This window comes from Ahaetulla prasina, chromosome 3, assembly GCF_028640845.1.
Source record: "Ahaetulla prasina isolate Xishuangbanna chromosome 3, ASM2864084v1, whole genome shotgun sequence".
Taxonomy (NCBI): Eukaryota; Metazoa; Chordata; class Lepidosauria; order Squamata; family Colubridae; genus Ahaetulla; species Ahaetulla prasina.
This window is the reverse complement of record NC_080541.1, coordinates 217,761,492-217,894,140: the sequence shown is the minus strand read 5'-3', so window position 1 is coordinate 217,894,140 and position 132,649 is coordinate 217,761,492. Positions and strand designations below refer to the sequence as shown.

General features: G+C 41.3%; 1 protein-coding gene across 2 annotated transcripts; it reads left to right on the top strand.

Annotated features, from left to right (window-relative positions):
- Nucleotides 1–19,546: 19,546 nt before the first annotated feature.
- On the top strand, nt 19,547–116,963 carry TAF4 (TATA-box binding protein associated factor 4). Of its 2 annotated transcripts, none has more exons than XM_058178827.1 (16): nt 19,547–19,999; nt 22,163–23,239; nt 71,647–71,813; nt 75,115–75,234; nt 77,755–77,874; nt 78,995–79,117; nt 80,577–80,666; nt 86,863–87,105; nt 88,700–88,847; nt 89,824–89,938; nt 93,768–93,937; nt 97,244–97,374; nt 99,978–100,103; nt 103,702–103,758; nt 104,265–104,384; nt 115,074–116,963. In XM_058178827.1, the coding sequence occupies exons 1-16, from the start codon at nt 19,615–19,617 to the stop codon at nt 115,239–115,241; spliced, it is 3,360 nt and encodes a 1,119-aa protein (XP_058034810.1). In that variant the 5' UTR covers nt 19,547–19,614; the 3' UTR covers nt 115,242–116,963. The 2 variants fall into 2 exon arrangements, with proteins under 2 accessions (XP_058034810.1, XP_058034809.1); XM_058178826.1 differs by having other exon boundaries at nt 71,647–71,831.
- Nucleotides 116,964–132,649: the final 15,686 nt, after the last annotated feature.

The window sequence follows — 132,649 nt, the reverse complement described above, 5'->3', positions numbered from 1 at the left end:
AGCTGTTCTCCAAAGCACCTGAGGGCAGGATAAGAAGCAATGGGTGGAAACTAACCAAGGAGAGAAGCAATTTAGAGCTAAGGAGAGATTTCCTAACAGTTAGAACAATTTATCAGTGGAACAACTTGCCTCCAGAAGTTGTGGATGTTCCAACACTGGAAGTTTTTAAGAAGAGATTGGATAACCATTTGTCTGAAGTGGTGTAGGGTTTCCTGCCTAAGCAAGGGGTTGGACTAGAAGACCTCCAAGGTCCCTTCCAACTCTGTTATTCTCTTTACTTTTGTTCTAAAAACCTATGGATTCCAATTTTAAATGGATAGGTGGTGGTATATTTGAATCCAAAATTTCACTACACAAAGTTAAAATGTTTGTTTAGGATCTTCTTGTGGGTGTTAAGCTGTAGGTCTTTCTGAATCACTGGATTTTGAGCTGGGATTTTGCCCATGAAAACATATGTCTGTCATTGGATCTGATTACTTCTCAGTTAGGGAGAATTTCTTTATTCTATCAGAATGGAGCCTAGGAAAATAAATATCTGATCAAATTTGAGATTTGTATAGAAAGGACAAAGCCAAGCATTGACGAATAGGAAGATGAATTGTAGTGCTAAGAAAACCTACGGTAAGGATTTTTACCAGCAATACAATTTTTTCTAATACAATGGAATTACAAAAATAGGTCAAAACATTTCAGAATATTTTATGGATTAAGTCTGTAAATTAAGTTAGGCAGATACTGATGGATGCATTAAAATCCACCAGACCTTGAACTGGCAGAAATGAATGTCAACAGAAAATGTGTTCCCCAATTGCTGAGCACAATAAATAGATGGAAACTGGTGCAGTCCTTACTGTTTTAATGTGAGAGAAATTTTAAAAAGCGATTAAACAGGTCTCCCATCCTTTGCTTCCTTTCCCATCAATCATTGCCTGTCAAACAGAAAATTATCACTGATCACTCTCCCTAGCAGGGGTGGGGCAGAATTGGGTGAGTGTTTGTGCAAGAAATGACACATTTGGCCACCTGTCAAATTACTGGATTGACAGATTTTATGGATCAAGTACGCATCAGGTGTTTTGTTTCTGAAGTTTAGTGGGTTTAGTGCTCTTTTGAAAGCGCATTGACCCATGTCCAAATATGATTGGGCTGGCAGTCACAGGTATAGAAGAAGAGTGAAAGGAAGCTATGAGTCGTTGGGTAGGGTTGCCCAAGGAATAGCACTGCTAGCAGGGAGTTTAATTGTTTTCCTCTTGGTAGCACCTGGAAATGAGCTTGTGGACATCATGGAGAAGGCATGGAACGAAGCTATCGAAGTTGTCAAGGTTCCAGAAACCCGGTTCCCGGTGCCTGGAAGCCGTATGGGTCTGGATGGGGAGGAACAGGCTCAAGCTTAATCCCTCCAAGACGGAGTGGCTGTGGATGCCGGCACCCTGGTACAGTCAGCTGCAGCCGTGGCTGACTGTTGGGGGCGAGTCATTGGCCCCGATGGAAAGGGTGCGCAACTTGGGCGTTCTCCTGGATGGGCGGTTGTCGTTTGAAGATCACCTGATGACCGTCTCTAGGAGAGCTTTTTATCAGGTTCGCCTGATTCGCCAGTTGCGCCCCTTCCTGGACCGGGATGCCCTATGCACGGTCACTCATGCTCTTGTTACTTCTCGCTTGGATTACTGCAATGTTCTCTACATGGGGCTCCCCTTGAAGAGCACTCGGAGGATCCAGTTAGTCCAGAATGCAGCTGCGCGGGTGATAGAGGGAGCGGTTCGGAGCTCCCATGTAACACCAATCCTGCGCAGACTGCACTGGCTGCCTGTTGTCTTCCGGGTGCGCTTCAAGGTATTGGTTACCACCTTTAAAGCGCTCCATGGCTTAGGACTGGGATATTTACGGGACTGCCTACTGCCATCTTGTATCTCCCAGTGACCGGTGCGTTCTCACAGAGAGGGACTCCTTAGGGTGCCGTCAGCCAAGCAATGTCGACTGGCGACCCCCAGGGGAAGAGCCTTCTCTGTGGGGGCTCCTACCCTGTGAAATGAGCTTCCCCCTGGACTCCGACAAATACCTGACCTCCGGACCTTTCGCCACAAACTTAAGACTTATTTGTTTCGTCTTGCTGGACTGGCTTGAATTTTAATTTCAATTTTTTAGCTGATTTTATGGGGTTTTAATTTTTATTAATTTTTAGGGTTGCTTGTATTTTAGTATTGGACCAAATTTAATAAGTTTTTTAATGTTTGTTTTTAATATTGTATGTATTGCTGTATTTTTATTTTGGCTGTAAACCGCCCTGAGTCCTTCGGGAGAAGGGCGGTATACAAATTAAAATATTATTATTATTATTATAACTCAGGTAGTCCCTGACCTACATATTACATTTGAAATTATAGTAGACCACTTTCATGACTATTTATGACCTGGATTTGAAGTTACAAATTCATTTTCAAACTATAGCAGACCTACTTAGCACCCAGAGTTCTTAATTCTATTACCCTGCAGGTGGGCACTTCCTAGCATATGCAGTATGTTTCCATCTATAAAGACATTTTTGATTTATATGAAGATGAAAAATTGGGGAAGAACAAACCCAAGGACAGAGATCAGGTGTATTTTTATTTTATTTATTTTATTTTATTCGTTTGTCAAACATGTACAAGGTAGCAAGTATAAGTATGAACATAAGCATGAAACAAAGGAAGTAAATACATATAAATCGAGACAGTAGGACAGGGAGGGGAGGCTTGCTAGTGCGTTTATGCACACCCCCTTTAAGGACCTCTTAGGAATGGGGTGGGGTCTACGGTAGACAGTTTAAGGTTGAAGTTGTCAGGGTTTGAGGCTGTAACAACGGAGTCGGGTAGAGCATTCCAGGCGTTGACCACTTGGTTGCTGAAATCGTATTTTCTACAATCGAGTTTGGAGCTGTTAACCTTGAGTTTGTATCGATTGTTTGCCCGTGTATTATTGTATGAATTGGACTTGAAAAAAGCACGGGGAAAGGTGAACCCATATCACAAGATACACCTTTTTGAACCACAACCTGACCAGGGGTGAAATCCAGCAGGTACTGACAGGTTCTGGAGAACCAGTAGTGGAATTTTTTAGTAGTTCGGAGAACCGGTGGCAGAAATTTTTAGTAGTTCGAAGAACCGGCAAATACCACCTCTGGCTGGCCCCAGAGTGGGGTGGGAATGAGATTTTTCAGTATCCTTCCCCTGGAGTGGGGTGGGAATGCAGATTTTGCAATATCCTTCCCCCAGGAGTGGGGTGGGAATGGAGATTTTTCAGTATAATAATAATAATAATAATTTAATTTGTATACCGCCCTTCTCCCGAAGGACTCAGGGCGGTGAACAGGCAAATAAAATAAAAACGATACATTTCAATAAAAACAATATTTAAAAAACTTATTCCAATAGCCTAAATTTAAAATACAATACAAAATATAAAATAAACCCCAATAAAATCCATATTAAAACCCTATTTAAGCCAGTCCTGCTCGAAAGAATAGATATGTTTTAAGCTCGCGGCGAAAGGTCCGGAGGTCTGGAAGTTGTTGAAGTCCTGGGGGAAGCTCATTCCAGAGGGTAGGTGCCCCCACAGAGAAGGCTCTCCCCCTGGGGGTCGCCAGCCTGCACTGTTTGGCTGACGGCACCCTGAGGAGGCCCTCTCTATGAGAGCGTACCGGCCGGTGGGAGGCATGTGGTAACAGAAGGCGGTCCCGAGGATATCCCGGTCCTATGCCATGGAGCGCTTTAAAGGTGGTGACCAACACCTTGAAGTGCACTCGGAAAACCACAGGTAGCCAGTGCAGCCTACGCAGGATCGGTGTTATATGGGAGCCATGAGTGGCTCCCTCTATCACCCGCGCGGCTGCATTCTGAACTAACTGAAGTCTCCGGGTGCACCTCAAGGGGAGCCCCATGTAGAGAGCGTTACAGTAGTCCAGGCGAGAAGTGACGAGGGCGTGAGTGACCGTGCATAAGGCATCCTGGTCTAGAAAGGGGCGTCCCGGTCTAGAAAGTATCCTTCCCCTGGAGTGGGGAGGGAATGGAGATTTTACAATATCCTCCCCTGCCACGCCTACCAAGCCACGCTCACCAAGCCACATCACACCCACCAAGCCACGCCCACAGAACCGGTAGTAAAACAATTTGAATTTCACCACTGAACCTGACTCTATTCTTAAGGGAAGTAGGCAGAAACAACTGAATAATAGAGTTGGAGTTTGGAGCTCTTCTAGTCTAACCCCCTGTTCAGGCAGGAACCCCGATACCATTTCAGGCAAATGGCTGCCCAATCTCTTTTTTTAAAAAAAGAGACGTGTTGGATCACCCACAAGTTCTGGAGTTCAGGTCATTCCACTGCTTAACTGTTCTGTCAGTAAATTTCTCCTTAGTTCTAGGTTGCTTCTCTTTTGATGAATTTCCATCCGTGACTTGCCTTCAGGTGTTTTGGAGAATAGGCTGACTCAGGGGTCTCCAACTTTGATCCCTTTAAGACAGCGGTTCTCAACCTGTGGGTCGGGACCCTGTTGGGGGTCGAATGACGATTTGCCAGGGGTCACCTAAGACCATCGGAAATATGGGCAGTATACTTGCGAGTCAAAGAATCGCGCTCCAATGGTTGACTCCACAAGCCAGCTGCAGGCTCTTCAAATCGCTGACCGAATTCGGCTTCAGGCGCGATGAATTAAAAAAGAGAGAAATCTTTGCTCTGATGTCTTCCTCTCAAGCCAGCTGCAATCACTCCCAATCGCTAGCCTAATCTGGCTTCAGGCACGATAAACTTAATAGGGGAGGAGACTCCGCTTTAATGCCTCCGTCCTCAAGGCAATCGCAAGCAGTTCAGATCGCTACCCAATACGGCTTCAGGCGCGATAAATTCAAAACGAAAATAATTTTATGGTTTGGGTCGCCACATCGTGGGGAATTGTATTAAAGGGGTCGCCACATCGTGGGGAATTGTATTAAAGGGGTCACACTATAAAGGTTGAGAACCACTGCTTCAAAACTTGTGGACTTCAACTCCCAGAGTTCCTCAGTCAGCAAAGCTGGCTGAGGGACTCTGGGAGTTGAAGTCCACAAGTCTTAAAGGGACCAAAGTTGGAGACCCCTGGGCTGACCCATTCTTCAACCCCTGGTCACATGATCACATTTTGACCATTTGGCAACTGGTCCACATATTTGCATGGCCACAGGACCTCAATTTACAATGTTGTGGGTTTTTTTTGCTGGAAACTGGTTTTTGCTTCCAGTTTTCAGCAAAAAATAAATAAATTGCTCATTGGGGACAATTAATTTGCTTCACATTTGCTTCATATTGCTTAACAGCCACCACAAAAAGAATGGTAAAATTAGAGGCAGTCACATGGTTACCTGCTTAATGACCGGAATGACATACGACTGTAATTTCAGGTTCAATTATGGTTCTAAGTCAAGGATTACCTGTAGATAAAATAGTGTGCCTTAAGCACCAAAGTAATAAACTGTAATAAACAGAAAAAAGTAAAGCTACTACTTGAAATCTTAGTGGTGAAAGCAATGGAAAACCTTTAATGGTCACAGAAGCAGCAATGCACAATTAGCAGAATCTCCCAGGCCCCAGCTGTACTTGTGGTTTAAAATAACTTTCGGCAAAGGACATGATTAGGATACCGTTAAGGAACAGCTAGACCTATTTTTAAGCATAGATCTAGCTCTCAGAAGGGTGCTAAACCCATTTGTTTTATGGGTTTCAAAAGTCCATCAACTCTTATCTTTATAGGTAAAGGTAAAGGTTCCCCTCGCATATATATGCTAGTCGTTCCCGACTCTAGGGGGTGATGCTCATCTCCGTTTCAAAGCCAACGAGCCAGCGGTGTCCGAAGACCTCTCCGTGGTCATGTGGCCGCCATGACTAAAGGCCAAAGGCGCATAGAACCCTGTTCCCTTCCCACCAAACGTGGTCTCTATTTTTTCTCCTTGCATTTTTTACATACTTTTGAACTGCAGGGTTGGCAGAAGCTGGGACAAGTAACGGGAGCTCACCACGTTATGCGTCACTAGGGATTGGAACTGCTGAACTGCCGACCTTTCGATCGACAAGCTCCGCATCTTAGCCACTGAGCCACTGTAATTTTTATAATTACAATTTTATAAAATTAAAATTTTATAATTATAAGTTCCTGTATCTTTATAAGGAGCCTATATAAGATTTGACAAATATGTGGTCAGTGCAACCAGATGCATTCTGCATAAGCTGATTGTCCAGTCTTTTCAGCAGCCTATGTCCATGGAAAGGGACACGGTGGCTCAGGGGCTAGGATGTTGAGCTTGTCGATCGAAAGGTCGGCAGCTCAGCGGTTCGAATCCCTAGTGCTGCCGTGTAACAGGGTGAGCTCCCGTTACTTGTCCCAGCTTCTGCCAACCTAGCAGTTTCAAAAGCACCTAAAAATGCAAGTAGAAAAAATAGGGACCACCTTGGTGGGAAGGTAACAGCGTTCCGTGCGCCTTTGGCATTGAGTCATGCCGGCCACATGACCACGGAGATGTCTTTGGACAGCGCTGGCTCTTCGGCTTTGAAACGGAGATGAGCACCGCCCCCTAGAGTCGGGAACAACTAGCACGTATGTGCAAGGGGAACCTTTACCTTTACCTTTATGTCCATGGAAGATAGTTCTCAGTGACTGGAAGGGAGTGGACATACCTCCAGGTAGTCCTTGACTTATGACAGTTGGGATCAGAATTTGCAAAGCTAAATAAAGCAGTTTGTTAAGTGAGCTGCGCCTGATTTTACCACTTTTTTTTTGCCAAGTTTGTTAAGCAAATCACCTGAATTTTGATCATGTGGTCGTGGGGAAGCTGCAACAGTTGTAAGCCGTGGTGGGATTCAAATAATTTAACAATCGGTTCTCTGCCCTAATGATTTCTTCCGACAACCAGTTTGCCCAACTGCTCAGAAAGTTAACAACCGGTTCCCCCGAAGTGGTGCGAACTGGCTGAATCCCACCACTGGTTGTAAGCACGAAGACTGATTGCAAGTCACTTTTTTAGTGTATTATAACTTCAAGCACTCATTCAATGAATGGTTGTAATTTGAGGATTATCTATACCGTGGTCAACAGGAACTGAGACGATGCTTGTTTGTGCTGCAGTTAGGACTGTATGCGGATGAACTTATAAATTGATTTATCAAACATTTAATGTTTCTTATTCTGCCAACCCCAAATCATTAGGTACTATATACCAACATTAAAAAATTGTACTTTACTCCTTCCTTTGTGATATATTTCAGTGCTCGCATATGATTACATCCTTTATTTCTTTTAATACCTTAAAAGATGTTATGCATCTGAGAACAACTGCCTTGTTTTTATACACAACTACCCTGTTTCCTCCAAAATAAGACATCCCCTGATAATAAGCCCAATCGGGCTTTTGAGCGCATGGCAATAGGGCCACACACTTATTTCAGGGTTCAAAAAAATATAAGGGTCTTATTTTTGGGGAAACATGGTAGTATGTACATATTTCTCGGGTGTGTATGCGTGTTGTGTGTTTATTAACTAACAGTTTGTCATTTCAGGTTTATTTCAAATATCTATGTTGCCTTCTCTTATTGCTTAGCTCAAACAGCTTGCAACACCCAAAATTCAGTTTAACAAAAGACATTTAAAACAATAACGATCAAAAGCATTGAAACCCAGCAGCATAAATAAACTCTAAATGAAAAGGCCTGGGTTTGTTTTTAGCCTCATCTTAAATTGTAGAAAAAAGATTGGGAGGGGACCAAGTTTAATTCCAATAGAAAAATCTAACAGCAGGGATTGGTTGTATGGCAGGAGGAAGTCCTGCAACCCAGCATTAAGCCACAGTGTTTGGGAGTCCTCGATTTACAGCCATTCATTTAGCAATTGTCCAAAATTACAATGGCGCTGAGCCTTTGTACTTACGACCATTAACCCTCCCTAGCATTGTGATCAAAATTTGGGCGCTTGTCAACCGGTATTTATTTTACAATGGCTGCAGTGTCCCATGGTCATGGAATCATCATTTGTGATTTTCTGACAGAAGGACCAGGGGTGACATAGTAAGGGTTCCGATATCTTAGGGGCTGCCACAAAGAAGAAGGAGTCAAGTTATTCTCCGAAGCACCTGAGGGCAGGACAGGAAGCAACGGGTGGAAACTAATCAAGGTGAGAAGCAACTTAGAACTAAGGCGAAATTTCCTGAGGGTTAGAACAATTAATCAGTGGAACAACTTGCCTCCAGAGGTTGTAAATGCTCCAACACTGGAGGTTTTTAAGAAGAAATCAGACAACCATTTGTCTTAAATGGTATAGGATTTCCCGCCTGAGCAGGGGGTTGGACTAGAAGACCTCCAAGCAGGGGTGAAATCCAGCAGGTTCTGACAGGTTCTGGAGAACCGGTAGCGGAAATTTTGAGTAGTTCGGAGAACTGGCAAATACCACCTCTGGCTGGCCCCAGAGTAGGGTGGGAATGGAGATTTTGGAATATCTTTCCCCCAGGAGTGAGGAGGGAATGGAGATTTTGCAGTATCCTTCCCCTGCCACTCCCACCAAGCCACACCATGCCCAAGCCACGCTCACAGAACCGATAGTAAAAAAATTTGGATTTCACCACTGCCTCCCTTCCGACTCTGTTATTCTATTCTAAAATCAAATGGGAAAGCTGGATTTGCTTCACAACTCTGTGATTCACTGAACCACTGCAGCAATTTGCTTAACAACCATGGCAAAAAAATGATGCAGATTCAGGCATGACTCACTGAACGACCTCCTTGCTGAGCTATGAAAATACTCCATAGTTCCAACTATAGTTGTTAAGTTGAGGACTACCTGAGTAAGGTTTTAATATGCTTCAGGGAGCACCTTGGTTTGGATCCGTTAGTAACTCACGATCTGCAGCTGTTTCAACACGGGACTGATGTGGCATTCTATAAACACTTTACTCACCAATTCAGTTATCCCATTTGGCCTTTTTGCAGTGTCCAGGCTGTTTTAAAGAACATGGATACCTTTTGCATCAAATTTATTTCTCTGTTAGGTAGGTTTATTACGTTGCAGAAGAATTTGCCATCGGAACTGCATTTTTCCCCAAACACCATCACTCTGCTAAACAAATAATATCCTCAACACTGTCAAATTAGTTACTAAGTCTGCATTACTATTAATCTTCTCATCGTTCCTATCAACCATCTCCTCCCACTTACGATTATTTGACTGTAACCTTGTTGCTGGTATCCTAAAGATTTATATTGACTGTTTCCCTATGACTATCATTAAGTGTTGTACCTTATGATTCTTGACGAATGTATCTTTTCTTTTATGTACACCAAGAGCGTATGCACCAAGACAAATTCCTTGTGTGTCCAATCACACTTGGCCAATAAAGAATTCTATTCTATTCTATTAATAATAGAACTGTTCTCTAGGAATACACTTGGGTTATCACTCAAAGATGACAAAAGACCCTTCCCTGTGGCAGCACCTGTCCTCTGGAATGAAGTTTTTTCCGAGGTCTGAATGGGTTCCCCCCCCCACCTTTTCATTCCAGAAAGCCTTAAAGGCCTGCCTGTTCTCCTAGCCCTTGTGTTAATTAGAGGGATTGATGAACCCTGGATGGATGTCAGTTGCTGGTAGGATGCTTTGGGGGGTGGGTTTGCCATTTTGCTCTTTTTTCCTTCTTTGTCCAAGCCTGTGGTTAGTCCCTGTTATATTGTTCTGATATTATTTTGGTGTATTGTGAGCCACCTAGAGTGGTTGAGAGTTGGATGGCATAAAATTGAATCAATAGATAAATTACGTTTACTCATCAAAAAAGAATAACAAAGAATGTTCTTTCTGTGCCAACTCAGGAAGCTCAAACTGTCCAAGGAGCTGCTGATCCAATTCTACAGAGGAATTATTGAGTGTGTCATCTGCACCTCTATAACTGTCTGGTTTGGTTCTGCAACCCAACAAGACAGACACAGACTTCAGAGGATAATTAGAACTGCAGAAAAAACAATGGCTAACGTCTTCCATTGAGGATCTCTATATTGCATGAGTCAAAAAGAGGGCTGGGAAAATATTTACAGACCCCTCACATCCAGGACATAAACTGTTTCAACTCCTACCCTCAAAACGACGCTATAGAGCACTGCACACCAGAACAACTAGACACAAGAACAGTTTTTTCCCGAACGCCATCACTCTGCTAAACAAATAATTCCCTCAACACTGTCAAACTATTTACTAAGTGTCCACTATTAATCTTCTCATCGTTCCTATCACCCATCTCCTTCCACTTATAACTGTATGACTGTAACTTTTTTGCTTGTATCCTTACGATTTATATTGTTTCCTAGTATGATTTGATTGCTTATTTGTACCCTATGACTATCATTAAGTGTTATATATTATTATTCTTGACACTCTTTTCTTTTTATGTACACTGAGAGCAAATGCACCAAAGACAAATTCCTTGTGTGTCCAATCACACTTGGCCAACAAAAAATTCTGTTCTATTCTAAGTTGCTTAGAAATTTCAAAAGAACTGAAGCAGTTAAGACAGAGATAATGTAAATAGGTGGTTCTCAGGCCTGGGAATTAGGAAGATGGCATAGGGTAAATAACATTTTCACTATAGGAGCAGGTGCATTATTGGTATATATAGGTAGCCTTAGTAGCAAGAAAGTGTTGACTAAGTTTTGAGCAGGTGGGGACTGGATATCTTAAACTGGCATAGCCTAGCTTCAACAATTCATACATTAATAGCTTCATAACTGGATTACTGCAATGTACTTTATGTTAAATTCTTTGAAAAATGGTCCAGAAACACAAAAACCAAAGTTCACGCCTGTTGGAATATTGATGTGTTGGAGTAGGATGTGAAATAGAATCACCCAGAACCAGTTCTAAAAGTGATGCATTACTATAGTTACTAATGAGCCCATATTAAGATGCTGACATTGACATACTGCTTTAAAGCATATGGGGTCCTGGTACTTATAAGATTACCTCTCCCAATGCCATCCAGTAAGACCAACTGAAGAGGACCTCATGAATGTAAATTTATGTGTCCCAGGATACTGGAATAAGGACATGTATTTAATTTTGCAGCTACTATGATTGTTGGCTGAGCATGGTCAAAAATGACCAGAGAAATGATTGAAGCCTGGGAACGGACCCGTTGTCAATCAATAGGAGTGCTGACACCAGTCTATCAGATACTTAGGATCCAAGGTGGCACAAGGAAACAATTAACAACTAAATAGCCAGCCATCAACAACCTTAATTTTCAACTGAAAACTACACACAACCAGCAACCATATAAATTCAACACATAGAACAACCTAGTGCATATTCTGGAAAGAGAGAAGTTCCCCGATGATGGGCTCTATCATGAGCTTGAAAGCTTGGAAGAATAAACCTTTGGTCCCAGTGACCGACTCAGATTGGATCCTGAAGAGGACTTCTTTAGGATCCCAGAGTTTGGTCTGCATCACATTGACCAGGAATAAAGCCTCCATAGCAGTGCTCTAGTTAAGAAACTTTCTCCCAGAGGAAACTCAAAGCCTTCTTTTAAAAAGCAGTTGAAGACTTATTTATACAGACATTTGCAGAAGAAATTTCCAAAACTAAACTCTTCTTTAGGTCACAATTTACACTGTTTTTTCCCTTGTTTAATTTTGTATTTTTTTGTTTCATTTTAATAATAAAATCAATAAAAAAATAATTATTCTTCCTAACGCTTTTCCACAAGTACAGGGTCTGTTGGGTTTTGTTTTTGTTTTTTGATTAACTGAGTCTTGATCTATTGGTTGCAACAGGAATTGACCGATTGGCTTGTCATCCAAGCTTGATGTCTTGGGCTGAAAGTGACCGGTCTGAAGTCACCCAGCTGACTTTCCCGCCTAGGATGGGTCTAGAACTCACAGTCGCCTGGTGATTGGCCCGAAGTCATCCAGCCAGCTTTCATGACTAAGGCAGAGTAGAATTCAGAGTCTCTTGGTGATTGGATCAAAGTCACCCATCCAACTTTCATTATTAAGGTGGGACTAGAATTCAGTCTCCTGATGATTGGTTCGGTCATCCAGTTGGCTTTCATACCTAAAGCAGAACTAGATCTCAGTCTCCTGGTTTCTAACTTGGTGTCTTAACCACTAACCCAAAATGGTTCTCTTGTTCACAACTATAATTGTATGAGCATATTATACTATTGTACTTACACAAACCGCTCCAATGAAAGAAGACATAAAAACAAACAAGTAAAAAATGACTCAGTCAAAGAGTTTATTAAACTCCACAGCAAAACTATTCAATTTAATAAGACTGAACATGTTTAACTCTGGCTAAGTTCACACAACATGCTAAAATGTATTTGCTAATTTGTGGCTCACCAAGCTATCTGAACCATTATCTTAGTATGTTGAATGAACTGATTGCTTATTTGTACCCTATGACTATCATTAAGTGTTGTACCTTATGATTCTTCATGAAAGTATCTTTTCTTTTATGTACACTGAGAGCGTATGCACCAAGACAAACTCCTTGTGTGTCCAATCACACTTGCCAATAAAAAATTCTATTCTATTCTATAAAAACCAGTCTGTTGTACTAAGTCAGGCAGTTCATTTGAACATAGCGCTCGCAAGACGTTGGCCAGTTCTGTTTCTAGAATTGCTTCCTTCATCTTCTCAATAATTTGCACTTCAGATTTGATTTACAGAATGAGGTAGCATAATCTTCTTCCTAGTGTTTAATACTGAATTTTACTATTTCAAATGGAGCGCTGATTTTTTTTTTTAAACCCCTACTGGAAGTTTCAAATATACAATCTAAAATCGCCTCATCTTGCATCCAGTGTACGTCTTCATGTATGGATCATCTGTCCAGGTTCATTATGTTAAGAACACAGGACTTACTTCTCAGTCTGGCTTCTCTCTGTAAAACTGAATGATGTTAGAAGTCTTCATGAGAAAGGAATTAGCATTATCATTTCTTCACTCTGGCAATATCGCCATGCTCAGACATGGAGTGAGATGGAGAAAATTTTCCTCGGTACTCCAAATCATATTGTCTTACCATGGGAATAAACTATGGTACATTCACATAGTTTTGTATTTTCAGCATAAGGAGTGCCACTCCATAATCAACCAAACAACTCAATAAAAATGTCTTCATGTTACTACATGATCAATGTGTAAGTACAATATATTATTAAATTGATTCGTTTTAATAGAAGACAATGTTCTTAAATATTAGAAGCATTTTAATTTTTACAGCTTCAGGAGAGTATAATGAATTAAGAGAAATAAAGAATTTAGAGACAGAATGTGAATCTAGAACAGGTGTGTCCAACCTGGGGCCCGTGGGCTGCATGTGGCGCTGGACAGATAGTAATGCGGCCCCACAAGATTGTAAAGCTTTTTAACATTGAGTGATATGTATTACATATTTTATATGCAGCCAAGACAATTCCTCTTCATTCAGTGCAACCCAAGCAATCCAAAAATTGGACACCCAAGATTTAGAACATGCTTCCTAATCATTAAGGATCCATCTATTTTTATTCTAAACAATATTCAAGATATGAAGTTACAACAAAGCTAGATTTTTTGTTTTGTCTTCTACGGATATAAATGTAAACAAAAAATAAATAAATAAAAATATAGATATATACTAAATCAAAAGTATAAATAAAACTCCTGTGGCTATTTCATTGTGGATTGTTTTTAAACTATGAGGTTAAAATAATTAAAATAATCTATGCTTAGACTTGGAGTAGCCTGAATGTGGTTATATGGAAGATGTTATTTTAAAAAATAAGACTTTTTTTTTAGTTACAAAGTAATAATCTACATTTAGGAAAAACTTTCTTGGAACAAATCAAATAATCCACTATTCACTACAACTATTCCAATGAGTATCAAGCCTGATTCTTTTAACGTGTTCTAGATTCCTTTAACTAAAATAGAAGCTGACATGATGCAAATCTCCAGCCCAGAAATGATTTTTTTTTTTGGAAAGCTTTCAAATTCAGACTCCAGAGGTATACCAAGAAAATAAAAATGGTGGACAGCTACAACAACCGAGTGTTAATTGGCAATGTGCACGCTTACCCAAGGAAAGGACAAACCACAGATGTTGTGGTCACAGAAAACAAGCAACAGGAAGCAACCTGACCTGTTTGCTTTATAGGAAATAGATACTTTATGACTAGCTGTGACTACCATACAGAGCCAGTTTGGTGTAATGGTTAAGGCTTCAGGCTAGAAACTGGGAAACTATGAGTTTGAGTTCCGCTTTGAAGGCAGCTGACTGACTTTGGGCCAGTCACTTTCCCTCAGCCCTAGGAAGCAGGCAAGGGCAAATCACTTCTGCAAAGCCTTGCCAAGAAAATTGCAGGGACTCGTTCGAAAATTCTGCCTGACAATCAGATACGAATAGAAGGGGGGGAAAAGCGACTATCGCAGTAGTGATACCGTACTGTGATAGTCAAGCTCTCCCTTAGCAGCCATATGGCAAGAATGCCATTATATGCTCTTAAAATACCAAATGTATTCCCAGGCCCCAAGCTATTTCTTTTCCTTGATATAGGAAATGGACAGTGGACACATGTAGCCCATGGTCCACCTCATGCTTGTATATGAACTAACTTTCTTCGACAATGGACTGGACTTTGAGCAGCAATCGTAAGCATGCCTGTTATCCTATCCTTGTTGCTGTATAAGCTACAGTTAAGTTTACTTCAGAAGTATTTTGTATCATGTAAATGTTCTTTTGCTTTTCCTGTTCTGAAGACCTATTACAAATGTTACTAATTATTCTACACACACAGCAGGTGACAGAGAAGGCAAAAATGCTTCAGCTTGGAAGCTTAGTAATAGCTTTGTACCAAAAGCAGAAAGGACAAAGGTAAAGGAAAGCATAAATAAGGAAGTACATTATGTAGGAAAGAATGACTGACAACTTGTAACTTGTTCCTAGCCAACCTGGACTTTGGTAATTTGCATACAGTACTGGCTATTTATCGGTACTACAGCATTTCTACCATAGTAACTGTTCGAAGTTACAACAGTACTGAAAAAAGTGACCTATGACCGTTTAGCAACCCCACAGTCACATGATCAAAATCCAGATGCTTGTCAACTGGCTCGTATTTATGACGGTTGCAGTGTCCTGAGGTCATGTGATCCTTTTGCGACCTTCTGACAAGCAAAATCAGTGGGGAAGTCAGATTCACTTAACAACCATGTTACTAATTTAACAACTGCAGTGATTCGCTTAGCAGTTGTGGCAAGATAGGTAATAAAATGGGGCAAAACTCACTTAACAACTGTCTCACTTAGCAACAGAATTTTTAGGCTCAATTGTGGTCATAAGTTGAGGTCTATCTGCATATTATTTTCAGCTTTGATATCCCAGTTAATTATATATATATATAGTGTGAAAGTCCAAGCATCTAGTCCAGTGATGGCGAACCTTTTTGGCACCGAGTGCTCAAACCGGAATGTGCCCGTAGTGTGCTGGAGCCCTGGAAACCTAGCCTTCTCGTTTCCAGCGTGCGCATGCACACCACCCAGCTGGTCTTCGCATGCGCCAGAGCCCCGGAAACCTGAAGAACAGTTGGCCGGTGCACATGTGTGCGCTGGGCACCTGGTATTTGGGTTTCCGGTGCATGCATGCGCACCAGCCAGCTGGTCTTCAGGTTTCCAGGGCTCTGGCATGAGTGAAGATCAGCTGACCGGGGCATATGTGCACTGGCGATGGCATGTGTGCCCACAGAGGGCTCCGTGCCACCTCTGGCACGTGGGCCATAGGTCGCCATCACGGATCTAGTCCATCTTAGCTGTTCTAGGAAGCTAAGTTGAACTAGCCCCGGTACTATTTGTATGAGAGATGACCTGCAAATCTTGGTGTTGACTAGAATACAAAGTCAAATCTTGAAATATGTCAGTGGTGCTCTCCTGCACTTCATGATGTTCCAAGAAATTACCTTGACACACCTTATAAACTCAGGAAGAGTCAAGTGTGATTCAGTTTGAGGGTTCTCCTGGACGTGCAGCTTCTACTCGAACGAATTGCAACGGTGCCTAGAAAAGCCTTTGTAGAGATTTCACACTTATGACTGTTGTAGCATCACGTGATCAAAATTCAGAAGCTTAGCAACTGATGTATGACAGTTTATTTTATTTATTTATTTGTCAAACACAACAGTATATATAAGTTTAAGCATGAAATAACCATACGAATTGGATACAATCAAAGGGAACATTAGGACAGGAACGATAGGCACGCTCCTTACAGACCTCTTAGGAATGGGATGAGCTCAATAGTAGACAGTCTTTGGTTAAAGCTTTGCGGATTTTGGGAAGAGACCACAGAGTCTGGTAGTGCATTCCAGGCATTAACAACTCTGTTACTGAAGTTATATTTTCTACAATCAAGATTGGAGCGGTTCACTTTAAGTTTAAATCTATTGTGCGCTCATGTATTGTTGCAGTGTCCTGGGGTTCTGCGATCACCTTTTGTGACTTTCTGACAAGTGAAGTCAATGGGGAAGTCAGATTCACTTAACAACCCTTTTACTAACTTAACAACTGCAGTGATTCACTTAACTGTGGCAAGAGGTTGTAAAATGGGACAAAACTCACTTAACAAATGTCTCACTTAACAACAATTGGGCTCAATTGTGGTCATAAATCGAGGATTATCTGTAATTAAGCCTTGGTACACCCATTAACCTCTTTGCTACTTAAGTCACACAGGTGGGCCACGTGGTACAATTCAAGTTGAAGGTAAATATTTGTAAAGCAGAGAACATTTACAGCACTGTCTTCTTCCAGGGCAGTTTCTGCTGTTCCCATTAGTTCTGCTAGGGTTGGCATACTTTGCATCTCATATAATCAACAATGTCATTTCATAATACCTGGGAGATACACTTTCTCTGTTGCTGTTTCTGCTCTCTGGCTGCAGAATTCTGGGAGTTGAAGTCCACACATTTTAAAGTCCCCAAGATTCACACTTCCTGAAATGTATACCATCGCTAGCATAATATTATTATAGCATAATAATAGGGGTGTGCATAAGTGCAGCTGTGTGCCAACCATCCCTGTCCTAATATTCCTTTTTACCTAACTCTTTTCATTTATCCAAATTATGTTTATACTTTTACCTGTTATATATGATTGACAAATAAATAAATCGCTGCCAATTATTTGCAAAATTGACATAAGACAACACAACAATGAGCAGCTCCCTTGTATATAATAATGTGCTCATTATTCTTAGCCACTTTTTAATAAAAAAATCAGTTAATGTTATCTCCTGCAAGGAGCACTAACCTCTCCAGTTGCCCAACTAGAGACCTTCACAATCCATGCTGTGCAGTGTCACAAACAGCAAATCTCAATCTTATTACTACTTTTACGAATAAAATAACAAAACTCTCTCCTTTTGTCTTAGCAATGGGACTCATTTGAATTCAAGAGCTTAATATTCCATAAATTTTTAAAACCCCCCAATTTGCACTGATTTTGAAAGTAAACCATCAATTTAAATAGATGTTTACTTCCCTTCTAATTTGCACCATTTTAAAAGCCTGACTAGAAGCATAAATTATGAAGTATTGCCACCCAATATGACTCCTCAGGATGAGGCGGGTTAAAAGACAGAAATAATTAATAAAGGGCAAAAGAAACATACGGTATCTCTGCAAGGGAGAGAGCACTTATAAAACCCAAAATGTTTTTCAATTTCACTCTTATAAAACAGAAAAGAAGGGATGGAATACAAAGGGTGTTCTGAACGATCTATTATTCAATTGATCTGACATTGTGAAGTATTGATTTTGCATTCTTGCTTGTCTGGAGAAGGGAGGAGACAGTGAGGACCAGAATAGACAATTTTAGAACGTAACCTAACCTTTTTTAAAAAATAAAAATACGTTTTTGCAGATGGTTTTGTTCATGCAAAGGGATCCCTGATTTTTTTTTTTCAGAATTGTTTGGTACAACGCTGAAAAAAATCAGGTTGGCACTATCAGAAAAGGGGTATATGCAAAGAAGCTGAGGAAATCAAATGAAAAAGTAAAACAATTTCAGAGAGAGAGAGGGAAAAAAAAAGAATTATAGGCAGAAAAAAAAAAGAGAGATGCTCCCTTCCCTTCCTTTTGGCTGATACTTCTCAGGACGGCTTCTCCCTAAAATAAAACCTACAAAGCAGCTGTATCTTATCTTTTGCACGACGGAGTCTATTTTTGACTGCCCGTGGCAGAGGAGGTAGGAAGACATGGCTGCGCTACGCATTTTCAGCTGCTCGCAACTAGTCCCCTGAAGTGTTGCAAGTATGTATAATGCCATAAATAAATAAATAAATAAATAAAAAGGCGGTTGGACGCGTAAGCGATGCTTGACTGAAAAGGAGGAAGTAGCTGAGCGCTTGAAAAGGAAAGGCGGGAGAGGACGCTGTTTTGACACTCGCAGCTCCCGTCGAAACGGCAGCAGCTTTTTCTTTTGTGTGTGTGTGGGGGGGAGAAAACAGAAAAGGGGGTTATTTTGGGGTGTGTGTGTGTTTGTGTGTGACGGGCCACAGCCGAAGTGAAAACAGTTGGGGGAGCAAAGGGGGGCTTCGGGGTGCGCGGGCCACTTGTCCGGCAGAACCGGCCACCCAAACTTTGGCACAAGTGTGGAGGCGAGGAGGAAAGCCTCGCTTAGCCAAGGCAAAAGCGGAGGCGCGCTCAGGCCGGGCTTCAAGGGCGCGGCAAGAGCCTTGACCTCCTTCCCGCCCCGCGTCCTGAGGCCGGTCAGCGAGGAAGTCGCGGGTCTTTTCCGGCGAGGAGGCCCGGCTGGACACGGACGGGCGGGCGACGGCGGGGGAACGCCCGCTCGGTCGAGACCGGCCTGTACCGTGTACCAGGCCCCGCGCTCTGCGCCAGCCTCCCCGTCCAGAGGGCGGGTTGTTTTCATAAGCTGGCACAGGTGCGGGACGTCCTTCAGACTCGAGCCGGCCAGGGAGCCCCAGGCGCGCTGGCAAGAGGGGACCCAGCCGCCGCCGAAGAGCATGCAGCCATTTTGGGCTTCGCCAGACAAAGGACGACAGCGACCGCCGAGGCCGGCCCCGAGGCGTCGGCGGCTGCGACCCGTAGCGCCGCCTCCGCTTCCCCTCATCGACCCTTCGGCCGGCACCCAGCGCGTGCGGCCGGCCCGACTTTCGGCGGCCGGCCCCTCTCGCTATTAGGCCGCAGCCGGGCCCTCGCCGGCCGTTCGCTGTCTGAGCGCTCGCAGCCATTTGCCTCAGTATTTATAGCCCGTCGCCCACCAATCAGGAATCGACGGAATCCCTCTCCGGCCGCTGAGGTGACGCCTCGACGGCCCCCCCCCCGCAGCTTTCCCAGCCCGCTCGCGCGGAGTTTTTCGTCGCGCATGCTCCGTGGCGGAGGCCGAGGCGGGAGGGGAGCGCGGCGTATGTGTAAAATGAGTGAGTGAGGTGGGGAGGAGAGGGGGGGGGAGAGAGCAGGAGGGAGGGCGGAGGAGGAGGAGGAGGAGGAGGAGGGCAGAGGGAGGAGTGAAGAGAGAAGGTGGGGGGGCCGGCGGGCGGGAGGGAGCCGCTCGCCAGGAACCCTCCGAAAAAAGATGGCGGCTGGGTCGGATCTGCTGGATGAGGTTTTCCTAAACGCTGAGGTGGATGAGAAGGTGGTGAGCGACCTGGTGGGCTCCCTGGAGTCTCAGCTGGCGGCCTCGGGCCACCACCACCCGCACCACAAGGCGCAGGAGCCCCTCAGGGTCGCCGGGGGGCTGCTGGGGAACCATGTTGTGAGCAGCGGCAGCAGCAGCAGCAACAGCCCTAGCCCTAGCCCAGGAGGAGGAGGAGGAGGAGGAGGAGGAGTAGGAGGCAATGCTAATGTCCAAACAGAGAGCCCCGGCAGCCGCACCACCGGCAGCAGCAGCACCAGCAGCACCACCACCGCCGCCGCCGCCGCCAAGATGGGACTCAGTGGCCCGGAGATCACCAAGCCAGGTAACCCGGCGAGGCAAGCCGGGGCGGGAGTGGGGTGGGTGGGTGGGGGGAGGGAGGGTTGCCTCCTCTTCCTCCTCTTCTTGTCCTTCTCCCTCAGGAATTGGGGGGGGTCTCCCCCACCTCTGGCCTCCCTTTCTTTCTCCCCTGCAACCACCACCCCCCCGTTTCCCTGGTGGGGGGCAGCAACTGGAGGGTGCCAGTGGGGTGGGTGGGTGGGTGGCATGGAGTTGGGGAGGGGGAGGCAGCGAAGAGAGAGGCCTTCCTCACATGCCAACCCCCCCTCCCTCCCTCCCTCCCTCCCCAACACCCTATTTTGGGCCGGGACGATCTCCCTCCTGCCTCTGCTGCACCTAGAGCAAGGAGCAGATGTGTGTGTGTGTGTATGGGGGGGGTGAGTGTTATGGTCAGGGAGTAGTGCCTGTGTGTGTGTAGAGGGTCTTTTAGGGAAACCAGCTTCCTTTGCTAGGGTGGTCGTTCCCGGTCTCCCCCCCCCCCCGCTTTCCCCTTCCTCACCTTGGCTTTTTTTGCTCTTCATTCTGTCATCTCTCTCTTGCCTGCCGAGAGGCTGGCGTGTTTTGGGGGGCTCCTGAGGACGAGGAAGGAAGAGACCTTACCTTTGGACTTCTGTGCCACCTTGCTCTCCCGCGTTGCTGGAGTCCGGATCAGAGGAATGGTGCTCCTGCCCTCCTTATCCATTTCGATATTCCCTGGCTGCCTTGAATTCTTTGCCCCCCCACCACCCCTGCTTAAAGTGCATTTGGGGTGGGAGAGAGAGAAAGAGAGAGAAGAAATGTTATTAATCACAGCAGCAGCAGCAGCAGCTTCCCCTGGGAAGAGGAAGTGATGGGGGAACCTGAGGATCAGGAACCCCCTTTTAAATAGATCTCTTTTGCAAATACGGCACCCGCTTAACAACGGCTCCTCCTCTGGGGTGGTACGGGTAGGGGGGGGGGTTATGCCCTGCCTGAACCTTTTGCTTTTCTTGAAATAATATGCCCAGACTGGGTCTATGCAGAGAGTCACAGCACAACCTCTACTGCCTGTGGGACTGGAAGAATGACAGTCCATCTGTAAATGTTTTCCCCCTTGTAAAAAGACGGTGCACTCTGAAGGAGTCTGCTAACTCAGGATCCTGCCTTTCCGTACATGCGAAGACGGCTTTTTTTAAGAAAGGGAAGGCAATGCTGGTCCATTTACCCCAGCACAATTCCAATTATATTCCTCTGTATATAATTCCCCCTTCCTTTGCTTTCCAGTTGCTGGAATATTACAAGGACGCTGTTGCTTGTCATGACACCAGGTTAATGAAAGGGGGTGGGGTTTCAGAGAAATAACCTTCCCTTAGTCCTGATTTTTGTGACCCTGTGTTTCTGACTACAGTCCTTCTGTTTGTGTTTACTAAATGCAAAGCCCGCAGAGACAGGACTGATTTAAGTGACACTGGCAGATTTTGGTAGGGATATTTGCTTTCTGGGGACAGCAAGGAAAAAAAAATCCCTCCCTTTTTGCTTGTATTTGTTTTCCTTTGAAAGCACAGCAATCAAACAGCAGGATTTAATGATTTTAAGAGGGAGGATGACATCCCTTAAACTACCTTGCAATCTTTTCACTTATGTCACTTCTCTACTACTTCAGCCCTACTTTTTACTGTGTTGTTTTATTAGTCAAGAAATATAATAGCGTTTGGATTTCTGTTCAAAAGATAAGGAGATGAAACGGAAGGGTGAGAGACCATGGGGTTTTCCTTTTTTTTTTTTTTTTTACTTTTTCCTGTCCTCCCCCCCTTCCCCCCCACCAACCTGATACAGTTGCATGAGCCAGACTTGCAGTAAAATGTCATTTAATGTAGAGTTATAAACATCCAAAGAGGGGAAAGGGACAAACTGAAAACTTTTATTTTTTGCAGCATGTCTATGCAATCTGCATTTGTTTGTGGGACTACTTGGCTGTTTATAGAAGATTATTATAACCATCAATGAACAGTAGCAAAGTCTTAACTGCTATCATAAGATTCCCCCCCCCCCTTTTTTTTTCAGATGTTGTTTCAATACTGGGACGTATTGACACATGGGCAATATAGTTTGTGCTGGACTTATGGAGCCTTAGAATCCTTTGTTTTGTTTCTCACCTTTTATATTGTAATTAAACTTCGTTTATTTGCAGGAACCGGTGGTGTGCAAGGGAGTGTTATCAATCATAATGCCAGGTCCCAGGGTTCTACGTTGGATGGGACCACTACAACTAGCAGCAGCACCACTACAACTGTCCAAGGTGGCTCTGAAGCTGCTATTACCCCAGGGACCCTCAACCAGGGCAAATCAGTGGTAATCAGTACCATGGCAACAGCTTTATCAACCAGGAATGGTAAAATCGGGACCACTGCAGTGCAGACTTTAAATGGAAGTAACGTGGTGATGAATTCCCATGCTTCTTTCTCCGCCACTCCTGTGACAGCGAATCCTACCGTGGTCCCTGCGGTTGCCCCTCTCGTGAACAATGGACCTGGAAATATTGGAAAAGTCAATGCCGTTAACGCTGTCTTGCCATCTGCTTCAAATACTGTTATCCAGACTTCTTTCCTTGGCCCTGGAGTGTCCTCTGCCTCTTCACCTTCACCTACGGTGATCTCGTCACAACAGCCCCCCAATATCGGGACCGGGGGGCCAACGGTAGCATTGGTAAGGCCGCCCATTCACGCCGCAGGACCCTCATTGGCTGCCGCCACCCAGAATGGGAGCAGTACTGTGATCAATTCGACCATCAACGTGGGAGGTTTTCCGACTGCGACTGTTGCTGCCGCCACGGTTGGTTCAGGGGTGTCGCTCCAGACCTCTCTTGTGAACAGCCAGCCTGGATCTGGGGTATCAGCTGCTGCACCCACCACCCAGGTCATCAAAGCGGAGTCTCCTAAAACTATTGTGCAAGCGGTCACCCAACAGCAAACTCTGGCTGCCGCTGGCCAGCCTAGTACTACAGGGGGTAATATGATCATTGGGCAAACTATGCAAGCTGGCCTACCCAACGTAGCTCCTAATCCTGGCGGAGTACCTCCTGCACCTCCAGGTACTCCCACTGGTCTGGCTAAGGGTGCTGCCAATACAGTGGCGCAGAGCCTGCCCAGGACTGCAACCGCAACCACCAGTGGAATCCGAGCAACTTTGACTCCCACTGTTTTAGCACCTCGTCTGCCTCAGCCTTCTCAGAATCCAACAAATATTCAGAACTTTCAGTTGCCACCAGGTAAGAAAGGACTGGAGAGAAATTCCTCTTTTACTCTAGACTTGTGCGTTGGAATGTGTTGCTCAAATAAAAGGGTTTGGGATTCTGCTGCTAAGCATAGCTGGATAGCTTGTGTGGTGAGGTGCCTTTAGAACTGCATTTTGTTCTGCAGTGGTTTGTGAAATAGATGGTACAGGTAGCCCTCGACTTACGGCCACAATTGAGCCCAGAATTTATGCCGCTAAGTGAGAAATTTGTTAAGTGAGTTTTGTCCCATATTATGGCTTTTCTTGCCACATTTGTTAAGTGAATCACTGCAGTTGTTAAATTAGTAACACGGTTGTTAAGTGAATCTGGCTTCCCCATTGACTTTTGCTGGTCGCAAAAGAGGATCATAAGACCCCGGGACACTGTGCGCCCTCATATTCATAAATATGAACCAGTTGTCAAGCATTTAAATGTAAATCACGTCACCATAGGGATGCTGCAACGGCCATAAGCATGAAAAATTGTCATAAGTCACTTCTTTTCAGTGCCGTTGTAACTTTGAACGGCCACTATATAAACTGTTGTAAATCGAGGTCTACCTGTAATACAAGAACTAACGAGAGATCTTGTGTTGACTTCACAGCATTTTAATTGGATGCTGTTCTTAGATTATTTTTGAAGAAAGAGACTAGATTCTGAGCTTTTCTCCAGTACTTTTAGTCTGTTGATTTTCACTTTAGACGGGTAAGCGTGCATGAGGACTAGAAACGCAACTTTGTTAAGAAGTGAAAGCTGAGATTATCCAGGTTCTAACAGTACCTATGAGCCACACAACTGTAAATCATATTGATATTTTTTTTTCAGAGTAGCATATGACATCTACAGTATTTAGTGTTTCAAGTGCACATTGGCTTAAATCTTTTAAGCTAAAGCATGGCATGATAGATTTTTCCATGGGTGATCAAAGTAACAAACCTACTATAAAATGAAATGTTAATATATTCAGGAAAAATGAGCTGTCCTAGGATATGTCTAGGTCTTCATACTTCTCTGTTTTAGCTTGCCGCTGTTGCCACAGAAGCAGCAAAGAGCAAGTACAATGTACTAGTCTTGAAAAAAATTTCTGTCAGTTGAAAATTATCAGGGACTATATGACATGTCTACAGTAACATTCCAATTACATTCTGTCCTCACCTCACCTCATTTTGTGTAATGCTGTAGCACATGCAGTCACTAAGATCATGTTTGAAGACCACGATAACATTAGGCGGGGAGTTTCTGAGCCTAAACCTAATTGGATCGCATGAATTTCATTGCTTCCATGTGATCATAAAGGAAATATATCTAAACTTCAGATTTACTAACTAGTTTGAGATTTTTTTAAATCAATGGCAAACATGAATTTCTAGGCACATGTTCTTACTGAGTGTTTACACAGGCAACTTTCTCACATTTTGAGAAATATCTTTTGAATTCGAGAAAGAGGATGGCAAGGATCTGAATGCTTTCCCAGATCCTTAAACCAGCTAGTGTTAACTGGGTTTGGTTGTCTGTGCAGTAGTTGAAAGTAAGATGTTTTATTTGCAAGGTGAAGTGATCAGTCTGTGTGGGGGACATATGTTTTAATGTGCTGCTTTGAAGGGTTTTTAAATAGCAAAAATAGTATTTGGCTTGATCTATATACCCTGCAAAATACTTATACTGATAGACATATCATATAAGAAATAAGGATTTTACATTGCTTTTGCTATAGTCTTCTAAAGCAGCAGCGTTTTTGTATGCAGTGTCTGATAATCTTTACCTTGCAGATTGTAGCAACTTACCTATCTAGCTTTTTACACATTCAGAAAGCTTTGGACACTTCCATTGTTAAAATCTTCTTGCACAGCATGTTGCCTATTGAAACACAAAAATGATGCTCCAGTGAGCTTGGTCTTCTTGAAGAAACACAGGACTACTAGTACCCTTTTTGTAAAATGAAGGATTATTTTTTTCTTTTAAAAAGTTCCTAGCTTTCAAACATGTGTCTTAAATACATCCCAATGGGTGGTTTATTATCCAGAACATGTCCCCAAGCCCTGTTAGGAGCTGGACTGCACAGCTGGAGGTGAGTGGCAAGTGATCAAAACTGCGCATGTGTGGGAACTAGGTTGCATGGTGTCCCCGTCCCCCCCCTCCCCTCGGCCGGGTCTGTGGAAAAATTGTTTCCATGAAACAGATCCCTGGTGCCAAAAAGATTGGGGACCGCTGGTATAGAATATTTGGACTTGTGATCATTGCAAAACAAAAAAGCCTTAAGAAAATTAAGGTCCATAATTTAGCTCTGTTATATCCACTTCAATAAATATGCAGAGAATTGGGGTTTGCATCTCTTGTACTGCATGCAAAAGGCATAATCGTACACCAGAAATATTTTTGTGCACGCCTTTTGCACATGTAGGCCGTCAGCTTCATTGCTTAAATATTACATTTAATTAGCACTTCGTGAAAAATACCCAATGTGACACATGCTTCTTTTAAACATGAGATTTAAGTTTGTAAAAGAATAATAAAAAAAGTGTAAAAGTAGAAGAAACCTGCAATATCAGGGATAAAAACCAGAGAATATCAATGTACCAGTGCTTTTTAATAGCTCTCTGGATCAGTATAACCCTCAACTCCGAACAAGAGCCCCTCCCACCCCCACTCCCAATTTGAAGAGTACAATATTTGAGCACCTGATTCTGTCTTAAGTGAATACAGTTGAAAGAACTAGGAATTGTAAAGATCTCAGATTGAGGGTTATTTGGGATACAATACAGAGGAATATACTTTCGTGTTTTGGCACCTGAAAAGAAATATCATTTAAGAAAAATCGAAAGAAAAAATATTAGTAGATGTTTCAGCATCAAGAAGCTGTTCTAAATTACACCTGCACAAGAACTTTCAGCACTGGAGTGTATAGCAGTTTAGCAAACCTAAATTCTTAAGGGAAATATTTCTTGTAGGCCTCCTTGCTGAGCTAATATGCATATTATAGTGAAGGCATTAATTGCTATCGAGTTTTATAATGTGATGTGCCTCCACCATGGAATTAGAAAATCCGGATGAGGAGAGGAGTGTGAGACAGATAGCAGAAGGCTCTTCAGCGCTTTTGCGTATAGGTAGCCCTCAACTGATGACCACAGGGGAGCCCAAAATTTTTGTTACTAAGCGAGACATTTATTAAGTGAGTTTTGCCCCATTTTGCGACCTTTCTTGCCACACTTGTTATGTGAATCACTGCAGTTACCGTGTTTCCCCGAAAATAAGACCCTGTCTTATATTTTTTTGAACCCTGAAATAAGCACTTAGCCTTATTGCCATGCGCTCAAAAGCCCGATTGGGCTTATTATCAGGGGATGTCTTATTTTGGGGGAAACAGGGTATTAAGTTAGTAACATGATTGTTAAACGAATCTGGCTTCCCCGTTGACTTTGCTTGTCAGAAGGTCACAAAAGGTAATCACATAACCCTGGGACGCATAAATATGAGTCAGTTGCCAAGCCTCTGAATTTTGATCACATGACCACATGGATACTGCATCAGTCGTAAGTGTGAAAAATGATCCTAAGTCACTTTTTTTCCAGTGCCGTTGTAACTTTGAACAGTCACTAAATGAACTGTTGTAAGTCGAAGACTGCCTGCAGTTTAATAGATGGGCTGTACAACTAATCTTACCAAGACAAATTGCATCCTCGCTCGTTGGAGGAAAAGCGTTCATGCCCTTGCACCCAAGTGGTGCAAGAATTTAAAAACGAAGAGATTAGGAAGGATGTTACTGAGAATTGTAAGTTTTCAAAATAAGATTCAAGATTTACTCAACCCTGGACATTTATTGGGATTTAAGAAAAATGTGTGGCTGTGATTGGAGCTTGGTACCTCCCTCCTTCCCAAATTACTGCTAGCTAACTATGTGTAATTAGTGCAGAATGCTGCAGTTAAGTTGCTCAGTAGGACTCCTTACCATATGTATGATGGGTCTATAGCCAAGCTTTTACCTCAGTGCCATTTTCCTATGTTATTATTGGTTTATAAGACCCTAAACAGTTTATGGCTTGGTTATCTAGACTGTGTTCATTCACTGCACTGGCTTGTGCAGTCTAACATTAAATATGTTGTGCGTGTGCAGTCTTGGTGGTTTAATCACCATGGTTTACATTTCTAACACGTTCTGTGCCTGCGGTAAATTAGGGCTTGTTGAACCATAGCTAAACAAACTAGTGTGTGGACTAGGTTACTATCTAGCTAGAGTTTTAACGATCTGTGGCAGATGTTTTGCATATTATGCAGTGATTTACTTGAGTTCATTTATGTGGAGGAAGACAGTCTTTTTTGCGATGCATCTGAAATTATCCTCCTTCGGAGTATAAGTAGGTTTCCAGAATAATACCCCATCGACAATAAAATACATATTTTTTTTAACCTGAGATACTTAACTGTGTCACACCAGATCCCCCAAGTAATTTATTTAATTCAATTTACAGTAGATGCCACACAATTTCAATCTGATTCTGGGTGAAATCATATGATTTAATTCTTTGATGGAATTTTATTGCATTTAGTGCAATTTAATATATTACATAACTACTTTGATTTTAATGTATTTACTTAATTGAATTTGTCGCCCATCTTGAAATTATTCTATTGTAATCTATGATAAAGGATAAATCTAAAATGCAACAAAATGCCCTTGAAAGTACTTACTAAGTACTAAAAAAGGACATAGTTTTTAATTCATTCTATTATCTATCTATCTATCTATCTATCTATCTATCTATCTATCTATCTATCTATCTATCTATCATAAAAACAATTTCATTAAAAAAATCTGGTCACCTTGTCCTACTTTGTCCAGGTTCATCCTCAAAATATTTTTGACATGAATATCCTTCACCTTAAAACAAAAATAGTGAAAGATAATGTGCTGATGAAAGTGGCTGTTAATATCTTTGGAAATGATTAATGGTAAATTTTGTTTTTGGTGGGATCCAGCTGAATAGACTGCCTGTCTCTTTGGCTTTTGATATCTTTTTTTATAGCATGGAGGTTAAGTGAGTTGTTTCAGACAGTTTGGGTTTCATTTGTCAGATTCTGGCATTGGTCTGTTTTCCTCTCCTCCTATAACATCCTTTATTTTGGAGGATGTGAATTAATGTGGTTGGGGCTGCTGCGTTGCCTTGTGTAAGGCTTATATAATTCTGCTGTTAGTAGGAAGTAAGTTGGTGATTCTTTAAGTTTTGGTAAATGCAAAGCTGCAGGATGTTTTGAGGGCAGCAAATGAAACTGTAAATCTCAGGATTTGTGGTCTTAATTCCTCAGTTGCAGAGAGCACGTTTGTACATAGCACCATTCCCGTTCCTTTTCCAGAAAAATGCCTCATCCCATTACTTTTGGATATGTGATTAAGTATCCTTGTACAATACCTTTGTTCTGTTTTGAGAGTACAATAAGGTTTGGGAGTTTAGCCATTAATTGAACTACCGAAAGTTGTGTGCTCTCCAAAGGAAAAGCATTTCTTCTTAGACATCCTTATAGTAAAAATCCTGAAGGATTGGGCTCTGAAGCATTAGAATACAGTCAGTCCTCAATTTACGACTACAGTTGAGCCCAACATTTCTGTTGCTTAGTGAGACAGTTATATGATTTTTGCCCCATTTTACGACCTTTCTTGCCACAGTTGTTAAAGTGAATCACTGCAGTTGTTCAGTTAGTAACATGGTTGTTAAGCGAATCTGGCGTCCCCTTTTGACTTTGCTGGTCAGAAGGTCGCAAAAGGTGATCTCATAACCCCGGGACACTGCAGCCGTCATAAATACATGCCAGTTGCCAAGCGGGTGAATTTTGTTCATGTGACCACAAGGACGCTGCAATGGTCGTAAATGTGAAAAATGGTCATAAGTAACTTTTTGCAATACCATTGTAACTTCAAGCAGTCACTAAGCGAACGGTTGTTAAGTCGGGGCTCCCTGTACTTAATTCAGGGACAGTGATGTTAATAGAATGCTGCATTTCCTTGGTTCACTTTTTGGTTTATTAATATTTTCATGAAAGTAGGTTTTGAAACATTTAATCATTTAGCTTTTATTCCTTACTCTTCCCTGGTATTTTCCAATGCTGCCATTCTCCAGCCTAATTTAAATGTAATGATGCCCCGGAAGTAAAAACAGGTGACTGACTTCATATTAATGTTAAGTCTTAGGGTGCTTCTGCAGTTTTTATCCATAGGTGGAATTATGAATTCTTATTCCATAGATTTCTCTTGTATTAAAACTACATGGATAAAAGAAGATCAGCTTAAATGACATGTTGGTGTGGGATGCTGGAGAATATCAGGAGAACATGGCTGTCTAATGTCATTTGTTCAAAAACAGTCTTACATACCTTCCATAATGCCTGAAAGTGGTTTGGTTGGTTGAGGTTTAGTTTGTTATATAAACCTTTATATAACACTTTATAATGCCTCGGTAAGGCCACACTTGGAATATTGCATCCAGTTTTGGTCGCCACGATGTAAAAAAGATGTGGAGACTCTAGAAAGAGTTCAGAGAACAGCAACAAAGATGATTAGGGGACTAGAGGCTAAAACATATGAAGAACGGTTGCAGGAATTGGGTATGTCTAGTTTAATGAAAAGAAGGACTAGGCGTATCATGATAGCAGTGTTCCAATATTTTTTTTATTTTTTATTTTTCATATTTTTATACCGCCCTTCTCCGAGGACTCAGGGCGGTATACAGCATAAATAAAACATAGATATCGAAAAATTTTAAAATACTATATTCAATTAAAAATCTAATTCAATAAGCTGCATGTTAAAATTGTTGAATAAAAGGTAATAAATAGATTAAAACCCCTAAAAACCCCCCTAAAAACCCTCAATATTAAAATTAATCATTAGGCCAGCCCCGCTTGATGAAAGAAAAAGGTTTTGAGCTCGTGCTTAAAGGTCCGAAGATCAGGGAGAAGACGAAGTCCCACAGGTAGATCATTCCATAGGGCCGGAACCCCCACAGAGAACGCTCTTCCTCTGGGGGCCGCCAGCCGAGTGGCTGCCACAAAGAATAGGGGGTCAACCTATCCTACAAAGCAGTGGTCACCAACTGGTGGTCCATGGACCACTGGTGGTCCACGAGAAAATTTTGGTAGTCCGCAGAAATTTTTTTTGCATTTTTTATGTTGCACTAAATACTATTTATCTTTTTTTTTTTTTTTTTTTTAAATCATATTGGTGGGAAGAAATGTCCATCTGGGTTCAGTTTCAAGTGGGGGAAAAGACACTGAATTCATAGAAAAGGTTTATTGATGAACATTATCACATGGCTTGAGATCCTGGGCAAAAAGAGAAGAGATGCTGAGAGTCCCTGGGTTTTATACCCTCTCTGGCTTTGAACTTCCTGGAGCACAGGAAGATTATCCTGATCGGTTGCTGTCAGAGGTCATAGCTAGCTTTTTAGGTTATCTGTGTGTTTCATTTGGTTGAATCTTGCTGGGTGATGCAGTGAAGGGCAATTAAATAGCTCAGCCTGAAGGAGGTAGATTTTTGTTATGTAGATAGAATAGATTGGCCCAGGCTTTAATCGCCCATTAACAAAGATGTGGGGGGGGGGGCTGAGTTTCTGCCTCCCTTTTAGGGGAAATATTCTGCCCTTTTAATATTTCTTAAAATATTTTATTTTATTATTTATTTATTTATTTATTTTATTTGCATTTATATCCCGCCCTTCTCCAAAGACTCAGGGCGGCTTACACTCCTATTTTCTAGGAGAGGGGTGGGTTTTAACTTCCTACAGTGGTCCACGGGATTTAAAATTATGAATTTAGTGGTCCCTGAGGTCCGAAAGGTTGGTGACCTCTGCTCCAAAGCACCTGAAGGCAGGACAAGAAGCAGTGGATGGAAACTATTCAGAGAGAACTAAGGAGAAATTTCCTGACAGTGAGAACAATTAACAATTAATCATTGGAACGACTTGCCTCCAAAAGTTGTGGGTGCTGCATCACTGGAGGTTTTTAAGAAGAGATTGGACATAGTCTGAAATGGTCTAGGGCAGGGGTCTGCAAACTTGGCTCTTTTAAGACTTGTGGACTTCAACTCCCAGAATTCTCTGGGAGTTGAAGTCCACAAGTCTTGAAAGAGTCAAGTTTGCAGACCCCTGGTCTAGGGTTTCCTGCTTGAACAGGAAGTTGGACTAGAAGTCCTTCAAGGTCTCTTTCTGTTCTGTTTTTCTGTTAACCCCAATCATTGTGGTTGGCATAGGTGAATTCAACTATATGTGGCTTAATAAAACATAACGAGTAATTCCTTTTCTTGGGCAAAAGGTTGGGCTAGAAGATCTTTGAGATCCTTCCTCACTCCAGATGTTTAGAATTCTAAGTAAATTGTGGCGTAGTGCAGTAAATTGTGTGCTTCCCTGTCACTGCCATTGTGTGCATTCATTTCCTGCATTCATTTTTTGACCTTCCCTTCCTTTTGTTCTTTGCTCTTTTTGTTGCTAACATTTCATTCAGGAGCTGCTTGTTCAACTGTATGTTTTTTTCTTAAATATTTTTGTAAATCATGACATTACTTAAATGATCGTAACTATGAGTGTATTTTTAACATATAGGTTAAAAAGTTTAAACACCTCCCTCCTCCCGCCTTGTTACCTTTTTATTTTTATTTTTTATTTTTTTTGCTATCAAGTCAAGCTCTCCGAAGAGATTAGATGCCTGGTCTCATGTGCTTCTAGTGGTCTAGTGCAGAGGTGGTATTCAGCAGGTTCTGACCAGTTCTGGAGAACCGGTAGCAGAGATTTTGAGTAGTTCGAAGAACTGGTAAATACCACCTCTGACTGGCCCTGCCTCCATCTATTCTTTGCCTCCTGAGTGCCAGCTGATCGGGAGGAAATGGGATTTTGCAGTAACCTTTTCCTGAAGTGGGGAGGGAAAGGGCCTCTGGTGGCTCAACAGGCTAGTGCAGCCTGTTATTAACAGCAACTGCTTGCAATATTGCAGGTTCAAGTCCTACCAGGCCCAAGGTTGACTCAGCCTTCCATCCTTTATAAGGTAGGTAAAATGAGGACCCAGATTGTTGGGGGGCAATAAGTTGACTTTGTATATAGTATACAAAATGGATGAAGACTATTGCCTGACATAGTGTAAGCCGCCCTGAGTCTTTGGAGAAGGGCGGGATATAAATGCAAATAAAATAAATAAAAATAAAAAAAAGGAGATTTTACAGTATCCTTCCCCTGCCACGCCCACTAAGCCATGCCACTCCCACCAAGCCACACCCACAGAACCAGTAGTAAAAAAATTTGAAACCCACCACTGTTCTAGTGGTTAAGTCAGAAAAAAATTTGGTTTCTAAAAACATGAATGACTCCTACCGATAGATATTGCAAATATCCCTCAGTTCTAAAGAAAGGATGATTGTGAATCTTCCGTCTTTGTGGAGAAAAATAAAAGAACTGTCCATTATTGTGACTGTGTTCACAACATGAGATGTTAGCCAGGTGCAGACTTTTCTTAGATTATGCAGAGATTTCGACAGCATCACCTTTCTGTCCATCATCACTGACACAGTTAAAATTATCAAACCAGAACGCCAAGATTTTTTTTTTTAAAAATGGCAGATTTTAGAGATGGCAAGGAAAGCTATATATGAGACCAGAGGAACTTGGGTAGATATTCCGTGTTTTGTTACAATCAAAAACTTGTGATAGTTTTATGTAGGTGGTGTTGTATCATGAACAAGGTTTTAAAAAGTCAATCCATTTTGTGTTTGTGTGGTTTTTTTATTTTGCAGTGTGGTTATTTTTACATACTGCAGTTCTGGTATTTTCCTGAGAAATTGAATAAACACTTTCCTATGTTATTGATGACTTATATTGTAGTCTCCTTTTTGTCTTAAGCAAAGAAGGCCTAAGAATGTTGAAAAACATACAGTAGATGTATGAAATAGTTCCTCAGTTTGACATTTAAGTCTCAAGAAGATTTAGCGTTACCTATTATTTCTTGGTTGCTGTACTTTCCACAAGCCAGCACTATCATGTTAACTATTGTCTCCCACACCTCATTTTCTTTTAGCTATCATTTTTATTAAAGGCGTTTCAAAAAGATTAAAAACCAATATAAACTAATATAAAGTAAGAAAAAGAAAAGTATCAAAATCAAAGAGAAAGCTAAAGGTACAAGTCAACTTAGTCTAATTAATCAGTGCAACGACTTGCCCGCAGAGGTTTCTATAATCTATCCTGTCTAATCATCAAATCCATAAATCATAAGTTTATTTTTTTTCTGTTTCATGGAAAAAAGTCTGATGGGGGTTTCCTCTCAGCAGTTAACTGTAAATATTTTCTCTGATCAAAGAAGACAATTTGGCTATCTCAGAAAGTTGCATCATCTTCACCAGCCATTCCTCCATTGTGGGTAGGGCTGAATCTTTCCATCTTTGTGCCTGTAATAATCTCTCTGCACTTCTCATGTAGAGAAGCAAAGTTCCATAATTTTTTCCAACTGTTTGTCCATCAATCCAAAAGGAAAACTGCTGGTTTCAACACTACGTTAATCTTTTAAAAACCTCTGAATCTGTGCTTGTATTTGAATCCTGAATTTTCTTGCTTTTTATACACTACCAAACATGATAAAATATCCCTTCTTGTTATTCACATTTGCAACGTAAATTTGAAGTGCCTTTATGCATTCTGTATATTTCTCTGATAACACATGCAAATGGTACATCATTTTATAAATATTCTCTAAGATTATAAGGTAGTGTAAATGTCGATCCTTTCAGCCATATATTTTCCCATTGCTCCATTTGTACATTATAACCAAAATGTTTAGCCCGCTATATCGTAATACTTTCACTTGTTCTTCTATTTGAAATTTCAACAAAAGTTTATATATTTTAGCAATTACACATTCTTATCCACAATTCTATTTCAGACTCAGTCTTACAATGCATAAAACCATAAATTATTTTGCATATTTTAAATCCTAATAATTGTAAATAAGAGAACTGTTGACAACTACATCCCTGTGCCACTAGTCCTTCTCTTGTTTTTATTTTATATTCCCTTGACAAAATTTTAGTATCTCACGATAAGTTAGCCATAAAGGTGTTTTCAGGCATAACTTGGGTTTATATTATTCCATATTCTCAATATGGCATGTCTAACATAATGATTTTAAAAATGCACGTTAATTTTGATTGTGCCACCCAAATCTCAGGTCATGTCCTTCTAAATCCCAAGGCTTTCTATTTCTCACCAACACCCATCCTTTCGTCCAAACAAAACAACAAGTTGTGAAATACAATTTCAAATCAGGGGAGCCCAATCCTCCTTTTGCCTTTGCATCTTGCAACGCCTGATGTTTAACTTAAAATACACGTTTCTCCCCTGCCGCTCAAATTTAGATATATACTTCTGCCACTGTTGAAATGGTGCATCAGTTGTCAAAACAGGTATTGTCTGAAAGAAAAACACTCTTCTAGGCAAGTTACTGACATTTTCCCCAGCAATGACACTTATAGTTTCTCCCATCTTAACATATCTTTTTAAACATCATTCTCTCTCCCTTTCCCTCCCGCCCTCCTCTCTTTCTCTTTCTCTTTCTCTTTCTCCTCTTTCTCTTTCTCTTTCTCTCCCTGAATGGCTATTACCAAGGGGCAACCTACTTTAATATATTAGGATCTGCTTGGAAGCAAACACTATAATCCATAAAAGGTGGCTAAAAGTTTTCCTATCCCTGTCTCTTGATTGCAGGAACCCTGTTTCGTATTAGTGAGAGGGAAATGAGAATTTATAGGTTAAGAGCAGCCCGCTTCTAATTTAATTAGGGTTAGGCAGAAAATACTCTGAGGTCAGATTAATATCACCCAGGTATTGTAGTTAATGCTGGACAAATTATTTTTACATGGAGTCTTTCTGCAGGTAGCTCTTTGATAGATATCCTTTAACACCAAGGCACAAGTCAAAAAAATAGTAATACGGATAGCAGCAAGACTTGTTTTGGAATACAATTCATTGATATCCAGAATAATTGGATATGGTTCATTTTTAAAGTGAATCATATTGGGTTTCAGATTATTCCTGCAATGCATATTATTGTCTTAGAAGGAGGGCACAGTGAGCTGAGTGAGAAGGGCGGTATAAAAAATTAAATAAATAAATAAATAAATAAATGTCAGGTCAAATAGAACACTTCCTTTCAGATACACAGTGATTTCTTATTGCTGAACACTTAAAAAAAATCTTGGTCAAGTGATAAAAAGTTAGTAGAACTTCTTTGAATCCTGCTTATCTTCTTTGAAAGCCAGTTGCAGGTAGGTTTTAACAAGTGTTTTTGTTTTTAGCATAGCTTCTATTGATATTTCAGATCATCCATTCCCACAAAAACTGGAGGGGAAAAGAGAAGATTTAGCCTAGTACAGACCCATCAGTAGTGTGACCATAACACTTATAGCAGTTTAGCAATGGGATCATTGACTCTTAAAGGGGTAGTTTCTTTTCCATGGATGTGGTCAAGTGGAGGCTACACAAATGTCTGGGATGATTTTGTTTGCATTCATGTACTAAATACCTTGTTTCCCCGAAAATAAGACATCCCCTGATAATAAACCCAATCGGGCTTTTGAGCGCGTGCGCTAAAATAAGCCACTCCCTGAAAATAAGCCCTCCCCAAAAATATTTAAACACAGAGCTGGAAATCAGGTAAGACAGCAAGAGGAGCCCCATCTTGCTCCACGTGCCCCAAAATAATAAGACCTCCCCAAAAATAAGGTCAAGCGCTTATTTCGGGGTTCAAAAAATATATAAGACAGGGTCTTATTTTCATGGAAACACGGGTAAGAGACTCAATCCCAGAGCTGACCTGGTCCTTTCCAGCTCTATGATTCTGTGTGACCTTTTTGTAAAAAAATATTCCAATAGTGACTGCTAATTTGCTCAGCTTAGTTGTAGTTTTTAAACCCAGGTATTGTGTTTACTGCATAAGTTATGGTTTATTTTATTTATGTGTATCCCTCCTTTGTTATTTTTACAAATAACTCAAGGCGACAAACATACCCAACATACCTTCCTCCTCCTATTTTCCTCACAACAGTTGGGCTGAGAGAGAGTGACAGGCCCAAAGTCACCCCGGATAGCTTTCAGGGCTAAGGTGAGACTTGAACTCACGGTCTCCTGATTTCTAGCCTAGTGCTTTAACCAGTAGGTCAATATCTGCTGCCTTTATGTCTTACACATTGAACAAGACATTAGGGCTTGCTTAGCAAATTAGATTAAAATAAACTATAAATTAGGCCAGGGGTCTGCAAACTTGGCTCTTTTAAGACTTGTGGACTTTAACTCCCAGAGTTCCTCAGTCGGCTGAGGAACTCGGGGAGTTAAAGTCCACAAGTCTTAAAAGAGCCAAGTTTGCAGACCCCTGAGTTAGACTGAATCAGCCAGTCGATTCTGCCATATATACCTACAATACATAGTGGTATATCCCATTAATGATGATGATGATGATGATGCAAAACTACTGTGGGATTTCCGAATACAGACTGATAAAAGTTTTGGAACACAATACCCCGGATATCACGATTGTGGAAAAGAAAAAAGTGTGGATAGTCGACATTGCTATACCTGGTGACAGCAGGATCAATGAGAAACAACTTGAAAAAGTCACCAGTATCAAGATTTGAGAATTCAATTGCAGAGACTCTGACATAAACCAGTGCAGGTGGTTCCAGTGGTACTCGGCACACTGGGAGCTGTGCCTAAAGACCTAGGCAAGCACTTAAAAGCAATTGGCGCTGACAAGATCACCATTGGTCAGCTGCAGAAGGCCACCTTACTGGGATCTGCCCGCATAATTCGCCGATACATCATGCAGTCCTAAACGCTTGGGAAGTGTTCGACTAGTGATCTGTGATACGAAATCCATCATAGTTATCTCATTTGCTGTGTATACTGTCATTTTATGTAAATATAATAATAATAATAATAATAATAATAATAATAATAATAATAATAATAATAATAATAATAATAAAAAAAAAAAAATAAAGAGTTTGAATGTCTTCTGTCCAAATCTAGCTTGGTGACTTTGCCACGCTGGTTGTCTTGTGAGGAAGCCTTTTATGTAACATGTGCAGATGTTTGGTAGCCAGAGCATTGGTGTGCTTTTGTAAATAACAGCTATACTTTGAGAAATATTAGACATGGATACTCTTAAGATGTCATATACTACAGGTATGTTATATTTAAGGCTTCTACATACTTCAAAGCACCTTTTGGAAATCAAATATGAAGTTTTGTGTAGCAGTGGTCCCCAACTTTTGGGGCATCAGGGGCCAGGTTTGTGGAGTGAGGTCCCCCCCCCCCCGGACTGGAGAGGGTGTGGTTTTTCACGTGCTGCCTGCATCCCACGGATGGGGCTTCACTTGTTTGCACAGCCCAATTTGTGGCATGCCATGGCCCAGTGTTGGTCTACAGACTGGGGGTTGGGGACCTGTGTTTTATAGTCTTAATATGAAGTATGGAGCAGACAACCGGTATAACACAGTTAAGGTGTAGCACCAGTACCTTAGAGACTCAGAATCAAGTTTACTTCAGCCATGGTAGCTGACTGTATTAAACAACCCTTGCTGACAAAACTGGACAAAAGAGTGCTATATGAACCACTGTGAGGTCCAGGATAAAAGGCGGGACAGACTTTGAGAAAATAAAATAACGATAACAATAGGCTGAATTGTTTGTTGACATGCATTATTAAAACTAGTTAGTTTTTGCAGGGTTGTATACATGCACTTAACTGCACTAATCATAAATGGTATTCTCTGGAAAACCTTATAAAAAGGAACTTGAGGCCTTAAATTACTGTTTCCAGAGACCAGGACATGTATAAAGTTGTAAATCTATTAGCCTACAGTTCCCTGAATAAGCAGTTGAAAATTCAGAGAATGTCCTTCCTATCATTTGTATATTAACTATTCCACTGTTTCTCAACCTTGGCAGTTTGAAGATTTATTTAATTATTTTATTTTACATGTGCGAATTGTGATTCACACATATTTAAAAATTGAAGATATGTGGATTTCAATTCCCAGAATTCCCCAGCCAGTTCTCTCTCCCCCCCCCCCCAGCCATCTATGCTGACTAGGATATTCTAGAAACTGATGTCCATACATCTTCAAGCTGCTAAGGTTGAAAAATACTGAACTATTGTATTAAACTTCTATGACAAGTTTCAGTTGTGTTTCCAGAGGAATTGAATTTGGAATGGGGGTCCAAATTACCAGTGTACATTCATTCTTTCAGCGAGCTACTTAAATGCTGGGTATCTAAAAACAAGCCTTAAGAGTCATTACAATATTGACTCGCAGTAGGGACTAGGAAAATTGACATATCCAGTAGAAACATCTTGTCACCATCTTTCTGCTCTTATAATTTTCTGTTTAAATGCCAGAGCATCCAGGCTTGTTAGAATCATAGCTTAATGAAAAGGTGGCAATTTGAGTATTTGCCCAAATGTAATTTTAAGACTCGTTTGCTAATAATATATTGCTACTGTTGGTTTCTGAATGTTTTGCTTCTGTTTTAATCGGTGGTTTCAAAGTGAATGCTAAATAGGAAGGAGAGCGAGGTAGATTAATGGTCTCTAACAAAAGGGAGGTTTCTACATGTATAAGAACCCAGAGAGAGGGTCATAATGACTTTTCATTTCACTTTTCATTCTACAGGTAGTCCTCAACCTATGAGCAAAATTGAGCCCAAGAATTCTGTTGCTGAGTGAGATATTTGTTAAGTGAGTTATGCCCCATTTTGTGACCTTTCTTGCCACAGTCGTTAAGAGAATCACTGCAGTTATTAAATCAGTAACATGGTTGCTAAGTGAATCTGGCTTCCCCATTGTCTTTGCTTGTCAAAGGGTTGCCAAAGGCGACCACATGACCCCAGGACACCGCAAGCATCCTAAATATGAGTTTATTGCCAAGCGTCCAAATTTTCATCACCTGACCATGAGGATGCTTTAACAGACATAAGTGTGAAAAATGGCCATAGGCCATTCTGTGCTGTTGCAACTTCGAACAGTTACTAAATGAACTACTGTAAGTCCAGGACTGCTTGTATATGAACTGATTTCAAGTGGATTCAATATAGTAGGCATGACATGAACAATCTTGTAGAGCACCTTAAAGTCTATGAGAAAAGCGTAATTGTGTGTCTTGTGCGCTTGGTGCTTGAATAGCATAGATAATAGACAGAGAATAAATAGATAATAAATGGAGCGAAGGGATACCAGTACCTTGTCCGTTTGCAGTGTTCAATAAAACTCTCCACCACAAATTGGCCATGCTTCATAGAATGATTCTCCACTATTTTTACAAACATTTCTTTTAAAGTACTGCACTTTGAAACATGCTAAAGAAACATGTCACTTGGAATAGACTTCAGAAAATATAACCCTGGTCTATCCCCAATAGATGCTCACATTGTGAAGAAGTATCTACATGGAGGGAGGGGAAAAGCCAACAATGTCCCAGAGGAGATGTCGTTGGGTTCATTCATTGCTCTTCATTTTGCGGTATTTGGATTTGGATTAAAGTGTTGTACTGTTGTATGAACTTGGCTGTTTTGAGTTGCTCGCTTGTTGTTAGCTTGTTATGCAGACTCAGCCAATTGTAGTTGGTTTAATTAAACATACTTAAATACAGATAGTGCATTATCACAATTGGGACCAGAATTTCTGTTGCTAAGAAGGTGGTTGTTCAGTGAGTCAGGCCTGATTTTATGTCCTTTTTTTTGGGGTGGTGGTGGTCATTAAGCGAATCCATTTCCCCCCATTGACTTGTTGGAAGCTGGCTGGGAAGGTTACAAATGATAACCAGGATGCTGCAGCCAATGTAAATTCATGCTGGTTGCCAAGTGCCTCCATTTTAATCATGTGACCGTGGGGAGGCTGTGATGGCCATAAGTCCGAGGACTAGTTGTAAGTCACTTTTTCAGTCCTGTTGTAACTTTGAACTGTCACTGAAGGACCACACCCATATCATAGGTTAAGCCTGAACCCCTCAGCCCCCCCCCCCCGGAGACTTCCAAAACAATGAAACCAAGTGATAGAAGAAAATTCTTAAATATATGACTAGAACATAATCATAGTATTTCAACTTAATTGTAAATGAAATTAATTTAAATTTTTGTCCTGTTCTTCTTATCAAGTCCATTCAGAAGTGTTAAAATGAGGTGTGGCTTAAAAATGAGGTGTGGGCCTAAACTGAGGGGCACATCAGTCTAATTGCTGTGTAAGAATGTGACATTTTCTCTAAATGTTCAGAAGGTGAATAGTGCATTCTCTAGGTTGAAACTGAAAGTTATTGTGGTTATTGTGTTGGAGGATGACCTTGAAGGATATTACAGGAAGAGTTATTGAAATGCTCCATTAAATAGTGTATTTGTTACTATAGATAGACCTCGACTTATAAGCATCACCAAGCCAGAAGTGATTGTTAACCAATCAGAGTAGTTGGGATCATACAACACTTTAAAGCAGGGGTCTCCAACCTTGGCAACTTGAAGACTTGTGGACTTCAACTCCCAGAATTGGCTGGCTGAGGAACTCTGGGAGTTGAAGTCCACAAGTCTTCAAGTTGCCAACCTTGGCAACTTTAAAGCAAAATCAAGCAAACATATGGTGTGGTTCGTATGATTTGTGACCTGACTCACTGAATCAGAGCTAGCCCTCTACCTTTGACTCCGAATTATCTGCTCTCCAAGGTTTCCAGAACGGGTTTTTTTTAAAAAAAACATTGCCTGGGAGTTTTTGCAAGAAAACCGTTTTTTTTTTTTTTACTATTGAGGCACCTCAATTCTTTCCTTCTACAGATTATTACCACCTCCTTCTTTAAACCATGAATTTATCCAACCACCATGGTCCCAACCCTCAGAAATTTGCATCTGGGAGGGTTTTTCTAAAGTCAGTGTTCTTTCTATCAAAGAAGCAGTAATTTCTGTGATATGATATGGAACCTGTGACACGCGTGCCAGAATTAGCACACACAGCCCTCTCTGTGGGCACACACACCATCGCCAGCTGCTCTCCCATGTTCCAACGTGCACATGCATGCTGCCCAGCTGATCCGGCACGCATGCGCACCGGCCAGCTGGTCTCTTCTGGGTTCCAGCGCGCACCTGTGTGCCAGCTAGTCTTCACGTGAAGACCAGTTGTCCAGTGTGCATGTGCACACCGGAATCTGGAAGACACCAGCTGGCCGGTGCGCATGTGCACAATGGAACCCAGAAGAGCAGCTGGCGGCCATGTGCATACACACCGGCCAGCTGCTCTCTTCCAGGTTCTGATGCTCTGGTGCATGTGCTCCAGTTTCTGTGCCGAAAAGGTTAACCATCACTGTGATATGGTAATGTCTGCTTTGTCTGCCAGTCTATAAAGGCCATTGTAGAATGAGGGACAATATAAGAGCATATTCTTGACTGCCAAAGGACAGCTCTGTTTCCATAAAAGTACACTATGAATAAATGGAGGGAGTCTTCAGTTAATGATCCTATTTGGGACTGGGGACTTGCTGACCCAGACTTCGGCATTTTTAGCCCGTGGGCCACATCCAGCCCACCGGTGTGAATGGTGGTGTGGTCCTAGTCAAACCCGTGGCATTGGCAGCAGTGGGGGTGAGGGGCAGGGGAACAGTGGTGGGATGGAGCATCATTGGTGGGCAGGACGTTGGTGGATCTGTGGTGCAGGAGGGAGGGCAGGGTCAGTAGCATTGGCGTTGCGGCGTTGGCAATGGTGATGGGGTGGGGTGGTGACAACCCTTCAGAACAGTCCCAGTTTCTCATGTTGGCCCCTTGGGAAAGTGAATTGCCCTCCCCTGTGCTAAGCAATTCGATTGCAAGGTAAACAACCACGTGACGATGCCGACTTAGTTTAGTTTACTTTATTGTCATTGCACCTCATACAATGAAATCAAATGCCATCTTCAGCTTCCAATGACAGTTCAAGTTGTGGTTGTGAAGGAATCGTATGCAATCATCAAGCACAACATCAAGCGGTGGCTGGTTTCCTCATTGACTTGACTTATTGGAAGCTGGCCGTGAAGGTCACAAGTGGTGATGAGGTGACCATGAGAAGCTGTGACCATTGTAACTGTGTGCTGGGTGCCACGTACCCCAATCACGATCCTGTGAATGTGGGGACACTGCAACAGCCACAACCTCAAGGACCGGCCATAAGTTCTTCTTGTTGAGCATCGTTGTAACTTCGAATGGTTGCTGAACAAGAAGTCACTAAGTGAGGACTACCCGTATAGTCAAAATCCCTTGCCTGTCTTTAATGGTTGACAAAGCATAAATGATACCTGGTGGGGGAGAAAAGAAAATGGGTTTTTTTATGGCCTTTGGTGAATTTAAGGTTTTCTATAATATTTCTAGACAGATAAAGGGCGGAGGGAATATAGAACCTGTGCTAAATTTATTTCAGATTTTTAAATTGTATTAATATTTAACTGCTGGAATTCTCTCAGCCTAGGTTGCTCTCTCCTCTCCATCTATCAAAATAAACTGTTTTCTTTAGAAATTTTCCTTTTGAGTGCTGTATATAGTGGGTGCCTTTGAGAGGTTAGCCATTGGCCTAAGTACCTACAAATGTGTTATTTTGAGATGGAAATAGAATGCAAAAACATAAGTGGAACACTGTATTTGAAAATGCACTACACTTCTACTATTGATGAATTTATAAGTTGGTTCATTTCTGTTGAGTGTTTTCCCTTCTCATTTCTTCTGCTCTTGCTTCCTGCTACTTGTGCTTCTGATAAATTCAGCTGTACTGAAAGGGTTTTTTTTCCAGTTCTGACTAAAAGCAGTTCGGACGCAGTGGCTCAGTGCTAAGACTCTGAGCTTATCGATCGAAAGGTCGGCAGTTCAGCAGCTCAAATCCCTAGTACCGCATAACGGGGTGAACTCCTGTTACTTGTCCCAGCTTCTGCCAACCTAGCAGTTCGAAAGCATGTAAAAAATGCAAGTAGAAAAATAGGGACCACTTTTGGTGGGAAGGTAACAGCTTTCCATGTACCTTTGGTGTTGAGTCATGCCGGCCACATGACCACGGAGACATCTTCAGACTGTGCTGGCTCTTCGGCTTTGAAACGGAGATGAGCACCGTCCCCTAGAGTCGGGAACGACTAGCACACATATATGCGAGGGGAACCTTTACTTTTATCTTCAAAAGCAGTTCATTTTCATACCTTTTACTTGAATAGTGTAGACCAAATTTCATTGTCCCTTCTAACAAGGTGGTGTATTTAAAAAAAAAAAGTGAATAAAAGGCCATAGCAAAACCAGTTTGAAATTATGTCTATATGTACAAGATACAATGCACATAGCTTTGAGACTTAGGTTCAAATCATCTGTGAAGTTTACTGTGTGCTCTTAGACACATAACTCTTTCCTTAAATCTACTTTACAGTGACGATACTATATGAGGTCTCATGAATTCATGAGGGAGTCAAACTATTCTCCAAAACACCTCATGGCAGAACAAGAAGCAATGGATGGAAGCTAATCAAGGAGAGATCCAACTTAGAAATAAGAAGTTCCTGACAGAACAATTAACCAGTGGAACAGCTTGCCTCCTGAAGCTTTGGGTGCTCCATCACTAGAGGTTTTTAAGAAGAAACTGGACAGCCTTTGTCTGAAATGGTATAGGGTTTCCTGCAGGGGGTTGGACTAGAAGACCTCCAAGGTCTCTTATGCCAAGTTCTCAGTAAAGACAAAACAAGTAGTCTTAATCCAGTAAGATTCTCATTGTACCTGTGCTAAACTGCATATTGTAGCAAGCCTTTTTTCGTTTCCCACCTATCTAACACAGGGTCCTTTCGATTATGGGAATTTCTTTCAAGGAAATAGTTGCTTTTTAGTGTGGGTGGGAAAATTCAAAATTGCTTGAAAATGAGCAAAAGCATCCTCTATATATCAGGGCTCTCCAACCTTGGTAACTTTAAGACTTGTGGACTTCAACTTCCAGAATTCGTCAGCCAGCAAAGCAAAGCTGGCTGAGGAACTCTGGGAGTTGAAGTCCACAAGTCTTAAAAGTTGCCAAGGTTGGAGACCCCTGCTCTATATTGCCTAGTCTTTCTCTGTATTTTTCTGAATTTGGCCCAATTATTCTTCCCATTAAACAAAGTTATGGACTTGGCTTCAGTTCTAAAAGGTTGATTTTCATATAATGGAAACTTCTGTGGCTATTTGGTAAGAGCATTTTATTCAGCACCAGGTGAGTGTCTGGACATGTGTGAATGTGTGCATCCTTGCTCTTTCAATACTAGATAGGGAATAGGAGAATAGGATAATAACAGAGTTGAAAGGGACCTTGTGATTATCTAGTCCAACCCTCTGCCCAAGCAGGTGACCCTACACCATTTCTGACAAATAGCAGTTCAATCTCTTATTGAAAGTCTCCTGAGATGAAGCTCCCGCAACTTCTGAAAGCAACTTTTGTTCCATTGGTTGATATTAATATCCCTATTATATTATCAAAGAAAAGCCGTTTTTTGTCTGGTGTCTCAGTTACTGAATTCAGTAAAGTAAGCAACTAGGATGAACAAATTAAAAAAAATTGTGTTGGCATAAGGGCACTTTCAGTGTAGATTGCTAAATTTGCTTCTGAGCATAGTAAAAAGCCATCATCTAACCTGGCGGATCTTCTGGTAATTAAGACCACTCATTAAGCCTGACCAGGAAAACCTTATTAGGGAGCAGTGAATATAACAGTTCATTTAAAATTACAAGCGGCACTGAAAAAAAGTGACATATGATCATTTTTCACAGTTACGTCCTTTGCAGCATGATCATGTGATCAAAATTCAGATGCTTGGCAACTGATTGATATTTGTGACCATTGCACACTTAACAAATGTCTCACTTAACAACAGATTTTGGGGTCCATTTTGGTTGTAATTAGATGACTACTTATATTACGTACATATGAAAGGATCTCATTGAGTGGTTTGGAATGGTTGGTCTTTCTTGGGCAAAGTGGTACCACATGGACAGAATCAAAATCTTTTGTTTCACTAGTTGAAAAACTGTTTGGTATTGGCTTCTCACAATATTTATTGTTTGGGCAGTTCAACATAACGTTTCTATAATAAGATTAAATAATATATGAACTAGGTGGACTGGGAAGCTATAAGATGTCACTGGAGTTTTTTAAGAAAAACTACAGAGTTTTTGCTCCTTGAATTTAAGTTGTCTGTAAATGTAAAAATGAATCTGATGTTAGTTTTATTTATCCAGTTAGATTTAAATTATTTATTTAATTACTGCCTTTATTATTTTTATAAGTAACTCAAGGCAGTGAACATAATCCAATGATCCAGTGATCCATCTGTTAAGCTACTGAAGTTCGCAGATGACACAACAGTGATTGGTCTCATTCGAGACAATGACGAATCCGCATATAGGCGAGAGGTCGAACGACTAGCCTTGTGGTGCAACCAAAACAATCTGGAACTGAACACACTCAAAACCGTTGAAATGGTGGTAGACTTTAGGAGAAACCCTTCCATACTTCCACCTCTCATAATACTTGACAACACAGTATCAACAGTAGAAACCTTCAAATTTTTAGGTTCTATCATATCGCAAGATCTCAAATGGACAGCTAACATCAAAAAGATCATTAAAAAAGGACAACAAAGAATGTTCTTTCTGCGCCAACTCAGTAAGCTCAAACTGCCCAAGGAGCTGCTGATCCAATTCTACAGAGGAATTATTGAGTCTGTCATTTGCACCTCTATAACTGTCTGGTTCGGTTCTGCAACCCAACAAGAAAAACACAGATTTCAGAGGATAATTAGAACTGCAGAAAAAATAATTGCTACCAACCTGCCTTCCATTGAGGACCTGTATACTGCACGAATCAAGAAGAGGGCCATGAAAATATTTACAGATCCCTCACATCCAAGACATAAACTGTTTCAACTCCTACCCTCAAAACGACGCTATAGAGCACTGCACACCAGAACAACTAGACACAAGAACAGTTTTTTCCCGAAGGCCATCACTCTGCTAAACAAATAATTCCCTCAACACTGTCAGACTATTTACTGAATCTGCACTACTATTAATCTTCTCATAGTTCCCATCACCAATCTCTTTCCACTTATGACTGTATGACTATAACTTGTTGCTGGCAATCCTTATGATTTATATTGATATACTGACCATCAATTGTGTTGTAAATGTTGTACCTTGATGAACGTATCTTTTCTTTTATGTACACTGAGAGCATATGCACCAAGACAAATTCCTTGTGTGTCCAATCACACTTGGCCAATAAAATTCTATTCTATTCTAACTAATCCTTCCTCTTCCTATTTTCCTCACAAGAACAATCCTGTGAGGTGAATTGAGCTGAGACAGGATGACCGGCCCAGGTCACCGAGTCATCTTTAATGCCTAAGGCGGGACTAGATCTCATACTCTCCTGCTGATCGATCAAAAATTACCCAGCCGCTTTTAAGCCTAAAGCGAAACTAGAACTCACAATCTCCTGGTGTCTAGGCTGGTACCTTACCCGCAAGTTAAGCAAAGCCATAACATGATATGGAGTGGTGGGTTTCAAATTTTTTTACTACCGATTCTGTGGATGTGACTTGGTGGGTGTGGCAGGGGAAGGATACTGTAAAATCTCCATTCCCTCTCCAATCCAGGGGAAGGATACTGTAAAATCTCCATTCCCTCCCCAATCCAGGGGAAGAATACTGTAAAATCTCCATTCCCTCCCCACTCCAGGGGAAGGATACTGCAAAATCCCCATTTCCTCGCGATCAGCTGGGACTCAGGAGGCAGAGAATAGATGGGGGCAGGGCCAGTCAGAATTTTTCCTACCGGTTCTCTGAACTGCTCAAAATTTCTGCTACCGGTTCTCCAGAACTGGTCAGAACCTGCTGAAACCCACCTCTGATGATATGTAAGAGTGGCTAAAACCCTGTACTAGATTTATTTATGTATTTACCGTGTTTTCCTGAAAATAAGACCTTGTTTTATATGTTTTTGAACCCCAAAATAAGCTCTTGACCTTATTTTCGGGGAGGTCTTATTATTTTGGGGCACGTGGAGCAAGATGGGGCTTCTCTTGCCATCTTACCTGATTTCCAGCTCTGCGTTTAAATATTTTCGGGGAGGGCTTATTTTCGGGGGGAGGCTTATTTTAGCGCATGTGCTCAAAAGTGCGATTGGACTTATTATCAGGGGATGTCTTATTTTCAGGGAAACAGGAGATGATCTCTAATGATTTAGGGTGCCATACAGCAAAATAAAAATAAAGTAAAAAGATAGCAATTAGAACCATTTCTACATAATAAATTCTACAAATACTTAATTACATAAATATACAGATGCAATTCATCAGTTGCCACAGCCTCTCAAAAGGAGCTGTGCACCCGATGAAATAAGAATATTTTAACAAATTTGCAAAACATTAGAAGAACTTCTTCGGGTTTCTGAGGGGAAGATATATTTTTCCATAATACAGGGCCTGCTAGACAAAATGCCTGCCATCTTCTCTTAGTGCCAGGAGCCTCACAAGAGGAAACCTTTGGGTCCTGGATGGGTGAAGTTGACTCTGGTAAGGCAATGGTTAACACATCCCAGGACTGTTAGCTTTAAGCTGGCTGAAGTGGTGTGTACATGCTGCTTGTTAATTGCTCTCTTAAGTGGAGTTGAAATGCATATACTTATTAAGGAAATTTATATGGCCGCCCAACGCACAGTGACTCTGGGAAACTTACAAAAATAAAACCCCAATACAAAAGACAATAAACCTCACCCGTGACAACAATCGGATCAACTACTTGGTGGGCTCCGTAGTACCCTGGGGTCTCTGGCCTGCTGGCAAAACCATGTCTTCGTGCTTTTTGAAAGAATGTCAAGGGTGGGGTGGGGGCAACCTTATTAATTCTGCAGGGATGATGTTCCACATATATCTTCAATTCCTCCTGTAGAACTAAAAAAGATAAAATGTTTTAATAATGTGAAGACTAATCAAATAAAAGTAGCAAGCGTCTTGAAGAAATAAGTTTATTTTGCTATGAAATCCACAGACATATATCTTTCTTTGATCATGAAAGAAGAAAACCTGTAAATGCCATACAGGTAGTCCTTGATTTATGACCACAGTTGAGCCCAACATTTCTGTTGCTAAGTGAGACATTTGTTAAATGAGTTTTGCCCCATTTTATGGCTTTCTTTGCCACAGTTACTAAGTGAAACCATGCAGTTGTTAAGTTAGTAACCCGGTTATTAAGTGAATCTGGCTTCCCCATTGACTTTGTTTCTCAGGATCATATGATTCTAGGATGCTGCAACCGTCGTAAATATGAGGCCAGTTGCCAAGCATCTGAATTTTGATCACATGTCCGTGGGGATGCTGCAATGGTCGTAATTGTGAAAAGCAGTCATAAGTCACTTTTTTCAGTGCCGTCGTAACTTTGAACGTTCACTAAATGAACTCTTGTAAGTTGAGGACTACCTGTCCTCAACTTACAGGGAAAGTCCAGTACAAGCAAATGATGATTTAAATGGATCTAGTATCCCTAGTATCTAGGACAGTGATGGCTAACCTTTTTGCCGTCGGATGCCAAAAGTGGGGGGAATGCGGGGGGTCGTGTGCCTACGTGCCCACACCCATAAATCAATGTGCCCCATGCATGTGCACACCCCCTCACCTCCCCATGCTTTTGCCATACAATGGCACAGTGGGCCCAGTAGGCCCGTTTTTCACCCTCCTCAGGCTCAAGAGGCTTTCTTGGAGCTTAGGGAGGGCAAAAACAGCTCCCCCCACCCAGAGGCCCTCCAGAAGGCGGAAATGGCCCATTTCCCAACTTCCGGTGGGACTGGAAGGCCCGTTTTTCACCTTCCCCAGACTTCTAGAGAGTTTCTTGGAGGCTGGGGAGGGCGAAAAACGGCATTTCCAACCCCTCCGGAGGCCGGAAACGGCCTGTCTCCCGACTTCCAGTGGGCCCAGAAGGCCTGAAAATCAGGTGGCCAGCGCTCATGAACTAGGGCAATGCTCGCATGCCACAGATATGGCTCCACGTGCCACCTGTGGCACACGTGTCATAGGTTCGCTATCACGGATCTATCTGTTTAAGAGTATATACAAAATAGATACTTTTTCTTCATGCAGAATAAATATGCTTTCATCTGGTAGCAACAGAAACATAATATTGGCTATATACAAATTATATGCCTCCGGAGAAACTGTTACGTCATAGAAAAAAAAATCCGTAATTGTTGTCTGCCTACCATTAGAAACTGGGGTATCTGGACCAGAAATAATCTTAAACAATGGGTTTAAGATTTCATACGGGTGACCCAGTCAAAGTACAAGTCTGAAATGATGGAGCTTAAAGTCCTTATTTCATAAGGTTTTAATTAGATAACTCCATGCTAAGCATTATGGGAGAAAGGGATTGGAAATAAAATTGCTGGCCTAATAACTTGAACATAGATATGATGCAGTTCAGTTGGACAGAGGAAAGGAGAAGAAACGACAACAACAGCTATTCCAAATAGCCGCGATTGCTTCATCTTAAACAGATTGTAATAATCTTGAAAAGAGAAACTAAAATGATGAGGTTGTATTGTATGCCTTTTAGCCATGCAAAAATAAGCTAAATACAGTACAGTTGGAATTTTTGGGGTGCTGAGCCAATCTAGAAATTGTGTAGTAGGTTTATAAAGCTATGAAGCGCACAGAAAAGAGACATGACAAGAAAATGTGCATAATATAAAGCGGGGGTCTCCAACCTTGGCAATTTTAAGACTTGTGGACTTCAACTCCCAGAATTCCTCAGCCAGCAAAGCTGGCTGAGGAATTTTGGGAGTTGAAGTCCACAGGTCTTAAAATTGCCAAGGCTGGAGATCCCTGATTGCCCAATGAATCACAAGTCAAGGACAGGGAAAAAAAGTACATGAATTTCTATAGAATTTCCAGCCCCCTTGATTTGTGCTACCTATAAAAACCATATTGCTAATGTCAACATCTTTGGGACAAAATATTCATTTGTGGGACATACAATAGGAACCGTTGTGCCCCGTTTATGGGTTTTCTGGAAAACAATTCTGGTTTTAAGCAGAATGGATAAAAAAACGATGATTTTAAAAAAAATATTAAATTTAAATTGGATTTTTATCAAATTTATTTTAATAAAATGCTTTTGGAGTAAAAATCTATCTAAAGATAGTTTTCTATTTAAGATATATTAATAATTTAGTTTATTCAGCATGAAATAGAGCTTTAGTTATGTAACATGAGGCTGTATATTCTGCAATATTGGGATTGTCGGTGAGTCAACAGCAGGTCAGAGGAGGAGTTGCTGCGGGACAGAGATGACAATTGTTCCTTAAAAATTATGATTTAAATAGAATTAATTTAAATCAAGTCTTTTTAACTAGTGATTTAAATCATAATTTAAATCGACTTTATTTAAATCAAATCTACCCTGGTTTTAAGAGTCTGAAATTGGCCTGACCTAGTAGAGTTTAGCATTATAGGGACTCCTCAATTTACAACCATTAGTTTAGTGACCATTCAAAGTTACAATGGCACTGAAAAAAGTGACTTATGACCATTTTTCACACTTACAAACATTGCAGAATCCCCTTGGTCATGTGATCAAAATTTAGACACTTGGCAACCGGCTCATATTTATGACGATTGGGGTCATGTGATCGCCTTTTGTGACCTTCTGGTAAGCAAAGTACAAGATTCTGAATTAACGTGATCCAGGGGAAAATTTGGTTGACATAAGTGGATAGGTGGGAATGAGGTAAAGTGTGCTGAAAAAGTGACTCTGTAGGACTGTGATGGTGAACCTATGGCAACCATGCCAGAGGTGGCACGCAGCGCCCTCTCTGATGGCATGCTGGCCGTCACCCCAGTTCAGCTCAGCTGCGCATGTGCATGCGCCTCCCATTAGCCAGCTGGTCTTCGGGTCTCTGTCGCGCATGCGCGGGGATGAAACTTGTGCAGGGGGAGCTGCACACGCATGGGGGGGCGGGGCACGTGCAGGGGGGCTGCATATGCATGCGTGGGGAGCGGGCTGCGCTTGCATGTGGGGGCCCCACTCGCGCATTGCATTTTGGGGGTTCAGGTGTGTGCATGCGCATTCACACGTGCATGCGTGCGTGCTTTGGGCACTCAGTCTGGAAAAGGTTAGCCATCACTGGTGTAGGAGATGACAATGCTGAGCCTGAGGGAGGAGAATGGAATGGAGTGGAATGACAGAATAGAATAAAGTTTATTGTAACTTTAAATGTACACTAATTAGTATTTATTAAAATGAAATTTTGTTGCATTCAGATCTCAAAAGATAACCATTATACATATACCTTTCTTTATTTCTAGTTACACTTGCTACAAAGGATCATTTTATCTTCAGATTTAGACTAGATTTAGATTTAGTTTCCTTATCTCATATTTTTAATTTCTTTGGTTTACCATTTTCTCACTCTTCAATTTTGTATTAAATTGTTTATCACTAAAGAGAGAATAGTGTGATGGATCTGAACGCTCATAGGCAAAGGAACCAATAACAATGACTTGCATGTTGTTGCAAAGTGAATAATATGGATGCATCTGTTATAGTTCAAGATTTCAGTCTAGAGTACTTTTATTTTTATAACAGCCTCAGTTGGGATAGGAATAAAATAAAGAGCAAAAGCAGTAACTTTTTTATTAATGAAGTTAGAACACATGAATGTTACAAGCTCTGAGTTCAGGCGTCTCTCAAAAGGATCTCCATCACACATGTACTACACTCTGTTACTGTTATACAGAATAAAAGCAAGCCAAAATCATTATTTGATATCGTAGAGGGTTTTCTCAAGTTAGGCATTAAACCAATTTGTATGTCATTAGCTCTAAGACCAAATTTCAAAACGTTTATGCGTGATCAAAAAAAGAAAAAAAAATTACTTTGATTTTTGGGTTTTTTCTCTGAAAAACTGTTTGGTGTCTATGTTAAGAGATCCTTCCTGCACAACCCTGTTTATTTTTGGTGTGCAGCATTCTGTGCTAGATATATAGAGCTTCACCTGCTGCATATCTTGTATAACTCTAACCAGTGATGGCGAACCTATGGCATGCGTGCCGGAAGTGGCATGCAGAGCCATGTCTCCAAGCACGCCAGCCATCACCCGTTGCTCTTCCGGGTTCCGGCATGCTATACGCGATGGCCAGCTAGTCTTCGCATGTGCAGGAGCACCAGAAGCTGGAAGAGCTATGAGCGATGGCTGGCGTGCCCAGAGAGATGGCTCTATATGCCACTTCCGGCTGAGCTTCCGGTTTCCAGTGCATGCATACACGCCGGCCAGCTGGTCTTCATGTGCACATGCACGCCGGAAACCGGAAGATCAGGTGACTGGCGCACATGTGTATGTCAGAAACCAGAAGCTCAGGATGCGCGCACTGGGGAGCTGCTCTTCTGGTTTCCGGCGCTCCCCTCCACCACATGCTCCTGTTTGGCACTTGGTGCCGAAAAGATTCGCCAACACTGCTCTAGAGCAGGGTCTCCAACCTCGTCAACTTTAAGACCTGTGGACTTTAACTCCCAGAGTTCCTCAGCCAGCTTTCCACAGATCTTAAAGTTGACAAGGTTGGAGACCCCTGCTCTAGACTGTCAATGGAGCAGTCCATCTCTTCTTCATCTGATCCCTACATTTCTGTGCTAAACACATAGAAAACAGCTTCTGCACGTCCTATATAGAAATGTAGTGAACTGCTAGCAACTGACTTGGCTTCTATCATGGATGGAGCAAAGAGGCCTTCTTTAGATTTAAAGAAATTCAACAGACTGTCAGCAGATGGTTCAAAAGAATTATGCTTCTTCTGGAAAGCTTACGCGCTCAAATGAAATTCCAAATTACTCATGGTGACCAGGTGAAAGCTCCAAAAACCTCTGATACAATTGCTTTATTTAGAAAATGAAAACATTTTCTTTACGTTCTTTCACAACAGTGACAAGTATTCAAGTCATCTCGTCCTTACAAATTGCCAGCCACCTCTTAATTCTACTTGTTTTCTTCTTCGGTACAATAATATGAACCAGTAAAATACTGACATTATTGGTATCACAAATAAATATAGAGGTTTTAAAGCAAGGACCCTGAAAGCGGCAGGGTAACCCAACTGCACGAAATGTAATCATACCAAATGCGTTCAATTCATTATTTTGCTATAAAACTAAAAGAGACACTCGATCTTAGGTTAGGAAAAGACAAAAAAGCTCTGCTACTGTAAACATATGGAACAGAAGAGAAACGACTGCTAAGTCAAAAGTGAAGAGCTTAAAGTTCAGTCATTTTTCTTTTTCTTTTCCACGAACCATAACCGGTATATTTAATTGCTTTTTAAAAAAATTTGATGGTACGGGAGGAAATGGAGGATTGATCTTGGCATCAAAGCTATAAATTTTGCACAGAGTGTGAACTGAAAACCTGCGGATAACTTAGAACATAGACGCTCACTTGGAGCACAGAAACATATGCATAAGTGTGGAGCATCAGGCAATTTTGCACTAAGGTGGTCGCCTTAACTAGGCCATAATCAGTCAACTGTTCAAATCCCGTTGAGCTATAGAATATTAGGAGTGTTCTACAGACTGTCAGATTGTTGGGTATAATGATTTCTCTGCAATCATTCGCATTTAAAACCACTGCTTCTAGCCCTGGATTTTGGGTTAGGAAATAGTTGGTTTTAAGTAAAGGCTGATAGATAAGAAATTGGTGACAGTTTTCCAAAAAGCATGAAAACCTGCATTTTCCCAACAGGCTTTAAGCTGAGTTGTTATATTGTATGTGATTATAAGATTGTTCTGTGTGGATTTTATTGGAATTTTTTGTAGCTAATGATGATTTGGAGAAGGTCTGTCTGTGTGGTCATTAAAAAATACTGACTTCGCTCAATGTTGGAAACAGTCATGTGTGCCCACAGAGAGACTTATTGTACAAAAGATTATGAATTGCGCAGAAATGGACAAACTAACTTTGAGTCTGAAGGATAAGGAGACATCAGTATTTTATGGTATATGGGAACGGTGGTATGGATGGATGGAAAGGAGATAGGAATATTTAGTTACTAAACATAATCAATAGATAAAATAAGAACACAAATATGTATAATTTAATGTTTGTCATTATTGCATGGATTATTATTAGATGAAAAACACCACAAATAAGCTGTTAAATGATATAAGCCTTTTTTTCCCTTTTTTTTATGCTTTTAATGTAAAAAAGTTTAATAAAGTTTAATTAAAAAAAATACTGACTTGATGGCACAAAGTCATAGCTCACATTAATTTAAATGTTATTCATGTTGCTTTTTATGAAAGTTCTGGTGCCATACTGCCTACAATGCATGTTTTATTGTTACATTCTTATCACAGATGTTTTAATTATCTGTTTTAAGTATGTGTTATTCCATGGATATTTTTGTTGTTTTATAAGTTGAAATGGATTGGCATGTACAAACTTGATAAATAATAATAAATGGTTTTGAAGGCATCTAAGTTGGGACCAGGATTATAGAACACCATATTTCAATGGAAAAGACTTGTATTGAAATTTGGCAATAAGGAATAAGTGATAAACCTCAGTCGTATGAGGGTAAAAGGAGAAGAAGAAAATCTGTATTCTAAAACATTGGGGGATGGTGTGATAAACATGCGATAGAAGTTTGGGTTGTGCAGCACTTCAGATTGACTTTTTTAAAAAAAAACATCAACCACAACAACACTTTAGAGCACTCAACCTCAGCTACTTTAAGATATGTGGACTTCAACTGGCTGGGGAATTCTGGGAGCTGAAGTCCACAAATGAGGTTGAGAAAGCCTGCTTTAGAGCATGAGCACATCACATGTGTGCACCTATTTAAAGCAACCCTGCAATCCCAATAAAAGATGCAGCTTATGAACAGAATAACAGAGTTGGAAGGGATCTTGGAGGTCTTCTAGTCCAACCTCCTGCTTAGGCAGAAAACCCTACACCACTTCAGACAAATGGTTATCCAATCTCCTCTTAAAAACATCTAGTGTTGGAGCATTCACAACTTCTGGAGGCAAGTGGTTCCACTGATTAATTGTTCTAACTGTCAGGAAATTTCTCCTTAGTTCTAGGTTGCTTCTCTCCTTGATTAGTTTCCACCCATTGCTTCTTGTTCTACCCTCAGGTGCTTTGGAGAATAGCTTAACATAACATAACATAACATCAGAGTTGGAAGGGACCTTGGAGGCCTTCTAGTCCAACCCCCTGCCCAGGCAGGAAACCCTATACCATCTCAGTCAGATGGTTATCCAACATTTTCTTAAAAATTTCCAGTGTTGGAGCATTCACAACTTCTGAAGGCAAGTCGTTCCACTTATTAATTGTTCTAACTGTCAGGAAATTTCTCCTTAGTTCTAAGTTGCTTCTTTCTTTGACCAGTTTCCACCCATTGCTTCTTGTTCTACCCTCAGGTGCTTTGGTGAACAGCCTGACTCCCTCTTCTTTGTGGCAGCCCCTAAGATATTGGAACACAGCTATCATGTCTCCCCTAGTCCTTCTTTTTGTTAAACTAGACATACCCAGTTCCTGCAACCGTTCTTCATATGTTTTATCCTCCAGTCCCCTAATCATCTTTGTTGCTCTTCTCTGCACTCTTTCTAGAGTCTCAACATCTTTTTTACATCGTGGCAACCAAAACTGGATGCAATATTCCAAGTGTGGCCTTACCAAGGCATTATAAAGTGGCACTAACACTTCACGTGATCTTGATTCTATCCCTCTGTTTATGCAGCCCAGAACTGTGTTGGCTTTTTTAACAGCTGCTGCACACTGCTGGCTCATATCTAAATGGTTATCCACTAGGACTCCAAGATCCCTCTCACAGGTACTACTATTGAGCAAGGTACCACATATACGGTACTGGTGCATTTTGTTTTTTTGGCCTAAATGTAGAACCTTACTTTTTTTGCTGTTGAATTTCATTTTGTTAGATAGCGCCCAATGTTCAAGTCTGTCAAGATCTTTCTGTAACTTGAGCCTATCTTCTGGAGTGTTGGCTATTCCTGCCAGCTTGGTGTCATCTGCAAATTTGATGAGTTCCCCATCTATCCCCTCGTCCAAGTCATTGATGAAGATGTTGAAGAGTACTGGGCCTAAAACAGAGCCTTGGGGTACTCCACTGCATACTTCCCTCCATGTGGATGTAGTTCCGTTGAGGACTACACGTTGAGTGCGGTTGGTCAGCCAGTTACGAATCCATCTGGTGGTGGTGCTGTCTAACTCATATTTTTCTACTTTATCTAGTAGTAGGTTATGGTCTACTTTATCAAATGCTTTACTGAAGTCCAAGTAAATTATATCGACAGCATTCCTCTGGTCTACTAATTTTGTCATTTTGTCAAAGAATGCTTGACTCCCTCTTCTTTGTGGCAGCCCCTGAGATATTGGAACACAGCTAGTTTTAGTTTAATATTGGAGCACAGCTGGTTTAAGGAATTGTACATAGTGGCTGTGCTCACCGTCCTGTGTAATACAGGTAGTCTCAACTTATAACTGCAATTGAACCTGAAATTTCTGTTGCTAATTGAAAAATTTGTTAAGTGGGTTTTACCCCATTTTACTACTACTATTCTTGACATATTTGTTAAGTGAATTACTGCAGTTCTTAAATTAGTAACATGGTTGTTAAGTGAATCTGGTTTCCCCATTGATTTTGCTTGTCAGAAGGTTGCCAAAGGGGATCACATGACTCCGGGATACTGCAACTGTCATAAATGTGAGTCGGTTGTTAAGTTTCCGAATGTAAATCATGAATGGAGATGCTGCAAAGTTCATAAGTGTGAAAAATGGCCATAGATCACTTTTTTCAGTGCTGTTGTAACTTTGAATGGTCACTAAATGAACTGTTGTAGGTTGAGGACTACCTGTATACTATTTTGAAATAAACTCCAGAACTCTGCATAATCAGACTAGGTGTACTGAAAAACAACAAAATACTTTCTCTGAAGCTTTCTCATTGTTCTTCAGATATTTCTGTGGAACTCCGTTCAGGGATGCAGAATACTGATTACTCAAAATATGGAGAGATATAAAACAAATATGTTTTAGATGAGTTGATAGAAACGATCAGGATACAAAATCAATGGTGTGTGCATTACTGGATTTGTAAAACAGTTTTAAAAAAGAAATCACATTTAGTATTCACATATGCTGTCATACAATATTTTTGTGTTCAGTGGTTGGATCTTTAGTTTCCTAACAGTTCTCATTTCTCTTGTCACATGAACTATACATTTCAACTGTACATAATTTAAATCTTCCATCATATTCATGCATTAGTATTGTTCAGTGTTAATATCTTAGATTTGTTCTGATCTAAGATAAACCACACAGATTGCTGTTGCACACTAGTCAGACAGCACAAACAAACATGTATACCGTGATATTTAAGAGTTTGTGAACCCTTCTGAATTTTCAATATTTTTGCAGAAAAACAACCTAAAATATAGTCTGTCCTAAAATTAAATTAAGAGAACTCAGTTAAATAAATGACTCAAAAACATTATATTCTTCATTGATTTATTGAGGAAAATGATCCAAAGCTGCATATTTGTGTATGAAAAGGTGTGTGGATCATTGCTTTGGTGTGCCCTCCATGGATATCAATAACTGCAATTAATTAATTGCATGACTTAATTAATTGTTCTATCCAACAAGATGCAATTCAGTGATGAGAAAAGTGAGGTCCTGCACTTAGGTGGGAAAACCAAATGACAGATACCGAATAGGTGGTACCTGGCTCAACAGTAGTAACTGTGGGAGGGATCTAGGTGTCCTGGTGGATCACCACTTAAGTATAAGCCAGCAGTGTGCTGCAGCTGCCAAAAAAACCAATGCAGTCCTAGGCTGCGTCAACAGAGGGTCAAGATCGCAAGAAGTGATAATGCTACTGCACTGGTGAGACCACACCTGGAGTACTTTGTTCCGTTCTGGGCATCATGATACAGAAAAGATGCTCAGATCCTAGAACAGGGGTGTCAAACTCAAGGCCTGCGGGCTGGATCTGACATGCGGGGTGCTTAGATCTGGCCCACGGTGTCGGCCTGGAAATATCAAAGGACCAGCCCACAGTGCCTCTGCTGGCCAAAATGGGGCATAGGGGCCGTGTGGGACCCTCCACAGGCCATTTTCGACCGGCAGAGTGCTGCCGGAGGCCGTGGAGGCTGAAAACGGGCCGTGTGGGGCCCGCATGAGGCCCTCCACTCCCTGTTTTTGTTGCCAGGGTGATGCAGGAGGCAACTGTCCCATCTCCCTCCTCCTCCCCCCTGCCTGGGCCGCGGAGGAGAACTACAGTGCTGATCTGGACCTCAAAGAAATCCAGTTTGACACCCCTGCCCTAGAGCAACAGTGTAGAGAAGAGCAACAAAGATGATAAGGGGTCTAGAGGCTAAACTGTACGAACAGCTAAGGAAACTAGGTATGTTTAGTCTAATGAAGAGGAGGTTTAGGGGAGGCCTGATAGCAATGTTCCCTTGAAGGGCTGTCACTAGAAAAAAAGGGCTATTTGTTCCCCAGAACACCTGAGTGCAGGATCAAAAGAAGTGAGTGGAAGCTCTTCAGAGGGAGATCCAAGCTGGAACTAAGGAGGAATTCCTTGGCAGAACAAATAATCAATGGAACAGCTTGCCTCCTAGTATTGTGATTGCTCCATTGCTGGAGGTTTTCAAGAAAAGATTGCTCCATTGCTGGAGGTTTTCAAGAAAAGATTGGACAACCATTTGTTTGGAATGGTTAAAGACTCATGCCCTGGGCAGGGAGTTGGATTAGAAGACCTCCAAGGCTGGGGTGGGCTTCAAAATTTTTAGCAAGGGGTTCTCTGCCTGGTTACTGGGTTGGCGTGGCTATGGTGGGCGTGGCCTAGTGGTGGCGTGGCCTAGTGATGCCTCCGGCACTATGGGGGGGGGGCATTTTTGCCTTGCCTGGGCTCCAGAGGCTTTCTTCTGGTCTCGTGGAGAGCAAAAACAGCCTCCCCAGGCTCTGGAGTCTCTCTGGAGGCCAGAAATGGCCTCGTTTCCCGAATTTCCAGTAGGCCCGTTTTTCACACACACCCACGAGCCTCCATGCGCGCCCTACATTTACCTGCATCCAAAATGGGCCGCATGGGGACTCCTGGCAGGGGCGGGGCAGGGTGGGCGGGGCCAGCCAGGAGTGGGATTTGGGGGTTCTTCGAACTGCATAGAATCTTAGCTAGAGGTTCTTCCGAACCCCTGCGAACCCCCAGCAGCCCACTCCTGCTCCCTTCTAGCCCCATGATTCTATGATTGTAAACATTTCTGCTAACTGTTGATCAGTTCTGCGTATCAGCTTGAAGGAATTTTAGCCCATTCCTCCTTGCAGAAGAGCTGAAACTCAGGGATGCTAGTGGGTTTCCTCACATGACTTGCTTGTTCAAGTCTTTCCATAACATTTCAGGGACACACAGACGCTGAAGTGGAAAGAAAGTGGAAGAATTTATACTCGTACTTTTACCTATAAACCTTTATTCTTTTTTTATTTTTTATTTTTTGGATATGTCCAAGATCACCCCTTCCCCCCAATTACCCACCAAATCACACTACAGTAAACCGTCAATTTAATGGACCGTTTGAAAGGGGTCTCCATTAAATTTATATTTAATTGCCAATTATATAAATGGATGCAGTTGACATAAAAACGTCAATTATACAGTGATGCAAATGATGTTAAGTTACACCAGTTTTCCAGACTGCTTAAGGAAAAGCAGGTTCTCTCCCTTCTTTCAGAGTGAAGTCCCACCTAAAACGTCATCAATTACCACTGACCTCTGTTAAATGGATGTTTGACAAATTGATATTTTACTTTTAATTCTGAGTGTCCAAGTTAGGAGTTTTCAGTTCCTGACTAGCAGGTGCTTTTCATACCCTGTAATATTTCAGGTTTGAGGCTGAAAAGAACAAATGTTTATTTAAGTAACAGGTAACAGTAACAGAGTCGGAAGGGTTCTTTGAGGTCATCTAGTCCAACCCCCTGCTCACGTAGGCGACCTGTATTAGGGATTCGAACCGCCGAACCGCCGACCTTTCAGATTGACAAGCTCAGTGTCTTAGCCTCTCATAGACTCTGCCATTACAGTCTCAGCAATCATGTGGGGTTCATGATTTTGACATTGCAGTGAGATGCATTCACATGATCACAATACATGATGCTCCCTGTCGGCTTTCCACAAGCAAAGTCAATGGGGAAGTTGCAGCCATGTGAGTTCCTTGCTTAACAACCCATTCAGTCCTCAGCCACATCACGTTTTATGATTCTGTTGCTTAGCGATGGCAATTCCGATTCCAATTTTTGTCATTAGTCGGGGATTCCCTGTATCACCTATGGAAATAAAGATTCAGGTTATACATGCAGCTGTAGAATGCGTTGGTTGCCTCTAGTAAGTTTTGTTTCTCAGCTCAATATAATTTTAAAAGATTGTTGTGAAAGTAAAATGAGAAAGATGCTCTCTTGGTACAATGCAGGTGTGACAAATTTCACAAATGTTAATTAGAAACTGAATCAGACTTAAGTCTTTGAACAGTTTTTTTCAGGCTTTTAAAATTTATTTATAAAATTTATAAAATAGCTGTCTAATATATATATATATGTGTGTGTGTGTGTGTGTGTGTGTGTGTGTGTGAATGAATGACTTGAAACAAATATAAAAACAACAGAAAAAAGCAATACGATTAAAAAAATATATAAAAGCATCTTAAAAATATCCTTAAAAATTTATAGCCGAGGTAGTCGCATATAATAATAATAATAACAACAGTCAGTACAACCAGTATGCCAGCTCTACCACATTCCCTTGTCCAAATCATGTTTTCGTTCTTTTGAAAGGTGAGCAGGATCAGTGCTGTTGTTTTGCTGTTGGACCCGGATTCAACCTTTAATTGATGATTGGGAAAAAAAATCACTATTTTCAGTGCTAGGTCTTTATTTCACGAAAATATTTATGTATTTCTGCATGTATTATGTTTTGAGTTTCCAGCATGCTGCCTGTAGACACACATGTGCCTTGAGAGGTCTCTTTTGCTACCTCGCTTATTTCTGTCCCCCCATTCTTTGATTAAGACTTGAAATTATTTTATTAAAAAAAAGCAGTAAAAATATGAGAGGCTGGTATGCAGTAAATTCCAAGCTCTAGCAGCATCTTTCCTCTGCTAAGAGTACCTTTTTATAGATGAAGATAAATTACAGTGATAGCTGACCTCAGCTCAGCAGTTTGTTCTGAAGTGTGCCCAACCATCAAGAAACCTCAGAAATGAACAAAACCCAAAACGTAGGCTTGTTGGCGCTGGCAGTGTTTTGGTGTGGCAATATGTGCTTTGCCTGTTTTAACTGTTTTCCTTTTATTTTTAAGCTAGTGTGTGTACTTTCCTGAGCATCAACAGGTTTCTGGTGATGGTATCCTGTTATGCTATGTTGGACACTTATAGCAATAGCATCTAGATGTACAGGTAGTTCTCTACTTACAACAGTTTGCATAGGGTAGGGTAGGGTTGGGTTGGGTTATTGGCCAAGTGTGATTGGACACACAAGGAATTTGTCTTTGGTGCATATGTTCTCAGTATACATAAAAGAAAAGATACCTTCATCAAGAATTCTAAGGTAAAACACTTAATGATAGTCATGGGGTACAAATAAGCAATCAGGAACCAATCAATATCAATATAAATCGTAAGGATACAAGCAACAAAGTTACAGTCATACAGTCATAAGTGGAAGGAGATGGGTGATGGGAATGATGAGAAGATTAATGGTAGTGCAGATTTAGTGAAAGTTTGAAGCTACAACGGCACTGAAAAAAATTACTTATGACCATTTTTCACACTTATGACCATTGCAGCATCCCCATGGTCACATGATTTACATTTGGATGCTTGACAACTGATTCACATTTCCCGGGGTCGTGTGATGACCTTCTGACAAGCAAAGTCAATGGGGAAACGAGATTCACTTAACGTCCGTCTTACTAATTTAACAACTGCAGTGATTCACTTAACAAATGTGGCACAAAAAGTCGTAAAAGGAGGCAAGACTCACTTAACAAATTTCTCACTTAGCAACATAAATTTTAGGCTACCTGTTTATACTGCCCCATAGCGCTGTACAGCATTCTCTGGACGGTTTGCAATGTCAGCATATTGTCCCCAACAAGCTGGGTCTACATTTTACTGGCCTTGGAAGGATGGAAGGCTGAGTCATTTATGTGTGGCTGATATTTGGTACTCGGACTTGACGTCTGCATGCATTTGGTTTTGATCAAGATACTTGTTTTCCTAAAGTTGGCCAATTGTGAAATGAGTGTTAGAGTTAAAATATTGTGGGATCAAATGAGTGAATTGTTGTTGTTGTTGTTGTTGTTGTTCCATTGATTTTAAAAGCCAGCTCGGCTTTGTAATAATATATGGTTTGGAAGGCATCGAGTTGGGACTAGGATTATAGAATATCAGATTTGAACAAAAAAGACTCATATTGAAATTTGGCTATAAAAAAGTAAGTGATAAATTTGGAAGGAAGGGACCTGGGAGGTCATCTGAACCAACCCCCTGATCAAGCAAGAGACCCTCATTTCAGACAAATGGCTGCCCGGTCTTTCCTTAAAAGCCTCCAGTGATGGAGCACCCAGAACCTCTGGAGGCAAACCATACCATTGTTAATTGCTCTCACTGTCAGGAAATTTCTCCTTACATCTCAATTGCTCCTCTCCTTAATTAGTTTCCATCCATTGCTTCTTGTCCTGCCCTCAGGTGCTTTGGAGAATAGCTTGACTCCCTCTTCTTTGTGGCAGCTCCTGAGATACTGGAAGACTGCTATCATGTCACCCCTAGTCCTTCTTTTCAATAAACTAGACATACCAGTTCCTGCAGCCGTCCTTCATATGTTTTATCCTCCAGTCCCCTAATCATCTTTGTTGCTCTTCTCTGCACTCTTTCTAGAGTCTCAACATCTTTTTTACATTGTGGCGACTATAACTGGATGCAGTATTCCAAGTGTGGCCTTACTAAGGCATTATAATGTGGTATTAACACTTCACATGATCTTGATTCTATCCCTCTCTTTATGTAGCCTAGAATTGTGTTGGCTTTTTTGGCAGCTGCTGTACACTGCTGGCTCATATTTAAATGGTTGTCCACTTAAAGGTCAACCATTTAAGGACAACCAAGGGCTCCAAGATCCTTCTCACAGTTACTACTATTGAACAAGGTACCACATATATTGAACCTGTACATTTTGTTTTTCTTGCCTAAATGTAGAACCTTACTTTTTTCACTGTTGAATTTCATTTTGTTAGATAGCACTCAATGTTCAAGTCTGTCCAGATCCTTCTATATTTTAAGCCTATCTTCCAGAATGTTGGCTATTCCTGCTAGCTTGGTGTCATCTGCAAATTTGATGAGTTCTCCATCTATTCCCTCACCCTAATCATTGATGTTGAGGAGTACTGGGCCTAAAACAGAGCCTTGGGATACCCCACTGCATACTTTCCTCCATGTAGATGCAGTTCCATTGAGGACTACACGTTGAGTGCAGTTGGTCAGCCAGTTACAAATCCATCTGGTGGTGATGCTGTCTAATCCACATTTTTCAATTTTATCTAGTAGTAGGCTATGGTCTACTTTATCAAATGCCTTACTGAACTCCAAGTAAATTATATCGACAGTATTCCTCTGGTCCACTAATTTTGTCACTTTGTCAAAGAATACGACAAGATTAGTCTGGCATGATCTGTTTTTGACAAACCCATGTTGGCTTTTGGTTATTACTTTGTTTGCTTCTAGGTGTTCACTGAGTCATTGCTTGATTATCTTTTCCAGAATCTTCCCTGGTATTGAGGTCAGGCTCAAGGAAACTACAGACCTCAACTATAGGTCTGTAGTTTCCTGGATCTATTTTTTCCCCTTTTTGAAGATGGAAACTACATCAGCTCTTTTCCAGTCCTCTGGCAGTTCCCCGGTGCTCCAGGATCTTTGAAAGATATAGTTCAGTGGTTCTGAGATCACGTCTGCCAGTTCCTTCAGAACCTTGAGGTGTAATCCATCCGATCCTGGTGATTTGAACTTGTCTAGGGTAGACAGGTGTTCACTTACCATTTTCTTCCCTATTTTAACTTGTATTCCTAATCTGTTTTTTGTGGTGCTGTTTTTGGTAGGATGTACTAGTGTGTAACTGCACAATATATAAAGCTTCTAGGATAGAAGAAGAGGCAAAACATTGGGGGAGAAGGAGGATTGCATTGGGAGTTCAATACAAGCTGTATTGTATCTCGTGGGAGACATTTATGCCTTCCTTTGGAAAAATTTCTCATTTCTCTCTCAAACCTCTGCATTGGTGACCAATATTTAAAAGTGGAACTCGATATATTGTTCTTAAGTGCAGGTTTCCCCTTTCTGAGTGTGGTGAATCACTGTTTCAGAATAGAGATGCAACATAAAAAAGGGCAGAAAGTACCTTGCAATTTTACATATACGCTAGAATAAAGAAGCCAGGTTTTGAAATGAGAGGCTCTTAAAGGTTTATAGCAGTGTTTCACAACCTTAGAAACTCTTTAAGATGTGTGGATTTCAACTCCCAGAATTCCCCAGCTAGCCAAGTTATCACAGTAAAGAATCATTGGTTTATAGTAGCTCTCAACTAGGTTGCACCTGGTAAGCATAATCTAACGAAGTAAAGTTACTTCTGGATCAAAATCTGGAACGGGAACGTTTAGCCACGAGTGTTTTGCTTCCAGTGCTGTTTGTGAGACAGCAAAATCTCAGTTTAACATACTCTGATGCAATGGACTTGGCACAAAGCAGTCCAGTTTTCCCTCAGACCTATTAATATCAATTTGTGTAATAATGTTATTTCACGGACGATGGCTTTTACATAACATGTGCAGTGATGTTATGACACATATTGTACAGTTTGCATCATGTTTGAAATTGTTATTTGTTGTTGTTTATACTGTTACTGAAAATTGTGACATACATCAACTGAAAGTTGTGATATAGATCAACATATTTAAAAATATGGTTCCTAAAGTGATTCATTTTTAAAAATCTTTTGTAAAAACTTTTTTTCTGAGGTTTCCGGTAATCATAGTGTATACTATTTAGCAAGCATTCTAAAAAAATAATCACTCTTGAGATTTTCTCCAGGAAAATTAGTAAATTTTTCTGGTGGATCAGAACAAACAAAAAATCCTCTTAGTGTGAAGATTACATTGTGTGTGTGTGTGTGTGTGTGCGTGTGTGTATTAAAGTTATTATATCAACTATCACTGAATTTTTAATAGTATAAGCTTTCATATACTGCCAAATGTGTGACCTTTTATGTGTGACCAAATATGTGTGCATGTATACACACATATATTTTTGAAAAGGTAATTGCGGTGGTGACAGTAATTTGTGAAGTCAGAGGAAAATTGGACGTAGAAGGTACGGGGCTTACATACGGATGTAGAAGAACGGGCCTCTGTGGCTCAGGCTGCTAATGCAGTCTGTTATTAACAGCAGCTGCCTGCAATTACTGCAGGTTCTAGTCCCACCAGGCCCAAGGTTGACTCAGCCTTCCATCCTTTATAAGGTAGGTAAAATGAGGACCCAGATTGTTGGGGGCAATAAGTTGACTTTGTATATAAATATACAAATAGAATGAAGACTATTGCTAACATAGTGTAAGCCGCCCTGAGTCTTCGGAGAAGGGCAGGATATAAATGCAAAAAAAAAAAAAAAAAAAAAAAAAGAAAAGGTACAGCTATTTCTGGAATACCACCATATCACCGTGCTCATCTATTCTTTCTTGCATAGATTAGCCAGTTTGGCTTCTGTAAAAAAAAGCAGTGGAGTACTGATATCTTATTGGAAATGTATAAATTACAGGAAGTCAATGTATAAATTACAGGAAGTCCTCATTTAGTGATTGTCTTGTTTGGCGACTGTTCAAAATTATACAGTGATGAAACAGAAAATTTTCAACATTTACGAAATCTGCGAGTCTGTAAAGCTAAGGAAACCTCAAACATAACTTCATAAACCCAGTTTCAGGTTTACTTAGCAACAGGTTTGCTTAACAAGCTGCCGGTCCCAATTATGGTTGCTAAAGGAGGACTACCTGTATTGCTGTTATAAATAATGTTTAAATGATGCTGGGAATGTTCTACAAGAGTAAAAGTGCAGGCTTTAAATCTGCTGCCATCGTCAGTCCACTTTTCTGTATCGCGGGCATCAGAGATGGGTTTCAGCAGGTTCTGACCAGTTCTGGAGAACCGGTAGCGGAAATTTTGAGTAGTTCGGAGAACTGGTAGTAAACATTCTGACTGGCCCCGCCCCCATCTATTCTCTGCCTCCTGAGTCCCAGCTGATCGTGAGGAAATGGGGATTTTGCAGTATCCTTCCCCTACCATGCCCACCAAGCCACACCCTCAGAACATAAACATTTTTATGTAAACATTTTTGTTTACGTAACGTAAACATTTTTGTTTACGTAACGTAAACATTTTTGAAACCCACCACTGACTGACATGTTCTGTTCTTGCTTGTGAATTGCTGTTTTAAGAAATACGCAGCTGCAGATTCGAAATGTAGCAAAACGGAAAAGTCTGAATGCGGTACATTTGGATTGGTATTTCTACTTTACTAATCTCTTAAGGATTTCTTCACTTTTGAGAGTAGAAGATTTAAGATCAGGGGTGTCAGACTCAGGGGTGCTTAGATCTGGCCCGCGAGCCCACCCTGGAAACAGCACAGGACTGGCCCGCGGTGCCTCTGCCACCAAAAACGGTGCTCGGGAAGGCCATGCGTGGCCTTCCCGGGCTCCATTTTCAGCCATGATGGCCTCCTGCAACCCTCTGCCAGTGAAAACGGAGCTTGGGGAGGCTGCGCGCGGCCCACCCAGGCTCATTTTTCGGCTGTGACGTGGCCTCTCTGGGCTCTGTTTTCATTGGCAGAGAGCCCCAGGAGGCTGTCGTGGCCGAAAACGGAGCCTCGGTGAGTGACAGCAATGCCCTCAATGAAATTGACTTTGACACCCCTGATTTAGATACATATTTCTAAGTATCGGCAAATTATACCTGAGCTCTTTTTGTTAGGCAAGATTTAGTTCCGATGGCCATCAAAAGTGCAGTCTATATTAAAGTGGCTTTCCATGCCTGCAAGATGCTTTCCCTTTACACTTGGTGAGTGTCAGCTTATCCTGTAACGAGATTAAGGAGCCTGGTTCACTGTATAGACAATATTTCTGGCCATGTGCAGTCCCTTTGTGCAAATTAAATTTTGCTGCTGTGGCAGGTCCTAATCTAGAAAGCACCTGTTTTCAAAACTTAAAGTGATAAACTTTTCCTTTCCCATAAACAACTCTTCTCTTCTCTTCTCTTCTCTTCTCTTCTCTTCTCTTCTCTTCTCTTCTCTTCTCTTCTCTTCTCTTCTCTTCTCTTCTCTTCTCTTCTCTTCTCTTCTCCTCTCCTCTCCTCTCCTCTCCTCTCCTCTCCTCTCCTCTCCTCTCCTCTCCCCATCCCCCCTCCCTTTCTCCCTCAAGCTCTCTTTCACAATCCAGTCTTTTTTAGCTGGCATAGTTTTCAGTTCTCGAATGTGTGGAAGAAAGTTTCTAAAAATGTGCACCCACACCTATAAAGACAGGAACCTGCAGCATGTGTAGGGCTGTTGAATATACACAAAATATGGAGGTAAATGATCAGAGGAATTAATCAGGCATATAAAAAGGTTCGATTAAATAGATGAGAGAATTGCAAAAGCAATTTACAAAGCAAACTTCCTATTCACTCATTACAAAAAAAAAATAAAAATCTATCCGTGGTTATAATGAAGCGGCAGGAGCATGCTGAGCAAGGAGGAGTGTGGCCAGAGGAGAAAAAAAATGGCTACGTGTGAAAAGCAGGTTTAGACGTGCAGAAGATGAAAATGGAAATGCAATATTAGATAAGAATTTGAAGGGCGATCATGATGGATTCTTTAGAGTTGTTTCAGAAAGCAGGGGAGGAAATAGCAGCCCATGTTCAACTGGGCAGCCCTAGAAATGGAACCTTATAAATAAATAAATAACTTTGAAGAGAATTAAACAGTTCTGTTGGACACCAGAGAACAATTCCTAACAATAAAAGTTGTTTAACAATGAACAGCCTGTTAGTGGTGTTTAAATAGAAGCTGGATGGCTGTGATAGTGAATTGAGGCATTAGAAGATCTCCAAAGTTCCCTCCAAACCTTATATTATAGCTAGTCTTTGGTTAACAATGGCACCTGGGACCAGGATTGTCATCAAGTGTGACGTCACATGACCATGCCTCTTAGTGCCGGCAATTCCAGCAGTCCTGGGTTGTTGTGGTTAAGTGTGGACTGCACAGGTTATTAAGTGAAGATGTGTGCATGAGTTCTGATTTCCTCCTGTCCTTCCCATTGCCTTCGTTGGTGGAGAGCTGGCAAGGAAGATCACACATCATAACCATGTGAATGTGGGGTTGCTGCAATGGCCAGAACTCTGAGGACCAGTCACAACCACCCCTTGTTCAGCAACCGTTGCAAGTTTGAATGAGGAATCGTTAAACAAGGATTACCTGTATATGACTGTATAAAGCTTAAGACGGACCGGACCGTTGTGTGTTCAACAAGTTGAGGTTTGAGGGAGGCTGTTTTGATTTTGGAGCATTGCATTGCAGAAGTTAGAACAACCCAATTTCAATTTAGGTGACTTAGGTGACTTAAACTCATCAGCCCCGCCCCTTCTCTATAGTAAGCATACTTTTAAAAGAAAGTTAGCAAACATTCAGCTATCTCTCTTACTAAACTTTTACATCCTAAAATATTTTGATTTTCTAAATGAAAGCAGGTATTCTTATGGTGCCAATTTTGTTATCACTGTTATCTGCATGTAATGAATAGTTTCTCCATTGCTTGGAGACTCTAGATTGTTGTTTGTACATACACTGATATACTTTTAATTTATTACGTTTCACTTATTTCTGTGTAGAACGTGTGAAATATATTGTGCTTTGAAGGGATAAAAAATTCAGTCCATGATAGCCGTTTTATTCCCATGCTAATAAATATGCAATTTTAAATTATTTCCATTTAAATGGATTAACTATATTAATTTTGTCGTATTCCAGTTTTGCTCCTAGGAATTGGAGCCACTGCATGGACTTCTTAAGTTTTTCAATCTTTTCCCTGCCCATAACTGTTGTAGTAAGTAAGCTAAGTCTGTAGATCTCTGAAGCTGAGCAGAGAATGGAAGGCTTTTAATTTTTCTTAGGGGATATAATTCAGTGCTGTACTATCTGTTAGAGATGCACTGGAGGGCAGTTATGATTTTTATAACCACTTTTGTGACTAAAACTTGTTATGGAAAATTAATTTAGAAGTTAGACAATTTGTGTTCCTGTTTCTGAAACTTGCCTTTAATTGGCTGGTGGCTTTTAAGGCTGGTTGAATAAAACCATGCTCAGTGCCAGGTTTTTCCTCCAGTTGCTCTTTTCAGAAGTGAGTGAAGTGTTGGAAAAGTGGGACAGCATTCCAAGACAAACAATTTATAACATTTGTATGAAACCAGCAAAAATATAGTGAGCTGCATGGTAGATGGAAGAATGAAATTTAAATCTACTAACAAATAAGTTAGTCCCTCATTAAGACCATTCCTCAACTTAACACTATCTTGTGTAGTTATTATGCAGTTGATTTTTATTTATTTATTTATTTATTTTATTAAATTTCTATACCGCCCTTCTCCCGAAGGACTCAGGGCGGTGTACAGCCAAAATAAAACACAGAATATATACAATTAAAAGAATTTAAAAAGAACTATTACTGTGCGGCCGATAATTAAAACATTTAAAAATTTAAAATATTATTAAAACCCCAATTTAAAACAACTATTTATGCCAGTCCTGCTTGAATGAATAAATATGTTTTAAGCTCACGACGAAAGGTCCGAAGATCAGGCACTTGACGTAAGCCAGGGGGGAGTTCGTTCCAGAGTGTTGGTGCTCCCACAGAGAAGGCCCTACTCCTGGGGGCCGCCAGCCGACATTGTTTGGCGGACGGCACCCTGAGAAGGCCCTCTCTGTGAGAGCGTACGGGTCGGTGGGAGGCATAAGGTAGCAGCAGGCGGTCTCGTAAGTACCCGGGTCCTAAGCCATGGAGCGCTTTAAAGGTGGTAACCAGAATCTTGAAGCGCACCCGAAAGACTACAGGAAGCCAGTGCAGACTACGGAGCAGTGGTGTTACATGGGAGCCACGAACGGCTCCCGTTACCACTCGCACAGCTGCATTCTGGACTAACTGCAGCCTCCGGGTGCACCTCAAGGGCAGCCCCATGTAGAGAGCATTGCAATAATCCAGCCGAGACGTAACCAGAGCGTGAGTGACCGTGCATAAGGCATCCCGGTCAAGGAAGGGACGCAACTGGCGAACCAAGCGAACTTGGTAAAAGGCCCTCCTGGTGACGGCTGCCAGATGTTCATCAAAGGACAGCCGACCATCCAGGAGGATGCCCAAGTTGCGAACCACCTCCTTTGGGGCCACTAACTCACCCCCAACAGTCAGCTGCGGGTGCAGCTGACTGTACCGGGGTGCTGGCATCCACAGCCACTCCATCTTGGAGGGATTGAGCTTGAGTCTGTTTCTCCCCATCCAGACCCGTATGGCTTCCAGGCACCGGGACAGCACTTTGACCGCTTCGTTGGGGTGGTCCGGGGTGGAAAAGTACAGCTGAGTATCATCAGCGTACAGATGATAACTCACCCCGAAACCACTGATAGGGGTGATCCACATGTTTGGGTGATAGTTGATAGGGGTGATCCACATGTTTATTAGATTGGGCATCTTGAAGGAAGGATCTTATTTAGAGATGCTATTTTCCAAAAAGACTTCTCCCGTAACCTTTTTTTTTTGGGGGCCCCCAAAGTTTTAGATGTTCATACATGTATTTTACCTTTTAAATAGTTGTAGAACTTATTTTGCTGTAGATAGGACACAGGAGGGTTGTTGGCCAGTATTGCTGCTCACGGAAACACAAAATGCTTCAACGGAAGCTTTGTTGAAGAAAATTTCTGTTTTTGTTCTAAGAGCTGTCCAGCAGCTTTTAATCTTTGTTGAAACTGGGTCAAAATAAATTTTGTATGCTGGCTTTCTACATAAATGCCATTTGCTTTCAAATTATGAGGTGAAGTATAATGTTTAAAGGGCAAGTAACCCCTTTTTGCCTCTTAATCAAAACTCAACCGACTTTTCTCTTAGCGCCTTCAGTTATGTTTTTTGCATTTTCCTTCCTTCCTCAGCTGGGGTTGATTTCTTTTCTCAAACCAACTCTGATTGGATGCTCTCTCTGTTTTCTGCTAGGCATGGTCATTGTACGTAGTGAGAGTGGCCAGCTACTGATGATCCCTCAACATGCTTTGGCGCAAATGCAAGCCCAAGCCCATGCACAGTCCCAGTCTCAAACTACCATGACTCCTCGCCCTGCCACATCTACCAGTGCTTCTCCGGTCCAGCTTTCGACTGTGCAGGTCAGTTCCCTGAGAAATGTAAGTAAAATAACACCTTAAATTCTTTCTTATGTTGAAGGTATCTGTAATGGAATGCGAGAATGACCTTGAAAGATGGGGAGAAGAGATGCTGCCTAGGGAATGCTCAGATAAAAGGGGGAGGAGCCCAAAATGAAATAATGGGCGGGGCAAGAAACTTAGTAAGAGTCTGCCCTAACGAATCAGGGGGTAAAAAGAGATGGCGGGAGATTTGTACTTTCAGACTTTCAAGATCCTGCTAAGATGTAGCCTCTATAATAAAATAGAATTTTGCTCATTTTGTCATGGTTTCCTATTTGGTCTACTTGGCAGGTGGACATTATCAGAGTTGGTTGTTTTCACTCTATGGCTCTGCCTAGGAGCCTCTGCCCTATAACCTGTTTTTGTCCTAGGATCCCCTGAAAAATATTCGCCATGCTAGCCGGATATGGCCCTGCCCTATAATATTCAAGCATTCTTCTTCTTGTCCTTCAGGAATCAAATCTTAAATTTCCAGTGGATTACAAGATGTGATCCTTGACAACAAGCAGCTGATTGCTGGAATCTACCTAGGTTCCTTCTGCAAAATTCTGCCAGAAGCAATTCTGCTTCAAAATGTAACCGCCCATGCAGTATTAAGAAAGAGCAAAGCCTCAGTCTCAAACAGAAATGCTCAAATGTGTGGCAAAATAGTGAAGACAAGTTTTGTGTGCATGCGCAGTATTATTGTCAAACTGAATCTTCCGTTTCTTTTTATAAGCGAGGGACTACAAAATGTCTAAAAACTTCATATGTGAGAATAAATGCTGATATTGATTGTAATTGTACGAAAAAATCCCTTCTTCTTCACCTTGTGAAATCTCCAGCAGATTATATTTATGGCTAGCACCCTCTTATCTGCTTTGATTTTAACACAGAAGTCGTCCATCTGTTCTTCCTTCCTCCCCTTAAAATTGAGGTCTTTTAAAGGTTTTTGTTACTCTACTGCATGTTGATAAGTTTTAGAAGAAAGTCAAACGAATTTCAAGATGACCACTCTTGTCATCAGTCTTTAAGGATATACTTTCCTTATATATTGTCAAGTAAAAATAATATGTTGATAATCCCTGGTTTTGATTGTTTTGCTTCCAATTTTAAATAAGCAGGAAGGAACCCTGGGAAGTTAAAAGGAATAATAAATACTGTAGTTCCCCTATTTTACTTCACTATCTCTTGCTTCAGAATTGCTCTCCTGATAATTTCCTCTCTTTACCTCTCTACCTCTCAATTACTTTTTAAGATTATTTTGATTTTCTTTTGATACCTGCTTAGGAAAAGCCTGTGATCACTGAATATCAAAGCTTCAATCCCATTTATCTTGTGATTGCTTTTCAGTGATAATGATAATATTGAATAATGATTAATAGTAATTAATAATCAGAAGAGCAAGCTTGGGACATCCTGTTTGTACTTAGTTGGTGCTGAGTGTTTTCTAATTCCGAGGCAAACGTTGCAAAGTTCCTGCAATCAGGAACTTTTTGAGTGTATTCCCTGACTTTTTGGGTTTTTTGACTAATTTTTGATTTGTATGTTCGTCCTTTGCTTTTAACAGCCCAAGTTTCTTTAAGTAGATACTATTTCCTCAAATGTCTGCAAAATATAAAAGAAAAAACTTTGCGTGCTTTGTTTAGGTTTTTTAAAAAATTTTTTAAATAAATCCATACATTTAAGGTTTTATTTGGCTGTATCATAGGGACACAAGCAGTTGAAAGCATTTGAGATGGGGATGGAAGCTAGGGCAGATCACTTTAAGTACCTAGCTGAGAGTTTTGCATTTAATAATTAATTATATTCTGTTTCCCAGTTGTGTCTGAGCTGTTTTCACTTTGAGTATATACAGCTTTTATATTATTAATATAAAATAATAGCATCCTTACTTAATATTAAGGCCATCACACTTCTTGCAGCCTGGAAAAGTGCTTTATGTCCATCAAGCTCAAACTGACAGCTTAGGGTCTCAGAATCAAAAGCAGCATTTCTGAAATGAAATCCGCTTTGGCCTTACATTTTAAGGCAGAGGTTTTGTGATTTGATTTTGCGTAATTGAATGTTGAAATATTCCAGCAATCACGCACGTTACCTCTTTCAAATTTTACTCCAATTATGGCTTGATTTGGATTACCTTCTTAGAGTCTCTTTGCAATTTGCCATTTCAATTTTGGGATTAGGATTATTTTTATAAACAGGCAATCCTCGACTTAACAACCACTTGTTTAAGGGCCGTTCAAAATTATGACAGAGGTAAAAAAAAGTGGCGTATGACCAATCCTTATAGTTTATACATCCCTATAGTCACATGATGAAAATGCAACTCACATGCATTTAAAGCGGTTGCAGTATCACAGGTCACTTGATTGTATTTGTAACTTTTTTAAGGGGTTTCTAACAAGTAAAGTTGATGGGGGACGCTGGACTCACTTAGTGACCATAGCAAAAAAGGACATAAAATCTAGTACAACTCACTTAAATGACTGCCCCACTTAGTGATGGAAGTTCTAGTTCAAATTGTGGTTGTAAATTGAGAACTACCTATATTTGCTTGTTTAAACAAACAAGCATTTTTTTTAAAGCTGCCAAATGTGACTTTGGGCAATGTACAATTCTAATAGGAGAATTATACTACAGGTCTGCTAGTAGTACTTTTTCTTCTCTGTTTACTTTTTAATTCATAGTTTTCCTAGTGGGCTGGAATTCTTCCTGATGGCTTTATTCTTCCAATCCTCTTTTTCTAGACCCTATCTAAGACCCCATTTGTGACATCATCACAACTTAACAAAAAAACTGTCACAAGCCACTTTGTCCTCATCACCACAATAACACTTAATGCACCTTTGAATGTAGTGGTTCTCTGTTCTTAGTATGCTTATTATTAAATTAATTGTATTTAATGTGAAAAGTGTTTATTCAGTGACCTCTAGAATCCCAGTAGGGAAAAAAATTAGCTTGCAAAATTGTAATGTTCTATATGATTGTGTGGTCACAGGCAGATTTTGTATATGCAAGGATTTGTTTTTAAACATCAACAAAATATGTCAAAATCCACATTTTTGAAATGAGGAATATAGATCAGATAGCAGTTAGCAATGACTGAATCAGGTTATAGACATACTTTGAAGGAGAAGCAGTTGGAGAAAGCACACAGGTTATTTTAAGTCAAGTTTTGCAAATCGCCGTTCTCCCCACCCCTCCTTCTGTTAAATTATTTTGTGACTCCTTCTTTATTTTATTATATTTAACTGCTTTTTGGTGAATGTACCTTTTCCAGGCACCAGGAACTCCTATAATTGCTCGGCAGGTAGCACCAACCACTATAATCAAACAAGTGTCTCAGGCACAGACAACTGTACAACCCACAACAACGCTACAGAGGCCGCCTGTAGTCCAGGTTAGTGGTTTTATTTTTGTTTTTAAAGCCAGCTGATATTCTTTCTGATACTATCATAATATTATGAATATTACTACTCCTATTGGTTTCTTATGATTAATCCATTGTTGTTTGTAATTTATGATTAACGATTGTAACTGTGATTATGACCTATGACCTATTATTTGCTGTTTATATGTATACTGTGAGCTTATGCAACCAGGACAAATTCCTTGTTTGTCCAATCACACTTGGTCAATAAAGAATTCTGTTCTAAATTCTATTCTATTCTATTCTATTCTATTCTATTCTGTTCTGTTCTGTTCTGTTCTGTTCTGTTCTATTCTATTCTATTCTATTCTATTCTATTCTATTCTATTCTATTCTATTCTATTCTATTCTATTCTATTCTATTCTATTCTATTCTATTCCACTCTACTTCACTCTACTTTATTCTTTCTTCTCACTCTACTTTCTTCTCTCTTCTCACTCTACTCTCTTCTCTCTTCTCTTCTCTCTTCTCACTTTACTCTACTGTACTGTACTGTACTCTACTCTACTCTACTCAAGGGAACAATTAGCCAAATATACTGTGATGAAGTTAGGGTGGTGGTCATCTTTCTGAAAACAGCAGACAAAGATGAGAAAACCAGCACATGTTCTTCACTGTTTCATTATTATTCATTACTGCCTACAAACAATATGAGCTTCTATATCTCAAAGGTGCTTTTCCAAAAGGCAACTGGCCTGTGTTTTCCTAGAGGAGGAAGAGGAAGAAGACGTTTTGCTTCTCATCCAAGAAGCTTCATCAGTTGTGTCTGGATGGTGGGGGAATGGAAGGCTAGGTCATCCCCACAACTGTTGAAGCTTCTTGGATGAGAAGCAAAACATCTTCTTCCTCCTCAAGGAAAAAAACAGTCCAGTTGCCTTTTGAAAAACCACCCTTGAGACAACCATGACCTGGATGACTGAGAATCTCTTTAGACAGGGTTCTATGTCTGCTAAGATGTCTTGGTGAGATTAGCAGACCTTCTCCCAAATAGATGGTTGAGTCCTATTCTAAAAAATGGGTTTGCTATTAAGCCATATACAATAGTGGGCAAAATTGTGGAAACCTTTTGGGAAAAGTGTATTTTTGAAGTGTGATGGCTAATAACACCACTTTGTTTTGGAATTTCAAGATAATAATATTGCACTGCTGGAATGGCCTGGGAATAGCCCAGATCTTAACCCAATTGAAAATCTATGGAGCTGACTCAAGAAACTTGTTAGTCAGAAGCGACCCAGCAATAAAATCCAGTTAATAGAAGCCATCATTCAATCTTGGTTTCACATTATAACAGCTGCAGAACTAAAAGGCTTGGTTCACTCCATGGAAGACATTGTAAGACATTTCCCAAAAGGTTTCCACAATTTTGCCCACTACTCTACAAAGGATTGCAGTTGACTTTTTGAAATAGTAGTGGATCTTGTACAAGGAAATACACTGGAAACTCTGTAAGATTTCTTGATTGATAAAATTCTTCTCTGAACACTGGGATCAGGATTATTGGGTGCTTTTTTGGAATGTAATTTCAGATTTGTAAGATTATCTTCTTACAGCTGGAATTCCATACACTTTGCGAGTAATATTCCAGAAACCCCTCTTAGATATTTGCTTTCAAATTACATTGTGATTTAGATAGCATAAGATCATACATTTGAATATTGTTCACAATAGTTAAAGCTCAGCAGAAAATATTCCCGATAGATTACAAGCCTGAAAACCTTGGGAGAAATAGCAAACTTGGATTTGTCTGTCTGCGTCTGGTTAATGCAGGCATTATTGTGACTGCCTGGCTATCACCTACTTAATATTTATCCATCCTGTGTTGCAGTCTGTCTAAGCAGATGCCTCCCTTTTAAAATTTATTTCAAATACCTAATCTTGCAAACGGGTTAAGTTAATGCTTGTAAATTAGTTATTTCCTGATATCTGGACTTTTAATAGTTGTCAGGCAAGAGTCAAAGGAAGCTGGAAATACATTTCAGCTCTTTCCTTAAATAATATCTTTTACACTACCCAATACATTTTTGTACCTCCCTTCGTAAATTGTGGTTAAAAGTTACCCTTTTAAGCTACTGTTGGGACATGGCAGCAAACATTCCCACCTACCACCCACCTTCCCCGTCTATGATTAATGTCTCATACGTGCTCGTTTGCCCAGGAGACCCACAATTGGGGGCAATTCTTAAGAAGCAAAAGTGACACAAGTTTATTGGCTCTGGCTTACACACTCCTGTGTGCAAATTCTACCACCTTCTCCTTTTTTTTTAACCGGCGCTTTTTAAAATCCACTTCCAGGGTTTTCAGTTGAATGCCTGGGATTTTGTGCCACCTGGCGGTCCTTCCTTTAAACAGCATTAAACAGGATCTTAAAAAGCAGTATCTATTTTGGGAGATCGACCACGGAAGACAATCTGATCGTAATGAATTCGCTCTTATTTCTCTTCCTTCCTCTTCTCCCTCCCCACCTCCAATCTAATATCTTTGTGTTGCAGCCTCAAATTGTTCTGGGTAGTCCTGCACAAACAACAGCATTAGGAACAGCGACTGCTGTGCAGACTGGAACCCCACAAAGGACGGTGCAAGGAGCCACAGCAACCTCCACTGCTGCCACAGTAAGGCACTGATTGCTATTTACTGCAAGGCAAAAAGACTGATCTTGTTAGCTCACCAAGAACAGAATCTCTCCTCAAATAAAGGTTCAATATGGAATATGAGATTATTGGTAGAGTCCTATAGACCTGGGGTCTCTAACCCCCGGTCCCATGGACTGATACCAGTCTGTGGCATGCCACGCAAACAAGCGAAGCCCCATCCGGGGGAGGCAGGCAGCACGTGAAGCCACGCCTCCTCCGGTCCACGGAAAACCTCTCTCCGCAGAACCAGACCCTGGTGCCCCAAAGGCTGGAGGCCAATGCTATAGACTATGATGTACTTTAGAAGTATGAAACCACAGTCCCGAAGTCAGGTAGTCCTTGACTTACAACCAGAATTAGGAACCGAAGTTCTATTGCTAAGCAAGAGGTTGTTAAGTCAGTCGCACCCACTTCTATGACTTGTTTTCGTGGCTGTTAAGTGAACCACTGCAGTTGATTCACTTAACAGCCTTAATTAAGCGAATCATGTAGTCATGAAGTGAGCCCTGCTTCCGCCATTGACGGTGCTTGTTGGAAATTGACTGGCAAATGGCGATCACATGACACTGCGATTGTTGTAAATATATGCCGGTTGCTAAGTGCCCGAATTTTGATCCCTGATCCTGGGGATGCTTTAATAATTATAAGTGTGAGGACCAAGTTATAAATCATCATTCAGTGCCGCTGCAACTTTGAAAGGACACTAAACAAACAGTTGTTATTCAAGGACTCGCCTGAATGTTGTGAGGCTATAAATGCCAATGGGAACGAATATAAAAGTTACTTGGCCGCTAAATTCTTCACTAAAATGACCTACCATGTGCATAAGCAAAATCTACAATCGATAACTTTATAAAAGGAATATATTGCCTATTTAAACACTCGTGGAGGGTTATTTTTTGTTTTTTGTTTACTATTAAATTTACTCACTTCAAACTTTTACAAATGGGTTTGAGGGTCGAAGAGCTGCACATAGCTGTTGCCCATTTCCTCAAGTTGATTATTCAGTCACCTTTTTAGATCTCAGAGCCTGTTTTTTTCTCTGACTTCTTCTTTTTTTTATAAAGCTGACCTGTTTTTATCTTATTTTTTTTAATAGGAAACCATGGAAAATGTGAAGAAATGCAAGAATTTTCTCTCAACGCTAATAAAACTGGCCTCTTCTGGAAAGCAGTCGACAGAAACTGCTGCTAATGTGAAAGAGCTAGTCCAGAACTTGCTGGTAAGGGGACCCGTTCAAATAATTATTGCAACCAGGGATGAAATGCTTCCGGTTTGGACTGGATCGTCTGATCCAGTAGCAATGGCGGCAGGTGGTTTGGAGAACCGGTAGCAAAAAATCCCTCCCCCCCCCGCCCCATGCCCAGTTGAGCCGCACGATCATCAGAGGCTTTTTTTTTTAACTTTTAAAAGCATTTTTTCTTCGACCAAAAAATGCTTTTAAAAGAAAAAAAAAAAAGAAAAAAAAAGCCTCTGATGATCGCGTGGCTCAGCTGGGATCGTCAGAACCTTTTAAAAGCATTTTTTCTACAACTTCTTTGGCCAAAGAGGTTGTAAAAAAATGTTTTTAAAGGGTTCTGACAATCAGGAAACTCAGCTGGGATCGCCAGAACCTCTTAAAAGCATTTTTTACAGCCTCTCTGGCCAAAGAGGTTGTAGAAAAAATGCTTTTAAAAGTACAAAAAAAAAAAAAGTTTGCCACGCCCACCCGTCACATTACTCCCCACACACACCAAGCCACGCCCACAGAGCCGGTAGTAACAAATTTTACATTTCACCACTGATTGCAACCATGGTTTAGATCATGTGATCTTAAGCAATGTGAATACAAGAACATTTTTTAAAAAAATTAAATCACAATATTGTTTAAAGATTACATTTTTTTTAACCCTAGCCCTAAATCTAATCTTAAATCTTATATAGTTTCTTGGAAGAGCAAAATCTTGAAAGTTTTATGGGTTACTTTGAGAGATTTGCTTAGGTTATGGTACCGATCAGTGGACTAAAAAAGAACTGTGGCAGGTTTCTCCTTCTCCTCAACTTTTACTTATTCAGCAGTCCCTTTCTCATTTTAGTAAAGTCCATAAGGTGTCACCAGGGTTGGGTTTCAAAAATTTTAGCAAGGGGTTCTCTGCCCAGTTGCTGGTGGACATGGCCATGGTGGGCGTGGCCTAGTAAGCCTCCTGCACCATGGCTGGGTGGGGGGTATTTTTGCTCTTTCCAGGCTCTGGAGGGTTTCTTCGAGCCTCCGGGAGGGTGAAAATAGCCTCCCCAGGCTCCGCAGGCTCTCTGGACCTTCTTGAATTTCCGGTAGGCCCATTTTTCACCCTCCCCAAGCCTCCACATGTGCCCTGCACTTACCTGCATCGGAAATGGGCCATGTGGGGATTCCTGGGAGGGGCAGGACAAACGGGGCCAGCCAGGAATGGGATTTGGGGGTTCTCTGAACTGCACAGAATCTTAGCTAGAGGTTCTCCTGAACCCCCAGCAGCCAACCCCTGGGTGTCACTCATTAACAAACAGATATTTAATTGAATTAATAAAAAGACTGTTTAATTAATGAAAGAAAGTTCTGTAATGTTGCAGTGAATTACCACATCACAGTATCTTTGTTCGTGAGCTTAAACCTATGAAGATTTAGTATTGTCATTTATTTCCTAAATTTGACATGTGTTTCATAGGATGGAAAGATTGAAGCAGAAGACTTCACTAGTAGGTTGTACCGGGAACTTAATTCTTCACCTCAACCATACCTTGTGCCTTTCTTGAAGGTAATAATATCTTTTCATTAGTTTTGTATTTTCCTGCAACAATAAACTTGGGCCTTCTTAGGAAAGTTACTGTAAACAAAGGAATTGGAAAACAGTAATAAAAATGGCTGAATGATGACTGGAAGAATAATTGTTCCATTCTTCCGTGACAAAATTGTAGAGAACTCATAGGAAGATTTGGTGATGGAGAAAATTAATTACTGAGTTCAGAAATAGTAGTAAGCAGAACAGTAAACTATGGTCGAATTCATATGCTGACTATTTGGAAGTGTCATATGCTGGATAAAGTAACAAGCCTGTAATTTAACTGGCACAGTGCTTATTGTATACAATAATGTTAATTATTAATGTTTACCTATACTTCATTTTTTTAATGTTTACCTATACTTCATTTTTTTAAAAAAACAGTGTGTATGGCAGAGTGTGTACATGTGTCTAAAAGCTAAATTTCTAGAACTGTATAACGCAGGGATGTCTAACCTTGTCAACTTTAAGACTTGTAGACTTCAACTGTCAGAATTTCTGAGCCAAACACGCTGGGAGTTGAAGCCCACAAGTCTTAAAGTTGCCAAGTTTGGACACCCGTGGTATAATGTATAGAGTACAAGTTTGATATTGTAATAGCACTTAGACTTATATGCTGCTTCATAGTGCTTTACAGCCCTCTTTAAGCAGTTTACAGAGTCAGCATATCTGGGTCCTCATTTTACTGACCTTGGAAGGATGGAAGGCTGAGTCAACTTTGAGCCTGCCAAGATTGAACTGCTGGCAATCGGCAGAATAAGTCTGCAATACTGCATTCTAACCACTGCGCCACCATGGCTCTTTTAATTAGGGCAATATAAACTTAGGACATTGGTAGGGCAATTTTGTGATTTATTCCTAGGGCAGTGTGGTAAAGGCTTGAATTACAATGCAATATAGGTTTCTATTTTAGTTTGAATCCCCCTAATATTGTAATAAAATCCATAGTGTTTCCAGGCTTTCTTTAAGAAGGTCACATTGGAGCACCAGTGCTTATGTCCGGAAGCCATTCCTTGTGAGAAGTTGGAGAATCTTAGCATTTCTGTCTGTGTACGCGATAGAATTTCTCCAATCCAGCCGATCCTTTCAAGGATGGCTTTTCTTTTAGTTTGTGTTTGATTTCCATACACCGGTTTTCACATTGGGAATACTGAAAAACATGCAGAAAGTTTCAAAAATTTTTTTAAAAAAGAAAAACAATTTAAAAACTATATATAACTATAAAAACTATACTAATTTTGTTCTGGTTTTTTACTTCTTTATTTTTAAAATTCCCCATAGCATAGATGGCCCTAGTGGGTGGAAAAATATGAAAATATGAACGATCCCTTTAATAACATCAATGCATGCTTTCATGGGACTAGTAATTTGTGCAGGTGTGTAATGAAAAAAAAAAAGAAATGTTTTATGGCGGTAAATGCTTTGTTTATAAATAAAAAAACTATTAATAGGTCATGGTATTAATCTATTCTGGTACTTGTTTAAATATTTGTGCCTTTCTGGTTAAGGACTTCAGAGGTGTGGTTGTGATGAGGTTTCAGCTAGTCTAGAACACAGCAGTGTGGCTAGTCATGACTGTACTTCATTTCACCTATGTAGCCACATTTATTCTGTAAGTTTTATTACTTCTTAGGATTTCCAATGCAATTCAGAATGTTGGTTATCACCTATAAAGCCCCCATAAGCCAGGTTATTTGCAGGACAGTCTGTCTTCAACTGTCCCATGAAATCTGGCAGGGTGGGCATATTCTACATCCCTTCTGTCAAGCAATGTCACTTAATTGGACCCTCGAGGTTGCCTTCTCTGGTATGGCACCTGCCCAGTGGTCCAACATGAGATTCTGATGGCCCTGATTGTGCCGGCTATTTAAGGCATTAAAGAACAGGTTCTTCTCTTGGGCTTTGGACCTGAGTATTGGGTGAGCTTCTTTAGTTTACGGACAGTTGTGTTTTGTTCCATGTATGCAATGCTCCTTTTGTTTTTTCCTGGTTGTTGTGATTGTGTTATTGATTTGTTACTGAGTTTGAGCAGCCACGTACAATCAATCTATTTAATATCTAAATAACACCTGTGCTATCTAAATAACATGACTTGAGAGAAGTGAGGAAGAGTGATTATGATTCTACTTTGTATCATCGGGTGGAAAATAGTTGAGCTGTTTCTTGGTCCTGCTGTAGACTAGCAAATGACTTAACTGTACTGACAATTTGGAATAAGTGGATCTTTGAACAGCATAGTTGATGTGCTGGCTTTCGAGTTGCCTTTATCCCTTAATTAATCTTTGTACAGTTTCCTGTCTTTGTCCGGTTAATTAAGACTTTGCACTTGGAAACCTATTCGTAATGACATGCTTGTTGTGATGGTTACAGTGGCATGGGTGCAGAAACCAGAATGTGCTTTTGATCGGTAGGTGGGGGTTAACAAATGTGTGACTCTGGTCTGGATCTTGCCATAGAAGAAAACATGTGTCTGGGTCCCTGAGATAGAACTCACATGATTGAATTTCTTCCCCATTAAAAATATACATATATATCTCACGATTATAGGAGATTACTCCTGAAGTGAGCTTCCTTTTATTTTTAAAATTCCCATAGCATAGATGGCCCTAGTGGGTGGAAAAATATGAAAATATGAACGATCCCTTTAATAACATCAATGCATGCTTTCATGGGACTAGTAATTTGTGCAGGTGTGTAATGAAAAAAAAAAAGAAATGTTTTATGGCGGTAAATGCTTTGTTTATAAATAAAAAAACTATTAATAGGTCATGGTATTAATCTATTCTGGTACTTGTTTAAATATTTGTGCCTTTCTGGTTAAGGACTTCAGAGGTGTGGTTGTGATGAGGTTTCAGCTAGTCTAGAACACAGCAGTGTGGCTAGTCATGACTGTACTTCATTTCACCTATGTAGCCACATTTATTCTGTAAGTTTTATTACTTCTTAGGATTTCCAATGCAATTCAGAATGTTGGTTATCACCTATAAAGCCCCCATAAGCCAGGTTATTTGCAGGACAGTCTGTCTTCAACTGTCCCATGAAATCTGGCAGGGTGGGCATATTCTACATCCCTTCTGTCAAGCAATGTCACTTAATTGGACCCTCGAGGTTGCCTTCTCTGGTATGGCACCTGCCCAGTGGTCCAACATGAGATTCTGATGGCCCTGATTGTGCCGGCTATTTAAGGCATTAAAGAACAGGTTCTTCTCTTGGGCTTTGGACCTGAGTATTGGGTGAGCTTCTTTAGTTTACGGACAGTTGTGTTTTGTTCCATGTATGCAATGCTCCTTTTGTTTTTTCCTGGTTGTTGTGATTGTGTTATTGATTTGTTACTGAGTTTGAGCAGCCACGTACAATCAATCTATTTAATATCTAAATAACACCTGTGCTATCTAAATAACATGACTTGAGAGAAGTGAGGAAGAGTGATTATGATTCTACTTTGTATCATCGGGTGGAAAATAGTTGAGCTGTTTCTTGGTCCTGCTGTAGACTAGCAAATGACTTAACTGTACTGACAATTTGGAATAAGTGGATCTTTGAACAGCATAGTTGATGTGCTGGCTTTCCGAGTTGCCTTTATCCCTTAATTAATCTTTGTACAGTTTCCTGTCTTTGTCCGGTTAATTAAGACTTTGCACTTGGAAACCTATTCGTAATGACATGCTTGTTGTGATGGTTACAGTGGCATGGGTGCAGAAACCAGAATGTGCTTTTGATCGGTAGGTGGGGGTTAACAAATGTGTGACTCTGGTCTGGATCTTGCCATAGAAGAAAACATGTGTCTGGGTCCCTGAGATAGAACTCACATGATTGAATTTCTTCCCCATTAAAAATATACATATATATCTCACGATTATAGGAGATTACTCCTGAAGTGAGCTTCCTTTTTATTTTGACTTAGTGTGATCTCTGAGTCCACACAGGGCTAAGTCAAAAGCAGAGGAAACTTTAGGGAGGAGAGGGGTTTTAAAATTGGTTGATTAGAAGAGCTACTGAAAAGCATTTAGTTGAGGACTGGAGGTGCTGCTGCTATAAACATGGTTTGAGGGAGGACTTTGCCTGTTGAATGTTGGTAATATGCAGATAGGAAATCAATTACATGTTATGAATGGGATTTCTTATTTTCCAGGCAGTTTATGTTAATTAGCAATGATCAGTTCAATCAATAATTGGCTGGGTTGTGTTTTTTTTTGAGTGCATGACTCCTGACTGGTGGGTCTCATGATATTTCTTTATAGGGGATTATGGAGTAAATCTGTGGTTGAAACGAACTGAAAAATAACATAGGCACGAGCGAGGGACAAATTGCAGCCAGGTTGTGGATTAAGTTTAAAAGAGTTTATTTACTCATTCCCTATATATATATATTCTCTAGAGAAAAATTCTACAGGTAGTCCTCGACTTACGATCTTTGCTTAATAATAGCTCAAAGTTACAATGGCTTTGGAAGTAGCTTCCCACTTTTACTAATAATACTTATGGCCAATGTACCACCCTCGCTGCCACGTGGTTACAATTTCGGCATTAGGAACCCAGCTTACATTATGACCAGTTGCAGCATCCTACAGTCATGTGGCGATGATTTCAACCTTTTTTGCTGATCACAAAACAACAAAACAAAACAACAACCTTGTGCATTGGGAAGGTGGATTTGCTTAATGATCTCAGCAATTTGCTTAACAAACTGTAAAAATTGTCATAAGAACTTATGACCACAACGACTTACGAAGAAAATTCTGGTCTCATTTGCAATCGACTGAGGATTGTCTACCCTGTGAATTATTCAGTTATTTGTTATTCTGTTATTTGTTCATTTATATACAGTTCCCTCCCGCTCCCCTCAAATAACAGCCTAAAATTAACTTCAGGTTGCTGGTTAGAGATCACGTTCTCAGTTGATGATAACTTAACTACTGGTAGAAGTTGCACTGGATTTCAAAAAAGCTTCTTAGAATGCATCCTCAAAGTTACAGCTGCCTCTCTCATCCCACCATCATGTGTTTGTATTTGAGCGCTTGGCAACTGGCTTGCATTTATGATCAGTTGCAGCATCCTGTGATCAGGGACCACAATGTGTGACTTCTTTCCTGTTTTCTGGCAGAAAAATGGCCAAAAAAAAAAAAAAAAGTATATTGGAAATAACCACTTGATTCACTCAACAGCTCCAGTGACTTACGACCCTTGAAAAAATAGTCATAAAATCAATTCAGGTCATGTGGTGAACAGCTTAACGATTGCAACTACTCACCAACCAACCAAAATTCCAGGCTCGATTTTGGTCATAAGTCAAGGACTACCTGTGTATAGCAGACTTTATATTCCCTGCATAACAATATGTTGCATTAAAGTGCCATTTATGTTAGCTTTTGTTACTTGAATCTACAGGTAGTCCTTGACTTATGACCACAATTGAGCCCAAACTTTCTATTGCTAAGTGAACAATTCGTTAAGTAAGTTTTGCCCCATTTTACGTCCTCTCTTGCCACAATTGTTAAGTGAATCACCGCAGTTGTTAAGTCAGTAACACAGTTGATAAGTGAATCTGGCTTCCCCGTTGACTTTGCTTGTCAGAACGTTGCAAAAGGTGGCACACATGATCCTGGGACACTGCAGCCGTCATAAATATGAATCAGTTGCCAAGTGTATGAATTTTGATTGCATGGATTTGCTGCAATGATCGCGTAAAAAACAGTCATAACTCACATTTTTTAAGTGCCATTGTTTTGGGTTTTTTTTGTTTACATTTATATCCCGCCCTTCTCCGAAGACTCAGGGCGGCTTACAGTGTGTAAGACAATAGTCTCATTCTATTTGTATATTTACAAAGTCAACTTATTGCCCCCCCAACAATCTGGGTCCTCATTTTACCTACCTTATAAAGGATGGAAGGCTGAGTCAACCTTGGACCTGGTGGGACTAGAACCTGCAGTAATTGCAGGCAGCTGTGTTTTAATAACAGGCTTCTTACAGCCTGAGCCACACCGCGGTAACGTTGAACGGTCACTAAGCAAACTGTTGTAAGTCGAGGACTATTTGTAGCACACTTTTAGGTGCCTCCACTGTCGGTTGGAATAAACAATGCAAAAAGGGGAATTTCTTTTGGGGTGGGTTGTGATTTGAATGGTTCTCTTTAAGTTGCTAAGAGCTTTTGCATCCGTCTCTCTTACAGCGGAGCTTACCTGCCTTGAGACACCTGACTCCTGACTCGGCCGCTTTCATTCAGCAAAGCCAGCATCAGCAGCCCTTGACGCAGCCCACGACCGCTCTGACCGCCGTGATGTTGAGCAGCTCGGTCCAGCGTACGGCGGGAAAGACCACTGCCACAGCCACGAGTACCTTGCAGCAGCCGGTCATCAGCCTAACGCAGCCCACTCAAGTGGGAGTTGGCAAGCAGGGGCAGCCCACGCAGGTGGTGTGTACATCGAACTGGATTCCTGTCTCTCTTGGGTCTCCCAGCACATACCAGCCATTTCCTTCCTAAACCTAGCCAGTGACACATACACAAACAACGATTTATATACAATACGAAACCAGCACATAACTGTATTCTGCACGTCCCCCCCACTTAGCAAAGCGCATCATCAGTAAAGATGCAAATGATTCGCATTTTAATCTTTACGCACCTGCCGTATTTTTGTTGCAAAAAGTTATCCTGGCTGTGTTGCAGACGCTTACCAATAAGGGGGAAGGAGTGGCCCACTCATTCATACAAACCTATTATGCCATTCCGTCTCTCAGCTCAAGATTATTATGTTGAGCCGGAAGGAAACAGCATAATAGGACCCTGCATCATTATGTAGAGCGCAGAAAAGGCTTAAGTGAAAGCAGGCCAAATGAATGAAACATGTCAGGAAAGAAAAGAAAAAAGAATGATTACAGCTGAACATTGCTCACTGTATTTCTTCACAAGTGTGTGACTTTGCAGATCATTCTTGTTTCTGGATACCAGTTCGTACATTGCCTCTTATTCTTTAAAATCTGTACCGTTTTCATTTTAAAAGATTTCATCAGCTCCGTTGACTGATCTTCCATTCACACTATATTTCCTTTACAATTTGCTCCATATGAACAAGGATGGCACAGTGGCTCAGTTGTTCAGACACTGTACTTGTTAGTTAAAAAGCCCACAGCCCAGGTTCGAGACTCGAGCACCACAGGACGGGGTGAGTTCCCGTCCTCGCCCCAGCTTCTGCCAACCTAGCAGTTCGAAAGCATGCGAACTCTTAATATATATCCAATCATTCTCTAATATGTGTCTTAGACCCGTATCAGCATTCTGCTAATCACGTAAGGAATACTCATGCCACTTGTGTATTTTCTTTGCCTTGATTTAAACTGTATTTTTACAGTTGTCTGCTTTTATTTGAGAATCTAGCTTCGTGATGGTGAACCTATGGCATGCATGCCCAAAGTGGCACGCGGAGCCATGTCGCCTGGCATGTCAGCCGTAACCCCAGTCCAGCTCCACTGTGCATGCCTCCTGCCAGCCAGCTGGTCTTCAGGTCTCTGCTGTGCATGCGTGGGGGCAGGGCGCATGCAGAGGACGTGCACACATGCAGGGGTGTGTGAAACGCATGCGTGGGGGGGCGCTCGCAATGCATTTTGTGAGGTTCGTGTGCACGCACCCCCCGCACCCCATTTTGGGTCTGGAAGGCCTCCTGCACCAACCTGGAAGCCAAAATGGGGTGTGGGGCGCTCTGTGCATGCACAGGATGCTCACATTGCATTTTGGGGGTCCGGGCATGCGCACGTGTATTTGCACGTGCACACGTGCACTTTGGGGACTCGGCACCAAAAAGGTTAACCATCACTGATCTAGCTTCTTGATAGAAAAGCTAAAAAGAAACAAACAACAACAAAACAATCCTGATTAGTGTCAGGCTTAGTCAACCGCAACTTTTTCTCGGAGCTAGTGGAGGAACAGCAATTGTTGAATCTTTTGAGAAGCAAACTTGTCCTCGTATAATGGAATAATACCATTGTTGTTTCTCCAAAACTTTTTGCAGGTTATTCAGCAGTCTCAAAAACAAGGCACATTAATTAGGCCTCCGCAAGTGACATTGACCCAGACGCCCATGGTGGCTTTGCGGCCACCCCACAACCGTATTATGCTGACCGCTCCTCAACAAATTCAGCTGAATGCACTTCAGACAGGTAAGAGCTGGGAGTTCTCAGTGTGACATCTGGTGTTGGCTGGTAGAACTGCGCCTGGAAATATGTTTGATTCATCAATTCGTCAGGCACAAGTAACTAGGAACAGGAGTTGAGTTCAGAGTAGTGGAAGTTTATTACACCCCCTACCTATGGACGAGAATCTGATCTTCTATTGGTCAAGCCAAATTGGTGCTATATAAGGGCCAACAGAATTCGTGGAGAGGGTAAGGAGGCTGAATTTGAGTCTCTTGTGGGAACATAATGACTCCAAACTTTTGATACATTTAACCCTCCCCTTGAGCTTAGCCTGCTCATCTTCTATAATAAGCCCCTTGTAGGGTTGATTTTTCTTTTTGGCCTGGAATAAATCAAAATATGCTGCTGACAGAGATGGTCTGGACCAGGGGTCTGCAAATTTGGCTCTTTTAAGACTTGTGGACTTCAACTCCCAGAGCTTTGCTGGCTGAGGAACTCTGGGAGTTGAAGTCCACAAGTCTTAAAAGAGCCAAGTCTGCAGATCCCTGGTCTGGGCTATTGATGAACAGAATGAATTATCTGCTATTTTACTGACCTGATCAAATTCTGAATTGTGTATTTTAATCCTCTCCCCTCCCCTTCCTCCCCTCCCTCCCCTCCCCTCCCCTCCCCTCCACTATTCTACACTATCCTGAATAAACGTAGAATTAGGATCATTGTAAGCTCTGATTATAGCTCTGATTTCATTATTCTTTGTATTTGCTCCATCATTTCTGTACAAAAATAATGATGGAACAAATACAAAAAATAATGAAATCAGACCTATATTTTCCCTTGTCTTCGTTCTTCCCCAAAGCAAGCTTGGATTTGTGAGCTATCTAAAATCATGAGTAATAAACAAGTTTACACCCCTCACCTTCAATTTGCATAGATTTTTCTGCAGTTTTTGGTGTGTTAATCTCGCCTATGGAGCACTCATGCTGGTTTCCTTTTCTTACAGTCCCCGTGGTAAAGCAAACAGTAGTACCAGGAACCAAAGCTCTTTCTACTCTTTCAACCCAAGCTGCAATTGCTCAAAAAAACAAACTCAAAGAACCTGGGGGAGGCTCTTTTCGGTAAGCGATCTTATTTGTTCTTGGAGGAAAATTGTGACCTGTAATCCCTTTTTTTGATTGATTTTGCTTCCTCAGCCAAAGAGAGTTTGTAATGCTAGGGAATACATTCTAGACTCTTTGAAGACTTCTCACGAAAAGATAAGGTTACTCGGCTTGAACTTCAGCTCCATTTTTCAACATTTAATTTAATTTCTCTTTCTCTGATTGTGTGGAATTAGGGGCTATTGTCAACAAAGTGGAACAACCTAAAACCAAAGAGAAATTTCCTGACAGTTTGAACAATCAATCAGTGGAACAACGTATCTCCAGAAGTTGTGGGTGCTCTTATCACGAGATTTTTAAGAAGAGATCGGACAGCCATTTGTCTGAAATAGAACAGGGTCTTCTACTTGAGCAGGGGGTTGGACTAGAAGACCTCCAAGACCCCTTCCAATTGTGTAATTCTGGTTTCCCCCCCCCCCAAGATAAACTGGCTATGTTGATTAGTAATTATGGAAGTTGTAGCCCAATGTGCTTGGAAAGTGCCAGTTTGGAGAAAGCTGGGTTAATTCATGCTATCTGTGATGATACATAAGGGTTTAGAGATTAGAGCAAAAGGATGTTAAATCCTCTATTCCCATGTCTGGGAATTAAGACTCTTAATGGATGCATTGAATGCTTTGGAGCAGGGGTCTCCAACCGTGGCAACTTTAAGACTTGCGGACTTCAACTCCCAGAGTTCCTAAGCCAGCAAAGCTGGCTGAGGAACTCTGGGAGTTGAAGTCCGCAAGTCTTAAAGTTGCCAAGGTTGGAGACCCCTGCTTTGGAGGGAGATATGGGCATGAGTGTGTTTACTAAAAAAAAAAAAAAAGATGGGGAAGTGTTTTTGGTGATATTGTCTATATGCTTTCTGGTTTTAAAAATAATTTAAAATTGTGTAACTGTGGAAAGGAGAATAGGAAAAAGTCATATATCAAGTGGACTCCTTTTACATACTTTTAGTAAGGGATCTCCAAGCTGAAGGATATTAATACTGATACTGTTCAGGATGTGTAATGAATCTGGGCTACTGTTATCCCAAGGAATTCTTGTCCTTCTTTATCTTTATCTTGTTTATTCATTTTTGTATAAATATGACAAAACCTGGGAGACTTTTCTCAACTCCGGCCACCAGAAATGGGGTTTCCCAGTAGCAAACAGGTGCTTTGTCTCTGGTCTTCTCTTCCACTCATAAAGACCTCCCTTGTCACTTTCATTTTATTATTATTATTATTATTATTTATTTGATTTTTATACCGCCCTTCTCCCGAAGGACTCAGGGCGGTGTACAGGCAAAAATAAAACAGTACAATATACAATTTAAAATGCAATTAAAAAACTTATTTTAAAATTGGCCTGAAAAGTATACAATGAACTAAAAACCCCATTTAAAATTAGTTAATAAAATTTAAAATTTAATAAAATTCAATTTAAGCCAGCCCCGCGCGAATAAAAAGATGTGTCTTCAGTTCGCGACGGAATGTCCGAAGGTCAGGTATTTGACGTAAACCCGGGGGAAGTTCGTTCCAGAGTGTGGGAGCCCCCACAGAGAAGGACCTTCCCCTGGGGGCCGCCAGTCGACATTGCTTGGCGGACGGCACCCTGAGAAGTCCCTCTCTGTGAGAGCGTACGGGTCGGTGGGAGGCATGTGGTAACAGCAGGCGGTCCCGTAAGTACCCAGGCCCTAAGCCATGGAGCGCTTTAAAGGTAGTAACCAAAACCTTAAAGTGCACTCGAAAGGCCACAGGTAGCCAGTGCAGTCTGCGCAGGAGCGGTGTTATATGGGAGCTACGCGGAGCTCCCTCTATCACCCGCGCAGCTGCATTCTGGACTAACTGAAGCCTCCGAGTGCACTTCAAGGGGAGTCCCATGTAGAGAGCATTACAATAATCCAAGCGAGAGGTAACGAGCGCATGAGTGACAGTGCACAAGGCATCCCGATCAAGGAAGGGGCGCAACTGCCGAACCAGGCGAACCTGGTGGAAGGCCCCCCTGGAGACGGCCGTCAAATGATCTTCAAACGACAGCCGTTCATCCAGGAGGACACCTAAGTTGCGCACCCTATCCTTTGGGGCCAATAACTCGCCTCCAACAGTCAGCCGCGGCTGCAGCTGACTGAATCGGGGTGCCGGCATCCACAGCCACTCCGTCTTGGAGGGATTAAGCTTGAGCCTGTTTCTCCCCATCCAGACCCGTACGGCTTCCACGCATCGGGACAGCACTTCAACAGCTTCATTGGGGTGGCCTTATTATTTAAATTTGAAATAAAATTTACATGTTTTGGCTATAGGATAGTCCACCGGAGTATATTTGATGGTTTTTGCCAGTGGGAAGGGAAAGGAAGAGGAAAAGATCATACCTGTAGCCCCACGATGAGATAAATTTAATAAATGAAAACATAATAAAATAAATACTAATTAATGCAGTGGTTAGAATGCAGTCTTTCAGGTTAACTTTGCATTCCACTGCCAGTTCGATCCTGACCTGCTCAAGGTTGACTCAGCTTTCCATCTTTCCGAGGTCGGTAAAATGAGGACCCAGATTGTTGGGGCCAATAGACTGACTCTGCAAACCGCTTAGAGCAGTGTTTCTCAACCTTGGGAAGTTTTAAAATGGGTGGACTTCAACTCCCAGAATTCCCCAGCTAGTTATGCTGACTAGGAAATTCTGGGAGTTGAAGTCCACCCATTTTAAACTTGCCAAGGTTGAGAGACACTGGTTTAGAGAGTGCTGTAAAGCATTATAAAGCGGTATTAAGTCTTAAACGCTATTACTATTGCGAATTAATTAGAAAGGGACCAGATAATTTTTATTTTTTACTTTTCATGTTAGGAAGTAGCATCCCTTGCTGGACATTGAATACTTTAGTGCAGCAGTCACCAACTGGTGGTCCATGAACCACTGGTGGTCCGCGAGAAAATTTTGGTGGTCCGCAGAAAAATCTTTGCATTTTTGCATTTTTTATATTACACTAAGTCACGAATCCTCAAACTATGTTCCTCTGGGCCAGATACAGCCTGCCAAAGCAATTAATCCCACTCACTGATGGGATGGGGTCCTTCAGGCATTTAGCTTGGCTGCCTGTTTAGTAGCTCCAGCTTCTCCCTCTCTCCAGGTGCTTCAGTCAGCGGTGAATGAAACTTCAGCTGGGATCTTCGAGAGACAGAGTTTGCGGGGGGTGGCTGCGATCTAGCGCCCGGGCTGGCTACAAGACAAACATTCATTCTTGGTCGTATTAGATTTCTAGCTGCAATGGACAGCAAAGCTAGGGTTGATCCCGGGCGCTTCTCTTTGCTAACAGGCAGCCACGCTAAGTGCCTGAAGGACCCCATCCCATCACTGATTCATATTAGTGGTCCTTGGGATTTAAAGTTATGAATTTAGTGGTCTCTGAAGTCTGAAAGGTTGGTGACCCCTGCACTAAAGGTCTCCAACTGTGGCAACTTTAAGATTTGTGGACTTCAACTCCTAGAACTGGAGTTGAAGTCCACAAGTCTTAGAGTTGCCGAGGTTTGGAGACCCCTGCTTTAGTGAGCTGAATTTCCCTCCCGCTCCCCATCTGCCGTGGACCACACGTTACCATTTCCCACACACCAGACACTTTGACAAGTGTCGTTCCAACCAGAGGAGAGGCCCTCTGAATTCTATACCAGGAGTACTTTTCACTTTGTGCCCTTAGAAAAGCATTTTTGTTTTAGTTTAGTCCCACCAAACGGTTTATAAATTCTTGGCCCGTGGATAGCATTCTTTTTTTTTTTTTTTTGGGGTGGGGGGCAGACTTTAATAAGATGGTGTTTTTTTCTCTCTGAAGGGATGATGACGATATTAACGACGTTGCCTCGATGGCAGGAGTCAATCTATCCGAAGAAAGCGCACGTATATTGGCCACCAATTCTGAATTGGTAGGCACTTTAACAAGGTCGTGTAAAGACGAAACGTTTCTTCTCTCAACACCCTTGCAAAGAAGAATATTAGAAATAGGTGGGTTTTCCACTAAAAGTGTGATTTAATAGTTTGTAGCAACCTGTGTTTTTAATAGGAAATGTATTTAGCACTGTATAATTTATTGACTTGGAAGGCTGCTCCACGTATTACCCCCAAACGAACATGATTTTGACAATGGGCTTCCTTACTAAGAAGCTGAAGTCAGTCTTTACTGTCTGGTGAGTATAACTCAAGACTCTAGACATTAAAATCTCTTTAACTAGTCATTTTTCAACCGAACAAGAATTTTGAAAAGGTATGTTGCCTTAGAAATTACAGGTAGTTCTCAATTCATATAGTGAACGGTCAAAGTTTACAATGGCATTGAAAAAAGTAACTTTGTTGTGACCTAGGCCCAAGTAGTTATTACCAGACACAATCAGTTCTAAACAAACATATTTTATTAGAACAGCTGAGAATGAAGTAATTTATTCTCAGTCCAAATTAGTCCAAATTAATTCCAAAACAAAGTCCTTCAGAAAAAGTCCTTCGGCCTTATCACAAACCTTTGTCCTCTTTGGGACCCTGCCAAAGGCTTTTCTTGGCAAACCCCATGAACTTTAGAAATAAGAGAGGACGGCTAGAAACAAATGTAGCAACGTTGCTTTCCTACAAAGAGCCCAAGAGCTGTTGCTGCTCTTTTAAGCCTTATGGAAGGGGCCAATCATTTCCTAGCCTTACTCCTGAGTTGTTCTTTTTGCTTTAGCTGCTCTTGCCTTCTGGCAGTTCTTCACATGCGTGCACTAGGAACGGGCTCCTCCTGTTCCTCTGCCTCTCTGATGTCCGGCTCTGGAGACTCCAGAGTCCGTCCATCACTCCCAGATGGCCCTGGCCCTGTCTCTGGCTCTGATGCAGAGCCTTGGTCTGGGCCTCTCCCTGATTCCAGGACTGGCCCATTGTCCTCCCCAGTCTCCTCACTGTCCGACTCTGCTGCCAGCTCCGCAGGCTGCTGGTGGACCACAACAGACTTTTGATTATTTTTCACACTTACAATAGTTGCAACGTCTTCATGGTCACATGATGAAAATTCAGATGCTTGGCAACTGGTTCATATTTATGACCATTGCTGTATTCCAAGGTCATGTGATCATCTTTTGCGACCTTCTGACAAGCAAAATCAATGGGGAAGCTCAATTCACTTAACCACCAGTTTTCTAATGTATCAGTTGCAGTGGTTCACTTCTCAACTATGGCAAGAAAGGTCATAAAATGGGGCAAAACTCACTTAACAAATGTCTCACTTAACAACAGAAATTTTGGGTTTAATTGTGGTTGTAAGTCGAGGACTACCTCCACTGTCTGGTGGGTATAACTCATGGCTCCAGACATTAAAATCTCTTTAATTGGTTGTTTTTCAATTGAACAAGAATTTTTGAAATTTTATGATGCCTTAGAAATTACTCTTAAAAAAAGCAGGCTGAATTAACAGCAGACCCAATGAAGTGGCCCTTTCCTTCCCTGGATAATAATCCTGTAGCTCATACTAATTATAAAACATCAGATAAATGATTTGTTTTGAAGTTGTAAATATATCTACCAACATGTGGACCCAAATGAAGATTTGAATGATCTAGAATGGGGTCTTCAACCTTGTGAACTTTAAATACTTGTGGATTTCAACTCCCATCTGGCTGAGGAATTCTGGGAGTTGAAGTCTACAAGTCTTAAGTTGCCAAGGTTGGAGACAGAGGTGAGTTTCAGCAGGTTCTGACCAGTTCCAGAGAACTGGTAGCGGAAATTTTGAGTAGTTCGGAGAACCGGTAAATACCACCTCTGACTGGCCAAACCCCCATCTATTTTCTGCCTCCTGAGTCCCAACTGATTGGGGATTTTGCAGTATCCCCTGCCACGCCCACCAAGCCCCACACACCAAGCCACGCCACACCCACAGAACCGGTAGTAAAAAATGTTGAAACCCACCACTGGTTGGAGACCCCTGATCTAGAACTTTACCCTAGTTACGATTGCATGTCATAATGCTTTGGGAAACAACTGTGAACATTAAATTTTTAATTGATTTATTTATCAATTAAGAAAATTTACATGGTTGCCCAACTTACTGATGGTGACCATGGATGGCTTATAGAAATAAAACCTGATATACCGCCACACCCCTCGCAACAACAATCATAATAACCGCGTGATGGGCTCCATATCACCCTGGGGTTCCCAGGCCCACAGGTGAAACCATATCTCCCGGGCCTTTTGAAAGCGTATCAAGCTGGAGGCCAGTCTTACTTACCCAGGGATGATGTTCCACAGGCATCATCTTAATAAACTCAACTTTGGTGTGGATAGCAGTAGAGGCCAAAGAATAGGATTTACTGTGGTATGAATGAGATTGGAATAGGCTTTCCTATTCCTGCATGTATTTATTCAGCTATTTATTTATATTTTATGTTTACATTTCACACTTCATAACCACTTATCTCCCTCAGAGAGGGGCTCTGGGCTGCGTATTTCATGTATTTCAGTGAATAAAAGAAGCTTTCATATCTCACTTATTCTCAGTGGTCGCTGGGCATCACAGATATGGGGTTCTGCACCTGCAAGGAAATTCTTCTGGTACACTTAGATCAGGGGTGTCAAATTCAAGTCCCGCGGGGCGGATCTCAAGGCCTGCAGGGCAGGGTGCTGAAATCTGGCCCATGGGGCCAGCCCGGAAATAGCAAAGGACCAGTCTGCAGTGCTTCTGTCAGCCAAAACGGGGCGTGGGGGGGAAGGCGTGCGTGGCCCCCGCGCCCTGTTTTCGACCTGGACTGCCTCCTTCAGCACTCTGCCAGCCAAAACTGGGTGTCGGGGGCTCATGCAGCCCCCCACCATGCCCTGTTTTGGCTGAGAGAGTGCTGCAGGAGGTTGTCCAAGTCGAAAACGGGTGCATGGGGGCTGTGTGTAGCCCCCCACCCCCCGTGCCCCATTTTGGCCGGCAGATTGCTGCAGGAGGCGTCCGTCCTTCTCCCTCCCCCCGCCCCTCGGGCCGGCCTGCGGAGGAGAACTACAATGCTGATCCGGCCCTCAAAGAAATCCAGTTTGACACCCCTGATTTAGATGCTTGGAAGAAGCTTTCTTTTCACATGCCATTGCATTGGTGTACAACCTGAGCTATAATTTCCTCCATAGTTCTCCATTCCAAATAGAATATTCGCATGAAAGGCAGTGCATTTTGGGAGTAGCAGCACACCTGTTCAGCTGCAACTATGGAAAAGAAAAAGCGTTCATGCAGTCTCTGGTAAAGAAGCTCGCTCTTAATTCATCCGTGCAGGCTTATGTATATCGCCATTTTTTCCCCCCTTGGAAACTCAGGTAAAAAGCATGGAATAACGGAAATCCATCCTGACGTAGCTAGTTATGTATCACATGCGACGCAACAAAGGTTACAAAACCTGGTGGAGAAAGTATCAGAGACTGCCCAGCAAAGGAATATTTCTTATAAGGTAACTGGTGTGTTCTTTATTGTGAAGATATTGGCAATGCCTTAATAACAACAACAACAACGAAAATACTTTCGAGTAATGGCTTTAAATGCAGTCTGGGCCCAAAGCAATTAGATTCTGTTGTAGGCACAATTTATTGCCGATAAATGTCCTTAATATGTAATATATCTCAAAGTAACTTGTCTAGCAATTAAAAAAAAAATTAGCTTGAACTACAAGAATGATTTTATTTTAATCAATATGTCAGGAGTTTCCCTGCCTGTAAAATGTGTGTATCAGTTTCACGAACAAATAGGGATTTGTTTCCTTGGATTGTTGAAATTTGTTATCAAGTTAAATCTTTCACGGCGCTCTAGCACTTGTGCATTGTTGCGTACTCTCCCGGAACCTCACACATCTGTACGCCCTCCTGATTTCTACTGTGCCTCTCTTAACTTTCCCACGAAAGAGGCCATTAAGTTTTGGGGGACGGTTTCTTTCAAGGTGTTAACTTCTAACAGAATTCTGTCTTCCGAGTGTTTTACGTTGAGCGTCCTATCCATGGCAAAAGTTGTTTGTTTTCAAGAACAAGATAATCTTTAGCCCAGATCTGCCCCTCATCCTGATAGTGAACTCCAAATTCTGCAAGGTCCATGAACTAGTAATAACTTCTATGTGCTCCACTTTCTCCTAGAGAGGAGGAGGAGTGGCAGATGCTTGTTGCACCTTAAAATTCAAACCTGTAGAATGAGGCCATTCAGACAGGACTGTTCACTATTTGTATCCTTGAAAACCACGCACTAGGCAAGAAGGTGTCTACTGTCTCATCGGGTCAAGGAATATGCAACTTCGGCATGTTTGTCCCACAGTCCGGAAGCCATTCAACAGCTGCATTGGTTTCTCTGGGAAAAATTTGTAGAGCAAGAACTAGTTCTCTATTCATACTTTTATTTATCAATATAAAGTCAGTGCTTTCTCTTAAACTGAGGGGAGCTTCAGAAAGTGAATCCCCTAGAGCCGTGATGGCGAACGTACGCAGAGCCATATCTGTGGGCACACAAGCGTTGCCCTAGCTCAGCTCCAGCGTGCATTCGTGGCCAGGCCAGCTGATTTTCAGGCCTTCCGGGCCCACCGGAAGTTGGAAAACCAGCTGTTTCCGGCCTCCAGAGGGCCTTGGCGGGTGGGGGAGGCCGTTTTTGCCCTCCCCAAGCTCCAGGAAAGCTTCTGGAGCCTGGGGAGGGCGAAAAACGGGTCTACCGAGCCCACCAGTAACCTTTTTGCCATTGTGTGCCAAAAGTGGGGGGAGCGCAGGGGGGTCGTGCACCTATGTATGGGGGGAGGAGTACAGGGGGCATTGAATTATGGGTGTGGGCACGCACACGTGCAACCCCTAGCGCTCCCCCCACTTTTGGCATGCAACGGCAAAAAGGTTAGCCATCACTGCCCTAGAGGTTCCTTAGCTCACTCTTGATAATGAGCTCACTCAGGATCTACTGCTCTTGCACATGTTTAGTTAGCTGGCTCCTTGGACACAGGCGAGGAGAAGACTGTATAGCTATTTTTTTTAATTACTGCAAATTTCTTATATTTTGAGCTGTAGTGGTCAGGTAGGCTCACTGATCTAACAAAGCTGTTCCCTGGAGGAAGGATTCCTTTAAATATTCTACTGGGGGCACTTGAATTAGTTGTTAATCTATCATTATGAGTTTCAGCTGAGGAATCTGGTAGTCACACGATGGGGGAGGTGGTTCTAACAGCCAGACCAGGTCACCCTGGATAAGCATAATGGTTAAAAGTTTGCGCTGGTGTCCCAAGGACACCTTCTCTGGAAGACCTAGGGGCCTATTATCTTGATCTAAAAGCAGGGATGTCAAACTCAATTTCATTGAGGGCTGCATCAGAGTTGTGTTTGACCTCAGGGGCACCTGTGGTGGCCCAAGCGCTCTGCCAGCGAAAATGGGCTCCCAAGCTCCCTTTTCGGCTGTGACGGTCTCCTGCAACTCTCTGCCAGCGAAAATAGAGCTCATGAGGGCTGCCCATGGCCCTCCCGAGCTCGGTTTTCTCTGGCAGAGGTACAGCGGGCTGTTCAGAAGGGCCGCGGGTGGCCCTCGTAGCTCCATTTCTGCTGGCAGAGGCACCATTCCCAACATCAACTGGGAATGCCCTGCCAACCAGATCTAAGCACCCCGTGGGCCAGATTTATTTATTTATTTATTTATTTTATTAGATTTTTATACCGCCCTTCTCCCAAAGGACTTAGGGCGGTGTACAGCCAAATAATAAAACCCCACAATATACACATTAAAACAGAAACTTAAAACCAAGCATATTACATAAATGGCCGAAATTTAAAACAATCAATTTAAAACCCTAAAATTCATAAATAACCCCAATTAAAATTTAATAAAGCTTTTAAGCCAGATCCATCCCCCGGCCCTTGAGTTGGACACCCCTGATCTAAAGGCAGGGCATTCCCAGTTGGTTGGACTCAACTTTGGAGGAGAATGGGAATTCACAGTCAATGAAGAACTTCCATTCTTTTCCAACTGTGCAATTTGAAATTATGATTTCTCTTGCCCATCTTTTATTTATTTATTTATTTTTGCAAATCACCTTGTTTTTAGGATGATGAAAGATACGAACAGACAAGCGACGTCCGGGCACAACTCAAATTCTTTGAACAACTTGATCAAATAGAAAAACAACGGAAAGATGAACAAGAAAGGGAAATATTAATGCGCGCAGCAAAGGCAAGTGCTCCTGGGTGTTCTCCTTAATAGATGAAACAAGTGTCACATTTGTCATTGGGAGAGTAGAAGTCCTTCTTTTGTACCGAATGTGAAAAAAGAGCAAAGGAAGCTTTGTTTAAAACTTGGATACCGGCACGTTGCTGTTGAGGTGCCGGCTGCAATTCCATGTCATGAAAGCGCTCCATAAGGAGCACAAATGTCCTTGATTTATGACCAATCGCTTAGCGTTAAGATTGAAAAATCAGGTGCGATAACATGGTGACTTCTTTAATGACTGGCATGACTTAACAATTGTAATTCCGGGCTCAATTATGATCATAAGTTGGGGCTATAGTAGTGGCCAAAATTGTGGAAACCCTTTGGGAAAAGTGTATTTTTGAGGTTTGATGACTAATAACACCACATTTTTTTTTGAGTTTCAAGAATCATTTTCCACTGCTGGAATGGCCTGGGAATAGCCCAGACCTTAATCCAGGGGTTTCCAAACTTGGTCCCTTTAAGACTTGTGGACTTCAACTCCCAGAGTTCCTCAGCCAGCTTTGCTGGCTGAGGGACTCTGGGAGTTGAAGTCCACAAGTCTTAAAGGGACCAAGTTTGGACACCCCTGCCTTAATCCAATTGAAAATCTATGGAGCCGACTAAAGAAACTTGTTAGTCAGAAGCGACCCAGCAATAAAACCCAGTTAATAGAAGCAATCATTCAATCTTGGTTTCGTATTATAATAGCTGCAGAACTAAAAGACTTGGTTCCCTCCATGGGAAGAAGTTATAATGTCGTAATTCATGCTAAAGGTTACCCAACTAAGTATTAACTGACGTGATAACTTTTGTATATCTCGTTTTTTTCTGTGGTGATAATTTTTGTGTATCTCATTTTTTATACATGTTTCACTTTTCTTCTTTATACTGTAACTGCTATTCTAATAGCAAATCCTTCATAAAAGTTTTTGCATTACATTCTTGATTGAATTATCTTTCCATTGATATATAATTTTATGGTACTACTCCAAATAAAAGTGGTGTTATCAGCTAGTTTTAGAAAATGCAATACTTTTCCCAAAAGGTTTCCACAATTTTGGCCACTACTGTATCTGTGCTGTTGGATAGTCTGGAAGTTCTTTCCAAATCTTTTAAAAACTGCTTTTGGCAGCATCTAATGCTAGATAATCCAAGTTTAAGGAAGTCCCATAATAAAGTGAGAGTGACTGTCTCAAAATCACGTATCTGGCTTTCATGCCTAAGGTGGGACTAGAACTGTTAGCCTTTTGGTGATTGGTCTAAGGTAACCCAACTGGCTTTCATGCCTAAGGCAGGACTGGAATTCACAGTCTCCCACTTTCTAGCCTGGTGCCTTAGCCATTAGACCCGTGATGGCAAACCTATGGCACATGTGCCACAGGTGGCACATGGAGCCATATCTGTGGGCACATGAGCATTGCCCTAGCTCAGCTCCACCGCTCATGTGCGTGCCGGCCAGCTGATTTTTTTATTTTTTTATTTATTTTATTAGATTTTTATACCGCCCTTCTCCCAAAGGACTCAGGGCGGTGTACAGCCAAAAGATAAAAACCCAATATATATACAATTAAAACATCACTGCATTAGACCAAACTGGCCCTTACTCGCTCTGGTGGATTTAAGTGTTTGTATATACTTTGACAGGGTTATGGAATTGTTTTGTATTTCATATGTTGCCTCTGTCTTATTGAAAGAGAACAAAGGGAGACAGATACGAAAAAGATGCAGGTACATGGTGGCCTGTTGGGGCCCCATAAAATCTTGAAATTGGTTCCATTCCATCTATATTTATTTATTAAATTTCTACTCTGCCCATCTGCCACTTAAGTGACACTGGGCGGTTTACAACAACATACTAAAACAATGTAAGCACCTGAATAAAAGCACAGATTGAAAACGAATCTAAGAACAAGTTAAAACTTACAAGTAAAAATCAAAGTTGAAAATTCAGAAGGCTAAAAAGATTAGGATTATATAATCTCATGGGTCAGGATTAACATAAATTCCTATCGTAATTCTGAATTTAAATTCTCTACGCTTTGGAAATTGCAACTTAACCCATGCTTTAGGTGTTCTGCTATATATACCGTACTTCTATCTCCTTGGTCATCTTTGTGTAACATAAAATTCAGTCTGAAGGTTCTTATTACAGCTGCAGATTGAACATGGATAAGCATAATAAAAGTATTACAATATTATTTTTATTTAGACATACTAGTACACTTTACTTTAGTACATTAGTAACCTTTTATTCACAATCTTATCTTGCAGGAAAGTTTGATCTTTCTACCCTTTTCAGTTTAATATTATGACAAAAATGTTAATGTTAATGATTTAATTTTTGCGATCTTTATTCGATCTTCTGATATTTCAGACTGATTTATTTAAATTGTAAGCCATCTGTTACCAGAAAAAATAGTAATATATTGCTCTCCTCACTGATTTCATGCTCCTAGGAAAAGCATGCCTTCATTTTCCCCATGCTTGCATTCTGAAACCGAAAATAGTCATGTCCAGTTCTCACCATGTAAAACATGTGCGAAATGTCTCCCCTTTAAATAATTTTTTCCACTATGATTGGATCCCACAAATTCCTTCTTCCAGTTATTTTGTCTGTAGCCTTGTTCCATTGACTTGTTGCGAAAAATCATCTGGCCTTCCTAAACGCCTAGCTGGAAAAGGAATTTGATGGACTCGGTAGCACCTGTTCTCATCCGTAAGCACTGGGCAAAATTGAGTCCCATTCATTCTAAAATGTGTTTGGGAAAAAGAAATAGTACAGTTTTAAGTTGAATGAAACTCTGAAGCATTCTGAATGGCAGAAAAAGAAATGATTTGATATGGGCTGATCTGGGAAAGAGTAGGAGGAAGAAGAGGCGAATTATGACTCGGTTGGTGGAAGGCTGGATCAATTGGATTCAAACTTTCTTCTCCTGATGTTTTTAAATGCCCCATTAATCTATTCTTAAAGCTTAAGGTGTCCTACTCTATTTACAGTAGTCCTCAAGTTAAGACTGGCCACTTAATGATTGAAGTTATAACCAAACACCCCAGAGTTACTTACTGTTTTTGGAGTTACAAATGTTGCAAATATACCCCCCCCCAAAAAAAAACCAAAACCTTGGTGTTCGCATGATCACAATTTGAGTTTTTGGCAACTGATTCACTTTTATGGCCATTTGCAATGTCTCGGGTCACGTTGCCATGATTTGCAACATTTTTTTGCTGGTTTCCAGTATTTACTTCTAGCAAAAATTGCCCATTGGGGAAAATGAATTCATTTAACAACCGTTACATTCGCTTAATAATCACCACAATTGCTTAATGACCATCATAAGATACAGTTGTAACTTCGAACCTGGCCATGTGATATCTCAATTTATGACCACAACAGCATAATGATTGCAGTTCTAGGCGCAATTAGGGTTATAAGTTGAGGACTACTTGTAACAATGTGAGTGGACATTGTTTATAAATGTGCTATTACTTTAAACATTATTTTATTAAAACGTAATTTTAAAAAACTCTCTTTCTTCTCTCGCCCCTCTTCTCTCCTCCTTTTTTTTAAAAATCAACACAGTCTCGATCTAGACAAGAAGATCCGGAGCAGCTTAGATTGAAACAAAAGGCCAAGGAGGTATGTTTAAACTATATTTACCATTTTGGAACCAGACCATACAAGGAATGGTTGCATTAAAAAAACAAAAAAGCATATACCGTATTTTTCAGACTATAAGACACACCTAAATTTACAGGAGGCAAAAAAACAAGGAAAAAAAGTTTTTGGCCTCCGCGTGTTGGATTTTCGCCCTCCCAGGCCCCCAGAAGCACTCCACACCAGGGGTCTCCAACCTTGGCAACTTTAAGACTTGTGGACTTCAACTCCCAGAATTCCTCAGCCAGCTTTGCTCCACAAAGTCCACAGGTCTTAAAGTTGCCAAGGTTGGAGACCCCTGCTCCACACAATCTGTTTTCGCCAAAAACGGGCCCGTTTTTGGCCTGCAGAGTGCTTAAGTCTATAAGACGCACCTAAATTTTCACCCACTTTTAGGGGGGGAAAATGCATCTTATACTCTGAAAAATACAATAAGTGACAATAAAAACTGCAAAGAAATAACTATAATTTTGTTTTGCCAAACCCAGATGCAACAACAGGAACTAGCACAAATGCGACAGAGGGATGCTAACTTGACTGCATTGGCTGCAATAGGACCCAGAAGGAAAAGGAAACTGGATTCTCCAGGGTCTGGATCAGGGACAGAGGTATGAGAGAAGGATTCTCTTTGCAAACAGCTGAACTCTTCCAAACCTTACTTCTCAGGAGTTCAAGTCCGTCTTTTTACCTTCAACTGAACAGAAAACACACTTTTTATTCCCAACAAAATTAATTATTGCAGGCTTTTAAGGGCTGGCGGTTTTCTTTTCAATAGCTGGGGTTTAAGTTTTGATAGGCAGAAACTTAGCTTTTAAGGGGTTTTTGACCCATAAGGTTGTCCAAAGAAACTGGCCTTGATAATTTCAAAATGTATCGGCATTCTTCTTTTGTATTCCTTAGGCAGTGTCCTGCTTTTTTAAAAAAAAAAATGTAACAGGAAATGAAGTTTGGAGTCACGTTTGCTAGATGTCACTTCTGCAGTGCTTATGTGCGTGGCAGAGGTGGGTTTCAGCAGGTTCTGACCAGTTCTGGAGAACTGGTAGCGGAAATTTTTAGTGGTTCGGAGAACCGGTAGTAAAAATTCTGACTGGCCCCATCCCCATCTATTTTCTGTCTCCCAAGTCCCAGCTGATTGGGAGGAAATGGGGATTTTGTAGTAACCTTCCTCTGGATTGGGGAGGGAATGGAGATTTTACAGTATCCTTTTCCTGCCATGCCCACCAAGCCACGCTCATCAAGCCACGCCCACCAAGCCACCCTCACAGAACCAGTAGTAAAATTTTTTGAAACCCACCACTATCTTCCCTTCAGCGCAAGAAGGCATCCACTACTCCTGTTTAATTCCCACCCCTCTACTTAATAAAATCTTTTCCTGCCCCATTTTCATATAGTGGATTTGTTTTACTCTATTTCTGGAATTTGAGCCATTTGTTAGAAGGATAGCTGCTGAAGCAGAAATTCAAATACTTTGGCCACCTAATGAGACGAGAGGGCTCCTTGCGAAAAAGACCCTGATGTTGGGAAAGAGTGAAGGCAAAAGGAGAAGAGGACGGCAGAGGTTGAGTTGATTACTGTCATTGATATAATCAACATGGATTTGGGAAAACTCTGGGAAATAGTGGCGGATAGGCGGGGCTGGCGTGCGATGGTCCATGGGGGGTTGTGAAGTGTTAGAAGTGACTTAGCAACTGAATAACAAAAACAATTGTTAGATGGGAGAAGGAGCAGTTCCTTCCCATTAAATCCATTGAAGTTTCCAGTTTCCATCTGCTCTAAAGACAGAGTTGGAATAATCTTAGAAACAATATTACTATGCTCCCAGGTACCACCAGAGTATGTCTGGGGAGAACTGTTTTGGGTGTGTGGCTCACCTCGATATGCACAGTTCCAGAGTTTTTGATCCTTGTTTCTCTCCAGAGGAAAAGTTTAACTTGCACTCTCCTGCCCTTAAGCCAGACTTGAAGATAACTGTCCTTTAAGCAGAGGATAAAGTTTTTTAAATTTGTCTGGCTGGTTTCAAATCTTAGGGTTTATTCAGAGTGCCGCTCAGTTTGGATGTAACCCTATAGCAAGTCTGTGCATGGACGTGTTTAATTTAAAATTCAAAACGTGTTTAGTTTAAAATTTTCATCTAAAAAAACTTTTTTAAAAGCTCCAAATCTGGTTTTGATTCCCACCACCCCAAGTCTTGCTTGCACTTCAACAAACTGTGATTAATTGAGTTTCTTTAAATTAATCAGTTCCCGGATAGCCAAATGAAGTGCAGGCTGCCTGAATTGAATCTTTTGTTTGTTTAATTAAGAACCAGCTGCTTTGGCTCTAATGAACTCACAGCTGTCTGGCTGCTGTTGCACACTGAGCTTCCCTTGTCTATCTTAATGGGCCCGTGCATTTTTGTTTCTTGTTTCTTGTTTGAAGAGAAAGCGTATTGCCAGTGGTTTGCTAATGTCCAAAGAATGTTAAGAATATACAAATCACCTTTAAGCAGGGCCATTCAGGATCTATTTAGCTACTAAATGAATCCCAACCAATCAGCCATGAACAGGAGAATCCATTTTATTAACACAATTAACAAATTGGCAAGACTTCAAATACCAGAGGGAACATGAAATACTGATTTTCTATCTTGGCAAAATAATTCCTTGTTCTTCCTGTAGAAAGTTGGTTGTCTGAACATTTCTGCATATATATCTATAGTCCAATGGCCCTCATGGCCCTCTACAAACACACACAAGAAGACACCAGTAAGAAGAATTTAATGTTTTAATTTTGTAAGCCACCTCGCCTGCCTCATGGCGAGATGGGCAGCAAATAAATTTAATAAAATAAATATTTTTTTTAAAAAAGGAACAGAACAAAATTTAAAAGTAGTTTGCACCAACATTGTTCAGTATTCCTTTTCATACCTTTCTATATTGAAGAAGAGTTTTGCTCCATACATACACTGCCTTTATTTGTTTATTTTTTTTTAACTCATCACCTCGTGAAGATCTTGCCACCATCCGATCCCAACTTTCTCAATATTTCCCTTCTTGGCCCATTCACTCTTCCACATATATTTTATTCACTTCCTCACTTTCTGAAAAAGCACCACAATATACTCTTTTCATACTGATCGCTCAGTTTTGTACGTCATCTTCATGTAGTACTGAATTGTTCTTTACCCCGTATCTTCCATTGTCATTGTATTTCTTTTGTCTCTTGGCATACACTGTCCCAAAGGCTACTGGACTTTCTTGTTTTTCCTTTGAAGATGTTTTGCTTCTCGTCCCCACTATCCTGTTAGAGCTGAAGAAGCTTCTCAGATGAGAAGCGAAACGTCTTCAAAAGAAAAAAATAAGAAAGTCCAGTTGCCTCCTGAAAAAGCACCTTTGGGACAACCATGACGTGGATGACTGAGAATGTCTACAGACTTGGCATATATTGCTGTCACATATACCAAAGTTGGCAAAATCATCTCTTATGCCCACTGACCTTATAACAGAGTAACAGTTGGATGGGACCTTGGAGGTTTTCTAGTCCAACCCCTTGTTCAGGCAGAAAACTCTATATCATTTTGGACAAATGGTTTATCCAATCTCTTCTTAAAAATCTCCAGTGTTGGAGCACTCACAACTTTTGGAGGCAAGTCGTTCCATGGCTTAATTGTTCTGTCAGGAAATTTCTCCTTAGTTCTAAGTTGCTTCTCTCCTTCATTAGTTTCCATTCATTGCCTTCAGGTGCTTTGGAGAATAGTTTACCCCCTCTTCTTCTCCTCTTTGTGGCAGCCCCTCAAATATTGGAACACTGCTGTCATGTCACCCCTGCTCCAGTGGTGGAATTCAAATTTTTTTACTACCGGTTCTGTGGGCAGGGCTTGGTGGGCATGGCAGGGGAAGGATACTGCAAAATCTCCATTCCCTCCCCACCCAGAGGTCAGCCAGAGGTGTTATTTGCCGGTTCTCTGAACTACTCAAAATTTCCACTACCGGTTCTCCAGAACCTGCTGAATAGCACCCCTGTCCTGATCCTTCTTTTCATGAAACTAGACATACCCAATTCCTGCAACCATTCTTCATATGTTTTAGCCTGCATCCCGACCCCAATCATCTTTGTTGGTCTTCCCTGCACTCTTTTTAGAATATCAACATTTTTTTTTTAATATCGTGGTGACCAAAAATATGTTATCCACTGTCTCTCTGCCAGCATCTGCCAACATTTTAAAACATTATTTTTCCATCTTTTCTCATGGCTCACTACCATGAGCTGCAGTGGCGCAGTGGTTAGAATGCAGAACTGCAGGCTAATTCTGCTGACTGCCAGCAGCCAGCAGTTTGATTCTCACTGGCTCAGGGTTGACTCAGCCTTCCATCCTTCTGAGGTTGGTAAAATGAGGACCCAGATTGTTGGGGGGGGCGATAGGCTGACTCTGTAAACTGCTTAGAGAGGGCTGTAAATCATGGTATATAAGTCTGAGTGCTATTGCTATTGCTATCTTTAATAAATATTCTACACAGGTACACAAATTCATGTATTTAATCTAACATTTTTGTAATTTCTGTATAACTTGCAATGATTATTTCTCTGTTTCCTATCAAACAGGATTCTTTGATCTGTTGATTTTTTTTTAGTTGAAGGCATAAGATTATTGATCAATTTATTAAATTTCGATGCTGCCCGTTTTAGCCATCATTATAGTTTCTTATGAAATCCAGAACTCCAGCATTACCCAATCACTTTTCCACTGTTCTACTATTTCCACTTAGTCTAAGCCTTTTCTGAAACATTCTTTTTTTCCCCCCCTTCTTACTCCCCATCTCCCCATTAGTGCAACTCTACACACTTTTGGTGCATTTTGTAATGTAATCCTTTGATCCAAGCAACACGTTCATTCTCTTGGCTGATTAGTTAATTTTCTTTCATGCTGGGTTTCTATTTTCTCTTCCTACACCCGTTCTGCTTTTACTTTAGTGTATTTAATTGATTGTACTAAACTAAAAAGCCAATCTCAGATTTTGGTCTTTTTTCCCCCACTCATTAATTTAGTGATAATTACTCCTTTTGCATTCCAAATTGCAGGCTTCCTTACGGCATAATTGTCCCCCGTTGAGCACATTGATATAGATCTCTGCCACCCATCATGGCTCTGGCCAATAAAAGCTTTCCCATAACATTTTCCAGGAGAGAAGATGTACAGGTAGTCCTCGAGTTACAACTATTCATTTTAGTGACTGTTGAAAGTTCATTTAGGGACTTTTGGTTGTTTTTCACACTTGCGACCATTGCAACATCCCCATAGTCACGGGATCATAATTCGGACGCTTGGCAACTGGCTCATATTTATGACAGTTGCAGTTTCGCCGGCTTCTGTGATCCCCTTTTGCGACCTTCTGACAAGCAAAGTCGATGGGGAAGCCAGATTCGCTTAACAACCGGGTTACTAACTTAACAACTGAAGCGATTCACTTAACAACCATGGCAAGAAAAGTCATAAAATGGGGACAAAATTCATTTACCAAATAATTCACTTAGCGACAGAAATTTTGGGCTCCGTTGTGGTCAGAAATTGAGGACTACCTGTAGTTTACGTCACTACCTTAGTATGCCCATGTCATATGTGACATTCCTGCAGACTGTAAGGGCAATATTGATAGGTTTTGACCCATTTTAGGTCATGTTTTACCTCAGGCATGTTCAAACTGTTCTATGCAAGCTAGACTCTCCAATTCCCTATCTTGTATTCATCTTGTGTAGTCCTTGACTTACGACCACAATTGAGTCCAGAATTTCTGTTGCTAAGTAAGACATTTGTTAAGTGAATTTTGCCCCATTTTATGACCTTTCTGGCCACAGTTGTTAAGTGAATCTCTTCACTCATTAAATTAGTAACAGGCTTGTTAAGTGACTCTGGCTTCTCCATTGACTTTGCTTGTCAGAAGGTGGCAAAAGGGGATCACATGACCTTGGGACCCAGGAACCATCATAAATATGAGTCACTTGCCAAGCATCTGAATTTTGATCCTGTGACCATGGGGATGCCATAAAGGTTGTAAATGTGAAAAACGATCAGAAGTCACTTTTTTCAGTGCCATTGTAACTTCGAACAGTCACTAAATGAACTGTTGTAAGTCTAGGAGTATCCGTACTTCAGGCATCTTTGCTTGGTTCATGTAAGAAACCAAAGGGCGGGTTTAAATTGAGCTTTGGCCTAATCCAGCATGGCTATCCTTAGATTCATTCTAGCCACAAAATCTGCCATTTTGTTTTAACTGAGCCCCAAATTTCCTGCTAAGTGAGAGAAATCTGGGTAGCCCTTGAGGTATATTGGTCTACATAGGTCAGGGCTTACCCAAGTTTCTCAAAGATTTTCTCCTTACTTTTTTAGCAGATTGCCTTCAATGTACTTTTTCTGTTGTTGAGATTGAGATATAAAATTTTCTTTAAAAAATCTCCCCACAAAGCTCTATTGCTGTGAAAATTAGCTGATAATTGAAGACAGGCTAGGAGAGATTTCTCTCGGCTAGCTCAGCCACAGTTGTGCCAGATGCCGTGAAAAGAAACAAGCCAGCTTGGCTTTCTTTTCCACCCGTGACTTCGTTTATTGGATCTGCTACAAACCAGGTCTCAGTAATAGTCGAGGTCTCTCTGTACAAAGTCGGCGCTGAGAGCTTCTGCCTCTCAGCCTCTTTTAAACATCCTGCGCCTGAACTGCTCAGTTGATTGGATGCCCGGCCGCTCTTTCCCTCCTCGTCTGACGGCCTCAGCTGCCAGATCCCAAAACTGAGGCAGCTCTTCGCGACACCCAAGCCTCATCTCCCGCTATCCCAGCCGCCAGTGTGATGGTCCCCTCCCCATGCGTCACAGACGCAGATCCCTGCACCACTCGAACGAGTCCTCATTAATTCATCTTTTCAGATCTTTGATTAGGGGCTGCTCCCATGATCCAGATCCCCGTAGCGTCATGTGTTGAACTGGAGCTGGGCTCGACAATTTCTTTCTTTTAAAGGCAGTAAGGTGAAGTAATTTGAAGCACAAGTTTTCTCCCAAAACAGGTTAGGAGTGAACTAAGCCACATTTAGGTGTTCTCTGAACCATTCAAGTGCTCTGGATAAAACTCAGTCCTGCTGACATCCTTCAGATGCTAGCAGGCTCCTGCAGCAGATAGTGGCTTTCTCAGTCTGATTGTCTTCTGCAGGAGGTAAATCTTGGCATGAGGTAGATAACTTCAGGTAAAGGATGATTGAACAGGATTTTAAAGTTATTCCTCCTTGGGGGTCAGTTCAGGGAAAAAGTGAGGTGGAATTATATCAATTCTAGTCCAGTGTTAGAAGCAACGAAGCTAAGATCACACCTCTAACATGAATGAAAGAAACATTGATAGAAACGTGGATTTAGAAGGGCAAAAGAATGTATGGCGAAGAATAATCACTAACTGAAAGAGTTATGTTCTCGGAGAAGACCAAGCTACAGTAGAAGTGAATGCAGGTAGTCCTTGACTTATGACCATAAATGAGCCCAAATGGTTGTAAGTTGAAGGTTACCTGTAGTTTTGTCTTTTCTTGATCATCCATCCTTTTGCCACGCTTACTGAGCAGTTGATACAGTGATTTTTGTTCTTCTGAACAAATCTAGCTTTTCTTCTTTTTTAAGCAAAGATTCTTAGCATCTTGAATTATTAGCTTTTCTGTTAACACATCTCTATCACCCCTATACAATCTGTTGTGTCTTGTCCGCTCTCACCGCAGCCGGGGTCTGCTTATCTGCTCCCGAACACGGAGGAATGTATGCCTCCCGGCCCCAGTCCTGGCTCCATGCCCAGACAAGCTGCAGAGGAGGGGGCATCCCCCGGCCCCAGCCCTGGCTCCATGCCCAGGCAAACGGAGCAGCTAGACCCCTCCCCCTCCTCCACAGCATGTGAGCCTGAGGAAAGTTTACTTCCAACAACAGCTGATTGGAGTGACCCTCGCATCAGAAGATTGGATAGGCGGAGGCAACAGAAGGAAGGGAGGGGCAGGCCTTAATGAGTGCTGAGTCATGGAGCCACACCCCATGGCCTATATAAAGGATATGCTTTCTGGCAGTCTCTGAGTCAGGCAAAGTCGAACTTATCTTGCTGAAGTCACTTACTGGTCTCCTGCCTGCTCTGAGGACTTTGCTAGGACTTTGGGCAGAGCTGCAGAGGCAAGCCTGATTCGGATTTCCCCGACCCGGCCGTCAGCGGAGGAGTGGGACACGACACAATCTCTCTTGATTACCCATTTCTTCCTTACACATATTCTTTGTGATGGTCACTAAGGATATTGGCTTCTTCTGTGTGTCTGCGTTTTTCTTCATTTGAAAGGTTTGCAGTTTTGGAAATTCCACCCAATATTTAATTCATTCCATTAGTTTTTCCTGGCATGGCATCTGACTAATTCTTACTCTAAGTTTATTAAAATCTGGCATTTTTAAAAAAAGTCTAAGGCTGTGATGGCGAACCTATGGCATGTGTGCCAGAGGGGGCACGCAGAGCCCTCTCCGTGGGAATGCGTGCTGTCGCCAGCTGCTCTTCTGGGTTCTGTCGCGCGCATGCGCGCCGGACAGCTGGTCTTCACGCGAAGAGCCCGGAAGAGAGCACCAGCCGCTATGCATGCGTGCCAGACCAGCTGGCTGGCGCACATGTGCACAATGGAACCCAAAAGAGCAGCTGACCACCCCCATGCATGCGCACTGGCCAGCTGCTCTCTTTTGGGTTCTGGTGATGTGCGTGTGCGTGCATCCAGTTTTGGTACTCTGTGCTGAAAAGGTTAGCTGTCACTGGTCTAAGGTATGATTTTATTATAGTTTCTTGTGAAATCCAGAATTCCAGCATTATATAGTCACTTCTTCAGTATTCCTACTACTTCCACTTAGTGTTTATAGAGATTCTCAGTCATCTAGGTCATGGCTGTCTCAAAGATGCATTTTCAAGAGGAAGCTGGACTTACTTTGTTTTTCCTTGAAGACGTTCCGCTTCTCATCCAAGAAGTTGCTTCTGTTTGAAACGTCTTCAAGGAAAAACAAAGAAAGTCCAGTCACTTCATGGAAAAAGCACTCAATCTAGTAAGGCATCTCTGTGGTTAAACCTAAGTTAGGATAATTGATCCCCTTCCGTCTTCTACTTTAAGAAGGAAAAAGTGGTAATGAAGACAAGTTAGGAATGTCATAGAAGGACTTACGTGTTAGGGTTTGTATCTCAATATATGTTGAATATTGTAGCAGGGTTGAACTATGGAATCCTTGATGCTCCCTGAGCTTGCAGATATTTCATTACCCAACTAGGTAACATAATCAGTGTGTGTGAGTGTGGGGTTTGCTTTCTGTTTATATACAGCAGCTTGCATTGCTAGTTTTGGTAGGGATGTGGCTTTCTTCTTGGTAGCTCCTTAATTAGAGTACTGTTTTCTGCTTCATTGTAAATAGATAAACGGCGAGTGAGCCCTAATACTGATGATATTACTTAGTTGAGCTAAACAACTAAGCCCCGAGAGCACCAAGGACTCCACAGTTTCCCATCTTCATTGCTTCATACCATTTTGAAAGATATGTAGATTACTTTTAAGGAAGCCATTCTCACCTTCTTGGTTGGATGGTCGGTGGTGAAAGCAATAATGGTTTACAGACTGCTTTCAATTTCATCTTGCCCTTATTTTAAACAGATCCGTCTCAACGGCATCACCCAGGCCACTCCCTTGGATTTCTGTGGAGCTATGTTTATTCTTAAAAAGGCAGTGTAATTCCATCTCGATTTTTATTGCTTGTGTTCATTTTGAACATGCTGTTCCTTTCACTTCTATTCCAGATAAGAGAAATGTCCTACCAGTTCTCAGTTTCACTAGTCTATGGTCCTTTTATACTTGTGGACTTCAACTCCCAGAATTCCTGAGCCAGCCATAGGAGTTGAAGTCCACAAGTCATAAAGGGGCCATAATTCCTCACCTCTGTACTAATCAATCCTAGTTTCTTAACCTTGCTCCTCCTGATTTTTACAGAATATTTTAAGAGGCCTAGTATTTGCACAATGAATGCGTAAACTCTCAGAAGTTTTTTTTACTTCTAAATATCTTTAACTCCCGCACTTTTTTAAAAGTCAAAATAGAAATTAGTTTTCTGGTCTTTATGTGCCACCTGCTGGTTAGAGTTATTTACTGTTCTCCATATATTTTCATAGGAATGAAGAAACTCTGCCATTCTCTTGTTTTCTCTTAATAAGTCACTCCTACGCTTGAAGATATATTTTTTTTGTTTCTTTTGCATCAGTGCGGTGACAAACATTTAATTCGGAAGCTTCTGAATTGTTGAAAATCTGGTTCCAAAAGAGCCAATATCTCAACAGAGTTAAATAAAAAATATAGTCTGAAGTGACTTGATTAGGATTTAAAGCTAGGACTACTATATCTGTGACATTATCATACAAACCCCACTTTCCCTTAATCTTTTATTTTAATTATACAGAAGGTTAATACACAAAGGCACTTTTAGGTGCTGTGATACAAACTTTAGGAACTTCATCACACTTGAATATGCGGAGTACTGTTCTTTATATGGTATCTGTGTTTTAATAAAATACTATATGTAGATGTAATAAAATACTATATGTAGATGTAATAACTACAACACCCCACCAAACTCTATTCCCCCTTCCCTATCCCTCTTCTCTAGTGTGTCAGCACTGAAGTCTCAAAATGGCCTCAGCCAGGCCAGCTTCAGGGTTGACAACTGAAACCGTCACAAATATGAGTTGGTTGTCATAAGTGTGAAAAAATGATAGTCAGTCACTTGTCAACTCGCAAATCATTTCTAGTCTGCTCTCGAGTTGCCATGGACAGAAAGGGGGGAGAACTGACGGAGCAATTCAGCAGCCACATTCCATGCATACCTTCCTCCAAGGTTGGATCTCAGATTACCAGAGCAAGTTTGTGAGGCGTGGTTTCTACAGCCCGTGAAAGTGCCTTGTTAGAGAATGTGATTTATGACACAGCCTGAGAGGAGGGGGGAAGCAGGGTCCTAGTTGAGCCGTAAATTACGTGGGGCAGAGTTGACTACACTTGGGAAGCTGCCAACATGTTGCTCCTAATAAATAACTGGATTTCTTTTGAAACTTGGCTCGAGGCTCATGAGTTAATTAGGGCATTCGTCAGAGCCTTCACATCACTTTCTTTTCAGGGCCGCTGTAACTTTGAACGGTCCGTAAGTGAACTGTTGAGGACTATCTGTAGTCAACTTTGCAAAGGGGATTCTGCTTGAAGGATTAAAAAAAAAAACTCATCCTTTTCTCTCTTTCTTTCCCCACTCTCCAGGGATCCAGTCCGAGTGTAGCAGTACCAGGATGCTCCGGAATCGGAACAACCAGACAGTTTACACGGCAAAGGATAACGCGGGTGAACCTCAGGGACCTAATATTTTGTTTAGAAAATGAGCGAGAGACGAGCCATTCACTATTGCTCTATAAAGCATTCCTTAAATAGAAGTGGAGAAGATCAAGGTATTTTTTGGCAAAAAGAAGACCCTGGGGATACTTTTTATATATATTTGCAGATTACGCCTTTTTGTAACAAGCCTATGGGATATTGTTCTAAATCCAAATCAGAACACCCCCCCATCAACAGCCACCGCCCTGAGGCAGCCAACTCTTGGCAAGGAGCCGTTTTTTCTATTCCCATTGATCATTAACCCTTTGATGTGTGTGTGAGAGATACCTTTCTTTGACAGTGAGGAGACGTGGAAAGGCCTAAAGGAGACAATATGCGGACAGTTGAAAGTTTAACTCATCTCTTTGAGTGGCCTTCTTGTCAAACAAGCCATATTATAGAGACTGAGGGAACCATTAGCAAATAACCAGCTACTCTGTGTCAGACGATCCTGTAGCAATTCAACATTAATTGTGCATTTTATTTCAATTGTACTTTAACTCAAATCATCTAGGTATATAATATATATACACACACACACACACATATATGCCTACAGCAGGTGACCTCATTTTACTTTAGCTTTTTAAAAGAAGTGAGTTAGCGGAAATAAATTGATTTTAATAAATATTTATCTTTTCCTTCCTGCCTGAGATGGTTCAAATTCTACACAGACATTTAATTTTTAAGCGTAACCTCAAAAATTCTTTTTTAATCTTGTTATTTTTTTGCTTATTAGAGGCACCCCTCCCCCAACTCTGAAGACTCACAAAGGAGAGTTCCTTCTGAATGTTTTATCAGCATCTGTACAAAAAAGAAAAAAATTAAAAAAGGAAAAAAAGAAATGCATTTATTTGCTATAGTTTGTAAAGCTGTAAAGTTTAAAACAAAAAAAGAAAAAAGGAAAAAAAAGAAAAATACCTTTTCAGCATAAATATATTTTACTTGCACTGTGTTTTTTAGCGAAAGTGAAAGCTTAGATTAAATAAAAAAAAATCAGAGTTGAGAGGAATCATCAAAAAAGGCAGTTTTCTCAGTGTGAAATCAAGTGTTGAAAAAATGGTTGGTGTATTTTGTCAGTAATTGTACATAATTTTTGGCACATAACATTAAAAAAATGGCTATGTAAACTATAATTATTTTGCTAAAAGACTGTATGCAAAGCTTATGGGCTTACTTTAAAGATGTCCAGAGCAAAATTCCCCTGTTTCTACCTATTTTTTTATTACAAATATACTAATTGGTTCTTTATATTTTCAGAGGTTATTGTATTAAATTGTCTATTGATAGTACTTTTATGACTGTAAATATGTCGGTTTTCTTTGTGTGAACTCTCATGTTAGATTTTCAAGGGCAGAAGCGACTGGGAACTTTTCTTGTGCAAATCCTATTGGAATGAAGGTTTGCTGTGCACGAACTGGCATTGATTTGAACAGAGCCTTGTGCAAGGAGAGTTTCCAGTGCATTTGAACCTTTTATTCTTTTGTGTGTGTGTGTGTGTGTGTGTGTGTGTGTGTGTGTGTGTGTGTGTGTGTGTAAAAACTGAATGCTGATCAGTATTTTTATCAACATCCAACAAACTGTTACACCTTTTTATTTGTCTTTTAGGGAAAAAAAAGAGAGAGAAATCCTGTCTTTCCATTTTTTTTATGTAAATTTTGCACAGTCCCTTGTTCATATGTAAATATTTTACTTTCAAAAATGAAGTTTTTAATTGCTATTGTTTTATATAGGATTGAAAGAAAATTAACTCCTTTATTAAAAACAAATTTATCTGTATCTGACTATGTATTTTTGACCTATAAACTATTTTCGTCTCTGGATTTATTTAAACCCTACTTTTTTTTTTTTGTACAGTGAGACTTCTAGAAGAACAGTAGTACTTTTTTTAAGCAGTATATAACAAGCAAAGCTTAAGAGCCCTGTGCCTAAATACAAACGCAAACTATACTGAGGAAGCATCTGCACATGGGATAAATTTTAGCACTTGTGTAAACCTTCCAACATGTACTTCGCCCAGTTCCTTTTGCATGACTTAGTGGTTAGAACGTGGTTGACAGTACTCCAAATGATTTCTCTTGAGTTTTTCAAAGCCCTTGGACATTACTAATATTCCACAATATTTGACAGTCTGTAGAAATCTGGAAGAAATCGACGTATGGGAGAATAGAGTACCCCAGTCCAAGAAATAACTAGGTTAGAATGGTAAGCTTATTTCACAGAAAATTGTGATGAGATTCATTCATTCATTCATTCATTCATTCATTCATTCATTCATTCATTCATTCATTCATTATCTTCTTGTGCCATATCCGTTATCGGATGTTGGCGATCATGTTGGTGATCCTATCAACAGCTGCATAAAAAAGTGCTATTGAGTTTTGTCCAAACCAGTCCCTTAGATTTTGAAGCCATGATGATGTTCTTCTGCCTGGACCTTGTTTGCCTTCAAACTTTCCTTGGAGGATTAAGTGACATATGCTGTATTTTTCTGGGTGTCTCATCACATGTCCAAAATAGTCTTAACTTTCGCTTTTTTATGGTTCTGATGATTTCCCTTGGCTTTCCCAGGTGACTTATCACTACCTCATTTCTGATTTTGTCAACCCAACTTATACGTAACAGCCGCCTGTAAATCCACATTTCAAATGCTTCTAGTTTCTTCAAGTAGCTTTCTGTCAGAGACCAACTCTCCACTCCTTAGAGCAGGATAGAAAAGAAGTAGCATTCTCTATAGCCCATTGCAATTAGTGAATTTGGTTGGCTTGCATTTCTAATTCATTCTTAAATGAATGAATTGCTATGACCAATCATTGTTCCTCACTCAAATTCATTAGAAGGAGAGGACAGACAAGTACTATGTCAATCTCTGTAAACTTGCAGAACAGGAAACATACCTAATATCCCAGTTTGCTATTATACAGAGCCAGTCAATAGGTCTAACGGTTAATATAGCAAGCTAAAATCTGGGAGACTGTGAGTTGTAGCCCCACCTTAGTCATGAAAGCCAATTGGGTGACCTGCCAGTCATTCTCTCAACCAACCCATCTCACAGGGTGGTGGTTGTGGAGAAAATAGGAGGAGGAAAGTATGCTTGCTGTCTTTATTTATTAAAAATAATAAAGGCAGGATATAAACATTTTTAAAAAAAACATCCAGGTTTTAATAGTTTAGGCTTTTACTTACTTCAGTAAGATTGATTTTAAAAAGGAATAGAAAGTTTGATTTTTATAGGCTTACAAACTCTGCATTAGGAAAAAACCCTCAGCAATAAAATCGCTAGAGTTTAACTTCTTGAACTTATTTTCCTATATTTGATTATCTAACAAAATGAAATTCAGTGTAGAGAAAAGTAAGGTTTTATATTTAAGCAAAAAAACAAACAACCCTATCAAAGGCACAGTTATGGAATAGTTGGTACCTGGCTAAACAGTAGTAACTGCGAGAGGGATCTTGGAGTCCTAGTGGACAATCACTTAAACATGAACCAGCAGTTTGCTGCAGCTGCCAAAAAAACCCCAGCACATTCCTAAGCTGCATTAATAGAGGGATGGAATCAAGATTATGTGAAGTATTAATACCACTTTATAATAAGTGGTATTAAGACTAAGAATACTGCGTCCAGTTTTGGTTGCCACAATATAAAAAAGATGTTGAGACTCTAGAAAGAGTACAGAAAAGAGCAACAGGAATGATTAGGGGACTGAAGGCTAAAACATGAACGGTTGCAGGAATTGGTTATGTCTGGTTAATGAAAACAAGGACCAGGGTGACATGATAGTGTTTCAATTTTTGAGGGACTGCCCCAAAGAACCTATTTTCTAAAACATCTGAAGACAGGACAAGAAGCAATGGATGGAAGCTAATCAAAGAGAGAAGTTGGAGCTAATTAATTTCAGACAGATGGTTGTCCAATCTCTTCTTAAAAACCTCCAGTGTTGGAGCACCCACAACTTTTGAAGGCAGGTCATTCCACTGATTAATTGTTCTCACTGTCAGGAAATAGAACGAATCTAGAACTAAGGAGAAATTTCCTGACTGAGAACAATCAGTGGAATGGCTTGCCTCCAGAAGTTGCGGGTGCTCCAACCTTGGAAGTTTTTAGGAAGAGAAACCATCTGTCTGAAATGCTTGAACAGGGGGGTTGGACTAGAAGACCTCAAAGGTCCCTTCCCACTCTGTTATTCTGTTAACAGTGAATCCACTGATAGAGGCCCGGTGGTACCGACAGTAGTCCCTACTGAGCTCCTGAATCCTATTCTGTATCCAAAGTTTTGGCTGATTCCATTTTGTATTTCTGTCCTATTTATCCCAAAGCTGCCAAGGGAACATAAATAAGAGAATAGAATAGAGTTTTTTATTGGCCAAGTGTGATTGGACACACAAGGAATTTGTCTTTGGTGTGTATATGCTCTCAGTGTACATAAGGAGAATAAAATACATTTATCAAGAATAAAAAGATACAACACTTAGTGATAGTCAAGGTCGCTAATAAGCTATCAAATCGTACTAGGAAACAACAATATAAACTGAAAGATACAAGCAACATGGTTATAGTAATAAGTGGGAAGAGATAGATACCAGTAAGGAAGAGAAGAATAATAGTAATACAGTCTTAGTGAATAGTTTGACAATGTTGAGGGAATTATTTGTTTAGCAAAGTGATGGTGTTTGGGGAAAAAACTGTTCTTGTGTCTAGTTGTTCTGATGTGCAGTGCTCTATAGCGTTGTTTTGAGGGTAGGAGTTGAAACAGTTTATGTCCAGGATGTGAGGGGTCTGTAAATATTTTCACAGCCCTCTTTTTGACTCGTGTAGTATACAGATCCTCAATGGAAGGCAGGTTGGTAGCAATTGTTTTTTTCTGCAATTCTAATTAACCTTTGAAGTCTGTGTCTGTCTTGTTGGGTTGCAGAGCCAAACCAACAGTTACGGAGGTGAAGATGACAGACTCAATAATTCCTCTAGAACTTGATTTAATTTAATTGACGGATTTGTATCTGAGTCAAAATGCTGTAGATATAAAAATGATGGCCTTAACAAGGGGTGTGCAATTTTCAGCTTTTGTCTGAGCAGAAATAAGTTCTGAGATCAATAAGGCCTCCTTTTCAAGTAAATAATTCATTGGCTTGCATTATACTTAAATGGCAAAGTTTGCCTGGGAATCCAACACATCTGGGAACAATTGTAGAAGCCTATTAGTTCCTTTCCCCTTTTGTCCAAAAAAAAAGGAAAAGTTGTGATAAATATTTATTTATAATATTGATTGCTCTTAAACTCCTTCAGTGAGGATTATCTCATTTCACCCCCTAAAAATACAAAAACAAATAGTAGGGTAGCAGCAGAGTTTGAATCCAAGATACTTAATATTTACATATGTGTATAATATAAAGTTATTGATCAGTCTATGGTATGATTTAGGCACAAAACCAGGGGTGGGCTGCTCGGGGTTCGCGGGAGTTCGGGAGAACCTCTAGCTAAGATTCTGTGCAATTTGGCGAACCCCCAAATCCCACTCCTGGCTGGCCCCGCCCACCCCATCTTGCCCCTCCCAGGAGCCCCTACGCGGTCCTCTTTGGATGCAGGTAAGTGCAAGGCATGCATGGAGGCTCGGGGAGGGAAAAAAGAGGCCTACTGGAAGTTTGGGAAGGCCAGAAACAGGCCTATTTCTGGCCTCCAGAGCCTGGGGAGGCCATTTTTGCCCTCCCAGTAGTTTGAGGAAAGCCTCCAGAGCCCAGGGAGGGCAAACCCCGCCCCCCGGTAGTGCAAGAGACCAACTAGGCCAGGGGTCTCCAACCTTGGCAACTTTAAGACTTGTGGACTTCAACTCCCAGAATTCTGGGAGTTGAAGTCCACAAGTCTTAAAGTTGCCAAGGTTGGAGACCCCTGAACTAGGCCACGCCCACCATGGCCACGCCCACCCAGCAACCAGGCAGAGAACCCCTTGCCAAAATTTTAAAACATCACATTGAAATGCAATGGTCATTCCATCTGCTGCAAACAAGGACATTGCAGGGAAAGTATATTTCAAAGATAGGATGCGCTGTAATAGTGTCATTATAGAACTGTATCACCGAATGTGAATTGTTCTTGGTAATAATCCAATTCAATCCAACGGCCCATGGCAGCAATCGATGTTACCCTCAATATCTTGAAAAATGGCCATCTGGCCTAGGCTTGAACACATCAATCAGAGTCCAGAGAAAAAGTCTCTTCTGTTTTTTTTTTTTTTTAAATTTGCATTTATATCCTGCCCTTCTCCGAAGACTCAGGGCGGCTTACACTATGTCAAGTAATAGTCTTCATCCATTTGTATATTTATATACAAAGTCAACTTTTATTGCCCCCAACAATCTGGGTCCTCATTTTACCTACCTTATAAATGATGGAAGGCTGAGTCAACCTTGGGCCTGGTGGGACTTGAACCTGCAGTAATTGCAAGCAGCTGCTGTTAATAACAGACTGTCTTACCAGTCTGAGCCACCAGAGGCCCTGTTTTTGAACAGTTCTTACGTCATGACAATTTTTTGAAATGTCCAACTGATTTCTGGATCCTCGTACAGGTAGATCTCGGCTTAAACCGCAATCGGGGACCAGTTCTGTTGGTAAGCAAGGTGGTTTTTAAGTGAGTTGTGCTCCATTTTACAAGCTGTTACGGTCATAGAATTAAAATGATATACAGAACATTAAAATTATAAATAAGAATGAAACATTTAATGAAGCAATTAGTAAAATAAAACTGTTGTAGAATTCAACGTAAAGAGGGATATGCTCAGGTTTAGAATAGGTGGTATATCTGGCTCAAAATAGCAACAGTGAGAGGGATCTATGTACTATGGGCTAAATCTGGAAACTTCTGACATGAAAAGGGCAGTGATGTTTCTGGGAAGTGGATTTATGGCTGTCTTTACAACCTGGATCCTACACAATTAAAATGAAATAAAATTAGGTCAACGGAAGGAGGGGCTTTATCTTCCATTTCTTTGAAAGCCCGGAAACCTTTCATGAACTTTTTGCTAAAGGAAGAAACAAATGAAACATTGATTTATGGATCTGAAGATTGGAAAAGATGTGGATTAAATAAAAGGCTTGAAAGGATTTATGGACCATCCAAGAAGGCCGGAAAACTAAAAAGTTTATAAAAATCGATCAGAAAGAAGTTCAGAAGTAATTTATTTCTTGACATTTGTTTCTCTTTCTGTCTTCTGTTTTGTTCTTGTACTTTTTCCTCTTTCCTCTGTTTCTTTTTTTATTGCTATACAGTAGCAGGCCTGCCTGCCTGCCTGCCTGCCTGCCTGCCTGCCTGCCTCCCTTCCTTCCTTCCTTCCTTCCTTCCTTCCTTCCTTCCTTCCTTCCTCTCTCTCTTGTTTCTTTTCTTTTCTTTTCTTTTTTCTTTTCTTTTCTTTTCTTTCTGATGTTGCACATCTACGGTAGGTGCCAGGGGTGAAATGTAAAATTTGTTATTACCAGTTCTGTGGACGTGGCTTGGTGGAGGGGGGTAATGTAACTGGGTGGGCATGGCCAACTTTAAAAAAAAACCTTTTAAAAGCATTTTATCTACAACTTCTTTCGCTGAAGAGGTTGTAGAAAAAATGCTGTTAAAGGACTCTGATGATCTCAGCTGAGTTGCCTGATAGCCAGAACCCTTTAAAAGCATTTTTTTACAACCTCTTCAGCATTTTAAAAACGCTTTTAAAAGGTTCTGACAATCCCAACTGAGCTGCGCGATCATCAGAGGCTTTTTTTTTTACTTTTAAAAGCATTTTTTGGCCGAAGAAAAAATGCTTTTAAAAGTAAAAAAAAACAACCTCTGATGATCGTGCGGCTCAGCTGGGCATGTGGGGGAGGGCAGGGATTTTTGCTACTGGTTCTCCGAACCATCCGCCGCCATCACTACTGGTTCGGGTGATCCGGTCTGAACGCCAATCAGTTACATTGTCTGGAAGGCAGAATCAGTTGCAGCTAATGTAATTGATTGGAGTTCCCCAGGAATTCTGGGAGTTGAAGTCCACAAATCTGCCTGGAATCCATCGCTCAGCCAAATGCTTTGCTGGCTGAGGAACTTTGGGAGTTGAAGTCCAGTTATAAGGTTGGAGACCCCGATCTAAAAAATTTAAATAAAATAACAAAATATTTGTGCAGCTTTCTGAGATTTGGTGTGTTTCTGTAGTGTTTCACTCTAACTACACAAACACACAGAATCTCACAAAGCTGTATGTGGCATTTTGTGTGTGTGAGTCTGTTGTGTTGTGTGTGTGTGTAAAGTGTGAAACTTGGTTTTTGAGCTTTTTGTGGCTTTGTGAGGTTCCTGCTTGTTGCAGGGGCCCTTTTGGTGAAGTGCAGCTGCTTTTACATTGTGTGTGAGTCAGTTGTGTTGTGTTGTGTGTGTGTAAAGTGTGAAACTTGGTTTTAGTACCTCTTATTGTTTTGTATACTTTGTTTATTATTTTTATTATTTATTGTTATTGGCCACGCCCACCCAGTCAATGATGGCCAAGCTACTCTCATCCAGTCACATGACCACCAAACCACACCCAGTGTCACATGACTGCCAAGCCACGCCCACAAAATAAGCCTCACCCACAGAACCGGTAGTAAAAAAGTTTAGAACCCACCCCTGTGGTCAATTATATATCAAGAATTACCAGGGATTAATTACTAGTAATTGCTAGTTACAGTGGCGGTAGCCATTTCACTGGTTATTAAATTACTCAACCACACAGTACATCAAACCACGAAAATGGCCCGGCTTTTGTTGTTGTTGTTAGTTGCGAAGTCGTGTCCGACCCATCGCGACCCCATGGACAACATTCTCCAAGCCTTCCTGTCCTCTACCATCCTCTGGAGTCCATTTAAACTCATGCCTACTGCTTCAGTGACTCCATCCAGCCACCTCATTCTCGGTCGTCCCCTTCTTCTTTTGCCCTCAGTCTTTCCCAGCATTAAGCTCTTCTCCAGTGAGCCCTTCTTTCTCATTAGATGGCCAAAGTATTTCAGTTTCATCTTCAGGATCTGGCCTTCTAAAGAGCAGTCAGGGTTGATCTCCTCTAGAACTAACTTGTTTGTTCGCCTTGCAGTCCAAGGGACTCGCAGGAGTCTTCTCCAGCACCAGAGTTCAAAGGCCTCAATTCTTTGGCGCTCAGCCTTTCTTATGGTCCAACCTTCACAGCCATACATTACAACTGGGAAAACCACAGCTTTGACTATACGCACTTTTGCTGGCAGGGTGATGTCTCTGCTTTTCAGTACGCTATCTAGATTTGCCATAGCTTTCCTCCCCAGGAGCAAGCGTCTTTTAATTTCTTGGCTGCAGTCCCCATCTGCGGTGATTTTGGGGCCCAGGAAAATAAAATCTGTCACTACCTCCATTTCTTCACCATCTACCTGACCCGGCTTTAGACAACGTATTAAGCCACAAAATTCCAAACAAGCAAGCAAGCAAGCAAGCAAGCAAGCAAGCAAGCAAACAAACAAACAAACAAACAAACAAACAAACAAGATCTTTACTTTGTATCAACGTAGCCACTTTTCTCCCCAGGGGAGGGCTTAGCATTTTTAATACGTGTATACATAAATAAACAATCAACGTAAATATATATTTACGGCACTTCATATTTATGCCTGTAATTCTTCAATTTGGCAACAGGTGGTGCTATTAGCCCAATTATCAAAAGTCAGGATGTTACACTGAGCAGAGAAATCCATTTTTTTTTTTTTGCAGAATTTGTATTGTCGAATAAGCTACAGCTTTTCAAAAATAGAAGAGAAAGTTGCACTGGAGGGGAAACCCCCCTCCTTCAATTATTTCTATATGGAAGGGATAGCCAACCTTGTGGCATTTGGAGGCTATACTTAGGAACCGCGGAGTGCTACAGATGATGGGATGTAAGGCAAAATGGCTGAGGCCGCCATCACACACACACACACACACACACTCAGCAAAGCTGACTGAGGAACTCTGGGAGTTGAAGTCCACAAGTCTTAAAGTTGCCAAGGTTGGAGACCCCTGGTCTAAACTTTTCTTTTTTTAATGGTACTAAGTTTATCTTTTTTTTAATGATACTAAGTTTTGCATCTCTATAACTGTCTGGTTCGGTTCTGCAACCCAACAAGAAAGACACAGACTTCAGAGGATAATTAGAACTGCAGAAAAAATAATTGCTACCAACTTGCCTTCCATTGAGGACCTGTATACTGCACGAATCAAGAAGAGGGCCGTGAAAATATTTACAGATCCCTCACATCCTGGACATAAACTGTTTCAACTCCTACCCTCAAAACGACGCTATAGAGCACTGCACACCAGAACAACTAGACACAAGAACAGTTTTTTCCTGAAGGCCATCACTCTGCTAAACAAATAATTCCCTCAACACTGTCAAACTATTTACTAAATCTGCACTACTATTAATCTTCTCATAGTTCCCATCACCAATCTCTTTCCACTTATGACTGTATGACTGTAACTTGTTGCTGGCAATCCTTATGATTTATATTGATATATTGACCATCAATTGTGTTGTAAATGTTGTACCTTGATGAACGTATCTTTTCTTTTATGTACACTGAGAGCATATGCACCAAGACAAATTCCTTGTGTGTCCAATCACACTTGGCCAATAAAAAAATTCTATTCTATTCTATTCTATTCTATTCTATTCTATTCTATTCTATTCTATTCTATTCTATCTGAGAACTGGTGACTTTCCACCACAAAATGGCAAGAAAAAGGGATTTGGGCCCTTTAAGGTGATTAGAAATTGGATGGATTAAGAAGTGTTGGAAGAAATATCCTTCTGGGTTCAGTTCCAAGTGGGGAAAAAGACACTGGATTCATGGAAGTTGCTTGGAAAGAAGGTTTATTGAGCAGAAAAAGGGGCCTGGGTTTTATGCCCTCTGTTTTGCTTTGAATTTGAGCTTGTCTTCTGGTTTTCAGACTCCCATGGGGCCAGGCAGGGGCAACTCTGTACTCTGTCCTGAGTCCCAAGCTTGGTTGAGCCTTGCTGGGTGATGCAATCATCCCAGGTGCCATGTGGTGAGTTCTGTTGCTAGATGAGTAGAGGGCTAATCCCAGAGGAGAAATCCAATTTTTTTTTACTACCAGTTCTGTGGGCGTGGCTTGGTGGGCGAGGTGTGGCTTGGTGGGTGTGGCTTGGTGGGTTGTAGCAGGGGACAGATACTGCAAAATCCCCATTCCCTCCCCACTCCTGGGGGAAAGGTTATTGCAAAATAACAATTCCCTCCCCACTCCTGGGGGAAAGATACTGCAAAATCCCCATTCCCTCCCCACTCCTGGGGGAAGGTTATTGCAAAATCCCCATTCCCTCCCCACTCCTGGGGGAAGGTTACTGCAAGATCCCCATTCCCACCCTACTCCTGGGGGAAGGATACTGCAAAATCCCCATTCCCACCCACTCCTGGGGGAAGGTTATTGCAAAATCCCCATTCCCTCCCCACTCCTGGGGGAAAGATACTGCAAAATCCCCATTCCCTCCCCACTCCAGGGGGAAGGTTACTGCAAAATCCCCATTCCCACCCACTCCTGGGGAAAGGATACTGCAAAATACTCATTCCCATCCCACTCTGGGGCCAGCCAGAGGTGGCATTTGCCGTTTCTCCAAACTACTCAAAATTTCTGCTACCGGTTCTTCGAACTGCTCAAAATTTCCGCTACTAGTTCTCCAGAACCTGTCAAAACCTGCTGGATTTCACCCCGGCTAATTCTATCTTTGTTGGATCTTGGGTGAGGGCAATTCCTACTCTGGCTCTGCCTGCAGGAGGTAGATCTTTGTTATGTAGAATAGACTGGCTCAGGCCTTAATGATTTATTTATTTATTTATTTTGTCACACAGTATATATAAGCATAAGCATGAAATAACTATACAATATATAAGCATATATATAAGTATGAGTATATAATAACTATATTAATTGGATATAATGAAAGGAAACAATAGGACAGGAACGGTAGGCATGTTTGTGCTCTTATGCATTGCCTTTACAGACCTCTTGGGAATGGGGTGAGGTCAATAGTAGACAGTTTTTGGTTGAAGCTTTGGAGATTTTGGGAAGAGACCACAGAGTCAGGTAGTTTATTCCAAGCATTAACAACTCTGTTACTGAAGTCATATTTTCTGCAATCAAGATTGGAGCGGTTAACATTAAGCTTAAATCTATTGTGTGCTCGTGTATTGTTGCAATTGAAGCTGAAGTAGTCTTCGACAGGAAGGATATTGTAATAGATGATTCTATTCCCCTTTTCTCATCCAGGGAAATATAATATTCTGTCTTTTTAATATTTCCTAAAACATTTCATTCTTTGAGGAGAGGGGTGGGTGCTAACTTTCTACAGTAGAAAGCTTAGCATTATAAGGGAAAGGTTTTTGTCAGGGTTACCCTGAAAGAATACAGAATAATACAGTTGGAAGGGACCTTGGAGGTCTTCTAGTCCAACCCCCTGCTCAAGCAGGAGATCCTGTTCCATTTCAGACAAGTGACTGTCCAGTCTCTTCTTAAAAACCTCCAGTGTTGGAGCATTCACAACTTCTGAAGACAAACTGTTCCACTGGTTAATTGTCCTCACTGTTAGGAAGTTTCTCCTCAATTCTGGGTTGCTTCTCTCCTTGATTAGTTTCCATCCATTGCTCCTTGACTTGCCTTCTGGTGCTTTGGAAAATAAGTTGACCCCCCTCTTCTTTGTGGCAGCCTCTCAAATACTGGAATACTGCTATCATTTCACCCCTGTTATTGTTGTTAGTTGCAAAGTCATGTCCAACCCATCGCGACCCCATGGCCAACGTTCCTCCAGGCCTTCCTGTCCTCTGCCATCCTCTGGAGTCCATTTAAGCTCACGCCGACTGCTTCATCCAGCCACCTCATTCTCTGTTGTCCCTTTCTTCTTTGCCCTCAACTGTTCCCAGCATTAGGCTCTTCTCCAGTGAGTCCTTCCTTGTCATTAAGTGGCCAAGGTATTTGAGTTTCATCTTCAGGATCTGGCCTTCTAAAGAACAGTCAGGGTTGATCTCCTCTAGAACTGACTAGGACCCTAGTCCTTCTTTTCCCTAGACTAGCCAAACCCAGATCCTGCGACCGTTCTTCATATGTTTTCATATATATTTTTTCATATTTTTCTTCACAATAAAGCCAGGCAATTTAAAACAGGATAATTACAAACTTTATTGATATAGAACTTTAGATTATTTTCAAAATTTCTGCAATGTTACTCCTTTTAATTTTCTCCCTTTTTCTAGAAAAAGGAAAGATTTTAAAATTAAAAAAAATGTTACTATTTTAACTATTTACTGTGATTGGGGCTTTTATTAACTTTTTAAAGGCAAGGGATTCTGGGGAGGCAGAGAACAGAATATCAACATTTATTAATAAATATATGTTCAAAACAAGGTGAGAGTTCAGATGGAATTTCTTTGCATGTTTTTTGGGAAATGTAATTAAGTTAATGTCAGCTTGTTGGGAAGGTTTTTTTTTAAGACAAGGATTGTATTTTCCCAACATGTTTGACTTGATTACCGAATTAATAATTTGCATAATGGTTCTGAATCTTCAGGCTATCAAGCGTGTTAGGTTTACACATCAGGCTAAGCCATAAAATAAATATCCAAGGTTAATTTGTGTAGCAAAGGCAGCTGCAAGATCTTTTCCTAAATCAGTTAAGCATGTTGTCTCAATCCAGCCATGGATTGGCCAACGCAAATCTTTCTTCCCATCTGGGTACACATAAAATTGTAATTTAAGGCGAAGTCATCCATCTGCTAGTTCAACCTTTATTAATCTGGTATCCTCTGGAGGTTTAGAGCAGAATATTAGGGTTGGAAGCAATGGTGGAATTTTTTTTACTACCGGTTCGGTGGGCGTGGCTTGGTGGGTGTGGCAGGGGAAGGATACTGCAAAATCTCCATCCCTCCCCACTCCTGGGGGAAGAATATTGCAAAATCTCCATTTCCACCCCACTCTGGGGCCAGCCAGAGCATGATGGTATTTGCCGGTTCTCTGAACTAATCAAAATTTCCACTACCGGTTCTCCAGAACCTGTCAGAACCTGCTGAATAGCACCCCTGGTTGGAAGAGACCTTGTAGGTCTTCTAGTCCAACCCCCTCTACTCGTGCAGGAGACCCTATAGCAGTGGTGGGTTGCTCCCGGTTCTGTCCGGTTCTATAGAACTGGCGGGAGTAAAACTGGTGGGAGGCTCCATGCACCCACCCCGACATCATCAAGGGGCTTCTGTGCATGTGCAGAAAGCGTGCACGAGCAAAGCAAGCGTGCATGTGTGCTCCTGTTGCGAACCAGTAGTTAAGAACCCACCCCTGCCCTGTACTATTTGGGACAAATGATTGTCTAATCTCTTGAAAACATCCAGTGATGGAGCACCCACGACCTATGGAGGCAAGCAGTTCCAATGATTAATTGTTCTCACTTACTTCTCCTTATTTTCAAATTGGGTCTCTTTTTAATGACCTTCCAGCCATTACTTCTTATCCTTCCCCCAGGTGCTTTGGAGAATAGGTCTATCCCCTCTTCTCTGTGACAAATCCTCAATTACAGGGGCTGTCACATGCATACATCACTGGAGGTTTTCAAGAAGAGATTGAAGAGCTATTTGTCCAGAATGGTATCAGAACTTCTGCTTTAGCAGGAGGTTGGACTTGAACACTACTAGGGTCTTGGAGTCCTAGTGGACAACCATTTAAATATGAGCCAGCAGTGTGCAGCAGCTGCCAAAAAAGCCAACACAGTTCTAGGCTGCATAAACAGAAGGATAGAATCAAGGTCACGTGAAGTGTTAATACCACTTTATAATGCCTTGGTAAGGCCACACTTGCAATATTGCATTCAGTTTTGGTCGCCACAATGTAAAAAAGATGTTGAGACTCTAGAAAGAGTGCAGAGAAGAGCAACCAAGATGATTTAGGGGACTGGAGGCTAAAACATATGAAGAATGGTTGCAGGAATTCGGTATGTCTAGTTTAATGAAAAGTAGGGCTAGGGGTGACATGATTGTAGTCTTCCAATATCTCAGGAGCTGCCACAAAGAAGAGGGAGTCAAGCTATTCTTCAAAGCACCTGAAGGTAGGACAAGAAGCAGTGGGTGGAAACTAATCAAGGAGAGAAGCAACCTGGAACTAAGGAGAAATTTCCTGACAGTTAGAACAATTAATCAGTGGAACAACTTGACTCCAGAAGTTGTAAATCCTCCAACATGGGAAGTTTTTAAGAAGAGATTAGTTAACCTCTAATCTAATTAGATTAATCTGAAGTGGTGTAGGGTTTCCTGCCTAGGCAGGGGGTTGGACTAGAAGAGCTCCAAGGTCCCTTCCAACTCTATTATTCTCTTAAGACCTCCAGGGTCCTGTTACTGTTACTGTTAAATCAATGAAAAGAAAATATCCCTCCAAGTAATATTCTCTCTCACAAGGCAGAAAGCACAAAATTCAAATTAGGGTAGATGTCCACCCTCCGAATCTTCTCATATTCTTAATGAAGTACAACCTACTTCAAAGCAGTGTTTATATTCCATTTTCCCCCCTTCCATTCTTGTACGAGTCTCTAAATAAGAATCCTCAAGACTCCGTCTAATAAATAGATCGGAACATATTTCGGGCAGGAAGGAAAGTAATGGAACAATCGTCTTTTCATCGTTGTGCTCCCTTTTGTTCCAAGTGTTCCTCTGAAAATTAATCTATTTGGAATATAATGGGCATGTTTCCTGCTAGAGGGGGACAAACCATCAAGTGTTTTTTGCAGGATGCTGAAAAAAGTGTAACCTGCTCTAAAGTAAGAGCCAGCTTTTGCAATGGAAAGGTATTAATTAACTGAATGTTAATTTCTGGGTGATAATAGAGAAAACAAGTGGAGGTTTTATCCAGTCTGACAGTGGGAAAGAGGTTTATTAAGCTGGCTGATCACATAGCTTGTTGAAGAAAGGAAGGGTGTTAAAAAGGACAAGGAACCGTATAGGAAGTAAATAAAGGCGCATTGCCATCTGCATACATAAATCATTTCCACGAAGTACCGTGTTTTCCCCAAAATAAGACCCTGTCTTATATTTTTTTGAACCCTGAAATAAGCGCTTGGCCTTATTGCCATGCGCTCAAAAGCCCGATTGGTCTTATTACCAGGGGATGTCTTATTTTGGGGGAAACAGGGTAGGAAACCTAATTTTTTTTTTCTGGAAGGAGGAAGAGAAGGATACATTTAGCTGAGGGCCATAGTACATACTGTAGAGCAGGGGTCTCCAACCTTAGCAACCTTAAGACTCGTGGACTTCAACTCCCAGAATTCAACTCCCAGCTTTGCTGGCTGAGGAACTCTGAGAGTTGAAGTCCACAAGTCTTAAAGTTGCCAAGGTTGGAGACCCCTGCTGTAGAGTAATAGAGTTTGAAGGGACCTTGGAGGTCTTCCAGTCCAACCCCCTGCTCCAGAGGTGGGTTTCAGCAGGTTCTGACCAGTTCTGGAGAACCGGTAGCAGAAACTTTGAGTAGTTTGGAGAACCGGTAGTAAATTTCTGACTGGCCCCGCCCCCATCTATTCTCTGCCTCCCGAGTCCCAGCTGATTAGGAGGAAATGGGGATTTTGCAGTAACCTTTCCCTGGAGTAGGGTGGGAATGGAGATTTTACAGTATCCTTCCCTGCCATGCCCACCAAACCACGCCCACAGAACTGGTAGGAAATAATTTGAAACCCACCACTGCCCTGCTGGAGACTCTATACCAGGGATGGCAAACCTTTTCGGCACCGAGTGCCGAAAAAGTTGTGCAGAAATGTCACGAGTGTGTGTGCTTGTCGGAAAAGCTGAACTTCCAGGTTCTAATGCGCATGTGCACCTGATGATCAGTTGGCCAGTGCGCACGCGCAGGCCGGTTTTCAGCACTGCTATGCACACGAAGGGATCATGCTCTGGAAAAGCCGAAGTTCCAGGTTCTGGTGCGCATGTGCACCCGACAATCAGCGGGACTAGAATTTACAATCTCCTGGTGATTAGCTCACTGTCATCCATCCACCTTTCATGTCCAAGGTGGGATTAGAATTTACAGTCATCTGGTTTCTAGCCTGGTGCCTTAACCACTAGACCAAACTGACTCTCAGTAATGTTCTACGCAAGCAGGTTGTAGGAACAGTAATCTCTTATTTGCCTTTGAAAGGCACTCCCAAGATTAGGGAGGGTGGGGGGGATGCTCCATCAGTGGAAATTTTCAAAAAGAGATTGGCCAGCCATTTGGCTGGAACGGTACAGAGCAAGGGTCTTTGCTGGCTGAGGGACTCTGGGAGTTGAAGTCCACAAGTCTTAAAGGGACCAAGGTTGGAGACCCCTAGTATAGAGCAGGGGTCTCCAACCTTGACAACTTTAAATCTTATGGACTTCAACTCCCAGAGTTCCTCAGCCAGCTTCCAACTCTATTATTCTACGTTTTGTGTTCTATCTTCTAGTCCAGGCAGTCACCAAAAGCTAG

What these genes read in the sequence shown, in the direction of transcription:
- TAF4 (XM_058178826.1), top strand. Translation starts at nt 19,615, where the DNA reads ATGGCGGCTGGGTCGGATCTGCTGGATGAGGTTTTCCTAAACGCTGAG. An exon ending in AGGTCAGTTCCCTGAGAAAT is followed by an intron (nt 71,832 to 75,114) that starts GTAAGTAAAATA and finishes TACCTTTTCCAG; the next exon opens with GCACCAGGAACTCCTATAAT. An exon ending in CCTGGGGGAGGCTCTTTTCG is followed by an intron (nt 89,939 to 93,767) that starts GTAAGCGATCTT and finishes TTCTCTCTGAAG; the next exon opens with GGATGATGACGATATTAACG.